Source organism: Macaca fascicularis, chromosome 15 (genome assembly GCF_037993035.2).
Source record: "Macaca fascicularis isolate 582-1 chromosome 15, T2T-MFA8v1.1".
Classification (NCBI taxonomy): domain Eukaryota; kingdom Metazoa; phylum Chordata; class Mammalia; order Primates; family Cercopithecidae; genus Macaca; species Macaca fascicularis.
In genome coordinates, this window is record NC_088389.1 from 83,334,880 (window position 1) to 83,479,058 (window position 144,179).

At 41.9% G+C, this 144,179-nt stretch overlaps 3 protein-coding genes, 1 long non-coding RNA gene and 1 other non-coding gene across 12 annotated transcripts; 2 read left to right on the forward strand and 3 right to left on the reverse strand.

Annotated features, from left to right (window-relative positions):
* Positions 1–2,105: 2,105 nt before the first annotated feature.
* PSIP1 (PC4 and SRSF1 interacting protein 1) lies at positions 2,106–53,602 on the forward strand. 6 transcript variants are annotated; one of them, XM_005581682.4, is made up of 16 exons: positions 2,106–2,293; positions 2,785–2,984; positions 6,364–6,440; positions 25,537–25,675; positions 29,049–29,153; positions 29,899–29,961; positions 36,855–36,951; positions 37,975–38,050; positions 43,204–43,432; positions 44,655–44,773; positions 47,404–47,459; positions 48,055–48,125; positions 48,335–48,436; positions 48,547–48,760; positions 50,895–51,006; positions 52,148–53,602. In XM_005581682.4, exons 2-16 carry the CDS (start codon positions 2,913–2,915, stop codon positions 52,206–52,208), a joined length of 1,593 nt encoding a protein of 530 aa, XP_005581739.1. In that variant the 5' UTR covers positions 2,106–2,293; positions 2,785–2,912; the 3' UTR covers positions 52,209–53,602. The 6 variants fall into 6 exon arrangements, with proteins under 6 accessions (XP_005581739.1, XP_073873538.1, XP_015292620.1 ...); XM_074017437.1 differs by lacking the exon at positions 36,855–36,951; XM_015437134.4 differs by lacking the exons at positions 47,404–47,459; positions 48,055–48,125; positions 48,335–48,436; ... (1 more) ...; positions 50,895–51,006; positions 52,148–53,602 and adding an exon at positions 44,856–46,747.
* LOC141408655 (uncharacterized) lies at positions 48,048–55,056 on the reverse strand. Its single transcript, XR_012424676.1, has 2 exons — positions 54,930–55,056; positions 48,048–49,104 (listed from the first exon to the last, which is right to left on the reverse strand). It is a non-coding gene; the product is annotated as an uncharacterized lncRNA (long non-coding RNA).
* Positions 55,057–55,456: 400 nt separating this feature from the next.
* SNAPC3 (small nuclear RNA activating complex polypeptide 3) lies at positions 55,457–99,455 on the reverse strand. Of its 2 annotated transcripts, XM_065530491.2 has the most exons (10): positions 99,135–99,455; positions 98,367–98,444; positions 84,087–84,171; positions 74,144–74,248; positions 71,281–71,430; positions 67,116–67,198; positions 64,981–65,145; positions 60,136–60,243; positions 57,592–58,175; positions 55,457–56,264 (listed from the first exon to the last, which is right to left on the reverse strand). In XM_065530491.2, exons 1-9 carry the CDS (start codon positions 99,449–99,451, stop codon positions 58,028–58,030), a joined length of 1,239 nt encoding a protein of 412 aa, XP_065386563.1. In that variant the 5' UTR covers positions 99,452–99,455; the 3' UTR covers positions 55,457–56,264; positions 57,592–58,027. The 2 variants fall into 2 exon arrangements, with proteins under 2 accessions (XP_065386563.1, XP_065386564.1); XM_065530492.2 differs by lacking the exon at positions 64,981–65,145.
* LOC123569248 (U6 spliceosomal RNA) lies at positions 85,684–85,792 on the forward strand. Its single transcript, XR_006692892.1, has one exon. It is a non-coding gene; the product is annotated as a U6 spliceosomal RNA (small nuclear RNA).
* Positions 99,456–111,084: 11,629 nt separating the features above from the next.
* LOC135967431 (uncharacterized) lies at positions 111,085–119,298 on the reverse strand. Of its 2 annotated transcripts, none has more exons than XM_065530493.2 (2): positions 117,408–119,298; positions 111,085–114,042 (listed from the first exon to the last, which is right to left on the reverse strand). In XM_065530493.2, the coding sequence occupies exons 1-2, from the start codon at positions 118,354–118,356 to the stop codon at positions 113,219–113,221; spliced, it is 1,773 nt and encodes a 590-aa protein (XP_065386565.1). In that variant the 5' UTR covers positions 118,357–119,298; the 3' UTR covers positions 111,085–113,218. The 2 variants fall into 2 exon arrangements, with proteins under 2 accessions (XP_065386565.1, XP_073873539.1); XM_074017438.1 differs by lacking the exon at positions 111,085–114,042 and adding an exon at positions 115,507–115,798.
* Between the last annotated feature and the right edge of the window lie 24,881 nt (positions 119,299–144,179).

Genomic DNA, 144,179 nt, shown 5'->3' on the forward strand with positions numbered 1-144,179 from the left:
TTTTCCTTAGTTTGAAGTTCTTACAGTCTGAGGTATCCTCTAAAGCAATTTCTCAAACTGAATATGCGTAAGAATCACCTAGGGATCCTGTTAGAACGCAGATTATGATTTAGAAGGCCTCCGGAAGGGCTGAGCTTTACCTGAGCTCCCAGGTAGCCCTTGCTGCTGGGCCCTGGACCACACTTGAAGTAGCAAGGCCTTACAGGGTTTAGAACAAATAAAGTGCACACAAACACACACACAAAAATGGTTGCTGGATGATGCTTTGGTCTCTCTGTATCTTGGGCTTTTCTTCAACATATCTTTTTCCACATTTTCTTATGCATAATTTATAGCCAACACCTGACAACTATTCCGTTGTGTAATTACTTAGTTGTGCTCTTCCTTCCCCTTTCTTAGTCACCAGTCTCACTGAGAAATGGGTCATTTCGTGAGTACTCCACTTACCCCCAGCCTCTTTCTACTATTATTTACCTTGAAACATCAAGAACTGGTTAAATAATCATTTTTACCCCTTTCTTGCCAGCAACCTATAGTAGCTTCCTACTACACACATTAAATTCAAATTTAGAATGAGAAGCTTCAAGACATATCACCAACCCTTCCTTCTCCTTTGGCAGCCAATTTCTCTTTTTGCTCCACTTGGAACTCTCCGTGTATTGCCCAGGTATAGTTTCTCGAAACTCCTTGCAGGACATTTTACTTTGGGACTGTCTTCTTTCATTCCTATTTAAAGACATGCTGTATTGCTTTCAAAAAATTCTCAATTTTTCGCCCGGGCGCGGTGGCTCACGCCTGTAATCCCAGCACTTTGGGAGGCCGAGGCGGGCGGATCACAAGGTCAGGAGATCGAGACCATCCTGGCTAACACTGTGAAACCCCATCTCTACTAAAAATGCAAAAAATTAGCCGGGCGAGGCGGCGGGCGCCTGTAGTCCCAGCTACTCGGGAGACTGAGGCAGGAGAATGGCGTGAACCCGGGAGGCGGAGCTTGCAGTGAGCCGAGATCGCGCCACTGCACTCCAGCCTGGGCGACTAAGCGAGACTCTGTCTCAAAAAAAAAAAAAAAAAAAAAAAAAAAATCTCAATTTTTACCAGCTCAAAACAACTTTTCCTAATTCATTTCCAGTTGAGTCCCGTATTTAAAGCAGTATTATCTAGGTGCTAATACGTCTTATTATTCTTATTTTTTTTTCTTAACATTCTGTTTAAAAATATTTTCAGCCTCTCTAAAGGATCAAAAAATAAAATAATCTTTAAAATCCCTTGAAAAGCATTTTAAGAGAGAAAATATTTGAGGTTTAGTAACACTTATACATTGTACCAGCTCCTATTCTACTAGGGAGAAAAAATTTAGATGCAGCTAAAATTTAGTTAGGGCCCGAACCCACATCCTATCTAAAAGATTTCTGTTTTCCTGTCAATTGTTTTCCACCCTTCGCATTTTGCATTCGGTAGGGTTGCATTTTTCTTAATAGTTCTTGGTGATTCAAATGTAAAAGAAATCAAATAGGGCTCTCTCATATTACAATTTCAAGGAAAAGGAGACTACAAGGCCCATTCAGCGAGGTGCAAGAGGCCTACATGCAGCACACCCTGCAACCGCCGCATGCTCCAATTTCATCTTTGGGTTTTCGTACAGCTCCTCTTTTTTGGATGATGCAAACCGCGCAAAAGCAGCCTTCAGGCCTCCCCACCCTGGAAAACGATACAAGAACATGAAGCTTTACTGCCAGTTTCTCCCTAACACGCAGCCAAGGGATACAGGCCCGGATACCCGCCCCCAAACCGCGTCCACAACAATCATTTCCTCCCTCCCCGCCTTTTACATACAGTACACATACAAATACACACACGCAGAGAGGCCAGCAGGGGCGGGCCGGGCCCGACCACTCTGCAAACCGCAGGGGGAACTTGCGGCAGGCCGAGCTATTTTCGCCCAGTCCTTTCTTCTTCGCTTGCGTCTCCCTCTCCATCTGCATGCACTTGTTACATGAAAGCGAACTTGGGGACCTAGGGTTTTCAGAAAATCGGCTTCGCAGCCACACGCCTTCGCCGGGTGCTGCATCATCCCCCCTCTCTCGGTAAGCAGGTGGTCGCGCCCCAGTGCTAGCGGGCGCCGAGCGGGAGCCGCGCGGGAGCAGCGCAGCTACGGCGGCGGCAGCGGCGGCGCGGTTGCGATTCCGAGCCGTTGAGACGCCTCTGCGGCAGCTGGTGGCGCAGGTGGCTTGCGTGGACGCGGGTAAAGGCGACCGGCCAGCAACCGCAGCGTCGGCGCCCGCGGCCCCGGCAGGTGAGCGGGCGACGGGGACTCGCCCCGCCCCCCCCCTCGGTGGCCTCGCTCCTGGCTGTAGCGGAGAAGTGGACGCGGCCCGCCCGGGAGCCGAGGGGGCCGAGGCTGCAGTCGCTGGGCAGCAGGTTGCGGGGGAGGCCTTGCGTGGGCGGAAGGGGGCCGCTCGCCTCTCGGAATCCCTGCCTTTTTCTCTCCCATGCAACCCCTCCCTTCTAGGGCTTAAGCCCGGTGGAAAAAGCCCGGAGAAAGATGGGGCGAGCGGACGGGAGATTTCGGGCCGGGCAGCATCCCCGCCTCAGGTGGTGGCGTCTCTTGGGTGGCGGGGCGGAGGACCTGCCCCGGCGCGGAGGCAGCGCACTGGCGGGGGAGGAGCGGGAGGCGGCCCTCCCTTCGCTCTGCCACCCCCACCCGCCGGCTCCCCTCCCCCTCCCCTTGCGGCCCCTCCCTTCGGGGTTCTTCGCTTTAACCGCCCTCGGTGCTCTCCCTGGCAGGCGCGTCGGGACGCCCCGAGGCATCATCCCCCGCCCGTGGGCGGCCAGTGTCCGCCGCCCGCATCCCCGCGCCGCCGCATCTCCTAGCCGCCTCCCGGGCTTCGGACCCCCGGTCTCGCCCCCGAAACATGACTCGCGATTTCAAACCTGGAGACCTCATCTTCGCCAAGATGAAAGGTTATCCCCATTGGCCAGCTCGAGTAAGTGATTTGTAGCCCTTGCGCTTAGCAGTGCTACCCTCTTCCCCGGAGGCCTGCTGCCCACCGTGTCTCTTCATTTTTTCCTCTGTCCTTTCTCTCCCTCGCTTTAGTCTCATTTGTAACCTGATTTTTCATTTTAGTTTTTTACCCAATAATCTCCCATGTAATTATAAAAATTCAGACGTTTCTACATACCTGTGTATTTCTCTATGGTTTATTGGCCGACTTGGACAGATTTTTTTCCTAGGAAATACTTAAATGCGTTACTAGTTAATATTCCATTGTAGGTGAAATAATGAAGAATGAATTTGGTTTAAAAATTATTGAAACATTGACATTTCCGTAATTTTGGATCAAGTACAAAATATCTGGAATTTGTGCAGATTACACACAAACTCTTGGATGTCAGAGAAGTGCGTATGTGGTTAAATTGCATTTACAGGGTTTTTAAAAAAATACCTTGTACTTGATGAGGCCTTCTGGATTTGCTTGTTTAATACAGAGATTCAGGACTGGATATTCTTGAAAGTATTACAGTAGTTTAGCACCGAGGAAGGGCCAGAAAATTCATTTCCCCCTTTTTATTTTAGGTGTTTATGACCTTGAAGAAGTTGTTTTACCTTTTTGTTTCCAATAGGCAAAAAGGAGGTGTGGACCAGATTCCTGAGTTCACATCTAGTGGTACAGAGAAATGATTAAAGACCCAGGATGTTTTGTGACATTTAGGAATTGAGACTGTTTAAAGACATACGCTCCATTTTTAGAAAAAGGGGTATTTTTGTTTATGGTGGTACCCAGGCTCTAAAACAGTGATAAATAGGACCTAAAATATGTTGCAATCCATTAGATTGGGTAAACTCGAGATCCTTTAAAAATATACTTATATGGTGTTCTGAAGTTGTATTTTTCCAAGCCGTTTATTTTCGACTAATTTACTCTGCTTTGAAAATGTTTCTTAAAAATAATTAAATTCTATAGTTTTAGTTATGTCAGCAGGGAAGAGGAATGGGGGAACACACCCATTAGATAACAGAGTCCTGTCTAGGAGTTGAGAGTGCCATCCAAGTGTAAAATGATCAGTGTTCCTTGACTTTCTTCCATCTAGCTGCTCTACGTAGACTCCTGTTCACAAGTTTCCTTCCAAAGCTTTTTTCCTTGCCTATAAAGTCTGCCTTTTCGGTGCAGTCTTACTTGAACAATCCTTAGTCATAATCCTTGTCTATATATTTTACTTTCTAATCTATTCCTTTCGTGATAATCTTTTGTTTTAATTCTTACTCTGTGTATGCTTTGACTTCCAAGTATATTGTGAGCCTGAGGGCAACAACCTTAAATGGAATTTCTTTATACCCTCCACAGCCTGTAGTACATATAATGCACACAATTCACGTTCAAATGGAGCCTAGGGAAACTGATCAGGTTTAAGGCCCCTCTAATATACTTTTTCATGATTATCGAGGTATCCTTGTTTATTTTGAGGTGTTTGAAAATCTGAGGTTGTCTAATACATCTGTATTCTGATTTGCATGCCACAGTGCAGTTGAAAGCCAATGAAATGTTTTAAAAATCTCCCAAATCACCCTCCCCACGCTCACGTTAAGTGACTAAGAGTGCTACTGAAAATAAAATAGGGTAGCCTTTGGAAGACCACAGTGTTTTCCTTATTTAACAATTCATTTGGATTGGAAGGGAAGTGTTTGTCTTTTCCCTTTTCCCCGTCATTTTGTTCTGAGAAACAGCTGCATTTAGTTTTGGTGTATTCTGTGTCCAACAATGATTTCCTTTTTCTGTCTTCATTAGAAATTTGAAATCTTTGCTGTAGAGAGTTTAGAGTACATATTTAAAGTCTGAGCTGTAAAGGTGACACCTCTTGTTGCAATTTTTGCTTTAACATTTCTGTCTACATGTCCCAGACTTTAATTTTTAAGTCTTAAACATTCATGTACATAATCCTTTACCAGTAATAATCATTTAAAAAAAGTCGAATTTTGCCTGGCATTTGTTAAAGGCTATAGGTGCTAGGTATTTGCATAAACTCTTAAAGTTGTTTGCTAGCAGAAAGAAGCATATGAACTGGGTTAACAGAAATTATATCTTAAGGGATTAAGCATTTTTGCAATTATCGGGACCTTCCCACAAAGTTCAGATAACAGATGTGATCTTCATCATATTGGTGGGGAAATAGGTCCCTAGAGATACTGGGTGGTAATGATTCTGTTGATGTGTGAGAGCCTTTAGACTTCCCTCACAAATAACCAGTTCAGTCATCCTCATGGTCTTTTCTGCAACACCATAATAATTACAGAGGGGATAGTAGGTCCTCTAATGGTCAGCCCCCTTCTTAACAAAGTCAGCTGATTTTCAAAAGACAGAGTCTCACTCTGTCACCCAGTCTTGAGTGCAGTGGCGTCATCTTGGCTCACTGCAACCTCTGCTGCCCAGGTTCAAGCGTTTCTCCTGCCTCAGCCTCCCGAGTAGCTGAGATTACAGGCACCTGCCATCGCGCTGGGCTAATTTTTGTATTTTTAGTGGAGATGGGGTTTCACCATATTGCTCAGGCCGGTCTTGAATTCCTGACCTCATGATCCACCAGCCTCAGCCTCCCAAAGTGCTGGGATTACAGGCGTGAACCACCATGCCTGGCCGACATGTTGTTAAATTTTAGCTAGGTAGTACTGCTTTAGTCCTGAGGTCTGCTTTTCCTTTATTGATAAGGGAAAGTAACAAGTATTATGGATATATTAGATGTGATAGCACCTGATGATTTCTGCCTTACATAATTTAAAAGGTTGAAAGAGCAGTGAAAAAGGAACAGCTAGCCTCATGTGATTCAGGCATATTAGTGAAGGATCTTTTCATAAGCTTTTCAGACTTCGGGAGGTACTAATTTAAACTTTTGTCAATGTCTGCTTTTACATTATTCTGTTATTTGTATAGATTTCCTGCAGAACTAACATTTAGGGTTGTCAAATAGATTCAGACTCCTTACCTGAAATGATGATATGATTAATAATTCCAAATTTTGGGATTTTAGGAAGGCAGGGAGAGTACATATACCATATATTTTGCTTCTGGTGTGGTCTGGAATAGCACATGATAATCTTAATTATCTGCAAAGAACAGTGGAAACAGTAGGTGGACAAAAGAAATGACTGATACCCACAGTGTCAGTCCAGGTTTTGCCACCAAATGAGTTTTAACAGAAATTTTGGTTTTCAGAGTTTCTTGGGTTTCAGATTTGGGGATAGGAGATTATGGGCCTGCAGAACTGGTCCATTTTATAACAGATCCTTTTTGGATGTTTTGCTCTCGTTTATTCAGATAAATGTTGAGGTGTGTGTGTTTTAAAATATTTTAATTTTTCTCACTTTTCTTTTAGGTAGATGAAGTTCCTGATGGAGCTGTAAAGCCACCCACAAACAAACTACCCATTTTCTTTTTTGGAACTCATGAGACGTAAGTCCTGTTAGCTTTAAAGGCAAATCAGAGCTAATTTAACAGGGTTATTGGGCAGTAGACATTAATTCAAGGGGGAAATAGTAACGTAATAGGAAACTTTAAAATCTTTGAACTTTGGAAAGAGCCTTTAAGTCTCTATTTTTAAGGTAGTGTTTACAGATGCTGTGGGTTTATTTTTTATTGGAATTGATATTTCCTTAACCAAAAAGGAAAGTAGAAATTCTCTCAGCAATAAGAATGATTGATGGATGAAAATATATAGGGAAAGTTTTAATAAGTTATCTAATATTCCTATGCAGTAAGTGCTTTTTATAAGGACTACTTGGTACCTAATTTTTGGTTTTATGATATCAGATATACAAACTGTGTATATTGTGGGGAAGGTGAGAAGAGGAAGTCTAGATAGTTCCCTCCTTGTGTTTATATCGTCCCTGAAGCTCTGCTGCCTCTGATGGATATGTGGGCAGAGAACTAATGTGGTGAAGCAAATTTTTCAAAAATTGCAGCTGAATGTTGAAGCATGTTACTGCCAAGTGCATGGGATCACTCTGGAGGCTACCATTAATTTCCCAAAGAATATTCCTATGTACCTATAATTTAATGGCCTTGCAAATACTATATGATCTGGTTGATTTTGGACTTGAAGTTTGGAGTCTGTCATAATTTTGGTAGTGTTGTTTACCTGGGATGAGGAGAAACAAAACTATTGCTATTCTGATTAGAATTACCTATTCCTAAGAGTGGCTACGATGGCAATATTTGGTTTAATGTTGCTTAGCTACTGTATAAACTTTCACACAATGTCTTTAATAGCTTTATTGAGATGGAATTTACAAAGAAGTTCACCTGCTTAAAGTGTGTAAGTCAATAGATTTTAGTATATTTACTATCATAACCTATTGTTGATCACTTTCCCCTCTCCAACCCTAAACGACCACTAGTCTACTGTCTGTAGACTGACCAGTTCTGGATATTTTATTTTAAGGGTATAGTACAATATTTCATAATTAGTTTTTTAAAAAATACAACTTTGGATCCAGAATTGATTTGGCCTTCATCATAATTAGAGTTAGGTTCAAGTGTATTCTATGTATAATAATAGAATTTTTAAGAAGTGATAAATTTCTGATTCCATGGGATACTCTAAAGAAACTCTTCAGTAAATTTAGTAGAGGACAAAGGTATCTTTTAATGGAAAATTGTGCAGTGTATATTAGAGTAGGGCTTTTCAAAGTGTGTTGTCAGGTCTAGCACCATTAGCATCTCATGGGAACTTCAGTTAAAATGTAAGTTCTTGGCTTCGTGTGGTGGCTCATACCTGTAATCCCAACACTTTGGGAGGCCAAGGCGGGAGGATCGCTTGAGTTAGGAGTTTGGAGACCAGCCTGCAGCATGGTGAAATTGTGTCTCTACAAAAAATACAAAAATTAGCCATTCGTGGTGGCACACACATGTGGTCCCAGCTGCTCCGGAGGCTGAGGTGGAACCGTCACCTGAGCTGGGAAGGCAAAGTTTGCAGTGAGCCAAGATCTCACCATTGCAGACCTTGTCTCAAAAAAAAAAAAAGGTTCTTAGGCCTTACTGTAGATCTACTGAAGCTGTGAGTGTGGAGCCAAAAATCTGTTTTAACAAGCCTTCCAGATGATTCTGATCTGGAAGTTTGGATTCTGATCTGGAAATTGAAGTTTGGAAATACTGTGGTAATGTGAGTGGACATTCCTTAGCATTTTTCAGTTTTATAAGCTTAGAATTCTTTAATTCTGATTTTTGTCTGAAATGGAACAGATTTTTTTTTTTTTTTTGAGGTGGTGTCTTGCTCTGTTGCCCAGGCTGGAGTGCAGTGGCGCGATCTCCGCTCACTGCAAGCTCCGCCTCCCGCGTTTATGCCATTTTCCTGCATCAGCCTCCCCAGTAGCTGGGACTACAGGCACCCGTCACCATGCCCAGCTAATTTTTTGTATTTTTAGTAGAGATGGGGTTTCACCGTGTTAGCCAGGATGCTCTCGATTTCCTGACCTCATGATCAGTCCGCCTCGGCCTCCGAAAGTGCTGGGATTACAGGCGTGAGCCACCATGCCCAGCCTGAAATGGAACAGATTTTATACTTCTATATATCCTTATAGTCTTATAGAACACACAGTCCCTTCTTACATTACTATTTTAAATTCAGAAGAGGAATGATTATCCCTTCCCTAGCATTTGAAAGGATTTTCACATTATAAATATATGTACCTTTTTTTTTTTTTTTTTTTTTTGAGGCAGAGTCTCACTCCGTTGCCCAGGCTGGAATGTAGCGCCATCTCGGCTCACTGCAAGCTCCACCTCCCGGGTTCATGCCATTCTTCTGCCTCAGCCTCTTGAGTAACTGGGACTGCAGGTGCCCACCACCACGCCCGGCTAATTTTTTGTATTTTTAGTAGAGATGGGGTTTCACCGTGGTCTCGATCTCCTGACCTCGTGATCTGCCCACCTGCCTCCCAAAGTGCTGGGATTACAAGCGTGGCCTGGCCAAATATATGTACGTTTTAAACCAAAGCAAACTAAACCAAGTAACTAAACTTAACTGTTGTTTAGTTAATAGGTAATTAGGTAGTTAATGAAGACAATGAATTACTAATAATTCAAGAATTTAGGATATATTCAAGGAATTCAAATGTATTTAACTTTAAAGTTAAGTTAATGATACTGAATTTTCATTTCAAAATGCACTTGGTTTTTGCCTTAGTGTTCTTATATCATTTATCTTTGGAAAAGCAGTGCTGCCCCATATGTATGTTGGTCGGGCGGTGACTTGAGATTAATTTTGGGCTGGGCGTGGTGGCTTAGGACTGTAATACCAGCGTTTTGGGAGGCTGAGGCGGGAGGATCACGAGGTCAGGAGTTCAAGACCAGCCTGGCTAATATTGTGAAACCCCATCTCTACTGAAAATATAAAAATTGGCCGGGCGCGGTGGCTCAAGCCTGTAATCCCAGCACTTTGGGAGGCCGAGACGGGCGGATCACGAGGTCAGGAGATCGAGACCATCCTGGCTAATACGGTGAAACCCCGTCTCTACTAACAATACAAAAAAACTAGCCGGGCGAGGTGGCGGGCGCCTGTGGTCCCAGCTACTCGGGAGGCTGAGGCAGGAGAATGGCGGGAACCCGGGAGGCGGAGCTTGCAGTGAGCTGAGGTCTGGCCACTGCACTCCAACCCGGGCGACAGAGCGAGACTCCGTCTCAAAAAAAAAAAAAAAAAAGAAAATATAAAAATTAGCTGGGCGTGGTGGTGTGTACCTATAGTCCCAGCTTCTCGGGAGACTGAAGCAGGAGAATTGCTTGAACCCAGGAGGCAGAGGGTGTGGTGAGCTGAGATCATGTCATTGCACTCCAGCCTGGGTGACAGAGTGAGACTCTGTCTCTAAAAAACGAAAAAGATTAATTTTTGGAAACTTAAGTTGCTGATGATCTTTTTTCCCCTCAAAATTTGGGAGGGTAGTTATTTGAAGGTTTTATTTTTGAGATAAGTCTCATTCTGTGGCCCAGGATGGAGCACAGTGGTGATCATAGTTGACTGTAGCCTTTTAACTCCTGGGCCCAAGTGATGCTTCCATCTCAACTTCCCAAGTAGCTGATACTACAGTAGTTGACTAATTTTTGTATTTTTTTTTTAATTATTATTATTGTTGTTATTATTTAGAGACGGAGTCTTGCTACATGGCTCAGACTGGTCTCCTGGGCCTGGTTTCAAGTGATCCTCCTGCCTTAGCCTCCCAAAGTGCTGAGATTACAGGCTACTTGATTTTTTTTTTTTTTTTTTTGAGATGGTGTCTCCTCTGTTGCCCAGGCTGGAGTGCAGTGGCACAATCTCCGCTCATTGTAACCTCTACCTCCCAGATACAAGCGTTTCCCCTGCCTCAGCCTCCCAAGTAGCCGGGATGACAGGCACCCGCCACCACACCCAGCTAATTTTTGTATTTTTAGTAGAGATAGGGTTATCACCATGTTGGCCAGGCTGGTCTCAAACTCCTGACCTCAAGTGATCCACCTGCCTTGGCCTCCCAAAGTGCTGGGATTACAGATATGAGCCACTGTGCCTGGCCTGTTTGAACTTTTTAGTTTGGATTTTGCATAAGTAGTTTAGTCTGCTAGCCAGGAGTTAGGGAGATGGGATAGTAAAAACATACAAGAAGAAAGGGGTATTTGGAAAATTGTACTAATTCATAACTGATTTATAGATTAAGATTTTTTAATTGTTAATTTAGAGCAGAATTCTTTTGTAACTGCATTCTTTTCCTGGCCTACAAACATCTGATTTTACTTAGGACATTCATAGTAAATGTTCAGCAATCAAGTTTTGAATATTAGACAATGAGCCCTAACTGTGACCGTGTACTAGATATTTTAAACGTAACATATTCAAGCAGATTTTTAGTAAGTGGGAATGACGTAGACTCAATTCTTGCTGAAGCCAAGTCTTGGTATTATCCTTGATTACATATTACAGTCTTTCCCCTTTCCACATCTAGTCAGTCAGCAAATCTTCTTTTCCTTTCAAATGCATTCGGATCTGTCCACTCTTGATCATCTTTGTATAATTCAAGTCCATGCGTAATGACTTCTGTAAATAATGTCCTAAGCTGGGCACACTGGGACATGCCTGTAGTCCTAGCTACTCAGGAGGCTGAGGCAGGAGGATCCCTTGAGCCCAGGAGTTCAAATCAGGCTTGCAACATAGTAGGACCCTGTCTTGGGGGGTAAAAAAATTAAATTTTTTTTTTTACTTACTTACTCTATGTTGGTTTCAGTTTCCACTCTTCATATACAGTTGGCCTGCTGTATCTGTGGGTTCTGTATCCATGGAGTCAACCTGTCACAGATAGAAAATATTTGGGGGAAAAAGATGGTTATGGCTGTACTGAATATGTATAGTTTTTTTTCCTTGTCGTTACCTTAATGCAGTGTTAACAACTATATAGCATTTACATTGTATTAGGTATTGTAAGTGATCTGGAGATGATTTAAAGCAGTGGTGGAAGACATTTTTTCTGCAGGGGTTTGGGGAGATGGTTTTGGGATGAAAACTGTTCCACCTCAGATCAGCAGGCATTACTTAGATTCTTATAAGGAGCACTCAGCCTAGATCCCTCGCATGTGCAGTTCACAATAGGGTTTGTGCTTCTGTGAGGATCTAATGCTGCCACTGATCTGACAGGACACAGAGCTCAGGTGGTAATGCCTGCCTTCTGCTGTGTAGCCTGGTTCCTAACAGGCCACGGATGGGTACTGGTCCTTGGCCCGGGGACTTGGGATCCCTGATTTAAAGTATATGGGAGGGTGTGCATTATATATATGTGCTGTTTTATGTAAGGGACTTAAACATCCATGAATTTTGGTATCTGTAGGCGTGGGGGAAGGATAATCCACAATCTTACGGATACAGAGGTACAACTGTCTAGTCAAAGAGATCTTTATATCCCATTTAGATCATGTCATTTCACTGAAAACTTTCAGTGACTCCCTATTTTAACATTAGCAATGAATCAAAACCAAAAACTACCTACAAATGCTATTTGTAAAACCCTATACGAACTAGCCCATGCTTACCTTTCCAGCCTTATTACATTTTTCACCGCTTATTTCTGTTGTACAAATAAGCCTCATCTTGTCTCAGGTCTTTTGTTTTCCCTTTGCAGGAAAGGTTATGCCATCGAATATTTGAAGTCATTTAGATCTTAGCTCACATCCTCCTCCTTGTGTTTATTTTCTCCATTGCAACAATGACTGAATTTTTTTTTGTTTTCCTTTTTTCTTTTTCTCACCCACACTGGAAGAGCTGGATCAGCAGGGACCTTGTCTGTCTTGTCATCATTAACTTAAGTGCCTGGCACTTAGTAGCTGTTAAATAAATATTTGGTGATTGAAAGCTTCGTGCACTAGATAAAGTCAGTTGTTGATTATGCATCTGCTGTCCATTAGCCAAAGTTTATGTAGAGTTTAAGACAACTAGATCAGAAGTTTGTTTTTGAATCCTGACTGCCACTTACCTGCTATATAATCTTGGGCAGGTTACTTATATTTGTGTTTTTTTCTTTCTCGTTTGTAAAGTGGGGATAATAATATCTTGCCTCGGAATTATGGGATGGTAGTAAGACATGACATGAAAAATGCTTAGAACAATGCTTGGCATGTATTGAAGACTAAATAGCAGCTATTATTTATTTAAAATGTTCAGCTTTGGCAAACTTATGTTTCATTTTGGGAACAAGACTTGTGGGGATTTACCCATTTTTCTAAGACTTCTACTAGTAGTATTTATTAAGTTGAAATGCAGCTCAGTTTGAGGTTTGCTGACTTACCTTTGCTAATTGAGGGAATATTCCTATCTAGCTCTATATCTTTGAAGTCTAGAAAATTTAAATAAAGATATTTTGCTGTTTTTTCCTCCTTATTGTTCTTAATTGTCTTAATGCAAAGAAGTTGGGTGCTTAGTTTTAGGAACTTTAAATATACATCACAGGCTGTTTTAAAACCCATCTAATTTATAGTTTTAGGAGTGAAGGTCAATGCAGAGGTACTGATAGTGGTCACAAGAAGAAAATAATGAATCATAGGATAGAGTTTTTTTCTTCTACGGTAGTTCTATACAAGTTTCATAGCTGCATGTATTGGTGTGGGACTTGTATGATTTCTCTTAAATTTTACACCAAATAATGAGATGAACTGTTTATTCATCTCTTTTTTATTTTTTATTTTTATTTTTTGAGGCAGAGTCTCACTGTCGCCCAGGCTGGAGTGCGGTGGCAGTGGTGCGATCTCCGCTCGAAGCAAGCTCCGACTCCCAGGTTAATGCCATTCTCCTGCCTCAGCCTCCCTAGTACCTGGGACTACAGGTGCCCGACACCATGCCCAGCTAATTTTTTTGTATTTTTAGTGGAGACAGGGTTTCCCTGTGTCAGCCAGGATGGTCTCGATCCCCTGACGTCATGATCCGCCCACCTCGGCCTCTAAAGTGCTGGGATTACAGGCGTGAGCCACCACGCCTGGCCCTATTGATCTCTTTTTACCAGCAGGTTCATAACTAATAGTGCATGCATATTCAATTGTCTGTTGAATCGTTTTTCTATTATAGAATAATACATGCTATTATAAAATATAAAATATTTATAATAAACTTTCATATTTTGTGATTTAGTAATGTAGAAATGAAGCAGCAAGTTAGAATTAATATGTTGTTAAAAATGGGATTTTTCTGTTTAGCAATATTACTTGGCAACAGTTATTGTTTTGAGCTTCATATATTTGGCTCTGATAGGATTTCTGTTTTGTATATGTGACTCTTTTTTTGGAGACAGTCTCTCGCTCTGTCACCCAGGCTGGAGTGCTGTGGCGTGATCTTCGCTCACTGCAACCTCCGCCTCCCGGGTTCAAGTGATTCTCCTGCCTCAGCCTCCTTGAGTAGCTAGGTTTATAGGCACGCGCTACCAAGCCCAGCTAATTTTTGTGTTTTCAGTAGAGACGGGTTTCACCATGTTGGCCAGGCCGGTCTCGAACTCCTGGGTTTGAGTGATCCTCCCACTTCAGCTTCTCAAAGTGTTGGGATTACAGGCATGAGCCATCATGCCTGGCCTGTGACTTGTTTCTTTTAAGAGTTCTAGCCGGGCGCGGTGGCTCAAGCCTGTAATCCCAGCACTTTGGGAGGCCGAGATGGGTGGATCACGAGGTCAGGAGATCGAGACCATCCTGGCTAACATGGTGAAACCCCGTCTCTACTCAGAAATACAAAAAGCTAGCCGGCCGAGGTGGTGGGCATCTGTAGTCCCAGCTACTCAGGAGGCTGAGGCAGGAGAATGGCGTAAACCCGGGAGGTGGAGCTTGCAGTGAGCTGAGATCCGGCCACTGCACTCCAGCCTGGGTGACAGCGATACTCTGTCTCAAAAAAAAAAAAAAAAAAAAAAAGGGTTCTAGTTGGGTAACAGCTGAATTTTTGTGTGTGTTCTTGTGGGTATACATATTACTCACAAAAAATGAATTAACAGAAATAACTGCTTTTCTCTGTTTATAAATCACAGGAAAATAGGGATGCACATGTGTACACTTAGGGCTTCAAAGTGTGTGCCATGTAAGAAACACATTGTAGGATTTGAGTTGCCTCAATATTACAAAACTAGTATTGAATTCAGTTAATGATTTGCAGTTTTCTTAGGATGTTTTACATTAGTCTTGACTCTTACAAGCTTTGACATTGGTGTTTGAGGTCTGAGTTCGTACATACAGAGAAATAGCATGAATATTTTATTCGGAGATGTTTCAAAGACTGTATTACAGTGGTCAAAGGAAAGCCCAAAACCTCTTTAAGGAACACTGCAAGTTAAGACTCTGCTGTTTTAATAGGTAGATGACCTTGCCTGAGTCTGTCTTTTTGAATTTTAGTTTTCTAATATTTAAAATGAGGTTTTGGTGATCCCTCAGTTTCCTTTCAGCTCTGAAATTTGGTAGATAAGTTACCTTGAATGTGTATCTTGTTAAAATTTTTAAAAATATAAAAGGAAACAAATCATTTTTATGCCTATTTTTAGAAATAACCCCTAAACCTGGTAGTATTTTGGTGTATTTATTTCAAACTTGTCTATGCATTTTTTAAAGGAGTTTCTGTCGTATATAGTTATGCCCTGCTTTTGTGTGCATGTGCGTATTAAGCATTTGGTATGTTATTTTAAAATGAAATGCCTTGAAGAATGAATCAGTCAGACCTACTGTTAACATTTTGATATATTTTATTTCAGACTGACTTTTACAATTTTTTGGTATTTGCTATTATGTATAATTATATCCTGCTTTTACTTAGCATATTAAGGATTTTTTTATATGTAATTTTAAAGTGGAATGCTTTGAAGAATGCATCAAAACCACAGCTGCATAAGGCTGTACCCTTGGGAAGTAGTATAGTGATGTCTCGAAAAACTAATCTGGTTCATTGTTTACCAAACCCGTAGGACTGTGTGCCCAAGGAAGATTTTTTTTTTTTTTATCTTCTGTCATTTTTAAGTCTCATTATGAGCTCATGAGTCTTGAGCATATCTTTGACCTACTTCCTCTTAGTGTTTTTGTTTTGTTTTGTTTTTTGAAATGGAGCATCACTCTGTCACCCAGGCTGGAATGCAGTGGCACAATCTTGACTCACTGCAACCTCTGCCTCCTGAGTTCAGGGGATTCTCCTACCTCAGCCTTCCTAGTGGCTGGGATTACAGGTGCCTGCCATCATGCCTGGCTAACTTTTATATATTTAGTAGAGATGGGGTTTTGCCGTGTTGGCCAGGCTGGTCTCGAACTCCTGACCTCAGGTGATATGCCCGCCTTGGCCTCCCAAAGTGCTGGGGCTGGGATTACAGATGTGAGCCACCATTCCTGGCTTGACCTACTTACTCTTTTTTTTTTTTTTTTTGAGACGGAGTCTCGCTCTGTCGCCCAGGCTGGAGTGCAGTGACCAGATCTCAGCTCACTGCAAGCTCTGCCTCCCGGGTTTACGCCATTCTCCTGCCTCAGCCTCCCGAGTAGCTGGAACTATAGGCGCCCGCCACCTCACCCGGCTAGTTTTTTTGTTTTGTATTTTTTAGTAGAGATGGGGTTTCACCATGTTAGCCAGGATGGTCTCGATCTCCTGACCTCGTGATCCGCCCGTCTCGGCCTCCCAAAGTGCTGGGATTACAGGCTTGAGCCACCGTGCCCGGCCGACCCACTTATTCTTAGAATTTATTGTGAAGATAGATGTAGAGATTGAGCAATATGTTTATTACAGCAGTGTGATTTTATAATATAAAATTTGGTATGGAAAATGGCCCAACAGTAGGTTTAGCTATTCAGTGAAGTGCTGTGTAGGTGTTGAGTAATTGTTGACATAAAAAGATACTCATCTTAGGCCCGGCGCAGTGGCTCACGCCTGTAATCCCAGCACTCTGGGAGGCCGAGACGGGCGGATCACGAGGTCAGGAGATCGAGACCATCCTGGCTAACACGGTGAAACCCCGTCTCTACTAAAAAATAACAAAAAACTAGCCGGGTGAGGTGGCGGGCGCCTGTAGTCCCAGCTACTCGGGAGGCTGAGGCAGGAGAATGGCGTAAACCAGGAGGCGGACCTTGCAGTGAGCTCACATCCGGCCACTGCATTCCAGCCTGGGCGACAGAGTGAGACTCCATCTCAAAAAAAAAAAAAGATACTCATTTTAATTTGAAGAGGTCTGCTTTTGAGTACGTTTGTATCATATACATTAAAATTGCATAGTTGTATATGTATATATACAAATAAGTGGGCTGAAAACAGATTGAGTTAGTGAAATTATGGATTAGTTTTCTTTGATAGGATATGTTATTGTCAAAAACTATTAACAGCTTTATTCAAATATAATTCATTTCTCCAAAAAGAGACCATGTATCCATTTACTTTCCATTTCTACCCAATCTTCTTTCCCACCTTGGTCTAGGTGGCAGCTAACCTCCTTTCTTCTTATTCTGGGCACTTCATTATAAATGGAATCCGCCGGGTGCGGTGGCTCATGCCTGTAATCCCAGCTGTGGCAGGCGGATCTCGAGGTCAGGAGTTCGAGACCAGCCTGGACAACATGGCGAAACCCCATCTCTACTAAAAATACAAAAAGTAGCCAGGCGTGGTTGCGCATGCCTGTAATCCCAGCTACTTAGGAGGCTGAGGCAGGAGAATTGCTTAAACTTGGGAAGCAGAGGTTGCAGTGAGCTGAGATTGCGCCATTGCACTCTAGCGTGGATGACAGAGCGAGACTCTGTCTAAAAAAAAAAGATGAAATCCTAGAACAAGTGGTCTTCAGTGGCTGGCTTTTCTCACTTAGGATGATGATTTTCAAGGTTCATCCATGCTCTCGCCTGGATGTGATAGTGCATTATTACTTTTTATTGTCAAATATTCCATTATATTGAGTTACCGTATTGTATTTATTCATCACTTGATAGACATTTGAGTTATTTTTACTTTTGGCTTTCATGAATAATGCTGTGAACAATTGTGTCGAAGTTTTTTTGTAAACGTAAGTTTTCATTTCTCTAGGAGAAAATTCCTGGGTCAGATGTAACTTCATGTTTAATATTTTGAGAAACTCTCAGACTTTCCAAATCAGCTGCACCGTTTAACATCCAACCAGCAATTGTATGAGGGTTCCAGTTTCTCCACATCCTTGCCAACACTTGTTATTATTTGTTATTTTTTGGCCGCCTGAGTGGCAGTGAGGGTGGTATCTTGTGATTTTTGATTTACATTTCCTGAATAACTTAATGATGTTGAATTATGTGAACTAAAAAAAAATGTGCAAATTTAAAAGTTTTCTGTACTTATCATGAATTTACATTTGTAAAAGTCTTTCAGTTGGAAGGACATAGTTAATTTTTGGTATATTAAGATTCGTGAATTTATGTATGACATCAGTTGAACCGTAATGGTTAATGAAAGGTACAGGGCCGGCCGCAGTGGCTTATGCCTGTAATCCCAGAACTTTGGGAGGCTGAGACGGGCAGATAATGAGGTCAGGAGATCGAGACCATCCTGGCTAACACGGTGAAACCCCATCTCTACTGAAAATAGAAAAATTAGCCAGGCGTGGTGGCGGGCGCCTGCAGTCCCAGCTTCTCGCTCGGGAGGCTGAGGCAGGAGAATGGCGTGAACCCAGGAGGCAGAGCTTGCAGTGAGCCTAGATTGCGTCACTGCACTCCAGCCTGGGCGACCAAGTGAGACTCCCTCTCCAAAAAAAAAAATTTCTGAAAGGTACAACTTGTAAATCTGAATCTGGGAGTAGGAGTAAGGGGTGAATTTTTTAAAAAACTTACTTAGCAAAATTAAAAACCAATTGTAATGAAAAGGTACGTGTAAAATGAGGTGGTGTGAATAAAGCTAAATGTAAACATTACATTTTATGAATAAATATAGTTTCATTAATACTTTGTGTTAATAAACCATTTTGCTATGTCTTTTTTTTTTTTTTTTGAGATGGAGTCTCGCTCTGTCGCCCAGGCTGGAGTGCAGTGGCCGGATCTCGGCTCACTGCAAGCTCCGCCTCCCGGGTTTACGCCATTCTCCTGCCTCAGCCTCCCGAGTAGCTGGGACTACAGACGCCCACCACCTCGCCTGGCTAGTTTTTTTGTATTTTTGAGTAGAGACGGGGTTTCACCGTGTTAGCCAGGATGGTCTCAATCTCCTGACCTCGTGATCCGCCCGTCTCGGCCTCCCAGAGTGCTGGGATTACAGGCTTGAGTTTGCTATGTCTTAATTTTGTGAGACAAAGCTCAAACAAAACAAGACCAAGTAATGATATAATGTCACAAAGAAAGCAGGAATGGCAATACTGCTGTTTGTTAAAAGTGGAATTTAGGCCGGGCGCAGTGGCTCAAACCTGTAATAGGCAGTCCTTAGCTTTACATAGTTCCTGTAGGCACAAATTTCAATTGCCATGACTTAGCTAAATAACAGTCCCCTAACAACATGGTTAAAATTTCACCTGCCCTGCCGTATTAACTGTAATTGCATCAACTACAAAATTTGCTGCTAGTCTTTCAACCCACAAATTGAGATGTAAATTACAGGTGCATATAATGTCACTTTCAAAGTTTCTTGGTGATTGGTCACCGTGCATCAGTTTCTCAAAATCATGCACAGTGGGATGTATAGTTGGCCTCTCTCTCCTAATGATGTCCCCATGTGACAGTTTACCAAAATAAATGAGGAAATTGATCATCAAAGATGATAGTGCAGCAAAAATCATAATGCTAGATGGGAAATTTGAATTTAATATAAATGGAATAATAGAATAAATAGCTTACCTTGTAAATATAGATGGTTTGCAGTTGGACAGACACTAATTGTCCAGCCAGAGAAACTTAGTGGAGGCAAGCTTATCAGCATAAATGAAAAAGGTAGTTGTAATGGAAAAGATGAAGGTATCCTATTAGTAGAGGTGATACCAACAAAAAACATTGAGGATATTTCACAACACTGAAAGCATGAAGGGTAAAATATTGGAATCTGATCCAGACTTAGAAAGGAGTATAACAATTTGCCAAGGCATAGAAGATAGACTCATGCCATATCATAATTAGTATCACTAGAAGGCGGCAAGCACCGTTCAAACTATTCTTTTTTTTTTTGGAGATGGAGTCTCGCTTTGTCACCCAGACTGGAATGTAGTGGTGCGATCTCGGCTCACTGCAACCTCTGCCTCCTGGGTTCAGGCAATTCTCCTGCCTCAGCCTCCCGAGTAGCTGGGATTACAGGCATGTGCTACCACGCCCAGCTAATTTTTTTGTATATTCAGTAGAGATGGGGTTTCACCATATTGGCCAGGCTGGTCTCGAACTCCTGACCTTGTGATCCACCCGCCTCGACCTCCCAAAGTGCTGGGATTAAAGGCGTGAGCCACTGCACCCGGCCCTGTTGAAAACTATTCTTTTTTTTTTTTTTTTTTTTTGAGACGGAGTCTCGCTGTGTCTCCCAGGCTGGAGTGCAGTGGCGTGATCTCGGCTCACTGCAAGCTCCGCCTCCCGGGTTCACGCCATTCTCCCGCCTCAGCCTCCCAAGTAGCTGAGACTACAGGCGCCCGCCACCATGGCCGGCTAGTTTTTTGTATTTTTAGTAGAGACGGGGTTTCACCATGTTAGCCAGGATAGTCTCGATCTCCTGACCTCGTGATCCACCCGCCTCGGCCTCCCAAAGTGCTGGGATTACAGGCTTGAGCCACCACGCCCGGCCTCCTAATGTTTTAAGTTACAGCATACTAAGTAAGTATTGGTTTTACTATTTCGTTTCCGTATGCATTTACGTAACTGTCAGTAACAGACTGCTTAATGTTCTGACAGTTTTTAAAGGTCACAGAAGAGTTGTAACTTTTCCAATTGATTATTAAGATTGCCTTGCTTGGTCATTTTTAAGAACTGCTTTGAGGTTAAGAAAAATGATTCATGTAAAAAAATTTATGTCTATATACAGTAACTTTATGGTAGATCAGTCTTCAGTGGCTTTTAGACTTAGAGCCAGCCATACCGTTAAAAAAAAATCCACATTTGAGGTTTTAAAACATTTTCTTGTAATTATTTTTGAGGTCTTTTTCTACTCTTGAAGTTCCTGGTGACTGCAATTTTGAGCCCTTTGGGGATGTTAATTTAGTAAATGGGGGTGCTTAAGATTCAACTTCTTCAGTCTTGTTTTTAGCTTCCAAATTTTATTTTTGTCTTAAGAGTTTATACTTTTAAAATAATCTCTTTACTGTTGTTTTTCAGGAGGGAGAATTTGTGTTGAATTGGTTTGTTCTGACCAGAAATATGTTTTCATGGAGATTTAACTCAAGTCATTTACTTGGAATTTGAAACCTGTTACATAAGAGGAATGTTGTACGGCTATAGCTAAATGTGTTAATTTTTCTAATTTGAGATTATGGACAGGAATTAATGATGTCTAGTAAAATCTTCAGTTTTTGATGGAATGAGATGATTTCAGTTTAACTCCAAAGTAAATTTGGTAAATAATTGGTTTTGCCTTAATCCTAGCATAATATGACTTTGAAAATGGGATGTGCAGTTAAAATACATGCATACAATGAACATTAGAGAATTTAAATATTAAAGCTGACTTTTATATACCCTTATTTTATATATATATTTATTTATTTTATTTTTTTGAGGTGCATTTTTGCTCTTGTTGCCCAGGCTGGGGTGCAGTGGTGCAATCTTGGCTTCCCACAACCTCCACCTCCCGGGTTCAAGCGATTCTCCTGCCTCAGCCTCCCAAGTAGCTGGGATTACAGGCGTGCGCCGCCACCACGCCCGGCTAATTTTGTATTTTTAGTAAAGATAGCGTTTTGACACGTGGGCCAGGCTGGCTTTTGACCCTGACCTCAGGTGATCCCCCCGGCTAGGCCTCCCAAGTGCTGGGATTATAGGCATGATCCACCACTCCCGGCCATATTTAAATAGAACTCTTAAACTTTCTTTTAATTGAAATTTTATTTTAGAGCCTTTTAAAAATTCTAACTAGAATGTTAACTGTACTCATTAGTTCCCTAATTCTTAAAGAATTTTAGCAGATAAGGAATTTGTGATATACATCTAACGATAGTAATAATTTTAAAAATTAGTACATTTTAGAGGAAAAAAGTATCAATTCCATTTTCCTGTTGCTTTGGGGAGTATATGTATATCAGCTGTCATAGTAAAATTATCAACATACTTACGTCTAGCTTTATAGAACTGACAGACTTCTATATGACTCACTGATGTGGGGAGGAGATGCACAGGGTCCATCCTGGATAGTGCATCTAAATATATATGTACAGATGGTCCCTGACCTATTGATACGATTTGGCTCTGTGTCCCTACCCAGATCGCACCTTGAATTGTAATAATCCCCACAGGTCAAGGACAGGACCAAGTAGAGGTAATTGAATGATGGGGGTGATTTCCCAAATGCTGTTCTCATGATGGTGAGTCTCATGAGATCTGATGGTCTAAGTGTCTGGCATTTCCCCTGCTTGCACTCATTGTCTCTCCTGCGCCCCTGTGAAGAGGTACCTTCTGCCATGATTGTAAGTTTCTTGAGGCCTCTCCAGCCATGCAGAACTTTGAGTCAATTAAACCTCTTTTCTTTATAAACTATCCAGTCTTGGCTATTTCCTCATAGCAGCATGAGAACCGACTAATACGGTAAATTGGTACCAGAAAGTGGAGTGATGCTGTAAAGATACCTGAAAATGTGGAAGTGACTTTGGAACTGGGTAACAACAGGCAGAGGTTGGAACAGTTTGGAGGGCTCACAAGAAGACAGGAAAATATGGGAAAGTTGAGAACTTCTGGAGACTTGTTGAATGGCTTTGACCCAAATGCTGATAATGATATGGACAACGAACTCCAGGTTGAGGTGGTCTCAGATGGAGATGAGGAACTTGTTGGGAACTGGAGTAAAGATCAGTCTTGCTGTGCTTTAGCAGAGAGACTGGTGGCTTTTTTCCTTTGCCCTAGAGATCTGTGGAACTCTGAACTTGAGAGAGATGATTTAGAGTATCTGGCAGAAGAAATTTCTAAGCAGCAAGGCATTTAGGAAGTGATGGAGCATAAAAGGAAAATTTGCAGCCCGATGATGCAGTAGAAAAGAAAAACCCATTTTCTGGGGAGAAATTCAAGCTGGCCACCAAATGCTAATCACCAAGACAAGGGGGAAAACGCCTCCAAGGCATATCAGAGACCTTCATGGCAGCCCCTCTCATCATAGGATCGGAGGTCTGGGAGGGAAAAATGGTTTCCTGGGCTGGGTCCAGGGCCTCCCTTGCTGCGTGCAGCCTTGGGACTTGGTGCCCTGTGTCCCAGCTGCTCCAGTCTTGGCTAAAAGGGACCAAGGTATAGCTGAGGCTGTTGTTTCATTGGGTGCAAGCCCCAAGCCTTGGCAGCTTCCACGTGGTGTTGGGTCTGCGGGTGTGCAGAAGACAAGAATTGAGGTTTGGGAAACTGCCTAGATTTCCGAAGACATGTGGAAATGCCTGGATGTCCAGGTGGAAGTTTGCTGTAGGGACAAAGACTTCATGGTTCAATAACTTCTGCTAGGACTGTGTGGAAGGGAAATGTGGGGTTGGATCCCCCACACCGAGTCCCCACTGGGGCACTATCTAGTAGAGCTATGAGAAGAAGGTCACCATCCTCCAGACCCCATGATGGTAGATCCACCGACAGCTTGCACCATGCACTTGGAAAAGCTGCAGACATTCAACGCCAGCCCAAGGTGGGGTGTGTAGCATACAAAACCATAGGGGCAGAGCATTTTAAGGCTGTGCGAGCACACCTCTTACATTTGCATGATCTGGATGTGAGACATGGAGTCAAAGGAGATCATTTTGGAACTTGACTGCCCCTATTAGATTTCGGACTTGCATGGGGCCTGTAGCCCCTTTGTTTTAGCCAATTTCTCCCATTTGGGATGGGTGTGTATAGCCAATACCTGTCCCCCCATTGTATCTAGGAAGTAACTAACTTGCTTTTGATTTTACAGGCTCCTAGGTGGAAGAGACTTGGCTTGTCTCAGATGAGACTTTGGACTTGGACTTTTGGGTTAATGCTGGAATGAGTTAAGACTTTGGGGGACTGTTAAAAGGGCATGATTGTGAAAGGTGCCGGGGCAGAATGATATGGTGTGGCTCTGTGTCCCCTCCCAAATCTCACCTTGAATTCTAATAATCCCCATGTGTTAAGGGTGGACCCAGGTGGAGGTTATTGAATGATGGAGGTGGTTTCCCCCATGCTGTTCTTGTGATAGTGAGTTTCATGAGATCTGATGGTTTCATAAGTATCTGACATTTTCCCTGCTTGCATGCATTCTCTTCTGAGGCCCTGTGAAGAGGTGCCTTCTGCCATGATTGTAAGTTCCTGGGGCCTCCCCAGCCATGTGGAACCTGTGAGTCAATTAAACCTCTTTTCTGTAGAAATTACCCAGTCTCGGGTATTTCTTCATAGCAGTGTGAGAATGGGCTAACACGCCTACAGTGGTTCAACTTAGATTTCTGACTTGAGTGGGTTTTTCATGGTATTTAAATGGATTTCTGACTTAAGATATTTTAGATTTACAGTGGGCTTATTGGGACATAACCTCTTAGTAAATTAAGAACTGTCTGTGTATATATGTACACACACATGCAAACAGTTGAGGCTCATTATTTGTGGATTCCATATTTGCGAATGTACCTACTCACTGAAATTTATTTGTAAGCCCAGATCAGTAGTACTTGTTGTACAGGTCAGTCACAAACATGCACTGAGTAGCAGAAACATTTGAGTGTCCTGATACAACACATTCTTAGCTGAGATTGAACAAGGGAATGCTTGCCTTCTTTTTTTCAACACTCATACTGTAAGCAAGTATCTTTTTTGCAATCTTTTTTGCAAACCATGGGTTTTTGCATTTTTGTGCTTTTGTTGGTCATTTTGCCAATTAAACCAGCCCCCAAGCCTAATGCTAAAGTGTTCTTCAGTGTTGGTAAGTACGAGAAGGTTATAATGTGCTTTACAGAGAAAGCACATGTTACATACACTGTTGGCTATGAGTTCAGTGTTAATGAGTTAGCAATCTGTATTAAATAAGGTGTCTTTAAAATGGAAACACACGTAAAATGAGTTTATGTATTTATTGGTTTATGAAAACCTTGTGATTACAGGAACTTAACCCTGTATTTCCCCTAGGAGCAATGGTTGAGTTATTTGCTAATTCAGTTTTCACAGTGACTTTATAGAACATTACTACCGCAGATAGCAAGAATTGATTGTACATATATGAATGAGTGGGTTATAACATGTCTGATTCTCTCATTGAGTAAAATAAAATTCTTAACATACTCATTGATCATTTTAAAAACGTGGTAAGTTTTGTGAGTTGTATAATATACGAAGTTATTTTGAAGTGAAACTATATTTGGGGTGCAGTTAAATGTATTGATTAATGCTAATGTGTCAAAATTTGTAGTTTATCATTGTAGGTTAAAAAAAAACAAATTTATTAACTTTGTTTTTTTTGAGATGGAGTCTGACTGTCACCCAGGCTGGAGTGCAGTGGCGTGTCAGCTCACTGCAACCTCCGCCTCCTGGGTTCAAGTGATTCTCCTGCCTCAGCCTCCCAAGTAGCTGGAACTATAGGCGTGCGCCACCATGCCCGCCTAATTTTTGTATTTTTAGTAGAGACAGGGTTTCATCATGTTGGCCAGGCTGGTCTCAAACTCCTGAGCTCAGGTAATCCACCCGCCTCAGCTTCCCAAAATGGTGGGATTATAGGTGTAAGCCACCGCGCCTGGTGATTTAACCATTTTTAAGTGTATCATTCAGCAGTGTTAAGTACATTCACATTGTGCAACCTCTGTGGTTTTACTTAATAGAATTACAGATTTAAGTAGTAGCTTGTTACTGAATTTAATGAAAGAATTTGGAATTATTAATTGTCCTTTAACTTATATAAGATTTGTAATGCAGTTTAGATTATGCATTTTTGATAATTGCATAATAGGGTGTATTATTTAATAAATTATATATTTGAGCTTGCTTTGTACTCATGTCCTCCCTCCTCCTTTTTTAGTGCTTTTTTAGGACCAAAGGATATATTTCCTTACTCAGAAAATAAGGAAAAATATGGCAAACCAAATAAAAGAAAAGGTTTTAATGAAGGTTTATGGGAGATAGATAACAATCCAAAAGTGAAATTTTCAAGTCAACAGGTAAGTCATTACATAAAATCTGGTATTATTTAATCCTGGGGAATAATCACTATCCTGGCTGTAGGAAAATAAATACTAAAAGCCTTGTGAATTTCATATTAGCTTGTTGTGTTCTTATTTGTGAGGTTGAACCTTGGACATTTTATATCAAAACGAATTGACGAAATCATTATTTTGTGTAAACAGATCTCAAGAAACTGGGAACTATTCAGTTATTTAACTCTTCCTGATTGAGGGTTTAATACATCATTGAATTTAAAGCTGTATGTACTATTCTCCTAAATTTAGGTTTTGCAACTTACATGATGTGTGCTTTAATTTTCTTATTCTCTTTAATTAATTTTTTTTTTTTTTTGAGATGGAGTTTCGCTCTTGTCACCGAGGCTGGAGTGCAGTGGTGCAGTCTTGGCTCACTGCAACTTATGGCTTCCGGGTTCAAGTGATTCTGCTGCCTCAGCCTCCCGAGTAGCTGGGTTACAGGTGCCCGCCACCACACCTGGCTAACTTTTTGTATTTTTAGTAGAGCCAGGATTTTGTCATGTTGGCCAGACTGGCCTCAAACTCCTGACTTCAGGTGATCCACCCGCCTCAGCCTCCCAAAGTGCTGGGATTACAGACGTGAACCACTGCACCCAGCCTTTAATTTCTAAATCCATAGAATTGTATTCAAATATGAACCTCATGAGTTAAATTAATATGTGACAAATATAACACTGTGCAAATTATATTTATTGGTGTCAGCAGCCACCTTATACTTTCTTTTCTGTGTTTTTTTCCATGGGTCCAGAGCTTTTTATTAATTTACATGTGATACTAAATTTTCATGGAGTGGTTTGCCTTTATCCAATTTGTTTCATTTTTATCATACTACAGAAAACACTTGTTCTCTTAACTTTTCCTTTGTGCTGGTATTGATGTGATTTAGAGGAAAAAAAATTTTTTTTTTTTTTTTTGAGACGGAGTCTTGCTCTGTCACCAAGGCTGGAGTGTAGTGGCGCCATCTCAGCTCACTGCAAGCTCCGCCTCCTGGGTTCACACCATTCTCCTGCCTCAGCCTCCCGAGTAGCTGGGACCACAGGCGCCGCCACCACGTCCGGCTAATTTTTTGTATTTTTAGTAGAGACGGGGTTTCATCGTGTTAGCCAGGATGGTCTCGATCTCCTGACCTTGTGATCCGCCCGCCTCAGCCTCCCAAAGTGCTGGGATTACAGACCTGAGCCACCACGCCCAGCCTAACTTTTTGTATTTTTAGTAGAGACGGGGTTTCACTGTGTTAGCCAGGATGGTCTCGATCTCCTGACCTTGTGATCTGCCTGCCTCGGCTTCCCAAAATGCTGGGATTATAGGCTTAGAAAAATTTTTTGTATTGTCGATTGCACTCTTCAATTGTTGTACATATTCCCAAATGAATGTCTCAGAGCTCTTACGATTTAAAGTAAACAGATGGCTTTATAATAGGATCAGAGCGCTATGAGAGGAGGTCTTTATGAAGATAATTGGGACAGTTTCTCATTCATCTATAAATGTCCTCTTTTTAAGACCTGAGGTCCAAAAATTGGGAAGAGCATGAGTAAACCTAAAGAAGGGAGGTAGCAACAAAGTGGACATTCTGCAGCTTTTTAGCCTTTTTTATTTTATTTTTATTTTTATTTTTATTTTTTGAGACAGAGTCTCACTCTGTCGCCCGGGCTGGAGTGCAGTGGCGCAGTCTCGGCTCACTGAAGCCTCTGCACCCGCCCCCCCCCCCCCCGGGTTCAAGCTATTCTCTTGCCTCAGCCTCCCGAGTAACTGGGATTACATGCGCCTGCCACCATGCCTGGCTAATTTTTGTATTTTTAGTAGAGACGGGGTTTCACCATCTTGGCCAGGCAAGTCTTGAACTCCTGACCTTGTGATCCACCCGCCTTGACCTCCCAAAGTGCTGGGATTACAGGCATGAGCCACCATGCCCGGCCTAGCTTTTTACTTTTTTTTTTTTGAGATGGAGTCTCGCTCTGTCGCCCAGGCTGGAGTGCAGTGGCCAGATGTCAGCTCACTGCAAGCTCCGCCTCCCGGTTTACGCCATTCTCCTGCCTCAGCCTCCCAAGTAGCTGGGACTACAGGTGCTCACCACCTCGCCTGGCTAGTTTTTTGTTATTTTTTAGTAGATACGGGGTTTCACTGTGTTAGCCAGGATGGTCTCGACCTCCTGACCTCGTGATCCGCCCGTCTCGGCCTCCCAAAGTGCTGGGATTACAGGCTTGAGCCACTGCGCCTGGCCCGCTTTTTACTGTTAAACCTGTACATTTTATTTCTTCACATGTGCCATGCTTTTTCTTAGAGAACTTTTTAGATACTGTTCTATCTGGAACATACAAATCTTTCATTGATGCTCCAAGGCCACATTAAATGATCATAAGTGACTTCATTACCTCCGAGTACTTACTTGTTAATGGATTCATCAAACCATATCATAACTGTTTCTGTACTTGTCTGTACCTGCTACAGTTATGTTGCCTCTGTGAACAAAGGTTAATGTCCTGTGTACCCAGCATGTGCACGTGTGAGAAGAATAGCTAATCACTAAGTATTTGTTGAATGGCTACGTGATTTCTCATCATTATTGCCTTGACTGTGTTGTGGGAAGACATCTTTCTAACAGACGGAAGTGATTGTTTTCTGAAAAATAATGTCTTGTAATTTTCTTTTCTTTTTTATTTTTTTTCCGGAGACAGAGTCTTGCTCTGTCACCCAGGTTGGAGTGCAGTGGTGCAATCTTGATCTTGGCTCGCTGCAACTTCTGCCTCCTGGGTTTAAGCTATACTCGTGCCTCAACTTCCTGAGTAGCTGGGATTACAGGCGCATCACACCGTGCCTGGCTAATTTTTGTATTTTTGGTAGAGATGGGGTTTCACCATATTGGCCAGGCTAGTCTTGAACTCCTGACCTCAAGCAATCCACCTGCCTCAGCCTCCCAAAGTACTGGGATTACAGATGTGAGCCACAGTGCCTGACTACGTTTTGTAATTTCTCTTGGATCATTTGTGCTGTGATTGCACCTTTATGGTCTTTTTCATCCTCCAAATTGCCAAGCCTTGTCAGCATATAGTCTTGAAATTTTTTTATTTTTTGAGACTGCGTTGCAGAGGCTGGGGTACAGTGGTGCAATCATGATTCACAACAGTCTTGACCTCCTGGGCTCAGGCTGAGGAGGGAGGATGCCTTGAGCCCAGAAATTGAGGCTTCAGTGAACCACGATTGCATCACTGCCTCCAGCCTGGGTGATAGAGTGAGACCCTGTCTCTAAAAAAAATTAAAAATAAAAATAAAGAATTGCGTATATTATTGCGGTAAAAACTTACTTTGCAAAATTAATAGAGTTGATTGCTCACAGGCAGCAACTAAACAATCAAATGCATCATCTGATGTTGAAGTTGAAGAAAAGGAAACTAGTGTTTCAAAGGAAGATACTGACCATGAAGAAAAAACCAGCAATGAGGTATGTTCTATTTCTCCTAACATTTTAAACCTGTTTTGTTTCAAGGAACAAATAATGAAATAAGTTGGCCATGATTATTAGTAAGTAATTTTTAAAGTACTTAAAAAGTGAATTAGAAAATATTTAAGGCTTATTTCCTTGTGTAAGTATTAAATACAGTATTGCTAAACAAGTTGTGCATCTTTAAGATGCATACATGTTATTATTTGAAGTTATTTTTATGCGTAAAACATGAAGTACAACTATAGGGTGTGGTAGTGTTAAGAATATTTTTTAAAGGGAAGTATTGTGGGATGGATGTACTGGAAAGAGCATTAGACTAAATTTTTAAAAACCTAGATTGATGTCCAACTGCATATGATCTGTGTATAAAGACTACTCATTTAGCCCTTCTAGGCCTCATGAAGTGGTTGTTAGACGATCTTCAAAGTCCCAGCCACCCTTTAAAATTCACAATCCTAAAATTCAGAATTCTAGTGTAGAAAAAGTAGTTTTATAAATGTAAATAGACAAACTTCCTGGTGTACTAGCAAGCATGACTTTTATATTTGATCTGACAGTGGAAATGCATTTTTCTCACTTTATTAATGTTGAGACATAATGTTTATAATTTCAGAACTCTACAGAGCAAAACAAATTTCCCCAGTGCTTTTAGTTAAACATGCTTGTGACTGTTAGTTTAAGAAGGTTTCTTTCATTCCTGGAATGATTTATTCAGTATTCAGTTTTCTTTTTTCTTTTTTAGGATGTGACTAAAGCAGTTGACATAACTACTCCAAAAGCTGCCAGAAGAGGGAGAAAGAGAAAGGTAATTTCACGGACTTACCAACCACAGGGATCTGAAAAGAATTTTTATTTCAGTTGGGTTGAGGGAGAGTAGATATAATGAAACTTTAAACTTCAGCTTTTATTCTAAACCCTTTAATTTTTTATGGGTTATGTTTTACTTGGCAAAGCTATCTGTGTTTCTTTCTTAGTGATGTAGCACCTTTAAAATAACTTGAGTGGTAAAGGAAATGAAATGCACCAGTTTTCATTCATTTTAATGACTGCTTCAGTTTCTCTAAAATGGCTAGAAATACATACTCGAAGGTTGTGGAGGATGAAATGATTTAACATATGTAAAATGTTTATGCTAAATCCTGGTACCTAAACACTAGTAAGTGCTATGTAAGTGTTGTCCATTATGTTTTTGTTATTGTTACTTCACAACATTGTTGTGAGAAATGAGTGTGAGTGACAGTGCAAGGTTAGGTACATAGTAGGCTTTTAATTAATATGAAACTTACGAAGTTTTGTTCACACCCTTTTTTGACCTATTCATGTCTCAAATTATTATTATATACCAAAGATACAAAGAAAACCAAGAGTTCAGTATCTCATGAGGAGGTAAACTGTGAAAATAAATAATTATAGTGGCTTATTAGCTATGTAGTATGGGTTGGAGGTGGTGTGATAACAGGATTTTAAAATACAGGCAGAATTTTGTCAGGCAGATGAAGGAGCAGGGAAGGACACATGAAGCAATTTGAATAGCATATACAGACACATAGCAGAAATTCCATTTCAAGCATCTTGAGTATTGTATTTCAGTATTAACACACCATAAAGTTTGAGGGAATAGGTACCCAAAAAACCTGATGTTGTCCTAAAGACCTTGGAACTTACAGAAGTGATGGGAAATGATTGAATTACTTCAAATTTTAGATACCTCCTTTAAAAAAATTTTTTTAAGAGATGGGGTCTCGCTCTGTCACATAGGCTAGAGTAGTGCACTGGTGTAATCACACCTCACTGCAGCCTCAAACTTTAGGGCTCAAGGGATTTTCCCATCTTACCCTCTCTAATAGTGGGGACTACAGAAGTGTGCCACCACACCCGGCCTTTTTTTTTTTTTTTTCTGAGACGGATCTCACTCTGTTGTCCAGGCTTGAGTGAAGTGGAGCAATCTTGGCCCACCGCAATCTCCACCTACCGAGTTCAAACAGTTTTCCTGCCTGGGCCTCCCAAACTGGGATTACAGGCACACACCACCATGCCTGGCTAATTTTTGTATTTTTTGGTGGTTTGTTTTGTTTTGAGATGGATTCTCACACTGTTGCACCAGCTGGAGTGCGGTGGCACCATCTCGGCTCACGGCAACCTTCGCCTCCCAGGTTCACGTGATTCTCCTTCCTCAGCCTCCCGATTAGCTGGGATTACGGGTGCACACCACCATGCCCGCCTAATTTTTTTTGTATTTTTAGTAGAAATGGGGTTTTACTATGTTGGCCAGGCTGGTCTTGAACTCCTGGCCTCAAGTGATCCACCCGCCTTGGCCTCCCAAAGTGCTGGCATGAGCCACCGCGTCTGGCTAATTTTTGTGTTTTTAGTAGAGACAGGGTTTCACCATTTGGCCAGGCTTGTCTTGAACTCCTGACCTCAGGTGATCCGGCCACCTCAGCCTTCTGAAGCGCTGGTATTATGGCACCGGGCCTGGCCAATTTTTTTTTTTTATAGTAGAGATGGGGTTTTGCTATGTTGCCTAGGCTTATCTCAAACTCCCAGCCTCCGGTAATCCTCCCAAAGCACTGGGATTACAGACGTGAGCCTCTGTGCCCAACTTGATGCCTCATTTTTTTCTTTTTTTTGATATAAATTTGTTTTTTTTTTTTTTGGATACAGAGTCTCATTCTGTCACCCAGACTGGAGTGCGGTGGCGTGATCTCAGCTCACTGCAACCTCCACCCCCTGGGTTCAAGCGATTCTCCTACCTCAGCCTCCTGAATATCTGGGATTACAGACGTGCACCACCACGCCTGGCTAATTTTTGTATTTTTAGTAGAGATGGGGTTTCACCATAGTGGCCAGGCTGGTCTCAAACTCCTGGCCTCAAGTGATCCGCTCACCTCTGTCTCCCAAAGTGCTGGGATTACAGGCGTCTGCCAACATAACCAGCTAATTTTTTGTATATTTAGTAGGGACGGGGTTTCACTATGTTGGCCAGGCTGGTCTTGAACTCCTGACCTCGTGATCCGCCTGCCTTGGCCTCCCAAAGAATGCATCATTTTTTAAAGCAGTGTGAATGATGGGGACTGGATTGGGGCATTGAAACCAGTTCACTGTAAAATTCTTTCAGAATTTTAGTACTAACTTTACTGGCCTTGGCATGGATTTGAGTAGTCAATAAAGAAGACAAGGTCTTTGTTTCCATTGAACTTAATGTTTTTGTGTGTTTTTTTTTTTGAGACAAAAAATAAATATTTAAAATAAGAGGGTCTAAATGGGGAGTTAGTGAGTTGGCAGCCGACTAGGCTACAAAAGGCCTTTCTAAGGAGTTGGCATGAGACTGGAAGGACAAGGATCTTACAGCAGATTTTTTAAGTGGTATAGAGGAGAGATGGGATTTAAGAGCACTTAAAGAGGTTAAGTTGATGGTTGATGAGAAGTGGCTGGTGAAGGCGGGGGGGCAGAATCTAAGGTGGCTCCAAGGTCTTTACTTGAATAACTAGTTATTGGGATTACAGAGGATGTTGGTTTGGAATCACAGGCATGAGTAAGGGGAAGGTGAAGCACCTGTGGGAATTGGAGTGAAGAGATATATATATTTTGTATATATATTGTTCTGGCACCAAAAAGAGAGAAGATGTTAAGTTACAGATGCAGTCTCTGGCATGAAGACAGGGTAATAGATGAGGTCAAAGGAGAATTGTTTATTGAGAGGATGCAGAAACCAGAATCCTGAAGGAATATAATGGAGAGCGGGGAAGGTTGCTCTGTGAAATTATGGCTGAGAATGAACTGTCAAGAGAAAATCTAAGAGGATATAAAGCTAAACAAGGGAAGGGAGAACGTTCCAGAATGAAGAAGTGGTCAGTAATGTCCTGATTTACAGAGGGTCCCAGTAAGATACTTGCCAAATAGACTCCTCTAGTATACTTTCAGGTGAACTCCATTTAGTTGAATGGTAAGGACAGAAACTAGATTAAGGGGTTAGAGAATAAATGTTTAATGGTAAAGTTACACTGTGCTTTTGAAATCTTTGAAGGAAAGGAGAATGTGGCAACTTAATAGGGGTTTTCATGGCTAAGGGAAAGTGTTAAAATGACAAAAGACAGTAGATGCCCTAACACTTTTTCTTTGCAAAATTAGGAAAGCCTGTAATGCCGGCACTTTGGGAGGCCGAAACGGGCGGATCACGAGGTCAGGAGATCAAGACCATCCTGGCTAACACGGTGAAACCCCGTCTCTACTAAAAAAAAAATACAAAAAACTAGCCGGGCGAGGTGGCGGGCGCCTGTAGTCCCAGCTACTTGGGAGGCTGAGGCAGGAGAATGGCATAAACCCGGGAGGCGGAGCTTGCAGTGAGCTGAGAACCGGCCACTGCACTCCAGCCTGGGCGACAGAACAAGACTCTGTCTCAAAAAAAAAAAAAAAAAAAAAAAATTAGGAAAGATCAAAGATGTAGAGTCAGTATAAATTATTTTACATAAATATGTGTTGGATGAGAGAATGGAGGGGACATTGAAGGAATTGACTTAACAAGGAAGAGATGGATGTTACAGTCTCTAACACTGAAGGGGAGGGATGAAAGAGGCTCTGAAAATTTCTTGGGACACTAGGAAATTAAGGGGATTCCTTTCTATGGCTGTTACTCCCTTCTGCCCTACCCACATCAAAGCAAGACTTTGGGTGTGGTACAAGTCAGGAAGAATGGATTGAGTGTTGATGCAGCTGTTGATGGGAGAAGGAGGCCTGATCAGAGAGGGTAAAGTGAGTTTGAGATCTCAACTGAGATTGCATAAAATGAATGCATGTACATTTTTTTTTTTCCCAGCAGGCCTCAGCAGCTGGGAATAATAGAACAGAGAAGGTAGAATTGTATAGTAACCTCTTTCTTGAGGATTTGTGGGACAGATATAGCAAAACAAGGATGTGGAGGACTTATGAATGCATTTGAATGGTAATCCCATGAGGTTTTTGTGTGCGTGTGAGGTGGCATGTTTTTAGTTAAGATCAAGGAAGCTGTTAGAGCTAGAAAGTGGGGTAAAAAATGAAGAGAAAATGAATTAAAGGGTTAGAGGTCTCAGAGCAAGTAAAATACAGAAGAAATAAATCTGTAGTCAATAGTGTAAAATATTTGCATTTAAGATGTTTAAATATTTAAGCATATCCTAAGAGTGGAAAAAACTTTAAATATGTGTATTTCATAACTTCATTGGTCCTTTCTTTAGATTAAATGTTTCTGATTTTATTTTCATGAGGAATGGTTCTGACTTGCATGATTTTGCTATAATAGTCGTGAACACACATGCATGGTAGGGCTGATCTCTTTTTTTTTTTTTTTTTTTTTGAGACGGAGTCTCGCTCTGTCGCCCAGGCTGGAGTGCAGTGGCGCGATCTCGGCTCACTGCAAGCTCCGCCTCCCTGGTTCACGCCATTCTCCTGCCTCAGCCTCCCGAGTAGCTGGGACTACAGGCGCCCACAACCGCGCCCGGCTAATTTTCTGTATTTTTAGTAGAGATGGGGTTTCACCGTGGTCTCGATCTCCTGACCTTGTGATCCGCCCGCCTCGGCCTCCCAAAGTGCTGGGATTACGGGCGTGAGCCACTGCGCCCGGCCAGGGCTGATCTCTTAGTGTTAATATATTTTTAATTATTATCGATGAACTTGTTACACTTATTGGTACCTCCTTAGAAACCATCTCTTCTACCTATAATTTTTTTTTTTTTAACTTTTTAATTTTTTTCTGAGATGGAGTCTTGCTCTGTTGCCCAGGCTGGAGTGTGGTAGCAGGATCTCAGCTCACTGTAATCTCCACCTCCTGGGTTCAAGTGATTCTCCTGCCTTAGCCTCTTGAGTAGCTGGGATTACAGGCGCCTGACTTATTTTTGCATTTTTAATAGAGATGGGGTTTCACCTTGTTGGTCAGGCTGGTCTTGAACTCCTGACCTCAAGTAATCTGCTCGCCCCAGCCTCCCAAAGTGCTGAGTGGGATTACAGGCATGAGCCACTGCGCCCAACCCTACCTATAATTCTTACTCAGTGTCTTATTTCCAAAAGCAGAAAGTTAAGTGAAGAGAGTAGTCTTTGCACCAAAGAATTGATCAGTTATAATTTTAGCCAAATTATGCCCTCTTCTCAGTAGGAAAAGAGCTCTCAGTCTTGAGTTATTAAGGTTTGTTACCTGGGGAGCTTTTTAAAAACACAGAATCCTGGTTCCCTGACTCAGAGCTATCAAATCAGGATTGGGGCAGGTCACCTTTGTAAGTTCTTAAAACTCTAGAAATAAAACCTGAGCTAATAATGTTCAGGGAGGAATTTTCAGTGTTCTCTGAGAACTCAAGGGTTACCTTAGATGAGTTTTAATAATACTTTTAATATGCTTCATTGTGTTTCAGTTATTAAAAGAAATGTTTAAAAACGTAATAAAGAAATGGATACATTCGTAGAAGTGGAATTGCCGTATAAAGATTTTGTTTTTGTTTTTGTTTTTTGAGACAGTCTTGCTCTGTCGCCCAGGCTAGAATGCAGTGGTACGAATCTCGGTTCACTGCAACCTCTGCCACCTGAGTTCCAGCAATTCTCCTGCCTCAGTCTCCCATGTAGCTGGGATTACAGGTGTGCACCACAAGCCTGGCTAATTAATTTTTTGTATTTTTAGTAGAGAAGGGGTTTCATCATGTTGGTCAGGCTGGTCTCGAACTCCTAACCACAAGTGATCCACTTACCTTGGCCTCCCAAAATGCTGGGATTACAGGCGTGAGCCACTGTGTCCAGCCCTATATAGAGATTAGCACATTCTATATTGCCAATACTCATTCATAATTATGCTCTTTATCATAAAGTATTAGTTTATTGGTACCAGCTTATTGATCATTGATAGTCAATGTATGAATGCTTCTCCGCCTGCTTACCAACACTGGGCATTATGTTTACAAATCAAATCATTGATGAAAAGGCAATTTTTAATTTTTTTAATCAATGAGATTGGATTATGCATGTTTTTGAGTGCCTTGCTTATATCTTTAGTGATACAGTTAATGCTGAATTCTAAAGAGTTGGGGGAGATGGGAAAGGAGCCCATCTCCTTTGGTCTCTCTCTTTCCTCCTCTTGCAGTTATGATAGTACCAACTGCTGCCTCATGTTTACATTTCGTTTCTAATTTGTGGTTATTAACCTTTGTTCCATGCTAATGCTTAAATCAATAATACTGATTCTCTTTTGAGGCCATTCTCTCCAGGAGAGTCATACCAGCAATTATCAGAGGGCATTAGAGTTTGCAAATGGTCAGAGGATTCCTTACTCTATGCTGTAGTAAATCCCTTCTTATGGGAAATAAGAATAACTCCTAGAGAACTGTTAGGTCAGAGTCTCAGTTTAGAAATAAAACGTGTCTATATGAACGAAGAATTAGAAAAAGCAGTGTGTTAGTTGCAGTGTAATGACATACTTTGTTCTCCATGTTGCATCAAGAATATTAGCTTTATTTTTACAAATGACTTCATTTCTAAGAAGTTAATTTTTAAGAATTGTTCACTAGAGTTATAAACTAAGTTTGAAGATGTTACTCTGATTGTTGAAAAATAACAAAGATCATATAGAGGTTATATCTGTACTTGAATTCACGTTACCATAGACTGGCATATTTTTGCCATGGAATTAAATTTTCTGAGTGCCTACTATTTGCTAAATAAGTTAATTAAATTTTTGTAATTCAGGCAGAAAAACAAGTAGAAACTGAGGAGGCAGGAGTAGTGACAACAGCAACAGCATCTGTTAATCTAAAAGTGAGTCCTAAAAGAGGACGACCTGCAGGTAGGATTACTGATGTTTAAATATCTGTTTGGCTTGTGATTAATATTCCAGTCCATTTAAAGTGTTGCTGCCTCAGATATTTTGGAATGAAGCGAATAGGCAATTGATTGTGTGTAACATACAGATTTCAAAGGAGGTAAACATGATTTGTGCTCTGTTTCAAAGTATTTAAATTTGAAATAAACTTTACTTTATCTCTGTTATGTTTTCCCTAAATAGTGGTAAGAGAGGCTGTGGTGAGGTTAAAATTATCATGAATAATGGGTTTATTTTACCTTTCACTTAAGAGTCACAAGATTTCAAAATGGAGTTATAATCAGAGAGTGAGAAATAGCATTTGATTAAAGCCATTAATATTTTAAATTTTTGCGTTCTCTGTTGATAGGGATTTTGATTTTTACAGTATGCAGCTCTGTAAAAGTATTTTCTTAATTTGGCAAATTGGAAATATTTTGGAAAGATCTTCCTAATACAAAGTAAAACAAAACCAAAATTGAATTTTTTTCTACTTTTTACTAGGATTCTTACTGAAAATGGGGGGTAAGATGAGTAATACCAAGAAAAGAAAAAAATTTTTATTTACATAATATTTTGGAGTTTAATAATTGTAGTGGATAAAATAGTGCTAGGAAACTCAGTGAATTCTAGTATGAACTTCCAAAGATACGTTAATGCATAAGTAATATTATATATAATATGTATATGAATATTAAATATAAGTGCTGCTTCCTATTCTAAAGTTGAATTTTGTGACATTACTGTCAAAATGATAGAGAAAAATGTTTTAAGCCCTCTCAGTCATAATAAGGACAAATTGAGGATTACTCAGTTTACCTCTTTATAAATTTTTTGTTGTTGCTCATTTGAATCATGGTGGGGAGGTGTTTTTTAAATTTAGCAATAATTGTATCTAATAAGCTACTCATATTCTTATATAGTATGTATCATTTCTAATATTTATATCAGATTTGTATCTTAACTAGAAACTAGTAGTTACTGATTTTTTTTCCATGTGTATATTAGCTACAGAAGTCAAGATTCCAAAACCAAGAGGCCGACCCAAAATGGTAAAACAACCCTGTCCTTCAGAGAGTGACATGTGAGTTTATTTTTAATGTATAATTAGTTATGCAATAAATGAGACATTTGACTTTAAACAAGCACATATCTCTGCGTTTTTATCAGTTTTCTCTTACAGGATGTTTGTTATTTTGATATTTCTTAAAATTACAGAAAAAACTGGAAAAACTTTGTAAAGTAAAAATTGGTAAGGAATGGCTGTTTATCATTTCATTAATTAAGACTTTTGGGTATATCAATTTATATAGATACTTAGATAATACAAAGTCAAATACATAATAGAGAAATTGGGCAAGATGTTATGTTTCGGGAATTTTACACAGAATATATTTGAAGCAATGTCAAAAAAAATTTTTTTTTTTTTTAAGATGGGGTTTCACTCTGTCGCCCAGGCTGCAGTGCAGTGGTGCAGTCACACACTGTAACCTCAAACTCCTGGGCTCAAGGGATCTTCCCACTTTAGCCTCCCAAGTAGCTGGGACCACAGGCATGTGCCACCACACCTGGCTAATTTTTTTTCATGAGACTGGTCTCATCTTTCCCAGGCTGGTCTCAAACGATTCTCCCACCTCATCCTCCCAAAGTGCTGGGATTATAGGTGTGAGCCACTGTGGCTAGCCTACAGATCTTTTTTTTTTTGAGACGAGTCTCGCTTTGTCGCCCAGGCTGGAGTGCAGTGGCCGGATCTTGTCTCACTGCAAGCTCTGCCTCCCGGGTTTACGCCTTTCTCCTGCCTCAGCCTCCCGCGTAGCTGGGACTACAGGCGCCCGCCACCTCGCCCGGCTAGTTTTTGTGGGGTTTTTTTTGTTTGTTTGTTTGTTTTGTATTTTTTAGTAGAGACGGGGTTTCAGGATGTTAGCCAGGATGGTCTCGATCTCCTGACCTCGTGATCCGCCCGTCTCGGCCTCCCAAAGTGCTGGGATTACAGGCTTGAGCCACCACGCCCGGCCCAGATCTTTTTTTAAAATCTCCTCCAGAATAGGTGCTTTATTTAAAAATGGGCTAAAATAATTTTTGTATGTAAATTTAATTTTTAAAGCATTTCAGAATAATTATTCAGTTATCCAGGAAATACGAGTGTTTTTTGGTTTTTTTACATTTTTCCCTTGCTGCCTTTTCTACTTGGATCCTTTTTACTTTGGCTTTTTTGGGGCATCTTTGCCAGAAGGAATACAGTATATTTAGACAAAGGAGGAGAAAAACTTTTTGTGGCTATTGTATTTAAAGATTTGAAAGGCTTAAGTGGGGTATGTCTATTAAGCATAGATTTACATTGTTTTGAATGAACTGATTATAGAAAATTCTAATTGTAGAACACTATTAGAGAATTGGTATGTTTCAACCAAAATATATTTAAAGAATTTTACTGCCGGTCTGTATTTACTTTGAAAAATAGTGACAGGCCGGGCGCGGTGGCTCACGCCTGTAATCCCAGCACTTTGGGAGGCCGAGGCGGGCGGATCACAAGGTCAGGAGATCGAGACCACGGTGAAACCCCGTCTCTACTAAAAATACAAAAAATTAGCCGGGCGCGGTTGTGGGCGCCTGTAGTCCCAGCTACTCGGGAGGCTGAGGCAGGAGAATGGCGTGAACCCAGGAGGCAGAGCTTGCAGTGAGCCGAGATCGCGCCACTGCACTCCAGCCTGGGCGACAGAGTGAGACTCCGTCTCAAAAAAAAAAAAAAAAAAAGAAAAATAGTGACACATAACAATATATTGTATACTTGAAAATTACTGAGAGAGTGGACTTTAAGGGTTCTCATCACGAAATAAAAATACGTATGTGAGGTAGGTAGTACATTAAATAGCTTGATTTAGCCATTCCACAATGTATACATACATCAGAACATTGTGTTGCACACCGTAAACACAGAATTTTTACCTGTCAATTTTTAAAAATAGTGGCAGAAAAAATACAGTATACTTTATTGTAGTGGAATTAAGAAATTGGGTACTTAACAGGTGAGTTTGCAGTCATTATTCCCTTGGAAATCTGAAATTCTGCTGGGAAAATATTGTGAGATCCCTCAATTTTGGATATAATTAGTGTTCCCTGATTAGGTCCCAGTTTTCCCTGGGAGTATGCTTCCCACTCCGTTTGTATTCATGGCTTTTGGCTGATTCCTCTGGAACTTCTCTACTTTTTCAGTATCATCCTTTGTTGCATCTGAAAAGGTCATTGGAAAATACCGCCCTGCTTATCAGCTGAGCAGCTTTCTCAGCCTGCTTTCAGACCATAGTAATCTGAGGGCCCGGTGTTCCTTTTTAGGAACTTAACCTTCTCTCACTTTCTCTTGATGCAGTCTGGTGTCACTTTTGGTAATATAATACTTTTGTATGTGTGTTTAATTCTGGTCAGCTTCCTATGCAATTATTCGTAAGGCTTTTCTCAGACATGCTCATCTTTATATATTTAATAACAGATACTTGAGTTTATAGGTTTTTCTGAGAAACCATCCCTCAGGAATCATTTGTCCATCTGAAGGATTAAGGAAGTCCAGTTTTAATTCTTTTTTTTTTTTTTTTTTTTTTTTGAGACGGAGTCTCGCTCTGTCACCCAGGCTGGAGTGCTGTGGCCAGATCTCAGCTCACTGCAAGCTCCGCCTCCCGGGTTCACGCCCTTCTCCTGCCTCAGCCTCCCTAGAAGCTGGGACTACAGGCGCCCGCCACCTCACCCGGCTAGTTTTTTGTATTTTTTAGTAGAGACGGGGTTTCACCGTGTTAGCCAGGATGGTCTCGATCTCCTGACCTCGTGATCCGCCCGTCTCGGCCTCCCAAAGTGCTGGGATTACAGGCTTGAGCCACTGCGCCCGGCCCAGTTTAATTCTTAAGGATTGCAGCTATACCCTTTATTGGGTCTTTGACTCAGGCTATCACCCTGTTCCTTCCTTGAAAATAGGCTAATCTTTTTTGAACACATCTCTTTCTTGAACACTATCAGATTTATCTTGATGGTCATTTCATGCTGCCAGTATTCCATTTTGAAGCTTCTTCATCCAAAGCCACAAGTTCATTGAATGTATTTTCTTATTTGTGCTACTGTCCAATGGTTTTACCCATTGTATAATAACGTATTAGGGTTTCCAGTCTCCCAGCCCCAAAGCAAGTCACTACATGTTTTAGGTTTTTGGTCCTGGTGTCAATTTCTCTATTAGTGAGCTTTTTCCTGAGGCAGTGGACAACCCTAAAACAGCAGTAGCCTTTACAACATTTATTTCTTATTCATGCTGTACGTAGGCTGAGTGTGAGCTGTAACTACTCTTGGTTGTGTATCTGGGCACATACTCAGTGGAGTGCAGAACTAAACTGTGTAAGCTCTTTTTAAACTTCTGCTCTTCACCATTAGAACACCATGTATCTCTTAGCGTCTGTTTCTTTGCCATGGGTACTGATGTGACACGACAGTAAAATAGAGCCCAGAAGAGCTAAAAACCAACTCACAATCCTCAGAAATGTTTGTTAAAGCCTACTGAAGTATTTGGGGTTGTGTTTACATTAGTCTTTGCTTATATTAACATATATTAAAATATTAAGAAATTTACAAATACAACTTTGCTAATATCTCTTGAACTACTAAAAAGGGAAATTGTCACAAGTCTGTATTTTATGGAAGAACCACTGGGAAAAGACTCATTGGTAGCAAGCAGTGATAGTCATCTTTATGCAAATTATTTGTTTTGGCACAAAGATTATTTCACACCTTGAAATAGTCTTTTTTATGACCTTAGGATAAATTTTTAAAATAAATCCTTAAAGTCACTTTTTAAAGACGTGCTGTATGATATCCCACTGTATATGTTTTATAATTCTTAAGATCTATCCTATGTATTGATACACGATTTTAAAAACATTGTCATCTATTCTTTTGTACATAATGCAAATATATTGGTTAGGATACATTGTTAGAAGCAGATTTGCTGGGTCAAATGGTATTTGTATTTTTCATAGCTATTTCCTTCCATACAGGTGTAACATTTTGGGAAAAGTAGTTGGCCAGTATTGTTTAAGAGACAAAGAAATGCCTTTTTAAATGGGACTCTAGTCCCATTTTTAGGAAACTGATTATCAAAAGATATACATCAGTAGATATCCTGAAGAAAGCAAATAGTTTCACTTGCATGCTTTTACTTTCATTTATTAAAAGGATGGTTTTAATCCCAGAGAGGCTAAAGTTAAAAGGATGAAACCCATAGGACCATTAGAAAATAAGCATACCCAATGATAATTATGTAATAAAAAGTTTGTAAAGGGGCAAAAGTAAATTTCTTCTCTTCCAACTTAATAGTTCTTAAGTGGTCAAGGAATCACTTGTCTGGAAAGAGGTTAATGGATTTAGAATTCAGATACTGGGCTTGTTATTTGACCTTTTGCATCATCATTTTCTCATCTGTCAAATGGAAGAGGTTGAACTGAATAAGTCTCTTTGAGCTCTCAAATTCATTGATTTAACTGAATAATTTGAGAAAATCTCAATGAAATTCTTTGGACAGTCAAAAGGTTATAGTTTTTAAACAGCTTATTCGAGCTTTAAGTGTTTAAAGGAATTGTTTTGGAAGAATATGTATCAACCATAAAAGTAATTACGTGGTTAGTATTTGCATAATTTGATTCTCTTAGAGCCTATTTCTGTAGTACCAACTTGCATAAATATGCAGCAGTAATTAGGATTATTGAGCAGTTTAGGTAGTTTCTCTTGTTTTAGTGGTCTCTGTGAAATTCAGTGGTGATGGGAATACTTAGGTGCTAGTCAGCACAGCACTGTCTGAAAACATGCTTAATTGGCTATGTATTTATCATTACATTCTTAAGTTGCGACCTTTTTACCCTGCAAAGAATATTTGTATGAGTTCTAAAATGACCGTATTTGATTTCACTTCCGCAATTCCATTTCTCCCAGTATGTCTACTTTTTAAACATAGTTTATTCTTAACAAATATGTAGAATTTAAGTTCGATAAGAGCCAGGGATCTGCCCACCTTATAGCTTCTAATTTATACCAAAAGGATGTTCTGCGACAGAATTCCTTTTATGATTGGATAGTGAAGACACTCTGTTTTACTTTAGGTTGCCTTTAAATTAAAAATTATAGCTTACTGATACCTAAAATACTGTTCACTTGACTGGGAGAATATAGTTGAATGACAAATATACATTGTTATGTTCTCTGAAATAGCATTACTGAAGAGGACAAAAGTAAGAAAAAGGGGCAAGAGGAAAAACAACCTAAAAAGCAGCTTAAGAAGGATGAAGAGGGCCAGAAGGAGGAAGATAAGCCAAGAAAAGAGCCAGACAAAAAAGAGGGGAAGAAAGAAGTTGAATCAAAAAGGAAAAATCTAGCTAAAACAGGGGTTACATCAACTTCCGATTCTGAAGAAGAAGGAGATGATCAAGAAGGTGAAAAGGTATAAAGTCTACATATATAAAATGGCTGTTCTATTCTTAGTTTTTATGTATATTTTTTTCTTTTCTTTTTTTGAGATGGAGTCTCACTGTGTTGCTTAGGCTGGAGTGCAATGGCGCGATCTTGGCTCACTGTAACCTCTGCCTCCTGGATTCAAGTAATTCTCCAGCCTCAGCCTCCTGAGTAGCTAGAAGTACAGGCGTGTGCCACCACTACCAGCTAATTATTGTATTTTTGGTGGAGACGAGGTTTTGCAATCTTGGCCAGGCTGGTCTTGAACTCCTGACCTCAGATGATCCTCCCACCTTGGCCTCCCAAAGTGCCTGGATTACAGGCTCCACACCTGGCCGTTTATGTATTTCTTAATCTTTACCTAGTTAAGGAGCTTTTAATATTTTGGAGGAAGTCTATAAATATCAGTGGCAGTTAAACTGAATTTGTTCACGTTTTTGAATAGACTTGAATTAGCTATGTTACAAAGCATATTTAAAATGTCCCTTTATTGTCTGTTCTCTAAATTTATCTTACTGTTTTACAATTATGATCTGGAAATTAAACAGTACCTTTCCAATAACTCCATCTGTCTAGAAAAGGTAGATGAAATAGGCCGTGCCCAGTGAAGACACATGTTAAAAGAGGTGGATTTATATAGAGATTTTTGTTATTTACCCCCAAGAAATTCTTAACACTCTTCAGGCCTATTGTACATTTTATCAGTGGTATGTAACTTTATTTGGACGCCATAGTGGTTGGGAATCTTACTAAAGCTGTGTATCCTTTTGTGTAGAAAATAAAATTTTGTGTATAGCCTTAGAGATTTACAGATCCAGGTCATGCAAATCTTTTGTTTGCTTTTATCTGATTTTTGGCTCATTTCTTAATCTTTTAGAAACCAAAAATTTTAAACTGGATAGGTCATGTAGTGTGCTTGTCACTACTCAAGTTAACTCACTCTGTAGAGAGGCAAACAGAGAGACATACTACATTTTATCCAAAGGACATCACTCCTACAGCCAGGCATAAAACAAGCTGATTATTTCATGGTCATTAATCAAAGTTAAACTTGCAGAGATAGGTGTAATTCAAAGACTATTTTTAGGTTGCTAATTTGAGTATTCATCCCTTTTTTAAAAACTAGCTGCTGCTTTTCACAAGGTTGTAATTCCATAAGCACTAGTCACTGACTTTATAGTTAACTGAAACCATCCTAATTCTCAAAACAGAAGAGAAAAGGTGGGAGGAACTTTCAGACTGCTCACCGAAGGAATATGCTGAAAGGCCAACATGAGAAAGAAGCAGCAGATCGAAAACGCAAGCAAGAAGAACAAATGGAAACTGAGCAGTAAGTATTTTTTTTTTCTAAATTTTGGGTTCTTTTTAAAGGCTAGCATGGAATTTTTAAATAATAGACTTTCATTTTCCAGACTTTATGAAGCCTTTTGAAGAAGTGACTTTTCCCATGTGTTAGAAAAATCTTCAGTATATGATGATGATCTTATTTCAGGCTTCATTCTTTTCTGAGAGGATGAAATTGACTCAGGCAGTCACTCTGTAAATTATTTTTGAATTTAAACAAAGTGCAGATAGGATTTGATAGTGGCTTTGCAATAAGTGTACTCATCCTCTACTATTTGTTTGTATGATATAATACATATAGAAGGAGGGTTGATAATATACTGGTGGAGAAAGAATGCAGGAAATACCCTTATTCACCACACCACCAAGCAGGCCTCACCCTAAAGACCAGCAAAAGTAACAAAAGCACATTTGGAAACCCAGGAAGCCAGTAAAAGTAAAACTGAAGGCTGACAGGGTGTACATTATTATATATGTGCAATATAAATCAAATTCAAAGCTGTTTTCTCTTAAATTTTGATAGAGACCGTACTTGCCATGGGGAATTTCTTTCCCCTTATTATTTTATTACTAGAAGGAAAAGTAATAGCAATGATAATAAACAGACTTCGTGTCTTTATTACATTTGCTTTCCTAGTTACCTTTAGACTGTCACTTCTGAGTTCTTTCTCTGACATGCTTTTCTTTCCTTGTGAAGCGTCTTACATTCTGACTAAACTTTGTTTTTTTTTGTTGTTTTAGTGAGGTGATTTTTAAAACATGCTCTAGGTCAATAAGACAAAGTTAATCATGAGCAGTGAAACGATTCTTGGAATAATTTTGTACTCTTTTTCTTTATATAATATATCCGTAAGCCAAAGTCTTTCTTGACAAGTACAGTGTTTTACTCTGCTTTCTTAGTTTGGAGGATATACAAGTAGTTTTAGCTCCTTGAGGGAGTAATTTAAATAACTTATCTAAAGCTCAAAAATATTATTCCCTCTAATCTGTTAGACTTTAAGCACTTCTGTAAATATTTAAGTTATTCTTTGTCACCTATCATTTTCTATTCTATCTTTTCACTGAAAAGCTGTTGGACTGTTTGTTGCTTTTGACTTTATTGTGCTCCCAAAATTAAGATATAAAATTAGTTGTTATTAGTATATGTAGCCCAACCCTTCTTTAGTATCTTAAAGTTAACTTTATGTATTTCAGTTTCTTTTGAATGTCCTCCAATGTAACTTTCTCAAATTCTAATATTTGTGTTTTCTTTCCTTCTCCTGTTATTACAAAACTTTGTACTTGGACAGTTTTGCTCTGTAAAGCATTTCAGATGCAGCTTGTGTGAAATGCATTATGCAAAATAAAGTTTATTGTATTGTATTCCCAGCCAAACAACATGTAATCTACAGTAATAAAAAATATATCTCATTTTGGGCTCAAAGCATTAATCCAGTTACTGAAAAGAGAATACAAGTGGAGCAAACAAGAGATGAAGATCTTGAGACAGACTCATTGGACTGAATTTCCCCCTTCCCCCCATTGATGGAAGAATGTTCCAGATTCTAAATTGAGGACTTCATTATTAATGGCATTACTGTGTTATGATTGTTAACAAATTTCATGTAAGGTACACACTACATACTAAGGTCGGCCATCATTCCTGTTTTTTTTTTTTTTAACCAAGCTTAAAATGAAGCTTTGTGTTTGAAAGTAATAAGCTCAGACGAAGATGGTGGTTGTACATTATTCATTTAGAAAATATAAAAATTCATTTTGTTTTGAAGCTAGTTATTAAACTGGAATAGCAGTTATACCCCCTGAGAATGGGGCCCTTCCCTTGACATTCCTTTGTTGTTTAATTCTTTAGAATCTTAATAAATGTTTTTTTAATCCTGAGAGATTAAACAGTAGTAGACTTGTTAAGAAAAAAATGAAACTGTAACCAAAATTTTAAAATAAAGTTTTTTTTTAAAAAAAACCTGATTTTTAGATATTTTTTGTTCTTGTCTATTTGAATTGGTTCATAATATGGCCTGAAATCTAAGCTAAGATACTAGAAATTAAGATTTTAATTTTAAGTGGTGATTTTTGTGATTGACAATAAAATGGTACCTTTTAATTTGTGAAATGTTAGTGAATGTTACTGGACGTCATTCAAGTTTGATATATTGGCCAAAATTTAAAAAAAAAAAATGGTATCTTATGTCTATTTAACGTTAAGGCTAACTTCAAAACTCATTTATCTACGTGTTACGTGCACAACAATTAAATTGGTCTATTTTAACATGCGGCTTTTAAAAAGAATTGATGTAGAAGCCATTAAATATTTATAGGTATTATCTTCCCATTGTGGCCTATTTGTCCAGTGACCCTGAAATCGTTCTTCTAGCAACACACTATTTATGATGTCACTGAAAAGTTAGATATGATTTAATTTAGCATGTTAATTTGAGTTTTGCTTATATTTATGCTATGGAACTGCACCATTCAATTCCTACAGTCAATTCCTTTGCAGTCTAGGTTATTGACTTGTTTTAAGGAAAACATTTTTAGTTTTTGCATAGGGATTGTGGGCATTTAGTAATCAGTCACAAAGTTCCAATGTTTTGAAATATTTGTGTTAACATTTGATAGGCAGAATAAAGATGAAGTAAAGAAGCCAGAAGTTAAGAAAGTGGAGAAGAAGCGAGGTTAGTTATTTCACTTTCTAAGATACATAAAATTATACATGGAAGGGAAGTTACATAGACATAACTTTTCGTGTATTGGTTTTGGAATCATTTCATACTCATATCCTACAAATATACTTTTTCAAATCCCTAATGGGCTTTATATAAATTGCATTGTATTTTAAGCATAATCAAGTGAACTTAAGTTGTCTTTGTTTAATGCTCATTAATTATTTGACAGTGTCAAATTTTAGTACACTTGCTGAAAGCTGGATGCTTTCCCATTTCAGACAAATCCCTTGGTTAAACATAAGGAAAAGCCGGTGTTTAGGGACTAGAGAGCAGAGGAGTTATCATATGCAGACTATTCATTGTAGAAAAAACACAGCCAGGCGGTGGTTTTGTGCTTTTACACTGCATGTTGCTTTCCGCATCCAGACGCTAAAAATGGCAATAAGTACTTATGTTAAGCTATTGTGTGTATCTGTGAGCTTCTTAGTAAAGATCACAGAACTTTTTTTTTTTTTAGTCCACTAATTCATTATACTTAGCCTGTATACAGAAATACTGGTTTTGGAAAAACTGTTCACTGTTTTTCACATATTTTAATTTATAGAAACATCAATGGATTCTCGACTTCAAAGGATACATGCTGAGATTAAAAATTCCCTCAAAATTGATAATCTTGTAAGTGTTTAACTTCATTTAAAACTACAGTACTGCATTTATAGCTTCATCTTTGATTTTCTCACATGATCTTATGAGTATGTAAATTTAAGATAAGGGATAAATTACTGGTCATTTTGCACTACCTTATTTTTTTTAAGTGATCTTTAGAAACAGATTATAAGTATTATGATAATTAACAGCTATGAAATTACTGTTTTGTCATGAAGGATGTGAACCGATGCATTGAGGCCTTGGATGAACTTGCTTCACTTCAGGTCACAATGCAACAAGCTCAGAAACACACAGAGATGATCACTACACTGAAAAAAGTAAGTGATTTCAAGTCATGTAGATTCTTTGAATTTTGTCATTACTTCATTTAAAAATTATTTAAATCAATTAGGCAAACAATTATGATGAATGTATATTGTTTTCTCAGATACGACGATTCAAAGTTAGTCAGGTTATCATGGAAAAGTCTACAATGTTGTATAACAAGTTTAAGAACATGTTTTTGGTTGGTGAAGGAGATTCCGTGATCACACAAGTGCTGAATAAATCTCTTGCTGAACAAAGACAGCATGAGGAAGCGAATAAAACCAAAGATCAAGGGAAGAAAGGGCCAAACAAAAAGCTAGAAAAGGAACAAACAGGTATGTGATAAAAAGCCAACAATTTCATGCCAGTTTTTTGAACCATTTGCCAGGACTGCTCTTAAAAATGGCTTTGATGCATAGTTTCAGTGTTAACACCACAGAAAAAGTATACATAGGCAAAATGGTGAAAACGTGATGGGCTTATTGAAGGACTAGAGCAGTGTGCATTCAGAACAAAAAAGTCATGTCAGTTTCTATTAGACTTCTAAGGCAGAAACCATTGTTCATGAGGCAGATGACTCTGGATAAACATTTTTAAAAAGCCATCCATCACAATGCCTCCTCATCCCTAGAGGACCTACTTCCTGGTTGCTCAACTGCTTCTGATGTTTTCTTCTCACCTAAAAAGTAAAATAGCAGACAGTAGCCTTTTAAAACACAGCATCATAGGTGGAGACTACACCTGCCATTACTTGTTGCTGTTGACAGGCTAATACAAGTATTCTGATGATGCTGCTGAGTTACCTTGAACAGACTGTATTTTCACTGTATTAATGCCACGTCATATTTTTTACTATAAAGTACTTATGTGTGAATAAAGACAATGATTTCTCATTGGTAGCATATAAATTTAGTGAACAATGATGGTGATGCCAAGCAACCACAGATTGTCCATATGGGTCGCTAAGATACACCTTTGCTTTCTAATGGTTTTAAATGTACACAAACTTTCATATATAAAATTAAGATTGTGTGAAATTACCTTTAGGCTATGTTTATAGGTGTGTACAAAACATAAACTAATTTCACGTTTAGAGTTGGGTCCCATCTGCAAGTTAAACTTACGTATATTCAAATATTTCCAAAACAATTCTGTACCTTACCTACATTAAATGAGGAAGTATTTTTGGTTTTTTTTTTAAAGATGGAGTTTCACTCTTGTTGCCCAGGCTGGAGTGCAGTGGTGTGATCTCGGCTCACCAAAACCTCCGCCTCCTGGGTTCAAGTGATTCTCCTGCCTCAACCTCCAGAGTAGCTGGGACTACAGAAATGTGCCACCACACCTAGCTAATTTTGTATTTTTACAAATTTACATGGAAAAATTACAGAGTTCTCCATGTTGGTCAGGCTGGTCTTGAACTCCCGACCTTGGGTAATCCACCCGCCCCGGCCTCCCAAAGTGCTGGGATTATAGGCATGAACCACCGCACCCAGCGAGAAAGTCTTATAAAGCACTTAGATGTGTAGCATATATGTAAAGCACTCAACCCTAGCTGCTTTTTTACTTTTAGTAGTAGTTAAATCCTGCTAGTATTTTTTACTAACAGTAGTTATTTTCATTTGTAGTAAAAATTTATAACATTAGAAATAACTTCCCATATCCCTGTCATCCAGCTTTGGTAGTTCAGTTTATGATCATTGTGCTTTTGTAGCCCAAAAGCTTTCTCTGTGCCCCTCTTAAAAGTTGTTTTATGACAAATCCCAGACATATCATTTCACTCATCAACATTTCAGAATGTATGAAATACTCTTAAAACAGAATCATAGTACCGTTATCAGCTCTTCCAGTCTTGTTATTAAACATCTTAGTGGCATCTGCTTAAGGTAGAAGCTGGCATTTCAAAAGCGGTTGTTTCTTTTTTTTGTTGTTGTTGTTGCTTTTTTGGGGAATGATATGGGTCCTCTTAGAGAATTATTAATATGACTTACAGGAAAACCCCCCCTTATTTATTAGGCACAAAAATATCAATTAGGAAATACTCCTTTAGCACTTTGTTCTAAAATAATAAATTTTAAAATTTGATTCACATTGCTTTTTCTTAGTAGTAGAATAAATCAATATGCTAACAATTGTAACACCCTGTAGTCTTCCTGGTAATAGTAACCACCAGAATAACCAGATTAATAATCCACTTCCTGTACCATAGATACAGTTAAACTGCTTTTTATGGTACCTTAGCTAACCAAAGCCTCCGGTGGTGATCCGCTCCCCTCTTTTTGATAAAGCATCAAAACCCAATTCTAACATTCAAGAGAGGGCTGTATTACAATGTAATTTCAAATAAAAGAAACTAAATAGTAGAAACACGAGGGCCATGTTGTATTTTGATTTTGGAACTTTTTAGTAGACACCTTCAGTTATTATTTTGTAAGCTTTTAACAAAGTTTTTCCATTGGATTCCTTCTCAAGGGTCAAAGACTCTAAATGGAGGATCTGATGCTCAAGACGGTAATCAACCACAACATAACGGGGAGAGCAATGAAGAGAGCAAAGACAACCATGAAGCCAGCACAAAGAAAAAGTGAGGAATAGGTTTTAATGGGTCTTGTGTGTTTTATTATTCAAGTTTTTAATCACAGTTCTGTTCCAAGGTTATTTTAGTATAAGCAATTATCTTTTGATCACCCAATTCCTGAATTCAGTAAGCAAGATACAATTCAAAAAGGCAGAAGAGTAAAAACCTTTTATTGACAATGACTTTGCCACTGAATTCAAGGGAATGGAGCTCGCTGGGAATGCAGTTAAAAAGAAAATATCTGCTCCTGGACTTCTTTTACTGAGATACTGTTAGTAATGACTTGCATTCACACTTTTGTGAATTGTGAGAGGATAATTGTAAACAGTTAGATGGAGAATCACAGGCTATTTTTTTTTTCTTTTTTTGAGACAGAGTTTCTCTCTTGTTGCCCAGGCTGGAGTGCAATGGCATGATCTTGCTCACTGCAACCTTCACTTCCTGGGTTCAAGTGATTCTCCTGCCTCAGCCTCCCCAGTAGCTGGGATTACAGGCACTTGCCACCACGCCCATCTAATTTTTGTATTTTTAGTAGACAGGAGGTTTCACCATGTTGGCCAGCCTGACCTCAAACTCCTGACCTCAGGTGATCCACCCACCTCGGCCTCCCACGGTGCTGGGATTACAGGTATGAGCCAACACACCCGGCCATCACAGGCTGTTTTTTAATATCCACCCTAAAATAGGCTATGGAGCCATAGTTGAAGTCTTGGTTTGTTCCATTGTGTATTTGAAGGACTTTGAAGCATCCCTTCTCATTCTGAAATTGAGGGAAATCTTGTTGTCTATGTGTATATCAACCTCACTTTTTGTTAAGATTTTGAAATGTGTTGGTATCACAGATACAAAACACGCTCATGTTCTTTAATAATCACTTTTAAGCTAGAAATGATGGAAAAGGCTTGGTCTGTGACACTTTCCTGAGTTATTTTATTTTGCTTCATCTGCATATTACTTTGGGAAGAAGATGTAACAGTTTTGAAGAAGAAAAAAATAATGACTGTTCTAATAAGTCAAGTTTATTTTTGGTTTGATTTCAGTCTTTTCATGAGTTTAAAAATATAATGCAGACTTAATGTCTTTTTTTCTTCATTAGGAGAAAATCCTAATTCCAGTTATTGTATCTTTCTTTCCCCCTTTTCTTCAGGCCATCCAGTGAAGAGAGAGAGACTGAAATCTCTCTGAAGGATTCTACACTAGATAACTAGGTTGACATACCGGGAATATAGAGAACACTTGAGAAGTTTGTAATGGCTTTCATTTGAAATAGACTGCTGAAAGTTTTAAATTTTTATAAGCATAGGTTTGATGTTGAAAATTTGTTACGGGGGAGAAGATCCCTTTATCTTTGTTTTAAAGTAAACATTATCGCTAAGTATACTTGTGCAGTATTAACAGCTACATTATACAGTAAATGTGGGATAAAATCCATTTAGAAAATGTTAAACTGCTTTTCCAGACATGGTTGTAGCATATTTTCAATTAGTGTGTGTATGTTAATGTGTAATTGATAGTAGAACAAAGTTACATTTTTAAAACTGCTACTTGTATAAACCTTGCCTCTTTCCCCAAATACCGTGGGTTTTGTGCATAGTTTTTACAAACCTTGGATTTACCAGACTGTCTTTTCACTGTTTGTGGGTTTTGTAGAAGTTGAGCATTTTTATGGTAGATAAAATGTTACTTCTATACAAGTACTCACTCCCTTTTTATCAAAAGTCTGTATGGTTTGTTTTGGTATGACAACTAGTTAAGTAACTGACATTGAACTGACAGAAATCTACAAACTATAAAACATGATGTTAATTTTTGAAGGTAATTTAGTTTTGTGGCTGGACATTCAGTGAAGTCTTAGGACTTCTCTGCAGATAACTGACTGGCTATATATAAGGAATGAATCTGGCTTTAGGGTTAAATCATTTAAGGTCCTTTTATAGGCAGGCACTAGTAATTAAAACTGAAAACTAAGTAAGTTTATTTTTGAGAAATGTTAAAGATGTCTTCAGGAAATCACTAAGTAGTACTTAATTGGAAGAAAAAATCATGATGCTTAGACAATAAATATAAATAAATGCTATATAAGGAAACTCACCTATTTGAAATTATGGCTATATTATTTTTATTTTCTAGATTCCAAAAATACAAACACTAGTTCTTCCAACATAGTACTTTGATAGTCTGTACATTGACGTGTATGGACTAAATCCAGGGTGAAATCAATGTTACAGAATTTAAGGGTATGTTAACTAAATGATAGCATTTCTAAGATATTTTGAATATTAGGTCATTTGGCATTTTTCAGTAAGTAGGATACTTCTCATGTTTTGAAACTATATGAATATGGAAAAAAATGGCTTAAGACCAGTGTCTGTGTATGACATTGTATGGTTGACTCTCTGGGATAACTGTTTTCATCTACAGAATTGAAGTTTTGCTTTTATGAGGTCTTATAGTGGAACTAGGAATCACTGTTTTGAGAGAACCTGCATATATACCAGTCATTATCTGTTTGATCCTTATACAGTTTTAACTTAGATTTATTCTAGTTAAGCCATAAGTTCAACGTGTAAACTTGTTTTGATTAAAGAATTTTTCTACCAAACTCTACTAGTAAATTACTTTCTTCCTATTTACAAGAGTAAGTGATGAAATTCTGGGTTTGCTGCCAAGGAAATAATTTCTTAGTTAACTGGTCACAGAGGTTGTGTTGTTTTGGGAAACAGGGTTAACTAAACAGCTCAAGATGATAAAAATAAAGGAAATATTTATCTTTTGTTCACCCTCCCTTTCTTCCCATAACCCACTAGATCTGTAGTTTTACAAAGAAGCCACAGAATATTCAACTTCTAGAGATACAGCATCATTCTCATAATTTATGTCAGCTTGTACAAGCTGACTTTGCTCTAACTAGTTGATGTTCGCCTCAAGCATAACTGCCTTTTAATTGTAACTCAAGAAATTTGCTTTGTCATAGGCTGATTTACAGATAACTATCATCTCAGAACTCTTGATAATTATTCGTAAGACTTAAGAACTTTTGCCGGGCGCGGTGGCTCAAGCCTGTAATCCCAGCACTTTGGGAGGCCGAGACAGGCGGATCACGAGGTCAGGAGATGGAGACCATCCTGGCTAACACAGTGAAACCCCGTCTCTACTAAAAATACAAAAAAATTAGCCGGGCGTTGTGGCGGGCGCCTGTAGTCCCAGCTACTCGGGAGACTGAGGGTAGAGAATGGCGTGAACCCGGGAGGCGGAGCTTGCAGTGAGCAGAGATCCGGCCACTGTACTCCAGCCCGGGCGACAGAGCGAGACTCCGTCTCAAAAAAAAAAAAAAAAAAAAAAAAAAAAAAAAGACTTAAGAACTTTCAGGATCATTGAAATTGTTCATTGGCTCAATTGGTGTGTGTGGTCAAAACTCCACAGCTTGACAAGGCACCAAGAGGTAATTTTGAGATAGCCCCCACCCTGCCCCGCAAAAAGTATGTGTAATATGTATGTTTTAACACCTCTTTTGGGCTGGCGTGTGTGTACGTATGTGTTTTGATTACTGGGTAAAAGAGTCATACATCAGGCGGGTGCAGTGGCACGTGCCTGTAATCCCAGCTACTAGGGAGGCTGAGGCAGGAGAATTGCTTGAACCTGGGAGGCAGAAGTTGCAGTGAGCTGAGATTGCCCCACTGCACTCCAGCCTGGGAGACAGAGCGAGACTCCGTCTCAAAAAAAAAAAAAAAAAGTCATATATGACTGAGCAGAACTATTGAAGGTTTTCTTGGCTGCTTGGAGAAATCGCAGATACATCCATCTGGATTTGGTATGTGAACAACTGGAGAGAACCATGCACTTTAATATTATATCCGGTGATTTCAAATAATATGATAGATTTTGCTGATACAGTACTGCTGTCTATGTTCCTACTCACATACACTTACCTGGTTACAGATGTCAGGTCAAGATGAGGTCTGCATCTAATCCTGTATAAGAGCAAAGATTTTTCATAGGGTGCTGTGAGGGCTTCGCTAACTTTATTTTGTCCGATTGGCCAGAGAAAGGATGCTCTAATGGAAATAGCAAACCCGTATCATTAAACTCTTTAGAAACAAAGAAGCTGGTTTAATAGGCAGAAATGTGTGTGTTTGGGCTGTGTAATTCTGCAACACAATGTTAGAGATGACCTTTCTCCTAGTAAAACTAAAATGTCTAATTATCCTTAAACGGTACTGAGGCCTGAAGAACGTTTAAAGAAATAGCTATTGCTTCTCTGGTGACTTTTGTGCATGTGCATCCACTATTATATAAAAGTCAAATTCAACTACCAAGCATGTTGATTGACATGTTCATGACAACATTTTCACATTTGCCTATCTTCATTAGATAATGTGTTACATGTAATTTGACAGGTGTGTTGTTTTGATTGAAATAAGCATAAAGAAAAGCTGTCTCGAAAAAAGAGAAAAGCTGTCTTAAATCAGGGGTTTTATAGCTCCAGAAATATACAAAGTTAGAAATTTATTTTGACTTGAACTTGGTTGGATACCTGTATAACTGATACATAACACATGGGCAAACTGGGAGTAACCTGGTTAACTTTTCTCCTCAGTTTCACCAGGAAACAATAATAGGTACCTGAGTCTTTGATGAAAAGGTTAACCTTAAGAACTAGCAGAAAAACATTCTCAAATAATAGAATGCCAGTAGCAGAAATGTTTTAACTGGCATGTTTCTTCTTTGTCCACTAAAATGAATTGACACCACACACGGAATAATGCATTATGACAATACTTAACTTTTTGAAGTTTGAGAGTATGAAATGAAAATGAATAAAATATCCTTGCATATGCATGTAAGACCTATAAGGAATGCAGTATTACAAATAAAGGAATCAAAATTTTTACCCATGGAATTTTAGGGTTGGGTAAATCATTTATCTTAAATCTATGGTTTGCTGGCTGTTATCAATCTGCTCAATTTTAGCATTGTTGTATACAAGAAAGTAAAAATTTAGGTATAACATAAGCCAGCCTCTGAGTTCTCTATACTGATTATCTGCATACTGACTGAATCAGTGAATGAGAACACTAGACATACCAGAAGCACGTGCTTGTCCTCTCCAAGCCAACGGACTTAACTGTTTGTGGCATTTAAGTCCATAAAACATACTTCACTGTCAATCTTTTAAACACATAGGCTTATAGGTTTCGTCAGTTTTCCATTTATATAAATGTCTGTTCTTAGCCATCCATTTTTCAGTCAAATTTTAATACAACCTAGGAGAGAAAAAATGGAATTTATTTATTTTAAATGATGCATTTGAAATCTATAGTATTCCTAAACGTTTTTAAACAGTATTAAATTTTCTACCCATAAAGGTTTCCAGAAAATATTTGAATGTAGATAGCTATAAATCTATCTGATGGTCTAAACCTGAAAATAAATAGTTTCTTTTGCTGGGTGCTGTGGCTGATGCCTGTAATCCCAGCACTCTGGGAGGCCAAGGCGGGTGGATCACTTGAGGTCAGGAGTTCGAGACTATCCTGGGCAACATAGTGAAACCCTGCCTCTACAAGAAATAAAAAAATTAGCCTGCCATGGTGGCCTGTGGCCTGTGCCTGTGGTCTCAGCTACTTGGGAGGCTGAGGTAGGAGGATCACCTGAGCCTGGGAAGGTCAGGGCTCCAGTGAGCCAAGATCACACCACTGTACTACAGTCTGGGTGACAGAGTAAGACCCTGTATCAAAAAATAAGTTTAAAAAGTTTTTTTTTTTTTCTCAGAATAAGATGAGAGTAACTAGGATTACTATAGTAAGGGGACCAGAAATACGGAAGACCTGGGCCAGAAAAACTTATTTTTTTCTTTTTGCTTATAGAATACTGGTATATATCCAATAGTATCATTACCCAAGAATAAGTGAGCCAGAGCTAGCATATCAATAGGATCTTGATTTTTCCATGTCTCCACAGTCATATGAAATCTATTGTTTTTTAAATCATAGTATTAAACTGACATATTTTAAACTCATAGCATTCATAAAGCTTTTGTCAAGAAATAAAGCTTCAAGCTAATGTTATTTCTGGAGTTGTGAGTATACACTCAGTATCTTTTTAAATCCATTATTCACAAAGTCTTATTAACATGTCTTGTATGCCTAGTTTCTTTCAAAACAAAACTTAACATTACTCAACAGCACACGAACATTAAATTACCCCAAAGCAGCTGGGCGCGGTGGCTCATGCCTGTAATCCCAGCACTTTGGGAGGCTGAGGCGGGCGGATCGCCTGAGGTTAGGAGTTTGAGACCAGCCTGGCCAACATGGTGAAACCCCGTCTCTACTAAAAATACAAAAATTAGCCAGGCATGGTGCCAGGTGCCTGTAATCCCAGCTACTTGGGAGGCTGTGGCAGGAGAATCGCCTGAACCTGGGAGGTGGAGGTTGCAGTGAGCCGCGATTGCGCCGTTGTACTCCAGCCTGGGCAACAAAAGCGAGACTTTGTCTCAAAAACAAAAATAAATTATCCCAAAGCTATTAATTTTGTCTTATTTGTAAATAATTCATTCTCCCTAATTTCCGTTACAGATATTTGAAGGATCTTTACCTTGGAAGCCTCATGGTAGAAGGTGTAGCTCTCACATTCTTCAAAGCATTTTCAAAACACTTCCACTACTTGATGTATCATTAATTCTATCTTTAGCAAAAAAACACTATGGACAGAGAATGAATAGGGAAGGCATGGATTGGGAGAAAGAATATGTGTGTCTGACAAAGGATTTAAAGTCAGAATATATAAAGTACTACAACTCAATGGGTAAAAAGCACTAAATTAAATACTCTTTGGAATAAATGTGAAATTTAACTATGTTATAAACATGTACAATCATTATAAGAAAATCTGTGATTTGGAATTTTTTTTGGTAGCTTTAGCAGACTGTTCAAAGTGGATCCTGCTCCTCAGTGGCGTTTCTTAGAAAAAAGGTAACCATCCAAGAGAACAGTTATTTCATGAGGGGGTACTTTTGTGAGTGTAGCTATTCTTAATTAAAGGTTCCAGGATCAACATAAGGATAAGCAAGGAATTCCCCCAGTTTGTTGCCTTCTGAATCATAGTGGAGCATTCGGAAGCAAACATCACAAAAGAAACATGGGTCCTCTGGTGCAAAACTGTCATTGTTCGTCACCCATCTGTAGTTTTTAAAAAAAGAAGTACATCATTACAATCAAATTTTCCATACCTTAACATGCTTTAAGTTATGACCTGTAGCAATATGTAAATATAACATTCTATTTCCTTATCAGTCTGTTATTAATGCATAATCTTTAATTTTGTATACATAGATGCAAATACCACCAACACTCTCTACAAAGCCAAAGGTCATCTAATATTAAGAAACACTGCAGAATGCTGTTTCTCTGTAATAGTTACCCTTAAAGGAAGAATATAAATCTACTTGAAAGTATCACACATTTGCCATGACATACCTATCCTCCAAGTATGAATATAGTCATTTTCTTCTAACAGACCATCTTGAAAAACTGTAACAAAATTAGATGCTACAGATCTGATCTGATACACTTTTGCTTAATATACCTTCTTAACTGATAAATGAGTACTGGTTAATTTGAAAACTTATGTAACTCTATTTACCTATAACTCAAGATTATGTTATAAAGTATATACAAATGGCAATATGGGCAACATTATTCAACCAAAATGTTGAATGGCATGAAGATGCTATTGTATGGTATGTTTGAATTATGCATCTCATGGAATGTTTCCTTTTAACATTATTTTCCCTTTTATCTGATTTATCATGTTTTCCTGTTGATCTTTTAGAAAAGAATATTGTGGGGTGGCGAAAACAAACTGAAGATACAAGCTGAGTATCCTTTATCTGGGCTGGGTGCGGCGGCTCACGCCTGTGATCCCAGCACTTTGGGAGGCCAAGGCGGGTGGATCACAAGGTCAGGAGTTTGAGACCAACCTAGCCAACATGGAGAAACCCCATCTCTACTAAAAATACAAAAAAAAATTAGTTGGGTGTGGTCGTGTGCGCCTGTAATCGCAGCTACTCAGGAGGCTGAGGCAGGAGAATCGCTTGAACCCGGGAGGCAGAAGTTGCAGTAAGCCGAGATTGTGCCACTGCACTCTAGCCCAAGGGACAGAACAATACTCCATCTCAAAAAAAAAAGAGTATCTTTTATCTGAAATGCTTGGAACCAGAAAGAAGTATTTCAAATTGCAGATTTTTTTCAGATTTTTAAATATATTATGCATATATTTGCCGGCTGAGCATTCCACTGAGAATGTGAAATCCAAAATGCTCCACTGATCATTTCAGCATCAGATGTTGCCACTCAAAAACTTTCAAGTTTTGGATTTCTGATTCTTGAAATCTGAAATGCTCAACCTATACTAAATTTCCTGTCCTCTGAGTGGCTTTCAGGTTTTTTTTTTATAGTTATTGCTGTGTTGTCCAGGCTGGTCTCCAGGCCTCAAGTGATCCTCCCACCTCAACCTCCAAAAGCAACAAACTTTTTTTTTCACTGACCCACAGTAAGAAATGCTTTATAATCTAAACATGTAGAATCACATGAAATAAAAATTTAATAAAACTATATTTTAACTTCATGTGATGTGCTGTGGTATTTTTTTAATTGATGAAGTTTTATTGATGAAGCTGATTATGTAAACTGTGTGGACAAGAGGCAGAAAGAACATGGTTCCCCAAGCATTTTGGATTAAACAAGGTTTTCTTTCCTTAGACTTCCCAAATCCCTTTATGGTAATGTACACTGTGACCCTCTAACAGGGAGTTACTGTACAGAGCTTTTCTTGAATGTATTCTATCAAAGAATCCTTGCTTTCTTAACACTATTAACTTTTATTTTTATTCACCTAGCTGTATACATTTTATAAGCCTGAAATTTGACCTACCCCTGGACTTGTGTACATATAATATTTCCTTACTATTTAAGAATGTCAGTTTTAACTCACTAAACTGGTTTTGTGGCACTTCCCTACTACATGATACTTCATATTTATAACCTAAAGTACAAATATTCTTAGATCCAAAGTGGAAAACAAATACCAAAAGTCAAAACTACCATTTCTCAGAGAAAAAAAAAATACATTATCACTCACCTAGCTGTATACATTTTACAAACAAAACATTTTCTGGTCCATAGCCAATGCTTCTTGATAAGGAGGGGATACAGTGTCCTATCCAAGCAGTCATCATGATGCACAAGCCTTTTGTTCATGGGAAAATAAAGATATTAAGGTGATAAATATTAAGTGACAAATTTTTATGAGCTATTAAATAAATTTGTACCTGAGTATTAGGAAAATACTTTCAATTTTTGCTTACAAGATGTTGCTAAATTACTTGTTATACCATGTTTGACCAAACTGTGTTCCACAAAATACTTTCTCCAAGAGCATTTTGGATTAAACAAGGTTTTCTTTCCTTAGACTTCTCAAATCCGTTTACGGTAATGTACACTGTGACCCCCGCTAAGAGGGGGTCATCATATAGAGCATTTCTTGAATGTATTCTACCAGAGAATCCTTGCTTTGCTTAACACTAGTACCTTTTATTTTTATTTATTTGAAATGGGGTCTTACTCTGTTACCCAGGCTGGAGTACGGTGGCATGATCTTGGCTCACTGTAGCCTCCTCAAACTCCTGTGCTCAAGCAGTCCTCCCACCTCAGCCTCTCCAGTAGTTGGGACTACAGGCATGCACCACCACACCTAGATAATTTTTAAAATTTTTGTACAGACACGGTCTCACTATGTTGTCCAGGCTGGTCTCAAACTCCTGGCCTCAAGCAATCCTCCCACCTCAGCCTCCCAAGGTGCTGGGATTACAGGTGTGAGCCACCACACCTGGCTAACATTTAGTACCATATAATGAAACAATTTGGGCAAAGCTACTCAGTAATATTTTACCTAGATTAACTGGTTGTTAGAATGTGGCTCTTGTTTTTTTAATGTCTCCTTTATTAAAATCTAATTCTGACTCATGGTATAATATGAATTAGTAGAATCTTAGTTTTAAGTGTCAAAATTATGAAACCTTTAAGAAGTTTCATAACTTTTATTAAAAAAAAAATTGAAGTCAGTCTCTACTCTGCCACTAATCAGCTCCACGGCTTTGGGTAAATCCTGTAAATCATGACAGACTTCAGATTATTCTGAAAGATGAAAGGACTACACAAAATTGTTCTAAAGGTCTCTAACAATTCTAAAATACCACTTTTTTTAAATTAAAACTTTCACCATCAGAAAATAATTAACCTTTTGATAGCTGGTATTATGGAATGGCACTGAATGATTAAATCTACCTGTAAGATAAAAATGACTTCTCTAAATTGCCTTTTAAAAAGCCCTACATTGCATACTCTTAATAAATGTAAACTTTTTAAAAAAAAACAAAAGGGCAGATGTGGTGGCTCACATCTGCAATCCCAGCACTTTGGGAGGCCAAGGCAGGAGGATCGCTTGAGCTCAGGAGTTAAAGACCAGCCTGGGAAACAGAGTGAGACCCTGTCTCTACAAAACATAAAAAAATTGGCCACGCATGGTGGCATATGCCTATAATCTCAGCTATGGGAAAGACTGAGGGAAGAGGACTGCTTGAGCCCAGGAGGCCGAGGCTGCATTGAGACATGATTTTGCCACTGCACTCCAGCCTGAGCAATAGAGTGACACCCCCTTCTCAAGAAAAAAAAAAGTGTAAATTGCTTTTTCTTTGACATTCAAACAGATCACGTTTCTTTTGTTGATCATTGTATCAAGAAATTACCATGAGTTTAAGGGTCATGTTTTTATCCTTCAGCCTTGGAATCACATTGTTTATAGAAACAGGCCTACACTGTAAGAAATGTACGGAAAAGGCCAGGCGCGGTGGCTCATGCCTGTAATCCCAGCACTTTGGGAGGCCGACGTGGGCAGATCACCTGAGGTCAGGAGTTCGACACCAGCCTGGCCAACATGGTGAAACCCCTTCTCTACTAAAAATACAAAAATTAGGCCAGGCGCAGTGGCTCACACCTGTAATCCCAGCACTTTGGGAGGCTGAGGCGGGCAGATCACCTGAGGTCGGGAGTTCAAGACCAGCCTGACCAACAGATAGAGTAGAAACCCCATCTCTACTAAAAATACAAAATTAGCTGGGCATGGTGGCACATGCCTGTAATCCCAGCTACTCAGGAGGCTGAGGCAGAAGAATCGCCTGAACCCTGTAGGCAAAGGTTGCGGTAAGCCGAGATCGTGCCACTGCACTCCAGCCTGGGCAACAAGAGCAAAACTCGGTCTCAAAAAAAATAAATAAATAATACAAAAATTTGTCGGACAAGGTGGCACGCACCTGTAATCCCAGCTACTTGGGAGGCTGATGCACGAGAATTGCTTGAACCCAGGAGATGGAGGTTGCAGTGAACTGAGATCATGCCACTGCATTCCAGCCTGGGCAACAGAGCGAAACTCTGTCTCAAAAAAAAGAAAAGAAAAGAAAAGAAATGTATGGAAAATAAAGCCATCAGAGAGAACTGGGGGTTGCCTTCCATCTTATGTTTATTACAAGGCTAGCATATTTTCCCACATTTGAAAGGAAGAGCAGGCAGAACAGCTTATATAATTTTTTTTTCTTTTGATACAGTCTTGCTCTGTCGCCCAGGCTGGAGTGCAATCGTGGCTCACTGCAACCTTTGCTTCCCGGATTCAAGTGATTCTCGTGCCTCACTCTCCCAAGTAGCTGGGACTACAAACGTCCATCACCACACCCAGCTAATTTTTGTAGTTTTAGAGACAGGATTTCACCATGTTGGCCAGGCTGGTCTCGAACTCCTGACCGCAAGTAATCTGGCCACCTAGGCCTCCTAAAGTGCTGGGATTACAGGCATGAGCCACAGTGCCTAGGCTGCTGATATAAAATTTTAATAACATCCAAGACATAAATGTACTGTCTATAATTTTAAAAGCCATATAAATCCAAGGTTTATATATGCTTCTGGCTCTTGCCTCCCCATTCTTCTTCCCTAGGGACAACTGTTTTCCATTCTTAATTGTTTGTTTAGAATTTAGCTCCTCAACTTCTCCCCACAGAACTACCATAATTTTGGTTAAACAGATATTTAATTCATGACGAATTAGTACTATTTCTGCCTAAGCCACACAGTTGACATTTATGGGACGACATTTTGTTTTCTAGCTATTAATCTATTAATTCCCTCCCATTTACATTTGCTTAATTTTCTTTTTTTTTTTTTTTTTTTGAGACGGAGTCTTGCTGTTGCCCAGGCTGGAGTGCAGTGGCGCAATCTCAGCTCACTGCAAGCTCCGCCTCCCGGGTTCACGCCATTCTCCTGCCTCATCCTCCAGAGTAGCTGGGACTACAGGTGCCCGCCACCATGCCTGGCTAATTTTTTTTTTCTATTTTTTAGTAGAGACAGGGTTTAACCGTTGTTAGCCAGGATAGCCTCAATCTCCTGACCTCGTGATCCACCTGCCTTGGCCTCCCGAAGTGCTGGGATTACAGGAATGAGCCACCACACCTGGCCCATCTGCTTAATTTTCAATGTACCTATCACGAATTCAGTCACCTATTTTCTGACAGAACAGTGAACAACCGGGAGTCAACCAGTTTATTTTCCCCCGCAGACATCCTTCCTGAGTTCTGTATGCTCCTGGCTCCAGACCCTGGATCAAATCTCCAGATCTGGTACAAAGCTCTCACACTGGGGTTTCACTTTTCCATCATTCTGAGAATCCCTTTTATGTCTATTTAACCTATTCTGCCTATTCTGTGTTGCATTCCATGTCTTTCTCGTTCATGGTGTACACTTTCTGTGAAGCACTTTTACATCTTCTGGTAGTTTCCGGAGACGGAGTGCATGAGATACAAAATTTTGGAGATGAGTCAGTAAGACCAAAAATAGAAGCAGGGACTTTCTGAAAGCATCAGTTTCTTTCTTTCCTATTTTTTATTTTTGAGACAAGGTCGCACTCTGTCACCCAGACTGGAATGCAGTGGCATGATCATAGCTCACTGCAGCCTTGACCTCCTGGTCTCAAGCAATCCTCATGTTTTAGCCTGAGTAGCTGGGATTCCAGGCACGCACCACCATGCTCAGCTAATTTTTGTATTTTTTGTAGAGAGGGTTTCACTGTGTTGTTCAGGCTGGTCTCGAACTCCTGGGCTCAATCTGCCCACTTCAGTCTCCCAAAGTGTTGGGATTATAGGCGTGAGCCAGTGCACCTGGCAGGCATCTGTTTCTATTACTGGTATAATAAATTACTAATTAATACTAGTAATTACTGGTTTCTAATTACTGGTCAAACATAGGTACGTTATTGTTCCACAAAAAAGTTTTAAATGGTCTCTCCTAAGGAATCAAACCAGCACTGGAGCAGGGTTTATTCGTACATAGTATTCCTTCTTAAACAGATTTCCTAAATAAAGAGGAAATGAATAGCCTTATTCAGCTATTAGCTGTTTAAATTTATAACTCATCCCCAAATCTCATTTTAGACTATCTTAGCTCCTTCCCAATTTAAATATTTGTCAAAGCATTAAGACTTCACATTTGTCAAATATTAGAATTACTCTTCCTCCAATTCCCTTTTATCTCCTTCAAATTTTGGCAAAAAGAGAAACCTAAAAACAAAGTTGCAATGTTATCTGTAAATGGATAACTACTACCTGAATAACAGCTGTTTAATACAAAATGGAGATACTTTTTAAAGTATTAACAGATTTTTAACCTTCTAATAGTAAAGTATTTCTTATAGATTTTCCAAAATAATGAACAACAGAGGATGCAAATGGATGGAAAGAGTTGGTCTTTGCATGGAAAGAAAACAGCATTTTTGCTGCTTCCAAGTCAAGTTGCAATGATCATTACTTTTACTCCTCTGATTTTTAAAAAAACTATCTCTGCTTTTGTACTCTGAAATAAAGGAAAAAAAAAAAAAGTAACCTACCTTATGTCAGTAATGACAATGACATGTTCACAGTCTCCCTGATGACAGTATAAGTAAGGAAAACCCAGTTTAATACACAAGTCATTGAAGGTGAAATCTTCCATTCTAGCAGTCTGAAACTTTCCATATCCTCTATCATGGGACTCTGACCACTCAATGATAGTTCTAAGGGGGGAAAAGGCAAGGATATATCATTTTTCCACAAAAACTTAAAAACTACAGAAAACAGTTTGTGACTGCAGTAATTCACATTAACCTAGCTCACCCAACTAACTGGACAGTTGCCATCTTGAGATGAAGACCAAGATGTTTGATACATGTTGAGATTAGGAATGCTGAATTTTCATAAGGGATCAGTTTTCTGCAGGTTACATGATGTGTATCACTTTAGCTTAAATGCAGAATGTGTAACAACGTCACTCATTGAGTTTTGAAAAATATTTTGCACAAAATGTTAGTATGTAATGAGATTTAATATTTCAAATATTTCTTAGTTTCAATGTTTAATATCATAAATATTGATAGTTATAACCCACATAAGCAGAAGCTCATCGAAGTCTTCAATTATTTACAGTATAAAGAAATGCAAGGCTGGGCACGGTGGCTCACACCTGTAATCCCAGCACTTGGGGAGGCCGAGGTGGGCGCATCACTTGAGGTCGGGAGTTCGATTCCAGCCTGACCAACATGGGGAAAAACCCCATCTCTGCTAAAAATACAAAATTAGTTGGGTGTGGTGGTACATGCCTGTAATCCCAGCTACTTGGGAGGCTGAGGCAGGAGAATCGCTTTAACCCGGGAGGCGGAGGTTGCATTGAGCCGAAATCACACCATTGCACTTCAGCCTGGGCAACAAGAGCAAAACTGTCTCAAAAAAAAAAAAAAAAAAAAAAAAAAAAACCAAAAACACTGAAACCAATAGGTTTGAACTGTTGGGTTAGAATACAGATTAAAAATGGCTATAATAAGGCCGGGCGCGGTGGCTCAAGCCTGTAATCCCAGCACTTTGGGAGGCCGAGGCGGGCGGATCACAAGGTCAGGAGATCGAGACCACAGTGAAACCCCGTCTCTACTAAAAATACAAAAAATTAGCCAGGCACGGTGGCGGGCGCCTGTAGTCCTAGCTACTCAGGAGGCTGAGGCAGGAGAATGGTGTGAACCCAGGAGGCGGAGCTTGCAGTGAGCCAAGATCGCGCCACTGCACTCCAGCCTGGGCAACAGCGTGAGACTCCGTCTCAAAAAAAAAAAAAAAAAAAAAAAAAAAAAAAAAAAAATGGCTATAATAGGCTGGGCATTGTGGCTCACACCTGTAATGTAGCACTTTGGGAGGCTGATGCAGGCGGCTTGAGGCCAGGAGTTCAAGACCAGTCTGGCCAACATGTCGAAATCCTGTCTCTACTAAAAATACAAAAATTAGCCAGGCATGATGACACACACCTGTAGTCCCTGCTACTTGGTAGGCTAAGGCACGAGAATGGCTTGACCCAGGAGGCACAGGTTGCAGGGAGAGCTGAGATCGTGCCACTGTACGATGACAGAACGACACTTTTTTTTTTTCTTAAAAGGCAACAATAATATGTATAATTATATACTCTAATTGCTAAGACATTGATAATGAAAGTATGGTCTCATTAAAATGAGCTTAGATATAGATTTTTTCTATATTATGTACTTAAGCAACATATATATCACCATCATCTAGCACAAACAATAGTATATACTAGATAGGCAGAAAAAACAGTGACAGGTTAATTTACCACTATTACTTATATGTAAAGGCCAGAGACTAATAATGCATGTTAATGGGATTTAATTTATTATTATATTTTTTAGAGACAGAGTCTTGCTATATTACCCAGGCTGGAGAGCAGTGGGTATTCACAGGTGAGATTATAGCATGCTATACAGCCTTGAACTCTTGGTCTCAAAAGATTCTCCTGCCGCAGCCTCTGGAGTGGCTGGGACTACTGTACCTGGCTAATTTTTTTTTTGGATGTATGTAATGCTCAAGACAAGATTTATCAATAATTCCTTGGCAAAGGTCCTTAATAGGCCAATAATAGGATTTGTGGAGATAACACTATTTTGATAACTAGAAATAGGAAGGACTTTGAGAAGATTTTTGGAAACTATACCTGCTCAAATCTCTGCATTCCGGGTATCTTTTATCATTATAAAATGTTCCTTCAAAATAAAAGAAGGCTGATTTGTATAGGTCCTACAAGAAAACAGATGGTATTGAGAGAAAGTCAACTATTAACAATTATGAAATTGCTCTAAGTATTAATTCAAAATTTATGTATCATAAAATCACACTAATACAGGTTACAAAAACTGCTGCTACTTTCAATTTTACCCTACTGCTGTTTTAATCACTACGTTTGATTCAAATGTGTATATTCTCCCGAGATTCATGAAAGAAACCCAATTAGAAATCAAATAAACATCATTATTTTATCATATGAATATACAGCAGTAAGTAGTGTTGGATACTAGAACTAAAAATTAAACAAAGTCCTATCTTTAATGTTTCCCCAGTGATAACAATGATCATCAAGTTATGTTTTTCTGGCATTTTTTGTATTTGCAATGTTTTTACAAAAATTCTCTCTTTATATTTTCAGTAACTCTTAGGCAGACAGAATCTGAATTTCTATTTTTACTCAAGCAATCTTGCCCCAGGTACCATAGTTGTACCACAACTGGTGGGAACCTTCAAGGTTTCTTAACTCATTCTACCACAGCTTCCGTCAAAGGAGTGGCTCTCACTCCTGACTGCAAAATCAAATCACAAAAAAACCAAACACCAAATGTCAACTCGGACTCATTAATTAAGAATCTTTGGGGATCAGTATTTTTCCAAAGCTCTCTAGAAAAAAACATGCAACCAGAGCTGAGAAGCACTCTGTTAAACTGGTCCTTCACCATCTATTTAGACCCCTGGATGAGGGTCAGAAGACCTGAGTTCTTTTCCTTAACCTACCACTTACTAGCTTTGTGATTCTGGTATGTAGCAATCACTTCTCAGACCTGTTTTCTCATCTGTGAAATGAGAATAATAGTATATGCCACGATGTCTTACAGGATTGTGGTGAAGACCAAAAGCAATTTATGTATAGGAGATATATGCTTCAGGTACTAAAATAATTTTACCCTAATATTTTATTTTTTTCTCTTACTTCTTTGAAGCTTCCATTTTTCTTTCTTGTCTTCATTCCCCCACTTACAGATCATCTTGTGTTCGCATCAGACACTCTTGTAAGACTGGCTATCTTGTTTCTTCTTGGACCAGTCACTAAATCTCACTCACCCTCTGTTCTCCCATGTAAAATGTGAGTAAAGCCTTTACCTTTCTCATTGGTTGTTACGGAGATTAAAATGTATAATGTACTTAATGTCATATGACCAGCTGCTACAATACAAAATCTGCCACTTAATATACTTCTACACCCTCAAAGAGGTAAGCAGGGTCTGAAATAAAGGTTCTAAATAAATAACTATTGACTTATTTTGGAAACAAAATGAAGTTTAATATATATAATTGTGTTTTACAAAACACTTCCATAAAACCTCATCTTAGGTGATTTAAGCAACTTAATATCTTTTGGCATAATTATTAATTACAAGGTGAACTCTAAAAGAACAAGAATGTTTTCCATTTAAATCAAAAGTCATCCACTAATAAATTTCCCTGGCCGGCATAGTGGCTCACGCCTGTAATCCCAGCACTTTGGGAGGCCGAGGTGGGCAGATCACCTGAGGTCGGGAGTTCGAGACCAGCCTGGCCAACATGGAGAAACTCCGTCTCTACTAAAAATACAAAAATAGCTGGGCATGGTTGTGCACGCCTGTAATCCCAGTTACTCAGGGGGCTGAAGCAGGAGAATCGCTTGAACCCAAGAGGCAGAGGTTGCTGTGAGCCAAGACCGCGCGCCATTGCACTCCAGCCTGGGCAACAAGAGCAAAACTCTGTCTCGAAAAAAAAATAGAAGAGACAGAAACAATATAATAGTAGATATGTAAATATTTTAAAATACAATTATGGGTTATTTAATCCCTGCTTAGAAAACTTCGGAAGGTATCAGCACCAATGTACAGACCAAGTAAATTGACAAAGCCTGATTAAAACCTTCTCCTGGGCAATACAGTGAGTTGTTGCCCAGACTGGACTTGATCAAAAACAGACAAACATTCTCCAGGGCTTCCTGAAGGTAAGAATGATTCCCAGATCTGACTCAAATTGCTCTGAGCAATGTTCAGATGGTCAGAATGAAGAGGATAAATTCAGATTTTTCTTCTTAGATTGATCTTATTATTTAACAGTTACATCTTATGTTTTTTTTGACAAGATTAACTTTGCAGAAGATTGCCACTGCTGCTTTAAAGAAAAGATAAATCTTGGCCAGGTGCAGTGGCTCACGCCTTGTAATCCCAGCACTTTAGGAGGCTGAGGTGGGTGGATCACCTGAGGTCGGTAGTTCGGACCATCCTGGCCAACATGCTAAAACACCGTCTCTACTAGCCGGGCATGGTGGCTCATGCCTGTAATCCCAGCACTTTAGGAGGCTGAGGCAGGTGGATCACCTGAGGTCAGGAGTTCGAGACCAGCCTGGCGAACATGGCGAAACCCTGTTTCTACTAAAAATACAAAAATTAGCTGGGTGCAGTGGGGCTACCTGTAATCCCAGCTACTTGGAAGGCTGAAGCACGAGAATCACTTGAAACTGGGAGGTGAAGGTTGCAGTGAGCCGAGATTGCATCATTGCACCCCAGCCTGGGCAACAGAGCCCCATCTACAAAATAAATAAAATAAATAAAATAAAATAAAATAAATAAAACTCGTATTTCCTGGTTCGCATAAAATTTTGAAATTCTACTTTTCTTTTTATCCTAATGTTTCTCTCCAAAAGCACTAAGATGGCAACCCTGAAGAACCTAAATATCTAAAAACCATTTTTAGCATAACTCAACAGGTACTTAAGTGAAATCTACATGAGAGCCATGATGCTAGTCTCCACACTGGTCACCAAAAACTGGAATACAGTCAGCCTGTGGAGCAGACACACACGCATTACACTGAATCAGCATACTGAAATATACACTACAATGGACAAATGAAAAGGTGCCAGGGTAAAAAAGAAAGGAGTCAAGAAAACTTGTATATAATTGGTGAGTTTTGAGCTGGGTTTGGAAATCTGAGAATGAACTCACAAAATGGATGGAAGGAAGGAAAGGGCTTCCTACCATGTTCAAATACTCAGAAACATGAAAAAGTATGGTACACTGATGAAAATACACAAATTCACTATGGATGAATAAGGTGTAAAGGCAGTAAGTGAATAGTACAGAAAGTTAATTTGGGAATCATCATTATAAAAGGTCTTATATGTCAGCCTAGGGAGAAAAAAAAAAAAAGCTAACATTAAACCTAAGTTATACCAACATTTATGTGGCTGGTGGAACAGGAATCAGGAAAAAAGGAGATTGTATTGGTTCCTGTCCAAACACTATCTCCATCCTTGTTGTTCCAAATATCTTTTTACTTATCTCTAGGAGATGCTATCCCTCCCCTGAAATGGCCCTGTAAACCTGAGGCCCTCTGCCAGAGTTGTAGCAGGTATAGTTCAATCCTGCCCTATGATGAAATGTGGAAGGGAGCAAGGCCCTCCTGCTTTATTAGGTAAACGATCCTTTCTGAAAACATTGTGGGTAGCCAGTCTACCACACTGCTCCTTTCCATCCTTATGGTATGCAGGACTTCTCTTTCCTTTTGAGAGCAACACATTGGGGAAACACCAGCAAGGACCAACTTTATATGGTCTCTCCTTGTTTGGTACTGGTCCTTGGGCAGCGAAAGGCAAAGAATGGGTGCTAACTATTAAGGCTCTCAGGTCGACTCCAGCCTTTTGCTGGGGGCAATTATGACAGATCGCAACGCTGACAGAGCTTAAAACAAGAGTGAATGAACAGCAAAGTCATATGCTACAGTGAGGTCAAGTTATATAAAAATGGAAAAGTGACCAACTGCTTAGAAAATTAGGTGGTCACTATTAGCCCAGAAGGAAAAGTCTCCATATGATAGTTTAAAAACAAATGAGAGATGAAGAAATCAAAACAGAGTCTAGCCTCTTCTTTGGAAAAGTTCCAGTGATAAAGGGAAAAAATGAGATAGTGTAGTAGCTTGACGGAATCCCACAGGAGAAGAAAAGGATTTACTGGGACATTTATGAACCTGCTAGAGTAATCACTATTTTCTTAGCTTGCTATTTCCTTTTGTTTTATGGGAGGAAATCACCTTACTTTGCTGATGTGCTCAGGGGCTTGGTCAGGAGTGTTGCTGAATTCACCACCAATCTGGAGGTCACTGACACAGCGAATTGAATCCCTCAGTTCTGTGAGCTTTTGACTGCCCAGCACCAGCATTGTTTGGTATGGTTTGTGTTCTTTGTGCTAAAAGTCAAAGAATAAATAAGTGTTCATTTAGAGACAAAGCAATAAAACTACAAATCCTGTCATGACTAGAACAAAACTAAATTGCTGATTTTCTTTTTTTTTTTTTTTTTTTTTTTTTGAGATGGGGTCTTGCTCTGTCGCCCAGGCTGGAGTGCAGTGGCACAATCTTGGCTCACTGCAAGCTCCACCTCCCGGGTTCACGCCATTCTCCTGCCTTAGCCTCCTGAGTAGCTGAGACTACAGGCGCCTGCCACCACGCCCGGCTAAATTTTTGTGTTTTTAGTAGATACGGGGTTTCACCACGTTAACTAGGATGGTCTCGATCTCCTGATCTCAAGATCTGCCTGCCTCGGCCTCCCAAAGTGCTGGGATTACAGGCGTGAGCCACTGTGCCCAGCCAATTTTCTTAAGTTTAAATGGTCCCCATAACTTGATGTTCTATATTTTCACATCCAATAATTATAAGGCCAAACTAATGGTCAAAATTCAGAGTGGCTCCCCTGTGATCCAGAGCCACTCTGAAACCACCTCCTTTATCACACAACAAGCCACTATTTCCCTCAACCTGGTATTCCCTCAACCTCAATCCACCCAGGGCCCAGCACCAGGCTACAAGGGACAGCCCCTCTGCCCCCAAACCTACTGGAATTATTCAAATTAGCCAATCCTAAACTGTTTACTCTTCCCTACCTTGTCTTTCCCACAGAAATCCCAATAAAAACTGTGGTCTATGCCTTCCCCTCTCCCCTTTCAGCCTCCTGACTGAGAATGGTGCTTCTTCCTGTGGCCCTACATGGTATGCGCCCTCCTCTAAGGAAATGTAATAAAAATCTTCTTTCAAAGGCATTATAGCCTCTCCATGTCATCACTCAGTCACCTCCATAAATCAGAATAGTATGGAATGGCCAAGCACAGTGGCTCATGCCTGTAATCCCAACACTTTGGGAGGCTGAAGCAGGAGGATTGCTTGAGCTTAGAAGTTCAAGATCAACCTGGGCAACACAGAAAAACCCCATCTCTACAAAAAATTTAAAAGTTAGCTGGGCTTTGTGATACATGCTTGTAGTCCTAGCTACTTGGGAGGCTGAGGCAGGAGGATTGCTCGAGCAAAGATGCAGTGAGCTGCGATTGTACCGCTGCACTCCAACCTAGGCAATGGAGCAAGGCCCTGTCTCAAAAACAAACAAACAAGCAAACAAAAATCCCATAGGTACAACCGACATACTTAGCCATGGAAATTTTCTGGTTTAAACTAAAGCTTATAATCAAGATGATACCAAACTGACATGAGCATTAACAGTCACTGGAAAATAACTTCATTTAGCAAGACTGTCTTAAAATTTCCTAAAAGTTACTTCATTGAGGTCAGGCAATCTATACTGCAACCTAAGGTTATAAACCCAGATGCATTACTTTGGTTTGGTTTGTTTTTATGATTGGTCATTTGGGATCTTTTTTTGGGGGGAAGGGGGTGGTGGTGGGAGCAGAGTCTCATTTTGTCACCTAGGCTGGAGTGCCATGGCATGATCTTGGCTCACTGCAGCCTTGACCTCCTGGGCTCAAGCAATCCTCCCTAGTAGCTGGGACTACAGGCACAAACCACCACACCTAGCTAGTTTTTGTATTTTTTGTAGAGATGAGGTTTTGCCACATTGCCCAGGCTGGTCTTGAACTCCTGAGCTCAAGTGATCAGCCCACCTCAGCCTTCCAAAGGTGCTGAGGATATAGGTGTGGCCCATTACACCTGGCCAGCAATTTGAGATCTTAATTAAATAAGAGAATTAGTACTAACTACATCCCAGATGCTTCGTAAAAGCCTATTTATTCGTAAGTGTAATTTATATATATTAATATTTCAATGACAACTCATCAGAATTTATGACACATCTATTTAAGGAATCAAGAATATATACACTCTGGGCTAGGAAAGAGTTCTTTCTCCTAAGAGAGTCTTGGATACCCTTGACTTAATAACGTTCTGTATTTTCATCAAAGAGTCATCTCTGGTCAGTTCAATAACTTCCCAAGTAGTCTAAATTAGTGAACATAGGTCACTCCATTCCTCCGTTAGCCACCTATTCTGCAAAAATCTCTCAAGAATTTGTAGAATTAGAATCATTATGGATTTACATATACTTTCAGTTGCTTCTAGTGTAGAAATCAGGCATATATTTCAATATTATAGCTGTAATCCTATTGGATCGAGAGATTGTTTGAAATTTGACCTTATTTCCAATATTCCTTATTAGAACAGATGACACAAGATTACAGATTGTCAACTCTAAAAAGAAAATGTCAGATAGGCAGCATATACTTGCATTTATTAGACAAAATCTCACTCTGTCTCCTAGGCTGAAGTTCAGTGGTGCAATCAGCTTGCTTGCAACCTTGAATTCCTAGGCTCAAGTGATCCTCCCACCTCAGCCTCCCAAGTAGTTGGGACTACAGATATGCACCACCATGCCTAGCTAATTTTTCTGATTTTTAGTAGAGACAAGGTCTCACTATGTTAGCCAGATGGGTCTCAAACTCCTGGCCTCAAGTGATCCTCCCACCGTGGCCTCCCAAAGCGCTGAGATTACAGGCTTGAGTCACCATGCCCAGAGCATTTATTTTTTAACGTAAGCATAGGGACATGACTCTTCAAATAATTAAAAACTTGTACAAAAGTTATTATTATCCATGAAATCCAAAAGGTTTTACTACTTACCTTATGAAATATAACAGGGTACAGGATATTCACAGATAGGATAAGCTCCCCTTCTTCAATCATGTCTGCTGAATTTTCAGGCTTTTTTCCTATGGCATGTGACTCCTGAAGAAAGAAAAAGAGACAGTGAAATCAGATACTATAACTCAGGTAAGATGCAGTGTGGTACAATGGCTCTCAGCAAGGGACTGAGTCAAGCAGCCTTGGGTTTGAAGCCTAATTATACTCCAGGAAAATTGTTAAGACATCTCTAAGCTTTAGTTTCATCTTCTTTCAATAAACAAACAAAACCAGAAAATACTTACTTTACAAAACTGTTGCTGGGAATGTGTACATAATGCATCTAATAAGATGTGTGGTACTGAATACTTAGCAGTTGATGAGCAAACAGGAGTATCAACTAACGTTGGTATAACACTGGCATTTCCAATTATATTTTTACATTCCTTATCAAATATTCCTATGAAAGCTATTTTACAGATAAAGCTCACAGGTTCAGTGATTTACTCAAGGCCATACCAGAGAGTTAGGATGCAAATACAGATTTGTTTGGCTCTAAACCCCATGCTTTTTATAACACCATGACATCTTTAATATATTTTGGTCTTTTATGTGTGCTGAATTAATATAAAACAGGGGCCAGGCTGAATTGGTTTAGATGCAGGATGTTTTAAAAATAAGTGGGAATGATGTCACAAAATAGAGTAGGCAGCTCCAGGGCTCAGTCCCTCTAACAGAAGCAACCAGTAAGCTGGAATGAAAGACTGGAATAAACTACTTTGGAACTCTGGAACCTAATGGGACACTTATAACAATCAGGGGAGTGTTTGATGAAGGGAGAAGTTGCTGCTTTTTATTAGTAAGCACTGTGTGCAAATCAACTACCACCCTCACTCCTTCACCCCTCTGTTGATGAGACAGCAGCCTGAATTCCTGGAGAAGCTGGCTGGTGCCAGGGCAGACAGTGAGGACCTGTTCTCTAAGAACTGGGGATTGTATGTTCTGGTTGGTGTGGTGATACCGAGTGCCTGGCCCAGATACGTGCATTGGTTTTGACCCTCTTGGTGGCAGCAGCTTCCCCCAGCAGGATCTATATTGGAAGACTTAGAGACAAGATGTCTTTTTTCTTTTTGGAGCCAGGTATTTAAGGAAATCTTTGTCAGATCACTGACTGACCACAGAGATAATGAAACAGAAACATCAGTGACCACGTACAGTAAGTAATACACATGCTGCAATAATTGTTTGGAAAAGTCACAGGCAACTCCAGCAATGCACAAGAAAAAATATACCTAGAATGTCTAGTTCTCAACAAAAACATATAAAACACACGAAAGAGGAAAGTATGGACAATTCTTAGGAAAATAAGAATTTGACAAAACCAACCTTGAGGAGGCCCAGACACTGGAATTACTAGTCAAAGTGTCAATTAATTATTCCTACAGGCAATAACTACATTCACATATAAATAAAAGTCCACTAAACAAAGATGTTAAAGCAACTGACTTAAATGTGCTCAAAGAGTACCCCAGAAATTTGTACAATTCATTATGTATCAACTTTAAAAATGTGTTCAATCAGCTAAAGGAAACCACAAATACTTAAAGAAAATCAGATTCCTCAATAAGATTAACAGCAGTTTTCTCATCAGAAGCCATGGAGGTAAGAAACCAGAGAATGGGGCCGGGCGCGGTGGCTCAAGCCTGTAATCCCAGCACTTTGGGAGGCCAAGACGGGAGGATCACGAGGTCAGCAGATCGAGACCATCCTGGCTAACACAATGAAACCCCGTCTCCACCAAAAATACAAAAAATTAGCCGGGCGTGGTGGCGGCGCCTGTAGTCCCAGCTACTCGGGAGGCTGAGGCAGGAGAATGGCGGGAACCCGGGAGGCGGAGCTTGCAGTGAGCCGAGATCGCGCCACTGCACTCCAGCCTGGGCGACAGAGCGAGACTCCGCCTCAAAAAAAAAAAAAAAAAAAAAAAAAAGAAACCAGAGAATGGGCAGATAGACAGATGAACTGACTGATTTTTAAAATCTATCTACCTGTGTAGCCTAGTTTGACCTCAAACTCGGGATCAAGTGCTACTTCTGCCTCAGCCTTGTGATAACTGAGACTATGAGAACCCACTACTGTGTTCAGCTTTTAACTTTTTTTACCTCTGGATGACATATTTAACCCCATGAAAGAAAAAAAAATCCTGTTAACCAAGAATTCTGTATTTGGCAAAACTATCCTTCAGGAATGAAGAAGAAATTAAGCCATTTGCAGATAAACAAAAGCTAGGGGAATTAATTACTACCAGTAGACGTGACCTGTAAGAAGTGTTAAAGAGGATTCTTCAGGCTGAAATGAAAAGACATTAGGCAGTAAACTGAAGCCATAAGAAGAAATAAAGAATGCTGCTAAAGGGAACTACATAGGTAAATATAGAAGCCAGTATCACTGTACTTTTGGTTTGTAACTCACTCCTCTATGATTTTTCTGTTTTTGCAATATAATTGCAAAATAAATGGATTAAACAATACTTACAAGGTTATGTTAATGGACACCCAATATATAAAGACATGATCTGTGACAACCCAAAGAGGGACAGACAAAGATGTGGAAGCAGAGTATTTGAATACTATGGAAACAAAACTGACATAAATGCTCAACAATCATGGGATGATGCCCCAATAAACCCCATAAATAAAAAACATCACAAGTGGAAAATGCATTTAAGACCCCAATAAACCCATCATAAAAACACCCTAAGTCAAACCACTGTAGGGTGAGGACTGTCTGTATAAAAGGAAGTTGTTTCAATTCTAAGACTTAATTGTAATCCTAGCTGGGCACAGTGTTTCACACCTGTAATCCCAGCACTTTGGGAGACTGAGGCGGGCGGATCACTTGAGGTTAGGAGTTCCAGACTAGCCTGGCCAACATGGTGAAACCCTGACTCTACAAAAATACAAAGATTAGCTAGGTGGGTGCTTGTAGTCCCAGCTACTTGGGAGGCTGAGGCACAAGATTCACTTGAACCCGGGAAACAGAAACTGCAGTGAGCCAAGATCAGGCCACTGCACTCCAGCCTGGGCGACAGACTGAGACTCTGTCTCAAAGAAAAAAAAGTAATCCTTAAGTTACAGAAAAATAAGATGTTTTCACATGTGTTTGTAGTCCCAGCTATCAGAAAACTGATGTGGGAGAGTCACTTGAGCCTAAATGTTTGAGGCCAGCCTGGGGAACATAGCAAGACCCCATCTCTAAAAACAAAATTTTTTTAAGGTTTCAATAGACAAAGAAAGATATTATACATTGGGAAAAGAAGCCATCCAGCAAGAAGATATATACATATACAATTACAAACTTATATACAGCTAACAGAACTCTAAAATTTAAGAAGCATGGGAGACCAAGGTGGGCAGATTGCTTGAGTCCAGGAGTTCAAGATCAGCCTGGGCAACATGGCAAAACGCCATCTCTACAAAAAATACAAACACTTAGCTCAGCATGGTGGCACACGTTTATAGTCCTGTCTACTCGGGAGGTGGAGGTGGGAGGATAACTTGAGCACAGGAAGTTGAGGTAGCAATGTGCAGTGATGGCGCCACTACACTCCAGCCTGGGCAACAGAGCAAGACCCTGTCTCAAAAAACTTAAGTAAAATAAAATATATGAAGCAAAAAGCCAAGAGAATTGAAGAAATAGACAGTTCTATGGTAATAGTTGGAGACTTTAATATCCAACTTTCAATAACGGGTAGAACAACTAGACAGAAGATCAATAAAGAAACAGGAGACTTGAACAACTGGAACAATTAGACCTAACAGATATACAAAGAACTCTCCATCCAACAACAGCTGAATACAGGTTCTTCTCAAGTGCATATGAACCATTCTCCAGGATAAATCAACAAATCTTAAATTAAAAAAAATTAAAGTAATAAAGGTATCTTTTCTGATCATAAGTATTAGAAATCAGTAACAGGAGGAAAATTGGAAAATTCACAAGTATGTGGAAATTTAACAACACACTCTTGACAAAAATCACAGCACAGGAAACTTAGGGAGATGCAGTAAAAAGAGTGATTTTAAAAAGTTATAGCTGTATAACTTTATATAAAAAGAACAATCTCAATAACTAGATAAGGAATTAAAAAGAATAAACTAAACCCAAAGCTAGCAAAAAAAATGGAAATTATAAAGATGAGTGGAGACAAATGAAACAGAAGAGAAAATATAGAAAAATCAATAAAAACAAAAACTGGTTCTTTGAAAACATCAAATTTGACAAACTTTTACTGCACTGATTAAGAAAAAAGACTCAAATTACTAAAATGAGAAGTAAAAGTGGAGACATTACTACTGATTTTACAGGAAAAAAAGGATTAGAAGACAAAACTATGAACTACTGTTTGCCAACAAACTGGATAATCTCGATGAAAAGGACAAAACCCTGGAAACATACAAACTATCAAAAGTGATTCAAAAAGAAACAAAAAATCTAAATAGACATGTAACAAGTAAGGAGGTTGAATCAGCAATGAAACATCTCTCAAAAAAGAAAAGTTATCAGAACCAGATGACTTCACTGGTAAATTCTACCAAATATTAAAAGAAGAATTAATATCAGAGTTTCTCAAACTCTTTCAGAAAATTTGAAAAGCAGTAAACACTTCCTAACTCATTCTATGAGACCAGCATTATCTTGATACCACAGTGAGAAAAAGACACTACGGGAAAACTACAGGCCAATATCCCTTTATAAATAGGAATGCAATAATCTCTCTTTTTTTTTTTTTTTTGAGACGGAGTCTGGCTCTGTTGCCCAGGCTGGAGTGCAGTGGCCGGATCTCAGCTCACTGCAAGCTCTGCCTCCCGGGTTTACGCCCTTCTCCTGCCTCAGTCTCCCGAGTAGCTGGGACTACAGGCGCCCGCCACCTCGCCCGGCTAGTTTTTTTTTTTTGTATTTTTTTTTTTAGTAGAGACGGGGTTTCATCGTGTTAGCCAGGATGGTCTCGATCTCCTGACCTCGTGATCCGCCCGTCTCGGCCTCCCAAAGTGCTGGGATTACAGGCTTGAGCCACCGCGCCCGGCCAGGAATGCAATAATCTCAACAAAATACTAGCAAAGCAAATTCAGAGCCATATTAAAAGGATTTTGTCAAATGCGTTAATTTTTGTGAATTTTCCAACTTTTCTTCTGTTTATAAGATACTTTTCATGATTACAATTTTTACTGAATTCCACAACCAAGTGGAATTTATTTATCCTCAAAATGCAAGGGTAATTTAACATTAGCAAGTCAATCAATATAATACACCACACTAATGGAATGATGAGGAAAAAAAAAACAGATCATGACCTCAATTGACACAGAAAAGCATTTGACAAAAATCTAATACCCTTTCATGATAAAAACACTAAATAAAATAGGAACAGGGCTGGGTGCAGTGGCTCATGTCTGTAATCCCAGCAATTTGAGAGGCCAAGGTGGGTGGATCACCTGAGGTCAGCAGTTCAAGACCAGCCTGGCCAACGTGGTGAAACTCTGTCTCTACTAAAAATACAAAAAGTAGCCAGGCATGGTGATGGGTGCCTGTAGTCCCAGCTACTTGGGAGGCTGAGGCAGAGGTTGAAGTGAGCCGAGATTGCGCCACTGCGCTCAGCCTGGGCGACAAAGCGAGACTCTGTCTCAAAAAAAAAAAAAAGGAATTAAGAAAACAATTTCACTTACTATTAATAGCATTCAAAAGAATAAAATATTTAGGATAAATTTAACCAAGGAAGTAAAAGGGTTGTATACATAAAAAGTATAAAACACTGCTGATAGGCCGGGCACGGTGGCTCACACCTGTATCCCAGCACTTTGGGAGGCCGAGGCGGGTGGATCACCTGAGGTTGGGAGTTTGAGACCAGCCTCGCCAACACAGAGAAACCCTGTTTCTACTGAAAATACAAAAAATTAGCCAGGCGTGGTGGCACGCACCTGTAATCCCAGCTACTCAGGAGGCTGAGGCAGGAGAATCGCTTGAACCTGGGAGGCGGAGGTTGCGGTGAGCCACAGTCGTGCCATTGCACTCCAGCCTTGGCAACAAGAGCAAAACTTAGTCTCAAAACAAACAAACAAACAAAAACTGCTGAAAGAAATTAAGTATCTAAATAAATGGAAAGAAATTTCATTCATGGATTGGAAAACTTGATATCATTAAGATCTCAATACTCCCCAAAGTAATCTACAGGTTCAATGCAATCTTTATCAAAATCCCAATGGCATTTTTTCCAAAAATAGAAACGCCCATACTAAAATTCATAGGGAATTTCAAGGGACTCTGAATAGTCAAAACAATCTTGAATAACATGAACAAAGCCGGATTTTGAAATCATACTCCCTGATTTCAAAATTTACTACAAAGCCAAAGTAATCAAAACAGAGTAGTTCTAGGTTAGAATAGACATCTAGACCAACAGGATGTAACAATGAAACTTATATGGTCAACTGACTTTGGACAAAAGTGCCAAGATCATTCACTAGGGAAAGGACAGTCTGGAAAAATTAGATATCTATATGCAAAAGAACGAAGTCAAACCCTTACCTTACATCATATAGAAAAATCAACTCAGAAGTGGATCAAAGACAAACTTAGGAGCTAAAGCTATAAAACTCCTAGAAGAGGCCGGGCGCGGTGGCTCAAGCCTGTAATCCCAGCACTTTGGGAGGCCGAGACGGGCGGATCACGAGGTCGGGAGATCGAGACCATCCTGGCTAACATGGTGAAACCCCGTCTCTACTAAAAAAAATACAAAAAACTAGCCGGGCGAGGTGGCGGGCGCCTGTAGTCCCAGCTACTCGGGAGGCTGAGGCAGGAGAATGGCGTAAACCCGGGAGGCGGAGCTTGCAGTGAGCTGAGATCCGGCCACTGCACTCCAGCCTGGGCGACAGAGCCAGACTCCGTCTCAAAAAAAAGAAAAAAAAAAAACTCCTAGAAGAAAACATATGGGAAAATCTTCGTGATGCTGCATTAGGCAATGTTTTAAGTATGACATCAAAAACAAGGACAACAAAAGAAAAAGAAAAACTGGACTTCATCAAATTTAAAAACTTTTGTACATCCAATAACATTATCAAGAAAGTAAAAAGGTTGGGTGTGGCTGCTCACACCTGTAATTCCAGCACTTTGAGAGTCCGAGGCGCATCGATCACCTGAGGTCAGGAGTTCAAGACCAGCCTGGCTACCAAAAATACAAGAATTAGCTGGGAGTGGTGGCGAGCGCCTGCAATCCCAACTACTTGGGAGGCAGATGCAGGAGAATCACCTGAACCCAGGAGGTAGAGGCTGCAGTGAGCTGAGATTGCTCCATTGTTGCTCCATTGTACTCTAGCCTGGGCAACAAGAGCGAAACTCTCAAAAAAAAAAAAAAAAAAAAAAGAAAAGAAAAGAAAGTAAAAAGACAACATATAGAATGGGATAAAATATTTTTAAATTACATATACGGTAAGGGTCTAGTATGCAGAATATACAAAGAACTCTTTTTTTTTTTTTTTAGACAGAGTTTCGCTCTTGTTGCCCAGGCTGGAGTGCAATGGCACAAATCCCAGCTTGCTGCAACCTCTGCCTCCTGGGTTCTAGCGATTTTTCTGCCAGCCTCCAGAGTAGCTGGGATTACAGGCACCTGCCACCACGCCCGGCTAATTTTTTTTTTTTTTTTTTTTTTTTGAGACAGAGTTTCATTCTGTTGCCCAGGCTGGAGTGCAGTGGCATGATATTGGCTCACGGCAACCTCCACCTCCCAGGTTCAAGCAATTCTCCTGTCTCAGCCTCCTGAGTAGCTGGGATTACAGGGGCATGCCACCACGACCGGCTAATTTTTGTACTTTTAGTAGAGATGGGGTTTCACCATGTTGGTCAGGCTGGTCTGGAACTCCTGACCTCAGATGATCCACCCACCTCAGCCTCCCAAAGTACTGGGATTTCAAGTGTGAGCCACGGCACCCGGCCAAGAACTCTTTATGACTCAACAGGATAAACAACCCAATTTCAAAATGGACAAAATATTTCAATAGATCTTTTTCAAAGAAAATATACAGATGGCCAAAAACCAAATAAGAAGATGTTCAGTATCACTAGTTATTAGGGAAATACAAATCAAAACCACATTGAAATACCACTTCACACCCACTAGGATGGCTATTATTTTAAAAAGCTAGAAAATACACATTCACAAGTACATGGAGAAATTGGCACCTTCATGCATTACTGATGGGAATGTAATATAGTATCATCGCTATGAAAAACAAGTTTCTCAGAATTAACCATACAATCCATCAATTCCACTCCTAGGTGCAGATACAAAAGAACTGAAAAAGGACTTAAAAAGATACCTGTATACCAATTTTTATAGCAGCATTATTCACAATAGCCAAAAGATAGAAACAACCCAAATGTCCATCAACAGATAAATAGAACAAAATGCGGTATATCCATACAATAGATATTATTCAGCCATAAAAAGGAATGAAGTTCTAATACATGCTACAATATGAATGAATCTATAAAATATTATGCTATGTAAAATATGCCATAGGCTGGGTACCGTGGCTCACGCCTATAATCCCAGCACTTTGGGAGGCCGAAGTGGGCAGACTGCTTGAAGTCAAGGGTTCGAGACCAGTCTGGCCAACATGATGAAACCCTGTCTCTACTAAAAATACAAAAATTAGCCAGGCATGGTGGCAGGTGCCTATAATCCCAGCTGCTTAGAAGTCTGAGGCAGGAGAATCGCCAGGAGGTGGAGACTGCAGTGAGCCGAGATGGCGCCACTGCACTCCAGACTGGACGACACAGTGAGCCTCTGTTTCAAAAAAAAAAAACCCATACAGAAAAGGACAAAAAAAGCATTCCACTTACATGAGATATCTAGAATAGGCAAATTCATCAAGAAAGAAGGTAGAATAGAGGTTAGGAGGGGCTGCAGGAGGAAAAACTGGTGAGTTATTGATTAATAGGTATAGAACTTCTGTTTGCGATGATGAAAAAGCTCTGGAAATAGTGGTGATGATTATACAGCACTGTGAATGTACTTACTGCCACTTAATTGAACACTTTAAAATGATCAAAATGGTAAAGTTTATGTTATGTAAATTTTACCACAATAAAAGTAAAATAAGTGGGAGAGACAATAGGTGCTCATATGCATGATCAAGTGCCAGCACACTGATTCTGAACCCATCGTTCAGAATCATAGCTCCCAATTCCTCAAGAGTCATCACCTTAAATTTTCCCAGAGTTTTACACAAGAGATAATAGATAAGGATTAAGAATGTGGTTAAACCGCCGGGCGCGGTGGCTCACGCCTGTAATCCCAGCACTTTGGGAGGCCGAGGCGGGCGGATCATAAGGTCAGGAGATCGAGACCACGGTGAAACCCCGTCTCTACTAAAAATACAAAAAACTAGCCGGGCGTGGTGGCGGGCGCCTGTAGTCCCAGCTACTCGGGAGGCTGAGGCAGGAGAATGGCGGGAACCCGGGAGGTGGAGCTTGCAGTGAGCCGAAATCGCGCCACTGCACTCCAACCTGGGCGACAGAGTGAGACTCCGTCTCAAAAAAAAAAAAAAAAAAAAAAAAAAAAAAAAAGAATGTGGTTAAACCAAAATCAGGAGCAGAACAAAAAGACCAGAAATAGGGTAGTGAAAAGGCATAAATTTAGCCTAATACCAACAGCAAGATAAAACCAAACAAGAATAAAGGCAGAGATCTGAAAAAGTCAAATATGTAGTCACTTGAGTTCTAAGGGTCCTCTTCTCTCACTAGTTCCCAGACTCAAAGGAGTTTCTCTAGTTTGTTTTCAACTAAGTATATCCAGTATAAAGCTACCATACTGTCATTACTAACCCTCAGCCAATGTCAGTTTACTGTTTTAAGAGAAAAGGGTGAAAAAGATGAGACTCTTAATTACCATCTCATAAACGAATGTTTCTTGTCTGCAGGCTCGATCTATTGTAATGGTTTCTTCCCGATGTTCCAAGAACCTTTTTCTAACCCTGTTGTAGATGTAAAAGGAAAAAAAAAAAATCAAAGTTCAACATTTGTTATTCAGACTTCAAAACATTCAGTATATTTTATTTTGAACTAATTTTAAGTAGCAAAAGCAGGAAAAAGTTCCCTTCTCTTGTTCAGCTTCCCTTATGTCAACATCTTATATGATCATGAGACAATTATCAAGAACAGGAAATAAATTATTATATAATATTATTAGCTATAGGCCTTTTTAAAATTTCACACAATTTTTAATTTACTCGGTTTTTTTTTTTTTTCTGTTCCAGATTCCTATTCAGGATCCCACATGGCATGTTATTTGTCCTTAGTCTCCTTGAGTTTGTTAAAGTTCTTCAGTCTCTACTTATGTTTCATGATCTTGACAATTTCAAACAGCTCTAATCAGTTATTTTATACAATGTCCTTCAATTTGTGTTTGACTGCTAGTTCCTCATGATAGGAATAAATTTAGCATTTTGGTAAGAACACTACAATGATGTCCTTCTCAGTATATCATATCAAGAGGTTCATGATATTAATATGACATTTTACTAGTGATGTTTAGCTTATTTCTGTCTGCCAGTTTCCTGCACCAGAATGATACCTTATTTTCTATGAACTTGGTAAATATTTTGGGGAAGATACTTTGACAGTATGCAAATCTTGTTTCTCCTCAAACTTCACCCAGGAATTTTAGCATTCATTGATAGATTTTCTCTGCAATATTTGTTACTGTGGCGTATGCCTAACAGCAATTCTGTCTTTCCTTTCTTCTACATTTATTCATTGGAATTATATTTTGAGGAAGACCTGCCTCTTTCCTCCCATCTGTTTACTTCATCATTTCTATTAGTATGAACCTACAGATAATTGTTTTATTCTGGGGTTAAAATCTAATATTACCATTATTTTGTTGTTCAAATTGGTAGTTTTAGTCATTAGGAGCTCCTGTTCTTTCAGCAAGTCCTCTCCTTTTTAAAATTATTTTTTATTTTTTGAACATTCCCTTACTTTCTGGCACCACAAGATGCTCAAGGCCCATCCTGTACTTTTCTTGTCTCATCCCAGGAATCGACCACTTGTAAGAGCCGTAGTTCCTTTACTGGAAAAAGGTGTTTAGAGACCAGTATCTGGGTTCTAGGCATTCTCATTGTCACTGGAGTCACTGCTTCTAGGCTTCTCAGCTGAGATAGGCAGGAAATATATGTATGTATACTAACCTATACATGTATAAATATCTGTATTTCTGTATTTTACTGTTACACATTTAAAACTATGAGTTTATACTGATACTTCTGATCCCAAACTAAAACCACAGGATTCATTTTAGCCTTTAACATTTCCTTGTTTATAACTTCTTTCTCCACAAGTGAGAAATCCAGCTTTCACTGTCGGCAACCTGTTATTTGTTCAATTCTAGTAAATACATAAAATGGTTACAGAATTGCTAACCTATACCCCTGTGAGAAACACTAACTTATAAAAAGTTCTGTCTTCACCCTTACATTATATCAAGATATGCCTTTGGTAGCATTTTATTATTTAAAAATCGGAACAATATAGTTAAGATTAGCACAGCCCCTATGCATGGATGATATGCAAATTCATGAAGTGCTCAAAAAAAAAAAAAAAAAAAAAAAAAGATAGGCTTTAATAAAGACTTTAGTTCTTTCTTCCCCACCCTCTTCAGTGGTGTTATATTACACATTTGTAATGCAACTAGGCTTATTTTTTAGTTTTTGAATTCAGTTTTGGGTTCCCCCTACATCCTAGTTGGTTTTAATTGTCTGATTACATCTAGGGTATGTGAAAAATATGTGACACATCACTATGATCCTAAGAGTCAAAAGTGTCATTCCCTCTTTGTCCCTACTAACCTGATCCCATTCCCTCCCTTCTTTCCACCCCTTCCGCACCCACCCCTGCAGGCAATCAGTCTCTACAGTTTTGCTTTATCCTTTCCATTTCTTTTGTTCAAATAAACAGATATTTGTGTATACTCTTTTATCTCCTTCTGTATCAATCTGAGTTCAATTAGGAAGAAAGAAAAAAATGAATAGCAATTTGAACAAAGGTTAAGGATTCAACAACTTTAACAGAGGATTGGAATAATGAGGGACTGGCAAGGAAGCAGTAAAAGGGAACACTAAAGAACAGAATAATCGCAAATACAAGAAGCACCCTACCCCTAGGGCTGAGAAAAAACTCAAGGAAGTCCTTTTTTCTTCCCAGGACTGAGATCCAGAGGAGCAAGAGAAAGAAGTTGCTATAGTGCTGCATCAGTGGAACTTGCTGGAAATCTACCCTTAAGGGCACCAAGAAAACCTGTTCAGGGGAGCTGTGGAGGGAAATGGGGTTGGCAGGGAAAGCTGCTGGGCGCGGAGTGCTTCAGACTGCAGTGTATTGCAGGAGCTGGGCACTGGGGAAGCTGTGTGCACTGCAGAATCCTGCTGGGCCAGCACATCAGATCAGGAAGCAAAACCCTTGAGAGTCCTGAAAGGTCTCTCCATCGCCCTTCACTGACAAAGCTTAACGATGTGCTAGTTGGCAAAAGAAAAGTATTTAAAAGGCCAAGGTCCATTTTTACAGAGCAGGAAAAAGAAGTAAATTTGAAGATGAGAGCCAATAAACTACACCTGGCACACCTTTCTTACATGAAAGGTGGCATATACTTTGGGACTTTGCTTTTTTCACTTAATAGAATGTACTAGAAATTACTCTGAGTTAATCCTTTCTCATCCTTTATTACGGCTGCAAAATATTACAGTGTGGATTTCCCATAGCATATTCAACAATCTCCTCTCCTATGTCTGTATATTCAAGGTATTTCAAATATTTTGCAATTATGAACAATACTTCAAGGAATAACCTTGAACACACATGTTTTCATATTGTTGGAGGGGTATCTTTGGTATAAATTACTAGAAGTGGGATTGCTGGGACAAAAAGTACACATATATGTAATATTGTGTTAAGTATTACAAAATTTACCCTACAGAAAAGTTCTAACAATCTGCATTCTCTTCAGAAATGTAAAAACAAACAAAAAACCACCTGTTTCCCAGAGCCTTGTCAAAAAATGTATTACATATTAAAATTTATGCCAGTCTGATAGGAAGAAAAGGTATCTCAGTGTAGGTTTAATTTTCACTTCTCTGAGTGTGTTTGAGCATTTTTTCATGTTTGTGAGTAACTTTCATGTTTTTTGTGTGAATTACTGGTTCATGTCTTTTTCCCATTGGGTTTTTGGTCATTGTTCCTCAACTTTTAAGAGTTCTTACATATTAGGGATATTAGCCCCTTTGTGGTATATGTCATAAATATTCTTCTCCAAGTTTGGCAGCTGTCTTTTGACTTTATGTTGTGAAAACATTTTAATTTTTAGTTAGTTTTATCCATCTTTTTATTTCCTCTGGATTTTAGTAACAGAAATCCTTTCACTACGCACCATGGTATGCATGTTTCATTCTCTACACTTTGTTTTTTGTTGTTGTTGTTGTTTTTGAGATGGAGTCTCGCTCTGTCACCCAGGCTGGAGTACAGTGGTGCCATCTGGGCTCACTGCATCTCCGCCTGCCAGGTTCACACCATTCTCCTGCCTCAGCATCCCAAGTAGCTGGGACTACAGGTGTGTGCTACCACACCCAGCTAATTTTTTGTATTTTCAGTAGAGACGAGGTTTCACTGTATTAGCAAGGATGGTCTCGATCTCTGCCTACCTCGGCCTCCCAAAGTGCTGGGATTACAGGCCTGAGTCACCATGCCCGGCCATTCTCTACACTTTGATCCCTATCTATTATTCTTGTGTATAGTGTCATACTACATTTGTATATGCATTTGACTCTAATTCTGGACTTTTTATTCTGTTCCACTGGTCTATTTATGAGCTACTACCCACCATTTTAATTATAAAGGCTTTGTGGCATATCTTAATATCTGGTAAAATTACTACTTCCTCATATTTTTTTTTTTTTGGAGACAGAGTCGTGCTGTGTCCCCCAGCCTGGAGGGCAATGGTGTGACCTTGGCTCACCGCAACCTCCGCCTCCCAGGTTCAAACGATTTTCTTGCCTCAGCCTCCTCCTCCTGAGTAGCTGGGATTACAAGTGCCCACCACCATGCCCAGCTAATTTTTGTATTTTTAGTAGACACGGAGTTTCACCATGTTGGCCAGGCTGGTCTCAAACTCCTGACCTCAGGTGATCCACTCATTTTGGCCTCCCAAAGTACTGGGATGACAGGCGTAAGCCATCGCCCCACCAGCGAGTGGTGGGTTTTCTTTTTCCCTCCAGAGTCTTCCTATTCTTGCATGTGTTTTCTGCACGAACACTATTATCAACTTGTTTAACTTCATAACAGATACTTATGGTATTTTTATTGGGATTACACCATATTTATAATTTAATTTAGGAAGAACTGACATCATTGTATTATTTAGTCTTCCTATCCAAAACAGAGAATATCTTTCAAATTGTTCAGGTTTTCTTCAGTCTTTCAGAACTGTTTTGGAATTTTCCTCACATAAGTCTTATACATTTATTGTTAAATTTATTTCTCAGTATTTAACCTTCTTTTGGGGTATCATAAAAGGAATTTTCTCCACCATCTCTAATTGTTTATTGTCATATATATGAAGGCTATTAAGTTCTATATATCAATTTTGGATCCTATTTCACTAAATTATTTTTCTATTTGAGTTAGTTTTCACATTGACTAATTTTCCATGCATACTAATCACATAACTGGCAAATAGAGAAGTTTTTATTCTTTACCTACCCCATACCTCTAATTTATTTATCTTGCCAAATTGCATGGCTATACCTATAGACTATGTTGCAAAGTAGTAGAGATAGTAAGCATGCTTGCTTTTTTCTGGATCTTAGAAAATGCATGTATTGCTCCCTTACTAAATAAGGTGCTAGCTTTACAACTAAGATAGATAGATATGGCCGGGCGCGGTGGCTCAAGCCTGTATGTAATCCCAGCACTTTGGGAGGCCGAGACGGGCAGATCACGAGGTCAGGAGATCGAGACCATCCTGGCTAACCCAGTGAAACCCCGTCTCTACTAAAAAATACAAAAACAAAAAAACTAGCCAGGCAAGGTGGCGGGCGCCTGTAGTCCCAGCTACTCGGGAGGCTGAGGCAGGAGAATGGCGTAAACCCGGGAGGCGGAGCTTGCAGTGAGCTGAGATCCGGCCACTGCATTCCAGCCTGGGTGACAGAGCGAGACTCCGTCTCAAAAAAAAAAAAAAAAAAAAAAAAAAGATAGATAGATATATAGATATATATAGATATATATATATTTTATCATGTTGGAACAGTATTCCTCCAACTTCTATTTCCTTAGTATTTTTATCATGAATGTGTGCTGAATTTGTTAAGGCCTTTGCAGCATCTCTGGAAATAATACTTTGTCATTTATTAACATGGTATATGACATTAATACATGTTCTCATACTGAACCAATGTTCCATTCCTGAACTAAATCCCACTTGGCAATGGTATAGAGTATCATCTTAATATGATGTTGGATTGTCTGGTAATATTGTGTTGAATGATCCCCATGTCAAGTTTTCTTTCTCTGTATTGTCAGTATCTAGTTTAAGTATCTGTCATGTTTGCTTCAGAAAAATAATTAAGAAGTTTTTCTTCCTTCAAGGCCCTGAGGCACTGGGAGTATTTAGTCTTCGAATGTCTGGTAGAATTCTGTGAAACTATCTGGACTTGCAGTCTTTTTGAAATAGTTCCTTACATAACTTTCTCTGTTTTTCTATAGAAACTGTCTAAGTTTTATAAGTCTTAAGGACTTAATTTCAGTAATCTGTTTTTCCCTAGGAAATTATCCATTTCATTTAGGTTTTCAAATTTATTTGCTTAGAGCAGGGATCAGCTAACTTCTCCTTAAGGGGCCAAATAGTAAATATTCTAGGTTGTAGGCCATATGACCTCTCTCACACAACTACTGAACTTGCCATATAGTACAAAAGCAGCCACAGACAATATGTGAATAAATGGGCGTGATTATACACAAAAACAACCAGCCAGCCCATAGGCTGCAGTTTGCCAACCCTTGAAAAAAGTACTGCTAACCAGTCTCAGCCATTAAAAAAAAAAGTTTCCATTTCTTCTTAATCAAGTTAACTATTACATCATCTGCCAATAGGGGGACTTTTTCTTCTTTACCTACTCTTATGCCTCTAATTAATTTCCCTTGTCAGACTGCATGGCTAACACCGGTAGACTATGTTGCAAAGTAATAGAGATAGTGGGCATGCTTGCCTTGTTCCAGATCTTAGTAGAAAATGCATGTATTGTTCCTCTATTAAATAAGGTTGGGTGTGGTAGCTCACGCCTGTAATCCCAGCACTTTGGGAGGCCAAGGCGGGCAGATCACCTGAGGTCAGGAGTTCAAGACTAGCCTCGTCAACACAGTGAAACCCCATCTCTACTAAAAATACAAAAAATTAGCTGGTGTGGTGGTACGTGCCTACAGTCCCACCTACTCAGGAGGCTGAGGCAGGAGAATCTCTTGAACCCAGGAGGTGGAGGTTGCAGTGAGCCAAGATCAGGCCACTGCACTCCAGCCTGGGTAACAGAGTGAGACTATCTCAAAAAGTAATAATAATAAAATAAAATAAACAAGATGTTAGCTTTATAACTATTCAGTTGGATATAAAATCCTTAATTCACACCTTGAGTTTTCTTTTAAAATACAGCTCTATTGTTGCCTTGTTTTATATGTTAGTTAACTAACTTTTAAATTGTTTCAGAAAGTCACCATTTTAAATTTAATTAGGGCCGGGGCAGTGGCTCACGTCTGTAATCCCAGCACTTTGGGAGTCTGAGGCAGGCAGATCACCTGAGGTTGGGAGTTCGAGGCCAGTCAGACCAACATGGAGAAACCCTGTCTCTACTAAAAATACAAAATTAGCTGGGCGTGGTGGTGGCATGCCTATAATCCCAGCTACTCTGGAGGCTGAGGCAGGAGAACTGCTTGAACCTGGGAGGCGGAGGTTGCAGTGAGCCGAGGTTGTGCCAATGCACAATCTACTCCAGCCTGGGCAACAAGAGTGAAACTCCGTTTCAAAAAAAAAAAAAAAAATTAACTAGACCCATGGTTTTCCTATCATTTTCCTCATTAATTTCTGTTATCTTTATTATTTCCTTTCCAGTATTTTCTTTTCGCTTACTTTGTTGTTCTTTTCTCGTTTTCTGAGCTGGAAATTTATTTTCTTTTTGTTTTTTGACAGGGTCTTTTTCTGTTGCCCAGGCTGGAGTAGAGCAGTAAAATCATGGCTCACTTCAGCCTCAATCTCCCAGGCTCAAGTGATCCTTCTACCTCGGCTTCCTGAGTAGCTGGGAGCACAGGCATGTGCCACCACAGCTGGCTAACTGTTTTTATTTTTTTGTAGAGGCAGATTCTCCCTATCTTGCCCAGGTTGTTCTTAAACTCCAGGGCTCAAGCAATCCTTCCACCTTGGCTTCCCAAAGTGTTGGGAGTACAGGCATGAGCCATTGCACCCAATCTGTTTGTAATATTCTATTTTTGGAATGTCATTGATGTTACCTTTGTGACCTAATACATACTCAATTTTTGTGAAGATGTCATATAGTTTTCATTAGCAGGGAACAAATTTTATGTATACGTACCTCCATAAGATATAAATTTAAAAGTGTCCTTTATCCCATGTAATACTTTGGGGCTTGAATACTATTTGTCTGATATCAGCATCACTACTCCTGCTCAATTTTTGTTTCCATTTACTTGGTATACTTTTGTCTAACCCTTTATTTTTAGCTTTTCTGAATCACTTTATTTTAGATGTGTCTCTTGTCTCCCCAAGATTTTTGTTTTACAAGCCAAACTGAAAATCCTTTAATAGGTTGCTTAAGACTGATAGATGTATTTGGTATCAACTCTATCACAATATTTTCTAATTATCTGTATTTTGTTGTATTAGCTGTTTTTCATTATGAAATGTGTATTCTTTTCCATTTATTTTTTAGAAATTGAGGGGGAGTTGGTATTTCTATTATTGTTCTACTGGTTACCTTTGTACTCATATTTTTTAAATCCTACAGTTACCCATTTTCTTATTTAACACTTTACTATCCGATGTGTCAGATTTTGTTTTCCCTCTGCGGTAGTCTTTAAAAAACCCATCTATTGCCCACACGTTATCCATTTTTCTCCTTCCATCATTTTAGTTGCAATACCGCACTTTGTCACAATACCCAACAGTTACACAAATCTTCCACCTCATCCTTTCTGTATTAGTCCTTTTGCTGAAAATTTCCCAGTCATCAATTGGTTGGATAAAGCTCATTCTCTTGTATGCTCCTCAGAAACGGCCAGCAGGTACAGAAATTACCCAGGTTCTTGTATATTGAAAACTCTCTTTCTATAACCTTGATATTTGAGGACATTCAGTTAAATACAAAATCCTTAATTCACACCTTCATTGAGCTTTAAAAAAACACTGCTCTATGTTGCCTTGCTTTGTATGTCAGTTTTGCAACATCTGATGCTTTCTGTAAGTTTGCCTTTGCAAGTTAATGTGTTCTTTTTGGGCATGGAAGACGTGATGATTTCATCTTTATCTCTGAAATCTAATAGTTTTACTAATATATATCCCAAAAGCCACTAAGTCTGGGTTAATTTTTCCAGGTACCTAGCGAACCCTTTCCAGATTTAGTTTTTTTTTCAATTTTGGAAACTTTTGTTAGATTATGTTTTTAAATACGAATTCTGCTCCATTTCTTTTTCTTCTTCAGGGACTCTGATAATATGACTATTATATCTTTGCCTATCTACCGTTCCCTACTCTCTCGGATTCATCTTACTTTTTTTCTTTGTCATTTTCAATTCTCTTGCTTGTTTTTATGTCTTTCTTCATTGCCTCTTGCTTTCATTTCAGTCTATTTTCCCTTAGGTATCTTAAAATTTATTCGCTTATGAAGTAATTGTCTTTTCTTCCATTTCTTTCCTGTGTTTCATCAACTCTTTTCATTTCTCCTTTAGTCATCATTTCCATTAATAGTTTTAAAAATTCTAAGCCAGCCGGGCGTGGTGGCTCATGCCTGTAATCTCAGCACTTTGAGAGGCCGAGGTGGGTGGATCACGAGGTCAGGAGATCAAGACCATCCTGGCTAACACGGTGAAACCCCGTCTCTACCGAAAATACAAAAAATTAGCAGGGCGTGGTGGTGGGCGCCTGTAGTCCCAGCTACTCGGGAGGCTGAGGCAGGAGAATGGTGTGAACCCGGGAGGCGGAGCTTGCAGTGAGCTGAGATCGCGCCACTGCACTCCAGCCTGGGTGACAGAGCAAGACTCCGTCTCCAAAAAAAAAAAAAATTTCTAGGCCAAGGTAAACATTTTTATACCCTCAAATGCTTATCTGAGTATATTCAATTCTGTGTGGAGTGTAGACTTACAGGTTTTCTTCTGTTTCCTCATTGTTTTCTGGGTGGAAGCAGGTAGTCTCCAAAGTTGATTTGTATAAACAGTTACAGTTATTTCCTCATTATCTACAATAAGCTCTCTTTAAATTTTATTTCCTCCTGCTCATTTTTGTAATATCTGGGGTATAGTGATAGTTTACAAGATTCCCAGTTTGACGGTGCTCATTTCTGTCATTCTGGTCAACCTCAGATATATGAGAGTTGTTTGAGTGTTTTTTTTTTTTGGAGACAGAGTCTCGCTGTCACCCAGGCTAGAGTGCAATGGCGTGATCTCAGCTCACTGCAACCTCCACCTCCCGGGTTCAAGTGATTCTCCTGCCTCAGCCTCCTAGGTAGCTGGGACTACAGGCAGGTGCTACCATGCCCAGCTAATGTTCGTATTTTTAGTAGAGGTGGAGGTTTCACCATATTGGCCAGGCTGGTCTTGAACTCCTGATCTCAAGTGATCCGCCCTGTTTGAGTTTTTTTAAAAAGTCATTTGTGGTTGGTTTGGTGGGATAAGAGTTTTGAGTTCTCCAATTTCATGGTTCTTTTGGTTTTTTTTTTTTTTTTTTTTTTTGCAGGACTCTAAAGTTCCCTTTTTTAGCCTTTAAACAGTACATTCTGGACCTGTAAACAGTACTTTCTTGGTCACAAAAGTGAGGGGGATGGGCAGAATAATCTAAAATTTCTATTGTATTAAAAGTAATGTTGCTGAAGGGCTGGGCACGGTGGCTCATGCCTGTAATACCAGCCCTTTGGGGCAAGACGGGCAGATCACTTAAGGTGAGGAGTTCGAGACTAGCCCGGTCAAAACGGTGAAACCCCATCTCTACTAAAAATATAAAAAATTAGCCAGGCATGGTGGCACATGCCGGTAATCCCAGCTTCTTGGGAGGCTGAGGCAGAAGAATCGCTTGAGCCCAGGAGGCAGAAGTTGCAGTGAGCAGAGATTGAGCCACTGCACTCTAGCCTGGGCGATAGAGTGAGTGAGACTCTGTCTAAAAAAAAAAAAAAAGGAATGCTGCTGAAGCTTTTGGAATGACAAGTAAGTTTTAGCAGCACCCATGTATTAACAATTCTCTCTCCTATTCTTAGGAATTAAAACCTTCCAACTAAGTAGTCAAAAAAATTTTCAAAACTGCTGAACCTATACTATAGATTAAGGGAACAACAAGTATCAAGGAAGAATCAATATCTACCAACTACCCTTTGTCTCTCACATGCATAAAATGAGCTCTATCATTCGATGTAGGAAAGAAAAAGTACCAGAAATTTATTTTATGTCATAATAAAGAGATGATGTACTTGTAGGCCGGGCGCGGTGGCTCAAGCCTGTAATCCCAGCACTTTGGGAGGCCGAGACAGGCGGATCACGAGGTCAGGAGATCGAGACCATCCTGGCTAATATGCTGAAACCCCGTCTCTACTAAAAATACAAAAAACTAGCCGGGTGAGGTGGTGGGCGCCTGTAGTCCCAGCTACTCAGGAGGCTGGGGCAGGAGAATGGCGTAAACCCGGGAGGCGGAGCTTGCAGTGAGCTGAGATCCGGCCACTGCACTCCAGCCTGGGCGACAAAGCGAGACTCCGTCTCAAAAAAAAAAAAAAAAAAAAGAGATGATGTACTTATGTTTTATTTTTATAATAGAATAATGTTAAATTACTGGTGAGGAGAAGGAAGGTTCAGAGAACAATAAAGCATAAAAACACAAATTTAGGCTTTTGCCACAAGTCTTAATTTTTTTTGGCAGGACCATTAAGGTTAACAATGGTCATGTATTAAATATACTAGCTTCACAGTATATCAAAATAACCCCAGTTGAAGAATACTGTACTGATTTACATTAGATTATATATAATTTTACCCACAAATCCTGTTTGGAGGGACTAGAAGATAACCAGAGAGATCTAGTTGACCTAGTAGTGCAAAGTAGTCATGAGAAGCAATGTTTAAGTAGTCTTAAAATTACTATTTAACATGGCTTAACAAAATTTACTATAAATCAATTAATGTGTTAACTATAGCAAAAAGAGTCTGCTTTAATATGATTATCATCAACGTTCTTTTTTCAGTCTATCTCAGAAATCACTTCCTGAGTCTTCTGAAAGTTTCATTTATTCCACTCATTCTACAAATATTTGTTAGTGTTAGCTAAAGGATTATGGACTCCACTTAGGTCCTCTTGTATGCTCATGTTATATCTGCCACACTCACTGCTATATTACCAATTCCTAGAACAGTGAGTGCGGCAGATATAACTTAAGGAACTTTCAAGTGTAGCTAAGAAGACAGAAAATTAAACACGTATATTACAGATGTGATGAGCATTTCATTAGGGAAGCATGGGGTGCTACATAAGCATACAAGAGGACCTAAATGGAGTCCGTAATCCTTTAGCTAACACTTGCAGGATGAGTAGAAGTCAGCAGGGTCAGGAGATAAGCAAGAATGACTATTCTGGGCAAAAGCCTGGAGTGAGAGAACACATTCCAGGAACTGAAACACAGTGCAGTGTGGCTGTTAACACTGCAGAGAGAAAGTTGAAAAAAATCAGCAAGGTCAGCCAGGCACGGTGGCTCACGTCTGTAATCCCAACACTTTGGGAGGCCAAGGTGGGCAGATACGTGAGGTTGCGAGTTTGAGACCAGCCTGACCAACATGGAGAAACCCCATCCCTACTAAAAATACAAAATTAGCCAGGCATGGTGGCACATGCCTGTAATCCCAGCTACTTGGGAGGCTGAGGCAGGAGAATCACTTGAACCCAGGAGGCGGAGGCTGCCATGAGTGGAGATCGGGCCATTGCACTCAGGCCTGGGCAACAAGAGCAAAACTCTATCTCAAAAACAAACAAAATGAAAACAGCAATGTCCATTCCTTAGAGGCCTTTGTGAGCCACTACAGACTCAGGACTTCAGCCTAAGGGACATCAAAAGGTTTTAGGCAAGGGAGTAACAATCAGATGTGCATTTTAGACAAATACAACTAATCAATCAACAATAGTTACAGAGCACCAATTGGAGTAAGGCAGTATAGTGGCTCTGAGAACAATACATAGATGGGAGTTTGGACTCTCATTGAGCCTTCAAGGACTTTAGAAATGGCAGAGTTTAAGGCAGTACAAATGTACCTGTTTCCTAAGGGAAAGATGGGTTGTGGTAATCTGGAAAGGAATCTTTAGGTTTTTAAAGAAATTGGTATGGGCCAGGTGTGGTGGGGCTCAGGCATGTAATCCTAGCACTTTGGGAGGCCGAGGTGGGCGGATCACTTGAGGTCAGGAGTTGAAACCAGCCTGGCCATCACGGTGAAACCAGTCTCTACTAAAAATGCAAAAAAGTTAGCCAGCCCAGGTGGCGGGCGCCTGTAATTCCAGCTACTCCGGAGGCTCAGGCAGGAGAATCACTTGAACCCGGAGGCAGAGGTTGCAATGAGCAGAGATCACGCCACTGCACTCCACCCTGGGCAACAGAGTGAGACTCCATCTCAAAAAATAACGTAACATAACATAACATAACAAAACATAGCATAACATAAGTGGTATGTTTCAGATGGGAGAGAAGCCACATGCATCCTGAGCCATCTGAAAGTGGTTGAAAATAAATCTGGAAAGGCAGATTTGGGATACATGTGGAAGGCTTCAAATGTCTAGCTAAGGAGTTTGAAATTTTTCCATATAGGAGGTGTAGGGCCATAGACCATTTTTAAGCAAAATACATGCTCAGGCGATAGCATGATGGATAAATCAGTGGGAGAAACGACTGTACTTAGCAAAGACAGTTAAGAACCTTGCATAGCGCTCCAGGTGTTGCTGCTGTAAAAGTTAGCAGTAGGGACCAGGGGAACAGATTTGGCAGTTATTATGAAAGAAAACCCAAGTAGAGTTGAAATGACTGCCTGAATATTTGAGGGGGATAATATCAGAGGATCAAGAACGAAAGAACATAGCTGAGGTGGTATGAAATAAGTGGACTATAAACTGGAAATTATAAATTTCACTATTACATGCACAATTTCTCTATATTATCATACAACAGTGCCTCTCAAAGAGTGGTAGGCAGACCAGAATTCATCTACGACCTATTTGTTAACCAATCTGTACAGAAAATGCGATTAAGCATTTAGAAACTTCCATTATCAGTTGACAGTATTTTTATGTCTGTTGAATTTAATTAAAAATTTGAACTTACATTGTGTTTGTCTTTTTTAATTCCATTTTTCTAGCAATTTTGTAGTATTTTATCAAAGTATAAATCTGTCAAAAATTTAAAATTTTTAAAAACAAAAACTGTCCTTTACCACAAATAGTTTGAGAAACACTATCAGAGTATTTAGCTTGCCCCCCAGATCTAAGTAGATTAACTCTACCTCTATAAACACACATTCAAGAATATTAAAAAATAAACACAAGTTTGAATATGGACTGAATATTACAGATTATGCATTTATGGTTAATTTTCTCAGGTATAATAATACCACGATAATTATGTAGAAGAATGATACTTTTAGAAGCTATATGCTTATGTATTTAAGGGTAAATCATCATGTCTAACTTACTGAATGGGGGATAGCAAAATGAAAAAACACACAGCAGGCATCCCATACACACGGCTAAAGTAAATACGGTCAAATGTTAAGAACAGCTGAATTTAGGGGGTGCGTATACAGATAACAATCAACACTGTACTTTCAACTTTTCAAAACATAATGTTGAAAAAATGTTTAAATAAATACGTCATAAAAACCAAGTCCTCCATACCCCAAAGTCACCAGGTCAGTATTCTCCGGAATGACTTCAGGATCCTCACCGTCCTCAAGGCATTTCAGTTTATCAAGGCTAAAACAAAAAGGAAAAGCAATACTTTAAGGTCGACTCTGCATCTGGTTCACAGCGAGTTAGGGTTGTTTTCCTAAATACATTACTGAATTACGAAGTCAGATAAAATCCAGCAGGCGGCTCAGAGAGACCAGAACTTAAGACAAAGATTTCTGTGGTTATATTTTATAATGAAAAGGCCGATGAAGGCAGCCAGTACTGTTAAATGGAGAAAGAGATTAAACTTATTTTTATATTTTCATCCCCAAATAAGGCACTTTTAGGAAAAATTTCAGTACCAGAATACCCGGAAGGTCCCCAAAAGAAACCAGTTAGTCGGGGTTTTAACACTCCTTTGATGAAGTCTCCCGCAGCTTCACCATTACTCAGATTCCTCCACTGTCAAAGTGTCTGTCAATGGCAGGTACACCTCGCTGTTGCCCTGACTGCTATTCTTTATTAACAAGCACTTTTAGAACAAGCAAATAGAAAAACTAGTCTTTGATGCAGCTGTCTTGGCCCTTTGCTCCAACTCGCGGAAACTGGGCATTCGGGTCCCAGGACTTCTCCTGGTGTTCCAGGGAGGCTCCAGCGGGTTGAAAGCAGGTCCAAACCACAGGCCTTCTCAGGGATGAGTCCCAGAGGAGCGCAAAAGCAAGGACGCACCCTGTTTGACCCCAAGCTGCAAGAGCCCCTTTGCTCCGCACTCACCCGCACACCGCCCTCAGTTCAGCCGCCGCCTCCAGGCTGCAGTCGAGATCCCTGGCCACCGCGGCATCCTCCCGGTCGGAGTCCGCAATCCCCCGGCTCCCAGGCAGAGCGGACGCCGGCGGCTCCCTCAGCGACAAGTCCCCGGCCCCGCGCAGACGGCCCCGCCACAGCTCCCCAAAGGCGCCCACATGGAAAGCGCGCGTATTTAGCTCGGGAAGCTCATACTCTGGAAAGTTGCAGCCGCCACTGCCGGAGACTGGGTCCTGCCTGCCAGCCACCCCACTACACGTTGGTACACCTCGGCTTCCTTCAGCCATGTTCGCCCCACTCCCTTCCCTGCAAAAGCCTGGAGATCAAGGCCTCGCAGAGCGTGATGGAACTTGTAGTTGCTTGGAGCTCCCGGCCGGCGAGCCACGGGGCGGCAAGGGCTGGGCTTCGGAAACTACATTTCCCGGCAGGCCCGCCCAAGGGCGCGGCACCGCGAGGCTCTACGGGCAGGGTGCAGCATTGTTCTCCGACCTGGGCGGGGCGGGAACCGTTGCGGCTGTCGGTTAACCGCAGCGAGTGAGGCTGGGTGTCTGGTCCCCGAGTTACAAAGCAACTGCCTCTGCTGGGTAGGGCGGCCTCGCCAGGCGCTTAGGCCCCGCTCCTTGCGGCTCTCGGACCAAGGGGTGCAGGGCTTTTTCTTGACTCTGGATTTCAAGGACTGCTCTGCTGCCTGCTTGCTTTAGAGTCTAAGAAACAAGGAGGGCGAGGGCCGAGACCAGGGACACGATCAGTCCTCCAGATCTGGTTCTTTCAGAACCTCCCCAGAGGCGCCATGTGCGTGTGTGTGTGTGTGCAGTAGTGTTTCAGAGCGTCTGTGTATCACACACTGCACATGATTAACCCTGGTGTATGTTTTTAATGTTTTTAAAAATTACAATGACCTTTCCGGATAGAGAGTATCACCCCGTGATGCTGTTAAGGAAGGAGTTACCTGCGGGGAAAATGGAAGCAGGATCGGAACTCAATCAGTCTGGCTTCAGATGGAGCCCTCTCCATTTCTCAGAGGCCCTAAAGGATATAGCAGGACATACTATTTATTTATTAGGCTGTAATCACATGCCGTATAATACACCCATTTGAAGTGTTCAATGCTTTTTAGTATATTAACAGACTTGGGCAACCATCACCACTATTTGAAAACATCTTTTACCACTCCAAAGAAGAAACTTGTATCTTTTAGCTATCACCCCTGATCCTCCCACCTCCTCCAGCCCTAGCCAACCAAGAACCTACTTTCTGTCTCTCTAGATTTAACTTATCTGGACATTTAATATAAATGGAATTATATGGTCTTTTGGTGGCTGGCTTAATATTTGCAAGGTTTGTTACAGGTAGTTAGGCATGAGCAGGGCAGGAGAGGGCTCTTCCCTCACCCACTAGGAATGCATATTGCCTCTAATAGTGATAAATTGGCAGCCGGTGCCGGGGAGAGGCCATTTCCTGATGGCCCACACCTGTTGCACTAAAGTGTTAGTTGAATGCAGATGACAGGGAGAAGCAACTTCTTGGGCATATGCATTAAGAGACAAAATCGGAGAGTATGACCTTCCAAGAGGACTCTATCGGAAAAGGCAAGAAAGCCTCAGATGGGCATTCGTGCAACTGCCTACATACTGCGCTGTGCTCACTTCCCAATGATAAGGAGGGCACTGCGCATGCAGGCAGCCCACCCTAAGGGAAGAATCATGGGAAAGGAGCCAGCCTATAAAGTCCTAGGATCAAGGTCAATATCACAGTTGAACTCAGTGATGGCTTGGGACTCTTCCGAGCGTGCTTTCCTTTCTTTCCTATTCTAAAGGCCTTTTAAATAAACTTCCACTCCTGCTCTGAAACTTGCCTCAGTCTCTTTTTCTGCCTTATTGCTCCTCAGTTAAATTCTTTCTTCTGAACTCCCGACCTTGTGATCTGCCTGCCTCAGCCTCCCAAAGTGCTGGGATTACCGGCGTGAGCCACCGCGCCCGGCCTTCTGGTTGTTTTGTTGTTGTTGTTTGTTTGAGATAGCGTCTTGCTCTGTCACCGAGACTGGAGTGCACTGGCACAATCATGGCTCACCGAAGCGTGTCAAGCTAAGTCATTATATCCCCTGTGACCTGCATGTATACATCCAGATAGCCTGAAGCAACTGAAGAACCACAAAAGATGACATTCCACCATTGTGATCTGTTCCTGCCCCACCCTAGCTGATCAATTGACCTTATGACAATACACCTTCCCCGCCCTTGTGATAACATACTTTGTAATATTCTCCCCACCCTTGAGAATGTACTTTGTGAGACCCACCCCCTCCCCACAAAAAATTGCTCCTAACTCCACCGCTTATCCCAAACATATAAGAACTAATGATAGGCTGGGCGCTGTGGCTCACGCCTGTAATCCCAGCGCTTTGGGAGGCTGAAGCAGGCGGATCACAAGGTCGGGACTTCGAGACCAGCCTGGCCAATATGGTGAAACCCCATCTCTACTGAAAATACAAAAATTAGCTGGGTGTGGTGGCAGATGCCTGTAGTCCCAGCTACTTGGGAGGCTGAGGCAGTAGAATCGCTTGAACCCGGGAGGCAGAGGTTGCAGTGAGCTGAGATTGTGCCATTGCACTCTAGCCTGGGCAACAGAGTGAGACTCTGTCTCAAAAAACAAAAAAAGAAAACAGCTAATGATAATCCCACCACCCTTTGCTGACTCTCTTTTCAGATTCAGCCCACCTGCACCCAGGTGATTAAAAAGTTTTATTGCTCACACAAAACCTGTTTGGTGGTCTCTTCACACAGACGAACGTGACACAGCATAGACCTCCCAAGCTCAGGTGATCCTCCCATCTCAATCTCCTGAGTAGTTGGGACTACAGGTACACTGCCACCACATCCAGCTAATTTTTTAATTTTTTGTAGAGAAGAGGTTTCGCCATATTGCCCAGGCTGGTCTTGAACTCCTGGGTTCAAGTTATCCTCCTGCCTTGGCCTCCCAAATTGTTGGGATTACAGGCATGAGCCACCACGCCCAGCTGGAGCTCTGGTTTTTATCAGTATATCATTGTAGGGAATATCTGTTGTTTTTGTCAGCCTAGTATTGTTTAATAGAACTGACCTTCCCTACTACTTTTGATCCTCCTGTGGCTGCCAGTCACAGAACCATTCCCAGTCTGGCCATAGTGGTTAGTCCAAGGATGAGCCAGTGTCTCAAATAGAGCCAATCAGAATTCTGTGGGGTTTTATCTATAAACCAAGAAGCTCTTTATCTGTTCTAAGGACCTAATAATGTGTCCTAGACACAGACTGTTCCTGCCAGTGGAAGAGTCAGAAGGAACAGAGGCAAGAGTTTGAAAAAGCAAAGGCAGAAAATGGAGAAGAGAGAAGTCCAGTGACTTGGAGGTATTGGGGCTGAGGCCATGTGCTTCCTTATATTTGCCATTAGGTAAAAGAGGCAAAATTTTACCTCTACTCTGTTAGGATTTTTCAGCTGGGCCTGAGAATTAAATTGACATAAGACAGAGCAACAGGAGAAAAACGTACAAATTAATTTCATACAAGTGTTATGTGGCATACGATCCTTCATAAGGAAATGAAGACCCAAAGAAGCAGTTACAATTGAACACTTATAAACTGAATTGGATAAAGAGTAGTGAATTATGAAAATGTGACAAGGCAAAGTGTCATGCACATCCGTGTGAAGAGACCACCAAACAGGCTTTGTGTTAGCAACATGGCTGTTTATTTCACCTGGGTGCAGGCGGGCTGAGTCCGAAAAGAGAGTCAGCGAAGGGAGATAAGGGTGGGGCCGTTTTATAGGATTTGGATAGGTAATGGAAAATTACAGTCAAAGGGAGGTTGTTCTCTGGCGGGCAGGAGTGGGCACAAGGTGCTCAGTGGGGGAGCTTTTTGAGACAGGATGAGCCAGGCACAAGATAATGTCATCGCTTATGGCAAGGACTGGCCATTTTCACTTCTTTTGTGGTGGAATGTCATCAGTTAAGGTGGGGCAGGGCATTTGCACTTGTTTTGTGATTCTTCAGTTACTTCAGGTCATCTGGGTGTATATGTGCAAGTCACAGGGGACGCGATGACTTGGCTTGGACTCGGAGGCCTGACACAAAGCACACGAGGATAGGGTAGTTAATTGAGTGGAGGAGTGACTAGGAAGATAAGAGTTAGTTTAACAAGGTTGGTTTGTACAGATTTCCCTCAGCCTCAACTTCCTGTCCTTGATGAGAAGAATGATGTTTTCCTTCTGGGTATAGGGAGGACACCTTTTACATGGGAATTTCATCTCCTGCTTTTAAGAAACAGAAGAAAAGTCAGAGTGAACTCTTTGCACCTGCCGTTTTCCAAGTGATATGGCTCAGATGAGTGGAGGAACACCGGGGTTGTTGGTCCTCATGCCGGTTTAGATAAAACAACATGGACACAAGTGGAGTGGTTTTAAGGAGCGGAGAGTTTATTAAGCAAGAAGGAAGGGAGGAGATAGAGGGAAGAAGCTCCCCAGTAGAGAGACAGAGGGAGGCTGGCTCCAAAGCCGAAAGACGAGGTCCCCACCTGCCGCGGATACCAGCCAGGTATATATGCAGAGGCTGGAGAAGGCGATATCTGATTTGCATAGGGCTCAGGGGATTGGTTTGACCAGGCATGTCATTCATGTAGCCCTCGGAAAAAGCTGGCCCTCTCATCCTAGCCTTTTAATATGCAAATGCAGGGCACTCTGGATGTTCTACACATGTGGAAATATGTGGGGAGGCCATGTTGCCAGGAACATGTGGGGCAAGGGCAAGAAGTCCGCAGGAATTGCTATATTAGGTGGACCCAGTTTCTAACGGCCTGCATTTGCATATCAAAGGTTGCCAGCCTGGCTCTAAGAGCCCGAGCTTTACAAGAAACTTTTCCAGAGAGGCTTTAAAAACCACAAACTCCCCAGGGACCCCTTCCCCCCCCCACCCCCGCCTAAAATAATTTCTTAATAACTCTTGGCCGGGCGTGGTGGCTCACGCCTGTAATCCCAGCACTTTGGGAGGCCAAGGTGGGTGGATCACAAGGTCAGGGGTTCAAGACCAGCCTGACCAACTTAGTGAAACCCCGTCTCTACTAAAAATACAAAAATTAGCTGGGCGTGGTGGCGGGCGCCTGTAATCCCAGCTACTCAGGAGGCTGAGGCAGGAGAATTGCTTGAACCAGGGAGGTGGAGGTTGCAGTGTGCCACTGCACTCCAGCCTGGGCGACAAAGCGAGACTCTGTCTCAAAAAAGAAAACAAACAAACAAAAAACTCCTACCACACAAGTGCCTTTAACTCAAAATAGTATGCCACTACTTTGGGGTGGTATATTCTTAACTCCTTCACTAGTAACTTTTTATGTTTTTATTTATTTATTTTTGAGATGGAGTCTTGCTCTGTCGCCCAGGCTGGAGTGCTGTGGCGCAATCTCGGCTCACTGCAAGCTCCGCCTCCCGGGTTCACTCCATTCTCCTGCCTCAGCCTCCCAAGAAGCTGGGACTACAGGCGCCCACCACCACGCCCGGCTAATTTTTTGTATTTTTTAGTAGAGACGGGGTTTCACTGTGTTAGCCAGGATGGTCTTGATCTCCTGACCTCGTGATTCACCCGCCTCGGCCTCCCAAAGTGCTGGGATTACGTTCCCGGCCTTTTTGTGTTAATCTTAAACTAGTTTGAGTTGGATTCTCTTGCAACCTAAAGTCTTCTGAGGTCCTGAAATACTTCACCCAAATTCCTCAACAGGGGGTGCCCTCACTTGAGAGAATGAGGTCATGTTTCAGGTAGAACTGGTCTAACATATTATCTAGAGATTTAGTAGCATTGGCTTCAGGACTGGTGACCACACAGGTTCCCGGGCAGCAGTGGGCAAAGGCAGGATCAGAATGGCTGTAACCAAGGGAGGTGGTTCATTGTCACAGTGACGAGTACCACTTGGGAGCAGCAGCTTCAGAGGTGGGAATTACAGGGATCACTGGGGAAAGAATAATTCATGGTGAGCATCAGCAGCAGTCACAACAACATGGCAGTCATTTGGGTCTTAGCCTCCATGTAACGCCCCTTCCTGGAAGCAACCATAATCATATTAGCAGCTGCCCTTCTTGGGATAAGGTCATGGCAAAGGCAGCTTCTAGGTCTGTGGCAAATTTGGCAAAAGATGGGAGTGTCGTAGTCCTGGCACTAGGAATAGCAGCAAGGAAGTGGAAAGACTCCAAGGTCCTGGGATAAGAATAGTCCCTGAAATTCTGTATGAGCTTTCTATAATTCCTGGGGGAAAAACCCCTAAGGTTTCCTGATTATGGTTATTGGACCTGACCACTAGGTTGGGGTAGTGGTGTGGAATTTAGAATCAGGAATACTGAGTAGTGGGTCAAACCAAGATCATTATGGAGTGTTATCTGGCTCTTGAGTTCCCAACTCTGCTTATTGAAGAAAATATTAAAAACTGGGGAGTAGGAAAAGGGGCCACTAGCTCTTACAGTTGGCCTCTGAACCGGCTTCCTCACCTGAGATACTTATATGGGCTCTGCAGGTGATGAAAATGAGAAACACTGGCTGGTGGGAACTGTGGCAAACTGGCGAGTACTCTATCCTCTCTAATGGGGGCAGCTGTGATGGTGCCATGTGAGAATGTGGGCCTCATCTACCAGAGTTTTCATAATTTCAAAAGATTCCAGAGTTAAACCATAGAGGTCTAAAAAAATAACAAAATAAAAATAAAAAATAGGAATTTCAAAAGAAGCCAGATAGCCAATTTGTTTAAGTGTGAAATCTCTTGATCTTAAAATGTTGGCAATTAACTTATACAACATTTAAACACGGTATTTCCTTCCAGGCTAGTCTGAGAAACATAGTGAGGCTGTGTCTCTAAAAAAAATTAAAACAATAGGCGGGGCACAGTGGCTCACACCCATAATCCCAGCACCTTTGGAGGGAGGCTGAGGTGGGTGGATCACCTCAGGTCAGGAGTTTGAGACCAGCCTGGCCAACGTGGCAAGACCCGTCTCTACTAAAAATACAAAAATTAGCCAGGTGTGGCGGTGTATACCTGTAACCACAGCTATTCTGGAGGCTGAGGTAAAAGAATCACTTGAACCTGGGAGGTGGAGGTTGCAGTGAGCCGAGATCATGCCACTGCACCCCAGCCTGGGCGACAGAGCGAGACTGCATCTCTAAATAAATAAATAAATAAATAACAACAGTATGCAGTATTCAAGTCAAACACAACTCACAGGCATCTGGCGTTCGTGATCTCTGATCTGTACTGTGATTTCTGATCTTTCATATCTCTAAAATCCATCCAGCTCCCAGTTTATGCAATTCCACATGTAAAATTCTTTCAGTTTGTTTAATTCTGCCACTGCCCAAAGGCCTTCTTTCTTGTAATAAGGCTATAGGTACCTGGGAGTCTCCCTGGGACTGAGGTCATGTGTGTATCCCACCATTTCAGTGTTGGCTATCCAAGTTGTATTTCCAGTTAGTTTCCCCTACTGTCTAAATCTTTCCTATAGATAAATCATTTATTTTATTCTACTTCTCTGGCTTCAGTTTCTTTTTCTCTGAGGGTAGAATTGGTCTAGATTTTTAACAATTATTTTTACCAGCTTGGGCAGCATGGCATTTAGTATTTTTCTACTAAAAATACAGAAAATTTGCCTGGTAAAAAAAAAAAAAGAAAAAGAAAAAGAAAATTTGTCTGGTGTGGTGGTGCATGCCTGTAGTCCCAACTACTCAGGAGGCTGAAGTGGAAGGATGGCTTGAGTTTGAGTGACAGAGCCTAGACTGCACCACTGCACTCCAGCCTGGGTGACAGAGAGAGACCCTATCTCAAAAAGAATTTAAAAAAAAAAATAATAAGGCCGGGCATGGTGGCTCACGCCTGTAATCCCAGCACTTTGGGAGGCCATGGTGGGTGGATCACAAGGTCAGTAGATCGAGACCATCCTGACCAACATGGCGAAACCCCGTCTGTACTAAAAATACAAAAATTAGCTGGGCATGGTGGCGTGTGCCTGTAATTCCAGCTACTCGGGAGGCTGAGGCAGGAGAATCACTTGAACCAGGGAGTTAGAGGTTGCAATGAGCCGAGATCACGCCACTGCACTCCAGCCTGGTGACAGGGCAAGGCTCTGTCTCAAAAAAATAAAATAAAATAATAATAATATTTCTGAATAGGTAATAACTTTATAAGGCACATAATTTAAAAGATATAATAAATTATACATTTGTTATTTATATTATTGTTGTTTCTATTTATGAAAATAGTATTAAATATTTATAATGTACAGATTTTATACACTAAAAGAGAATTTTCCCTTCCCTCTTCCCCAGCCATGTAGAGCTCTTTCCTGGAGACAACCGTAATTATGTTAGCAGATTTTTTTGGTATTCCAGATACACACACACACAGAAACAAAGGCACACACAATTTTTGGCACACAGTGATAGCATACATACTACACACACTGTTCTATAGTCTATACTTCAGGTTTCCTACTTCACCACATATCTTAGACTTCCTCATATATTAACATATAAAGAGTATCCTAATTCTTCTATTCTTGAAATACATTTTGGTTATTTGTAGTCTTTTGCTACTACAAATAAGGCAACAATGAATAATCTTACAGTCATTTTGCTCATGTATATCTGTGCTCTGACCTTAATTAATAAATCTATTTAAGGCTGGGCGCGGTGGCTCATGCCTGTAATCCCAGCATGTTGGGAGGCCGAGACTGGCGGATCACGAGGTCAGGAGATCGAGACCATCCTGGCTAACGCAGTGAGACCCCGTTTCTACTAAAAATACAAAAAAATTAGCCGGGCGTGGTGGTGGGTGCCTGTAGTCCCAGCTACTGGGGAGGCTGAGGCAGGAGAATGGTGTGAACCTGGAAGGCGGAGCTTGCAGTGAGCCGAGATGGCGCCACTGTACTCCAGCCTGGGTGACATTGCAAGACTTCATCTCAAAAAACAAAAAAAAAATCTTTAGTTTTTCTTTTTGAGACGGAGTCTCACTCTGTCGCTAGTCTGGAGTGCAGTGGCGCCACCTCGGCTCACTGCAAGCTCCGCCTCTGGGGTTGAAGCGATTCTCCTACCTCAGACTCCCAAGTAGCCAGGACTAGCAGGCGTGCACCACCACACCCAGCTAATTTTCATAGTTTTAGCAGGGACAGGGTTTCACCATGTTGGCCAGGATGGTCTCGATGTCTTAACTTCGTGATCCACCCCCCTTGTCCTCCCAAAGTTTTGAGATTATAGGCGTGAGCCACTGTGCCCGGCCAAAAGATTATTCTTAAACTGGGCATGGTGGCACATGCCTGTAAACCCAGCTACGTGGGAGGTTGAGGTGGGAAGATTGCTTGAACCTAGGATTCAAGTCCAGCCTGGACAACTTAGAGAAACCCTATCTCTTTAAAAAATTTTTTTTAAACATTTCTTCTGTTGCACTCTGTTAGATCATTCACCCTGAAGGAAGCTAGCTCTATGTTATGAGACACTCAGACAGGGCTATGGGGAGGTAAATGTGAAAAGGCCTCTTGTGAATAACCAGCACTAACCTGCCAGGTATGTGAGTGAGTTACTTGGGAAGCAGGCCCGTTAGCTCCAGTTGAACCTTTAGGTAACTATAGTCCTGCCAATGTCATGACTACCATCTCATAGAGACCCTGAGCTACAACGACGTAGCTTAGCTGCTCCCAAATTCCCAACCCACAGAAAATGTGTGAGATAATAAATATTTATGTTTGTAAGCTGCCAAGTTTTGGAATAATTTGTTACATTGCGATAGATAACTAATATAGACAACGATATGAACAGAACCATGTGTTTGTGGGGTAAATCTAAGTGGGCCTAGGGAGACAGACTAGAAATGGAAATACTTCAGAAAACAAGTACGATAGTCCAGTCAGAGGCAATAACGGTTTAAGAATAGAGAAGGGGATTCATGAGAGAAGTAGAGAAGAAAAGGAAACATGAGACTCAAGGAAGAAGGCTAGGTCTAAGGCAGGGTTCCCCAACCCCCCGGACCATGGATTGTTACTGGTCTATGGCCTGTTAGGAACTGGGCCACACAGCAGGAGGTGAGTGGTGGGTGAGTGAGCACTACTGCCTGAGCTCTGCCTCCTGTCAGATCAGTGTCAGCATTAGATTTGTAGGAGTGTAAACCCTATTGTAAACTGTGCATGGGCGGGATCCGGGTTTCACTCTTCTTATGAGAATCTAATTCCTAATGATCTGTTACTATCTTACATCACCCCCAGATGGGACTGACTAGTTGCAGGAAAACAAGCTCAGGGCTCCAACTGATTCTGCATTATGGTGAGTTGTATAATTATTTCATTATATATTACAATGTATAATAATAGAAATAAAGTCCACAATAAATGGAATGTGTTTGACTCATCCTAAAACTATCCCCACTGGCCCTGTCCATGGAAAAAGTGTCTTCCAGGAAACCGGTTCCTGGTGCCAAAAAGGTTGCAGACCACTGGTGTAAGGTTTCCATCTTATATAGCTAGAAAGATGGTGGCAATGTTATAGAAATAGGGAACAATGGAAGGAGAAGCAAATGTATGGAAGAGAAATAGTAACTTTCAGAGTAATCTTCTAAGATATTTTTATTTTTATAGAAATTTGTATTTTGCCCAGTTAAGAATTTGAGGCTGAGAATGATTCAGTGATGGGCTTGGTTTCATAGAGTTATGACGCTGACCTCAGAAAACAATGCCTCAAAAGATGTTGCTGTGGCGTGCTGGTTGCTTTGAATTAAAGAAAATTGAAAGGCTTCAGCAATAAGCCTCAGAACCAAGGTCTCTCTGTCCTTCCTCCATTACCCTGTCTCTCTAACCCTCAAATTCTTAATTGGGGAAAATACAAATTTCTATAAAAATAAAAATATCTTAGAAGATTACTCTGAAAGTTACTATTTCTTTTTTTCTTTTTGAGACAGAGTTGCTCCGTCACCCAGGCTCGAGTACAGTGGCAAGATCTTGGCTCACTGCAACCTTCACCTCCCAGGTTCAAGCAATTCTTCTGCCTCAGCCTCCCAAGTAGCTGGAATTACAGGTGCCTGACACCACACCCAGCTTTTTTTTTTTTTTTTTTTTTTTTTTTTTTTTTGTATTTTTAGTAGAGATGGGATTTCACCATGTTGGCCAGGCTGGACTCGAACTCCTGACCTCAAGTGATCTGCCCACCTCGGCCTCCCAAAGTGTTAGGATTACCGGCTTGAGCCAACATGCCTGGCCTGAAAGTTACTATTTCTCTCTCATACATTTGCTTTTCCCTCCATTGTTCCCTATTTCTTTCTTTTTTTGTTTTTGAGACGGAGTTTCGCTCTTGTCGCCCAGGCTGGAATGCAATGGCACGATCTCAGCTCACTACAACCTCCGCCTCCTGGGTTCAAGTGATTCTCCTGTCTCAGCCTCCTGAGTAGCTGGGATTACAGGTGCATGCCACCATGTCCAGCTAATTTTTGTATTTTTAGTAGAGACAGTGTTTCATCATATTGATCAGGCTGGTCTCAAACTCCGGAATTCAAGTGATCTGCTTGCCTTGACTTCCCAAAATGCTGGGATTACAACCATGAGCCACTGTGCCAGGACATTGTTTCTTATTTCTATAATAATCTTTCTAGCTATGTAAGCTTGACACCTTAGACCAGTGGTCCCCAACATTTCTTTCCCAAAGAACTGGGAAGAACGCTTTCTGGAATTTCCTTATCTGACTAGGGAAGCTTCTTTCCAAAAAAGGAAAAAAATTAAAACTAGAAAAGTAAATAAATAGGCCGGGCACAGTGGCTCATGCCTGTAATCCCAGCAGTTTGGGAGGCCAAGGCGGATGGATTACCTGAGATCAGGAGTCCAAGACCAGCCTGTGTTATGCCCAGACCGTTTATTCCCCGAAGAAGACCACCAGAGTCCAGAGTCAAAGCTAAGCAGCAAGGATCTTTATTACAGGTTCGAACCTGGAACTCTCCCTCGCTCGTGAAACGAGACGGGCAGGAGAGCTCCCCCACTCAGCTCCGAACAATGTTATATAGTCTAAGAAAAGTGGGCATAGAGTTATTATACAAATCAGATATATGAATGGCTAGTGTTTGAACAAGGCGATTTGGCTAACTATGATTGGTTCCTGCCATTTCTGATATTTTGGTTCAAACTTTGAGGCGGGAGAGCAGGTTTATGGCAGCAAGAGTTTATCTTACTTAAACACGTCTTGTGACCTTGCCTCAGAACTTACAAAATCTCTGGTATGTGCAAAACAAAATCTCTGGTACGTGCAGAAAACCAGGTACTCACAGAACTTACGAAATCTCTGGTATGTGCAAAGATTAGAGAGCAGAACAAGGGTGTAGTGGGTGGGGGGCGGGTACACATCTATCTTTGTGTCCTTTCATTTCCCCCTTCTCATAAGTAACTGGATGTCCAATCTTGGATTTCCAGAGTCTTATAATATAGCCTCACTTTCTGGGTGCAGGAGAGGCTGGTGATGGCTACGGAGGACCATTAGTTGGATGGTATCAAACCTTTCTCTGACAAATTGTAAAATTTTATTTACCACACAGGGGCCTATAGTGAATAGAAGTAGTAAAGACATTAGGGGGCCTAAAAGGGGTGCCAGAAGGGAAAACATTGAAGAGCTCCACCAATTGTTAGCGGCTGTAGTGAATTGTTGCTTTTTCTTTTCTAAGCTTAGTTCGTGTAGGCGTTGGACTCTTTCCTCAACTAACCCTGACTCATTTATATAGAAACAGCATTCTTCTTTGAGGAACATACAGGTACCTCCTTTCTCAGCCGTGAGTAAGTCTAAGGCTCTGCGGTTTTGAAGGGTGACCTGTGCTAGGGAGGTGAGCTGCCGCTGAAGGGAGGCTAGGGAATAGGCGGAGTCTTCCATAGCAACAGAGAATTGTTGTAACAGCTTGTCGTTTTCTATCATGGAGTGTTGTAGGGCCCCTCCTGCTAACCCCGCTGCGACGACAGAGGTGGTTAAGGATATTCCGGCAATTAGTGGTAGAAAAACTGCTCGTCTATGTCGCGCAGTTTTAGTTGGGGCGGTCCCTGCCCAGCCTATGAACTCTGCCGGGGTTAGCAGTGTCAGTGGGGGAACTAGGGTAACAGGGATACACAACTGTCCGTCAGAGATGCTTTTGGACAGAGTTTTTAACAGAGTCATATTACACCAGAAGAACACACCAGGGGGAGCATATATGGGACTATTAGGGTATGTAGCCGATTGGTTGCAGAGGCTGTTGCTAAATGCCGAATAACAATAGGGGTATTTCTCTTGGTATGGGTCACGGTACAGGGCCACATCGGGTATCGTGACTATCGATGAGTTAAAACCTGTATAGTTTGTGGGAGGGGAGGATAGAGGAACAGCCGTTAATGGTGGTCTTCCTAGGGTTGCACACATAAAGCAAGAGGACAGGTCGCCTAAACCAGTGAGGTTGGCGAATGCTAGCCCTTCCCGTAATAGAGTTAGCCAGGAGAAGGGCTGCAAGTCTTGTGATAGCTTGGTTTCTTGCCTGTGGATTTGTGTGTGGATTAAGGGTTGAATCTGGACTAGACTTCTCCACAGATATAAATGGCTACTGGGCCAGGTACTAGTTGATGAGTAATATACTCCCCCATGTTGTGGGGTTGTCCACCGAGAGTCCCATGGGTCTCTAATTATCCAAGTGTAAGTGACGGGAGACTCAGTTTTGTAAAAATACCACCCTTGTCGTTCTCTCCAGTATCGGACAGAGTGCGTCTTACAGTAGCTATATGGGCAACCTGCACTCTGGTGCCACCAATAATTTTTACAATTATATTCAGTTTGATCATATTCAAAACAGATCATGGGTATTGCTGGTTGGGCAATCTGGAACCTAGTGAAATTGAGGTAAACTATAGTATTACACCCTGAGGGGGGGCAGTCTGTGCTAGCTAGCAGTTTACCCGCTTGGGGGGTTTCCCCGGGGTGAGTTTTGTTCTCATAGACCCAGAACCTCCAGACATAGGGATTAGACGGCGCAGCAGTGAGGAGAGTCAGATGCATAAGGCATAAAAGCATAGGTAAGCTAGACATGGTTACGGCTATGGGGATGACGGCGCAGGGTTAGCTTTAAGGGATTGTTCTTAGCTTTGTCTACAGTCCATGTAACCGGTGCTCCAGACGGCTCGAGAAGGTCGGATGTTGGGTTCACTGGTTTGACGTGTGTGTAGTGGATCCACGAAGTGATGCCTTCTACTTTGAGAGCAGTGGGAGTAGTCAGGAGTACTTGCAGTGGTCCTTTCCACCTGGGTTGAAGAGTTTCTTGCCGGTGGCGCTTGACTAGGACCCAGTCTCCCGGCTGGAACGGATGAGGCATCGGTGGAGGTCCTGCCTCGTACAGTTCTCGTAGTCTGGGCCAAATTTCCTGGTGAATTTTCTGTAAGGCTTGTAAGGAGAACAGGAGCTCAGAGACATTTTCAGTTTCAGGTTTGAGTAAGTCATCTTTTAAACTGGGGACCAGGGGTGGGGGTCTGCCATACATGATTTCATATGGTGTGAGGCCTAGTCTGTAAGGGGTATTTCGGGCCCGGAACAGAGCGTAGGGGAGAAGTAATACCCAATTAGCTCCAGTCTCCATGGTCAATTTAGTTAAGGTCTCCTTCAGAGTCCGATTCATCCTTTCTACCTGTCCTGAGCTTTGGGGCCTATAAGCACAATGTAATTTCCAATTTGCCCCCAGAATGGAAGCCAAATCCTGACTTACCTTAGCAATGAAGGCTGGTCCATTGTCTGACCCTATTTGGATGGGAAAGCCATACCTGGGGAGGATTTCTTCCAAAATTTTCTTTGCTACAACCTGAGCATTTTCTCTCTTAGTTGGGAATGCTTCTGTCCATCCTGAAAAAGTATCTATAAAGACAAGTAAGTACTGATACCTATATTTTCCAGGCTTTATCTCAGTAAAGTCTATTTCCCAATAGATACCAGGCCTAGTTCCTCTACACCTAATTCCTGCGGTGGTCTGGGTTTGGGGGCAAGCGTTGTTTAGTTGGCAGGCTTTGCAATGTTGTGACATCGCTGGCCAGTTCAGCTATGCGCCTGATTCTAAACTTGGCGTGCCTGATTAAGTCCATCATTCGCCGGGCACCCAGGTGGGTTGTCCGGTGGATGTGTTCCAACACCTGCCATCCTAATTTTTCTGGTAGGATGGTTTGGTCATTTATATCAGTCCACCACCCATTTTTAACCTGTTTTAGGGGAAGCGTGTTCATCCATTCGCGATCCTGTTCGGTATAGTCGGGAAAACGTGGCAAATTTTGCGGGCCAGGATCGGGGAGCTGGAGCGCGAGATGCTGACTGGGAGCTTTTGCTATGCTCCTTGCGGTTTGGTCGGCTAAGAAGTTGCCTCGAGCAATTGGCGTAGTTGGTTTCTGATGCCCAGGGCAATGTACGATAGCCAATTTCTTTGGTTTCCACAAAGCAGTTAATAGAGCTAGGATCTCTTGCTTGTTTTTTATTTCTTTGCCTTCGGCTGTTAATAGTCCCCTTTCTCTGTAGATGGCCCCATGTATGTGCGCAGTAGCGAAAGCATAGCGGCTATCCGTGTATACTGTTAGTTTTTTCTCTGCCCCTAGGGTGAGGGCCTGTGTAAGGGCTATCAGTTCGGCTCTTTGGGTCGATGTCCCTGGAGGCAAGGGTTCCGCCCAGATTACCTCAGTCTGTGACGTTACAGCCGCTCCTGCATACCGCTGGCCTTGGTGGACATAGCTGCTGCCATCAGTGAACCAGGTGAGTTCTGTGTCGGGGAGCGGACGATCTTGCAGGTCCTCCCGCACCCCATGCACCTGAGCCAGTATCTCAGTGCACTCATGGGACGGGGCATCCAAGTCTGGATTTGGCAGCAGTGAAGCAGGGTTTAAAGAGGTTGGGGGCAGAAAAGTTATTCTGAGGGGGTTTAACAGCAGTCCTTGATAGTGGGTGAGCCGGGCGTTACTCATCCATCGGTCTGGCGGCTGCCGGAGGACGCCTTCAATGGCATGCAGGGTTATAACGCGCAACTCTTGCCCCATGATAAGTTTATCAGCGTCTCGGACCATTAGGGCGGTCGCCGCGATTATCCGCAGGCAGGGTGGCCAGCCAGCAGCCACTGAATCTAATTTTTTTGACAAATAGGCAACTGGCCTCTGCCAGGGGCCTAGGTACTGTGTTAACACGGCTTTTGCAACACCCTTACTTTCATCCACGTATAAGTGGAAGGGCTTGGAGACATCAGGGAGCCCCAGCGCGGGGGCTGATAACAAGGCAGTTTTAATTTGCTGAAAGGCCAGCTCAGCCTCTTCCGTCCAATTGAAAGGCTGCCGTTCCTTTGTTGCCTGGTATAGGGGCTTGGCTAACTCAGCAAATCCGGGTATCCATAACCTACAGAACCCTGCCGACCCCAGGAATTCTCTCACTTGCCGTGTTGACTGGGGTCTAGGGATGCGTAGGACTGTTTCCTTTCGGGCTTTGGTTAGTCAGCGTTGCCCCCCTTTTAATAGGTACCCCAGATAAGTTACCTCCGACTTGCAGATCTGAGCCTTTGTTGCTGAGGCTCGGTAGCCTAGCTCCCCCAGAGTCTTCAGGAGGTCCTCAGTCCCTTGAACACAAGTTTCCGGGGACCTGGCCGCTATTAAGAGATCATCAACATATTGCAAAAGAGTTATTTCAGGGTGTTGCCGCCGGTACTCACCCAGATCTTCATGAAGGGCTTCATCGAACAGGGTTGGCGAGTTCTTGAACCCTTGTGGCAGTCTGGTCCGTGTTAGCTGACCGTTGATGCCCCTGTCAGGATCCGTCCATTGAAATGCAAAGAGTTCTTGACTTTTGGGAGCCAGAGGAAGGCTGAAGAAAGCGTCTTTTAGATCAAGAACGGTATACCACTGTTTTTTGGGATGTAAGGCACTCAGAAGGGTGTATGGATTGGGCACAGTGGGATGCATGTCCATGACCCTTTTATTAACTTCTCTTAAATCCTGTACTGGCCTGTAGTCCGTACTGTTGGGTTTACGAACAGGTAACAGTGGAGTATTCCAGGATGAGGTGGCAAGCCCGTAGGACTCCCTGGTCTAGGAGTCGGCGGATATGGGGCGTAATTCCTTCTCTTGCCTCCAGGGGCATAGGATATTGCCGAACCCGAACCGGGTCCGTCCCTGGCTTAACTTCCACAAATATGGCAGGTCGATGTTTAGCTAGCCCCAAGCCCCCAGTTTCTGCCCACGCTTCAGGGAAACGCTGGAGCCAAGAGTCAATTCCCTGATCGGGGGGCTTTTGCTCTTGATGGAGTCGGTACTCATCTTCTAAGGTGATAGTCAGGATAGATATTGGCCTGTTTTGGGAATCAGTTATCTTGGGCCCTTCTGGCTCAAAGTGGATTTGGGCCCCCATCTTTGTCAGCAAGTCCCTCCCTAGTAGAGGGCAGGGGCTCTCTGGGATGACTAGGAAGGAATGGGAGACTTTTCCCGTTCCTAAGTCTACAGTCCTCTGGGTTGTCCAGGGGTATTTTTTGATGCCTGTGGCCCCGTGCACCCAGGATGTTTTCTTAGACATTTTTCCAATTGGTTTGGTTAGGACTGAGCGTTCCGCCCCAGTATCGACCAAGAAGCGAACTGGGGACCCCTCCACTTGCAAAGTTACCCTGGGTTCGGGGAGGGGGTCCGAACCCCGTCCTCCCTAGTCAGAGTCCTGGGTAACGAATACGGGGGTAGGGTTAGCTGGTCTCCGTTTCTTTGGGCAGTCTTTAATCCAGTGGCCACGTTCCTTGCAATAAGCACACTGATCTTTTTCTAATCCTTGCCTAGGGCCTTGCTTTTTCTGCTTTCTGTTTTGGCCATTTCCTGCCTGGGGGAAAGCTGCTACTAAGACTTTGGTCATTTCTTTGGTTGCCTTGAACTGTTTTTCTTCTGGAGTATCCCTATTATTATAAACTCGCTGGGCCATCTGAAGGAGGTCCTGAATCTGTTTTCCCTCTAAACCTTCTAATTTCTGGAGTTTTCTTTTAATATCTGGTGTTGCCTGGTTTACAAAGGACATTACTACCGCTGCCTGATTTTCCGGTGCTTCCAGGTCCATAGGGGTAAACTGTCTGAAGGCTTCCATTAATCTCTCTAAATACACAGCGGGGCTTTCTGTCTTACCTTGTAACACAGAATATACTTTAGCCAAATTGGTGGGCTTGTGAGCTGCAGCCCGGAGACCCGCCATTAGAGTCTGGCGATAAATGAGCAGTCGTCCCCTACCTTCTGCCGTGTTGTAGTCCCATCTGGGCCGGGTCAAAGGGAAAGCCGCATTAATGAGGTCAGGATTTGCAGTTGGCTGGCCGTCATCTCCTGGAACCAGTTTTCTGGCCTCAACTTGGATTCTTTCCCGCTCCTCCGTTGTGAACAGGATTCGGAGGAGCTGTTGACAGTCATCCCAGGTCGGCTGGTGAGTACACATGACACTGTCTAACAACGAGGTTAGATCTTTGGGATTATCTGAGAACCGAGCATTTTGGGACTTCCAATTGTATAAATCACTGGTGGAAAAAGGCCAATACATGAGACGGGAGAGCCCGGTATCATCGAGCGATCCTATTTCTCTGAGAGGCAGGGCTACAGTGGAGTCAGGGAGTCGGGAAGCTTGGTCCCGCTGTACGCGGCCTCGTGTTCGGCCGGCCGGCCCCCCCAGGTTACTTTTGCTCTCGGCTGCTTCCACTTCTCGGTTTCCCTCTACGGAAGCACCACCCTGGGGGACTGGGTCCTGCGGGATAAGGTGTGGATATGGTGGGGGAAATGTGGGTTCTAACGTTAGGGGGTCCTGGCTGTCCGGCAGCACAGGGGCCGAGGGAGCAGAGGGAGTCTTTTGTCTTGTAGGTCGCGTTACTAGGACTTTGCAGGGCTCAGGGATGAATGGAGTTATCCAGGGTGGTGGGTTTTCCACAAGATCCTGCCACACTAGAATATAAGGAATTTGATCAGGATGTCCTGATTGCCCTGGCAGGAAAATCTTAGTTTTTACCTTAGTAATAATAGAGAGACAGAAAGTTCCTTCGGAGGGCCACCCTACGCCGAAAGAGGGCCACTCCGAACGGCAGAAAGTAACTAGCTTTCCCTTCTTTAGTTCTACGCTTAAGTTACACCCCCGAGCCTTCACATCTTTAAAATTGGTAACAAGGAGTGAGAGCGGCGTGCTCTGGTTGTTGCCCATCTTTGGACTGCTCCTACAAAGAGAAGGGGGGACGAAAAATGAGTGTGAAGCAGAGGGGAGTATCCGACAGGTCCGGTCCTGGAAGGGGAAGAAAAGGTTTTATGTTTCGTTTTGGGCTTACACTTAACACTTAACAATAACGGACAGACAGTAATAACGATGAGCATTCGCGAGCGCGTGTTGGACTTCCGACCTGAGTCAGACGGGGCAACCAAGGATGGAGGCCCCCAGATGGGCACTGGGGAACGTCTCCCACCAGTCCCGAGTGGCTGTCTTCTAGCGCGTCCGCCAAGACCGTGCCACTTACAGAACAGACCAATACAGATTACAGATTACGGATTTCGCGAAATTTCAGGGAGACAGACAGAGACAAAGACAGAGGCAGTGACAAAGCCGGCTTACCTACAGATTAAGATCCGTTGACTTGGGGGTCTGGTGGGCTTGGGGGAAATCCCGGACGAGCCCCCATTTGTTATGCCCAGACCGTTTATTCCCCGAAGAAGACCACCAGAGTCCAGAGTCAAAGCTAAGCAGCAAGGATCTTTATTACAGGTTCGAACCTGGAACTCTCCCTCGCTCGTGAAACGAGACGGGCAGGAGAGCTCCCCCACTCAGCTCCGAACAATGTTATATAGTCTAAGAAAAGTGGGCATAGAGTTATTATACAAATCAGATATATGATTGGCTAGTGTTTGAACAAGGCGATTTGGCTAGCTATGATTGGTTCCTGCCATTTCTGATATTTTGGTTCAAACTTTGAGGCGGGAGAGCAGGTTTATGGCAGCAAGAGTTTATCTTACTTAAACACGTCTTGTGACCTTGCCTCAGAACTTACAAAATCTCTGGTATGTGCAAAACAAAATCTCTGGTACGTGCAGAAAACCAGGTACTCACAGAACTTACGAAATCTCTGGTATGTGCAAAGATTAGAGAGCAGAACAAGGGTGTAGCAGATGGGGGGCGGGTACACATCTATCTTTGTGTCCTTTCACCTGGCCAACATGGCAAAATGCCGTCTCTACTAAAAATACAAAAAAATTAGCCAGGCGTGGTGGGGCACACCTGTAATCCCACCTGCTCTGGAGGCTGAGACAAAAGAATCACTTGAACTCTAGAGGCAGAGGGTGTAGTGAGTCGAGGTCGTGCCACTGTATTCCAGCCTGGGTAACAGAGTGAGACTGTATAAAAAAAAATTTAATAATAATAATAATAAATAAATAAATAAAAGAGATCCTAGAGAGCTGTCTAGCCCCTTCTACCATGTGAGGACACAGGTAGAAGTGTTGTAGGACTTTCTCCTTAGAGTTCTTGTCACCTAACCAGGAAAGATTAGGCTCATAGACACATAGAAGGGTAAGCAAAATGGAATTTATTGGGCAAAAAGAGAAAAAAAGGGAAACGGGCTTTCAGTACAGTGAGAGTCCTGCTAGCAGTGTTATGCCCAGACCGTTTGTTCCCCAAAGAAGACCACCAGAGTGCAGAGTCAAAGCCAAGCGGCAAGGATCTTTACTACAAGTTCGAACTTGGTCCCTCCATTCCACAGCATACAAGAGGGCCTAGAACAATGCGAGTGCTTGCTTTTTATAGCCCGATGTAAACAAGATATATAAAGTTACAGGGAACAAGGTAATTCTCTCGGTTACAGCATTACAGTTGATTAACATTATACATTTAGCATTCCTTATCGGAGATCTCCCAGGTGATATTTTTCTGAAGTTTGAAAGAAATATGGAGGAATGTGTTTGTGCTGGGCTCAGGAAGTTGGGAGATATATGGGGGATGTGCCTCATTCCTTTCAGCAGGTTTCCTGCCTCACAGACTGAAGCCCAGTAAGTTACCAACCCGGAACAGAAGAGGCCAGGCTCCTCCCTGCTGCAAAAGGTGTGAACTTTCTGAGGCTCCACCCCAATGTGGATTCCTCCCAGTGCACAGGCTGGTTGGAGGTTCTCTGGGGAGCCCTTTCTCCTTGGCTGTCTCAGAAGGTACCATCTATGAACCAAATAGCCGGCCCTCACTAGACACTGAATATGCCAGTGTCAGGTCTCTGAGCCCAAGCCAAGCTATCGCATCCCCTGTAACTTGCACGTCCGCCCAGATGGCCTGAAGTAACTGAAGAATCACAAAAGAAGTGAAAATGCCTTACCCCACCTTAACCAATGACATTCCATCACAAAAGAAGTGAAAATGGCCAGTCCTTGCCTTAAGTGATGACATTACTATGTGAAAGTGTTATGCCCAGACCATTTTTTCCCCAAAGAAGACCACCAGAGTCCAGAGTCAAAGCCAAGCGGCAAGGATCTTTTACTGCAAGTTCGAACTTGGTCCCTCCATTCCACAGCATACAAGAGGGCCCCGAACAATGCGAGTGCTTGCTTTTTATAGCCCGATGTAAATAGGATATGTGAAGTTACAGAGGAATAAGGGAATTCTTTTGGTTACAGCATTACAATTGGTTTACATTTTAAGTTATACATTTAGTAGTTTTTCTATTGGTTCCCGCGCTTTCAGTAAAACCTCAAACGCTGTGTCCTTATCGGGGATTTTCCAGGTGGTGTTTGTCAGGAAATTGAGAGATATATGGTGGGATGTGTTTGTACTGGGCTCAGGAAGTTGAGAGATATATGGTGTTTGTACTGGGCTCAGGAAGTTGAGAGATATATGGTGTTTGTACTGGGCTCAGGAAGTTGAGAGATATATGGTGTTTGTACTGGGCTCAGGAAGTTGAGAGATATATAGTGTTTGTACTGGGCTCAGGAAGTTGAGAGATATATGGTGTTTGTACTGGGCCTGTTTGTGTTGAGCCCAGGGCTGAGGAATGTGCCTGATTTCTTTCAAAAGTCCTTTTCCTGGCTCATCGTGGCTCAAAAAGCTCCCCCACTGAGCACCTTGTGACTCCCACTCTGGCCCTCCAGAGAACAACCCTCCATTTGACTGTAATTTTTCTTTACCTACCCAAATCTATAAAACGGCCCCACCCTTATCTCCCTTCGCTGACTCTCTTTTCAGACTCAGCCTGCCTGCGCCCAGGTAAATAAACAGCCATGTTGCTCACACAAAGCCTGTTTGGTGGTCTCTTCACAGGGACACGGACACACATGACAACCATACCTTAACCTTGGACTTCTCAGCCTCCAGAACTAAATTTCTTTTGTCTATAAATCACTTATTCTGTGGTATTTTGTTACAGCAGCATAAACAGACTAAGACAGAAGCATACCTCAATTCTAACTTTTTTTTTTTTGAGGTGGAGTCTCGCTCAGTCCTCCAGGCTGGAATGCAGTGGAAGGATCTCGGCTCACTGCAAGCTCCGCCATTCTCCTGCCTCAGCCTCCCACGTAACTGGGACTACAGGCGCCCACCGCCACCCCTGGCTAATTTTTTTTTTTGCATTTTTTGTAGAGACGGGGTTTCACCATGTTAGCCAGGATGGTCTCGATCTCCTGAGTTCCTGATCCACCCTCCTCAGCCTCCCAAAGTGCTGGGATTACAAGCGTGAGCTACCGCACCCAGCCCAATTCTTTTTAGTGACAATTACAAAGTGCGTGATCTTTCCTTCCTGCTCTGAAGGGCAGGCATTCGCATCAGGTTCAGAAAAAAAGCTCCTGCATTACTCTGAAATAGCTGTAAGTATGACTACATCACTTTGGCATTTCTAGTGAGCAGTGGGGAGGGGCAAATGCCCAGTCCACATCCATGCCTTAGGCATTGTGGGACTTTAGGAAAATAACTAGCAAACTCTTCCCTGCAAAATGGTTGGGGACTTGTTGAAGATATGAAAAGGAGAAAATCTTTGCTTGGTGTTTTTCCTGGATCCTCTGCTTCAACAGGTTGATTGTTCAGGTTGCTTTCCTGAATCCAAGTTACCACATAGGGGCTTCTCTGTCAATGAAAGGAGGAATAGAGGCCGGGCACGGTGGCTCAAGCCTGTAATCCCAGCACTTTGGGAGGCCGAGACAGGCGGATCACGAGGTCAGGAGTTCGAGACCATCCTGGCTAACACGGTGAAACCCCGTCTCTACTAAAAAATACAAAAAACTAGCCGGGCGAGGTGGTGGGCACCTGTAGTCCCGGCTACTCAGGAGGCTGAGGCAGGAGAATGGCGTAAAAACCCGGGAGGCAGAGCTTGCAGTGAGCTGAGATCCGGCCACTGCACTCCACTCTGGGCGACATAGCGAGACTCCGTCTCAAAAAAAAAAAAAAAAAAGAAAGGAGGAATAGAGTCAATGAAAGGAGAATCATGCGAATGAGAAAGACAGCTGAAGAGCTCTTAGTCGGAAAGGCAGTTGGTAAAATAATAATAAACATTTAGTAAGGAATAGATTTATAATCACTCTTTTTTTTGAGATGGAGTTTCGCTCTTGTCACCCAGGCTGGAGTGCAGTGGCACTATCTCGGCTCACTGCAACCTCCACCTCCCAGGTTCAAGCGATTCTCCTGCCTCAGCCTCCTGAGCAGCTGGGATTACAGGCACGTGCCACCAAGCCCAGCTAATTTTTGTATTTTTAGTAGAGATGGGGTTTTGCCATGTTGGGCAGGCTGTGAAAGGACACAAAGATAGATGTGTACCCGCCCCCCACCCGCTACACCCTTGTTCTGCTCTCTAATCTTTGCACGTACCAGAGGTTTTGTAAGTTCTGTAAGTACATGTTTCTCTTTCTGAGGCCAGGTCACAAGGAATGTTTAAGTAAGATAGCCAGGTCACAAGGTGTGTTTAAGCAAGATAGCCATAAACTGGTCGTGCAACCTGATGCAATATAATTAACTGCCTTTGTGTAAAACTGCTCTTCTGCCTCAAGGGTTGTACTGAAATATCAGAAATGGCGGGAACCAATCATAGTTTGCCAAATCGCTTTGTTCAAACTCCAGCCAATCATACCTCTAATTTGTATAATGATTCTATGCCTACTTTCCTTAGACTATATAACATTGTTCGGAGCTCAGTAGGGGAGCTCTCCTGCCCGTCTCGTTTCACGAGCAAGTGAGAGCTCCAGGTTCGAACCTGTAATAAAGATCCTTGCTGCTTAGCTTTGACTCTGGACTCTGGTGGTCTTCTTCGGGGAATAAACGGTCTGGGCATAACAAATGGGGGCTCGTCCGGGATTTCCCCCAAGCCCACCAGACCCCCAAGTCAACGGATCTTAATCTGTAGGTAAGCCGGCTTTGTCACTGTCTCTGTCTTTGTCTCTGTCTGTCTCCCTGAAATTTCGCGAAATCCGTAATCTGTAATCTGTATTGGTCTGTTCTGTAAGTGGCACGGTCTTGGCGGACGCGCTAGAAGACAGCCACTCGGGACTGGTGGGAGACGTTCCCCAGTGCCCATCTGGGGGCCTCCATCCTTGGTTGCCCCGTCTGACTCAGGTCGGAAGTCCGACACGCGCTCGCGAATGCTCATCGTTATTACTGTCTGTCCGTTATTGTTAAGTGTTAAGTGTAAGCCCAAAACGAAACATAAAACCTTTTCTTCCCCCTCCAGGACCGGACCTGTCGGATACTCCCCTCTGCTTCACACTCATTTTCGTCCCCCCTTCTCTTTGTAGAAGCAGTCCAAAGATGGGCAACAACCAGAGCACGCCGCTCTCACTCCTTGTTACCAATTTTAAGGATGTGAAGGCTCGGGGGCGTAACTTAAGCGTAGAACTCAAGAAGGGAAAGCTAGTTACTTTCTGCCGTTCGGAGTGGCCCTCTTTCGGCGTAGGGTGGCCCTCTGAAGGAACTTTCTGTCTCTCTATTATTACTAAGGTAAAAACTAAGATTTTCCTGCCAGGGCAGTCAGGACATCCTGATCAAATTCCTTATATTCTAGTGTGGCAGGATCTTGTGGAAAACCCACCACCCTGGATAACTCCATTCATCCTTGAGCCCTGCAAAGTCCTAGTAACGCGACCTACAAGACAAAAGACTCCCTCTGCTCCCTCGGCCCCTGTGCTGCCGGACAGCCAGGACCCCCTAACGTTAGAACCCACATTTCCCCCACCATATCAGCACCTTATCCCGCAGGACCCAGTCCCCCAGGGTGGTGCTTCCGTAGAGGGAAACCGAGAAGCGGAAGCAGCCGAGAGTGAAAGTAACCTGGGGGGGCCGGCCGGCCGAACACGAGGCCGCGTACAGCGGGACCAAGCTTCCCGACTCCCTGACTCCACTGTAGCCCTGCCTCTCAGAGAAATAGGATCGCTCGATGATACCGGGCTCTCCCGTCTCATGTATTGGCCTTTTTCCACCAGTGATTTATACAATTGGAAGTCCCAAAATGCTCGGTTCTCAGATAATCCCAAAGATCTAACCTCGTTGTTAGACAGTGTCATGTTTACTCACCAGCCGACCTGGGATGACTGTCAACAGCTCCTCCGAATCCTGTTCACAACGGAGGAGCGGGAAAGAATCCAAGTTGAGGCCAGAAAACTGGTTCCAGGAGATGACGGTCAGCCAACTGCAAATCCTGACCTCATTAATGCGGCTTTCCCTTTGACCCGGCCCAGATGGGACTACAACACGGCAGAAGGTAGGGGACGACTGCTCATTTATCGCCAGACTCTAATGGCGGGTCTCCGGGCTGCAGCTCGCAAGCCCACCAATTTGGCTAAAGTATATTCTGTGTTACAAGGTAAGACAGAAAGCCCCGCTGTGTATTTAGAGAGATTAATGGAAGCCTTCAGACAGTTTACCCCTATGGACCCGGAAGCACCGGAAAATCAGGCAGCGGTAGTAATGTCCTTTGTAAACCAGGCAACACCAGATATTAAAAGAAAACTCCAGAAATTAGAAGGTTTAGAGGGAAAGCAGATTCAGGACCTCCTTCAGATGGCCCAGCGAGTTTATAATAATAGGGATACTCCAGAAGAAAAACAGTTCAAGGCAACCAAAGAAATGACCAAAGTCTTAGTAGCAGCTTTCCCCCAGGCAGGAAATGGCCAAAACAGAAAGCAGAAAAAGCAAGGCCCTAGGCAAGGATTAGAAAAAGATCAGTGTGCTTATTGCAAGGAACGTGGCCACTGGATTAAAGACTGCCCAAAGAAACGGAGACCAGCTAACCCTACCTCCGTACTCGTTACCCAGGACTCTGACTAGGGAGGACGGGGTTCGGACCCCCTCCCCGAACCCAGGGTAACTTTGCAAGTGGAGGGGTCCCCAGTTCGCTTCTTGGTCGATACTGGGGCGGAACGCTCAGTCCTAACCAAACCAATTGGAAAAATGTCTAAGAAAACATCCTGGGTGCACGGGGCCACAGGCATCAAAAAATACCCCTGGACAACCCAGAGGACTGTAGACTTAGGAACGGGAAAAGTCTCCCATTCCTTCCTAGTCATCCCAGAGAGCCCCTGCCCTCTACTAGGGAGGGACTTGCTGACAAAGATGGGGGCCCAAATCCACTTTGAGCCAGAAGGGCCCAAGATAACTGATTCCCAAAACAGGCCAATATCTATCCTGACTGTCACCTTAGAAGATGAGTACCGACTCCATCAAGAGCAAAAGCCCCCCGATCAGGGAATTGACTCTTGGCTCCAGCGTTTCCCTGAAGCGTGGGCAGAAACTGGGGGCTTGGGGCTAGCTAAACATCGACCTGCCATATTTGTGGAAGTTAAGCCAGGGACGGACCCCGTTCGGGTTCGGCAATATCCTATGCCCCTGGAGGCAAGAGAAGGAATTACACCCCATATCCGCCGACTCCTAGACCAGGGAGTCCTACGGGCTTGCCACTCATCCTGGAATACTCCGCTGTTACCTGTTCGTAAACCCAACAGTACGGACTACAGGCCAGTACAGGATTTAAGAGAAGTTAATAAAAGGGTCATGGACATACATCCCACTGTGCCCAATCCATACACCCTTCTGAGTGCCTTACATCCCAAAAAACAGTGGTATACCGTTCTTGATCTAAAAGACGCTTTCTTCAGCCTTCCTCTGGCTCCCAAAAGTCAAGAACTCTTTGCATTTCAATGGACGGATCCTGAGAGGGGCATCAACGGTCAGCTAACATGGACCAGACTGCCACAAGGGTTCAAGAACTCGCCAACTCTGTTCGATGAAGCCCTTCATGAAGATCTGGGTGAGTACCGGCGGCAACACCCTGAAATAACTCTTTTGCAATATGTTGATGATCTCTTAATAGCGGCCAGGTCCCCGGAAACTTGTGTTCGAGGGACTGAGGACCTCCTGAAGACTCTGGGGGAGCTAGGCTACCGAGCCTCAGCAACAAAGGCTCAGATCTGCAAGTCGGAGGTAACTTATCTGGGGTACCTATTAAAAGGGGGGCAACGCTGGCTAACCAAAGCCCGAAAGGAAACAGTCCTACGCATCCCTAGACCCCAGTCAACACGGCAAGTGAGAGAATTCCTGGGGTCGGCAGGGTTCTGTAGGTTATGGATACCCGGATTTGCTGAGTTAGCCAAGCCCCTATACCAGGCAACAAAGGAACGGCAGCCCTTCAATTGGACGGAAGAGGCTGAGCTGGCCTTTCAGCAAATCAAAACTGCCTTGTTATCAGCCCCCGCGCTGGGGCTCCCTGATGTCTCCAAACCCTTCCACTTATACGTGGATGAAAGTAAGGGTGTTGCAAAAGCCGTGTTAACACAGTACCTAGGCCCCTGGCAGAGGCCAGTTGCCTATTTGTCAAAAAAATTAGATTCAGTGGCTGCTGGCTGGCCACCCTGCCTCCGGATAATCGCGGCGACCGCCCTAATGGTCCGAGACGCTGATAAACTTATCATGGGGCAGGAGTTGCGCGTTATAACCCCGCATGCCATTGAAGGCGTCCTCCGGCAGCCGCCGGACCGATGGATGAGTAACGCCCGGCTCACCCACTATCAAGGACTGCTGTTAAACCCCCTCAGAATAACTTTTCTGCCCCCAACCTCTTTAAACCCTGCTTCACTGCTGCCAAATCCAGACTTGGATGCCCCGTCCCATGAGTGCACTGAGATACTGGCTCAGGTGCATGGGGTGCGGGAGGACCTGCAAGATCGTCCGCTCCCCGACACAGAACTCACCTGGTTCACTGATGGCAGCAGCTATGTCCACCAAGGCCAGCGGTATGCAGGAGCGGCTGTAACGTCAGAGACTGAGGTAATCTGGGCGGAACCCTTGCCTCCAGGGACATCGGCCCAAAGAGCCGAACTGATAGCCCTTACACAGGCCCTCACCCTAGGGGCAGAGAAAAAACTAACAGTATACACGGATAGCCGCTATGCTTTCGCTACTGCGCACATACATGGGGCCATCTACAGAGAAAGGGGACTATTAACAGCCGAAGGCAAAGAAATAAAAAACAAGCAAGAGATCCTAGCTCTATTAACTGCTTTGTGGAAACCAAAGAAATTGGCTATTGTACATTGCCCTGGGCATCAGAAACCAACTACGCCAATTGCTCGAGGCAACTTCTTAGCCAACCAAACCGCAAGGAGCATAGCAAAAGCTCCCAGTCAGCTCCTCGCGCTCCAGCTCCCCGATCCTGGCCCGCGAAATTTGCCATGTTTTCCCGACTATACCGAACAGGATCGCGAATGGATGAACACGCTTCCCCTAAAACAGGTTAAAAATGGGTGGTGGACTGATATAAATGACCAAACCATCCTACCAGAAAAATTAGGACGGCAGGTGTTGGAACACATCCACCGGACAACCCACCTGGGTGCCCGGCGAATGATGGACTTAATCAGGCACGCCAAGTTTAGAATCAGGCGCATAGCTGAACTGGCCAGCGATGTCACAACAAATTGCAAAGCCTGCCAACTAAACAACGCTTGCCCCCAAACCCAGACCGCCACAGGAATTAGGTGTAGAGGAACTAGGCCTGGTATCTATTGGGAAATAGACTTTACTGAGATAAAGCCTGGAAAATATGGGTATCAGTACTTACTTGTCTTTGTAGATACTTTTTCAGGATGGACAGAAGCGTTCCCAACTAAGAGAGAAACTGCTCAGGTTGTAGCAAAGAAAATTTTGGAAGAAATCCTCCCCAGGTATGGCTTTCCCGTCCAAATAGGGTCAGACAATGGACCAGCCTTCGTTGCTAAGGTAAGTCAGGATTTGGCTTCCATTCTGGGGGCAAATTGGAAATTACATTGTGCTTATAGGCCCCAAAGCTCAGGACAGGTAGAAAGGATGAATCGGACTCTGAAGGAGACCTTAACTAAATTGACCATGGAGACTGGCGCTAATTGGGTAGTACTTCTCCCCTACGCTCTGTTCCGGGCCCGAAATACCCCTTACAGACTAGGCCTCACACCATATGAAATCATGTATGGCAGACCCCCACCCCTGGTCCCCAGTCTAAAAGATGACTTACTCAAACCTGAAACTGAAAATGTCTCTGAGCTCCTGTTCTCCTTACAAGCCTTACAGAAAATTCACCAGGAAATTTGGCCCAGACTACGAGAACTGTACGAGGCAGGACCTCCGCCGACGCCTCATCCGTTCCAGCCGGGAGACTGGGTCCTAGTCAAGCGCCACCGGCAAGAAACTCTTCAACCCAGGTGGAAAGGACCACTGCAAGTACTCCTGACTACTCCCACCGCTCTCAAAGTAGAAGGCATCGCTTCGTGGATCCACTACACACACGTCAAACCAGTGGACCCAACATCCGACCTTCTCGAGCCGTCTGGAGCACCGGTTACATGGACTGTAGACAAAGCTAAGAACAATCCCTTAAAGCTAACCCTGCGCCGTCATCCCCATAGCCGTAACCATGTCTAGCTTACCTATGCTTTTATGCCTTATGCATCTGACTCTCCTCACTGCTGCGCCGTCTAATCCCTATGTCTGGAGGTTCTGGCTCTATGAAAACAAAACTCACCCCGGGGAAACCCCCCAAGTGGGTAAACTGCTAGCTAGCGCAGACTGCCCCCCCTCAGGGTGTAATACTATAGTTTACCTCAATTTCACTAGGTTCCAGATTGCCCAACCAGCAACACCCATGATCTGTTTTGAATATGATCAAACTGAATATAATTGTAAAAATTATTGGTGGCACCAGAGTGCAGGTTGCCCATATAGCTACTGTAAGACGCACTCTGTCCGATACTGGAGAGAACGACAAGGGTGGTATTTTTACAAAACTGAGTCTCCCGTCACTTACACTTGGATAATTAGAGACCCATGGGACTCTCGGTGGACAACCCCACAACATGGGGGAGTATATTACTCATCAACTAGTACCTGGCCCAGTAGCCATTTATATCTGTGGAGAAGTCTAGTCCAGATTCAACCCTTAATCCACACACAAATCCACAGGCAAGAAACCAAGTTATCACAAGACTTGCAGCCCTTCTCCTGGCTAACTCTATTACGGGAAGGGCTAGCATTCGCCAACCTCACTGGTTTAGGCGACCTGTCCTCTTGCTTTATGTGTGCAACCCTAGGAAGACCACCATTAACGGCTGTTCCTCTATCCTCCCCTCCCACAAACTATACAGGTTTTAACTCATCGATAGTCACGATACCCGATGTGGCCCTGTACCGTGACCCATACCAAGAGAAATACCCCTATTGTTATTCGGCATTTAGCAACAGCCTCTGCAACCAATCGGCTACATACCCTAATAGTCCCATATATGCTCCCCCTGGTGTGTTCTTCTGGTGTAATATGACTCTGTTAAAAACTCTGTCCAAAAGCATCTCTGACGGACAGTTGTGTATCCCTGTTACCCTAGTTCCCCGACTGACACTGCTAACCCCGGCAGAGTTCATAGGCTGGGCAGGGACCGCCCCAACTAAAACTGCGCGACATAGACGAGCAGTTTTTCTACCACTAATTGCCGGAATATCCTTAACCACCTCTGTCGTCGCAGCGGGGTTAGCAGGAGGGGCCCTACAACACTCCATGATAGAAAACGACAAGCTGTTACAACAATTCTCTGTTGCTATGGAAGACTCCGCCTATTCCCTGGCCTCCCTTCAGCGGCAGCTCACCTCCCTAGCACAGGTCACCCTTCAAAACCGCAGAGCCTTAGACTTACTCACGGCTGAGAAAGGAGGTACCTGTATGTTCCTCAAAGAAGAATGCTGTTTCTATATAAATGAGTCAGGGTTAGTTGAGGAAAGAGTCCAACGCCTACACGAACTAAGCTTAGAAATGAAAAAGCAACAATTCACTACAGCCGCTAACAATTGGTGGAGCTCTTCAATGTTTTCCCTTCTGGCACCCCTTTTAGGCCCCCTAATGTCTTTACTACTTCTATTCACTATAGGCCCCTGTGTGGTAAATAAAATTTTACAATTTGTCAGAGAAAGGTTTGATACCATCCAACTAATGGTCCTCCGTAGCCATCACCAGCCTCTCCTGCACCCAGAAAGTGAGGCTATATTATAAGACTCTGGAAATCCAAGATTGGACATCCAGTTACTTATGAGAAGGGAGAAATGAAAGGACACAAAGATAGATGTGTACCCGCCCCCCACCCGCTACACCCTTGTTCTGCTCTCTAATCTTTGCACGTACCAGAGGTTTTGTAAGTTCTGTAAGTACATGTTTCTCTTTCTGAGGCCAGGTCACAAGGAATGTTTAAGTAAGATAGCCAGGTCACAAGGTGTGTTTAAGCAAGATAGCCATAAACTGGTCGTGCAACCTGATGCAATATAATTAACTGCCTTTGTGTAAAACTGCTCTTCTGCCTCAAGGGTTGTACTGAAATATCAGAAATGGCGGGAACCAATCATAGTTTGCCAAATCGCTTTGTTCAAACTCCAGCCAATCATACCTCTAATTTGTATAATGATTCTATGCCTACTTTCCTTAGACTATATAACATTGTTCGGAGCTCAGTAGGGGAGCTCTCCTGCCCGTCTCGTTTCACGAGCAAGTGAGAGCTCCAGGTTCGAACCTGTAATAAAGATCCTTGCTGCTTAGCTTTGACTCTGGACTCTGGTGGTCTTCTTCGGGGAATAAACGGTCTGGGCATAACAGCTGGTCTCGAACTCCTGACCTCAGATGATCTGCCTGCCTCCACTTCCCAAAGTGCTGGGATTACAGGCATGAGCCACCTTGCCTGGCAGATTTATAATCATTCTAAGGTCTGGCATTAATTACAGGAAATTTCTTTTTTTTTTTTTTTGAGATGGAGTCTTGCTCTATTCCCCAGGCTGGAATGGAGTGGTACCATCTCAGCTCACTTCAACCTCTGCCTCCCAGGTTCAAGGGATTGTCTTGCCTCAGCCTCCTGAGTAGTTAGGACTTAGGTGCGTACCACTATGCCTGGCTAATTTTTGTATTTTCAGTACAGATGGAGTTTTGCCATGTTGTCTGACCTCAAGTGATCCAACCTCAAGTGATCTGCCCACCTTGGCCTCCCAAAGTGCTGGGATTACGGTCGTGAGCCACCATGCCAGGGTGGATTCATTTATTTATTTATTTTTAGAGTTGGGGGTCTGGTTACCCCCACACCAGGCTAGAATTTTTTTTTTTTCAGTTTTTTTTTCAGAGATGCGGGTCTCATTTGTGTTGTTCAGGCTGTTATTGAGCATCTGGGCTCAAGCGATTCTCCTTCCTCAGCCTCCCAAAGTACTGGGATTACAAGCGTGAGCCACCCACCCTGGCCTAGTTATATGGAATTCTAAAAGCTGAGGTGAAAAACCTGAATCTCCTGTCCTCTTTAATTCTAAGCCATGCTTCTTTTCAAGGCTGATTAACTGCTAATAGATACATATTTGCATAATAACTTTATTTTTATTCTTTAAATTGCCTCCAACTAATTGCCTTAGGATATCTCTACTGTTCCTTGTTCTTCCACCCCCACCATCCCAGCTCTATTGATATGTAAAAATTAGGTAATTAGCTTTTTCCAATAGTAGTGACTAATTTATTATAACTTGTTTTAAATCTTGGGATTAGCAAAGAGAGCAAGAAAGTCTACTGATAGAAAATAGAGAATCAGAGAAAAATATATGAGAAAATATTCTGGCCCCTTTGGGTTATAAAGATTGTCAACATGGAGGCGACATTTGGGAGAAGCTGTAATTTTTTGAAGAGTGACTTGGACCAGGATGTTGTCTGACTCCCATGACATGAGGCTGACATCATCCTTAGATTCTGCCAATCAACCATTTTTTAAAATGTGCTTAAGTTACCCTGTACCTCTGGTGAGACACACACCCTGAAACAAAGGTAATGGATCCTGGAAATGAAATGAAATGATTGAAGGTGAAAAGTTATGGGACTGGGTAATCTGATGCTAACATAAGATTCTGATCCCATCATAGAAGAAAAGCATTTTTCAACTGTAAAATTCTGCCTGACTTGGAATCTCCAATCCCATTTTCCTTTGTTTAGTCTAATAGGATATATAAGCCTCAATCATCTGGCTGCCTCCTTGAACCACAGTTTTTTCTTTGTGAAGTCCTCTGCACAGGTTTGTAATTAAAACTGTTTTGCTCTGGTTTGTCTTTTCTCAGTTTGATTTCCAGGACCCATCTAATGAATCTAGGAGGTTGTAGAGAAAAGATCTTCCTTCCTTCCTTCCTTCCTTCCTTCCTTCCTTCCTTCCTTCCTTCCTTCCTTCCTTCCTTCCTTCCTTGACCCATCTAGTGAACCTAGGAGGTTGTAGAAAAAAGACCTGCCTGCCTGCCTGCTTTCCTTCCTTCCTTCCTTCCTCCCTCCCTCCCTCCCTCCCTCCCTCCCTCCCTCCCTCCCTCCTTCCTTCCTTCCTTCCTTCCTTCCTTCCTTCCTTCCTTCCTTCCTTCCTTCCTTCCCTCCTTCCCTCCTTCCCTCCTTCCCTTCCTCCCTCCCTCCCTTCCTTCCTCTATTGCCCAGGTGGGAGTGCAGTGGCATGATCTCGGCTCACTGCAAGCTCCGCCTCCAGAGTTCATGCCATTCTCCTGCCTCAGCCTCCTGAGTAGCTGGGACTACAGGAGACCACTACCACACCCGGCTAATTTTTTGTGTTTTTAGTGGAGACAGGGTTTCACCATGTTAGCCAGGATAGTCTCGATCTCCCGACCTCATGATCCGCCCGCCTTGGCGTCCCAAAGTTCTGGGATTACAGGCATGAGGCACCATGCCCAGCCCTAGATTTTTCTTTCTCACAGCTATTGAGAGCTCTTTTAGTTTGACTCCTGTGTCCCTTTGACATGCTCCCAGTCCTCTTGTGTTTTGAGTACTTCTTTACTTTCTGGCACTATAAGATGCCCTGGCTCATCTTATATTTTCCCTGCCCCATGCCTAGAATCAGCCATTTCTTCAAGGAGCCCAGGTTTCTATCACTGGAGAATACATTGCCACCGTTTTTTTTGTTAAAGTTTTATTGGAACACAGGCAAGGTCATTTATTTTCATGTTGTCTATGGCTGTTTTTGCATTACAATGCTAGAGTTGAGAAGTTGTAGGAAACTGTGTGGCCTGCAAAATTTGAAATATTTACCTTCACACCATTACAGAAATAGTTTATTATGCCTGTAATCCTGTAGCAGGACGAGTGGCAGACAAAACTCAGACACCGAGTTACAGAAGGAAGGGGTTTATTCGGCCGGGGGCATCGGCAAGACTTCAGTCTCAAGAGCCCAGCTCCCCTAGTGAGCAATTCCTGTCCCTTTTAAGGGCTCACAACTCTAAGGGGGTGCATGTGAGAGGGTCGTGACTGATTGAGCAAGCAGGGGGTACAGCAAGCAGGGGGTACGTGACTAGGGGCTGCATGCACTGGTAATTACATTGGAACAAAACAAGATAGGGATTTTCACAGTGCATTTCTATATAATGTCTGTAATCTATAGATAACAAAACCAATTAGGTCAGGGGTCGATCCTTAACTACTAGGCCCAGGGTGTGGCGCTGGGCTGTCTGCCTGTGGATTTCATTTCTGCCTTTTAGTTTCTACTTCTTCTTTCTCTGGAGGCAGAAATTGGGCGTAAGACAATATGAGGGATGGTCTCATCCCTTATTCCTCCCTTTTGAGACTCTCACTCATTTTATTAGTGGGAGTTCTTACTTTCATTTTCACTACCCATGTCTTCTTGCAAGACAGATCGATGGTGATTTATATAGTATATGTGTGCTGAGGCATTTTGGTGAACTAAGGTAGCGATGAAGCTTTTTATCATTCGAAGAAGTGTAGGTATCAAACAAGGGAGCAGTAGGCAGGTTCCTATTATTATTATAACTCCTATTACAAGAGTTTTAAATCCTCCTAGCGCTGGGAACCATTTTCCAAACAAGGCCCGAGGATCAAATCCATGCCACACTTGCACGGGCACATGTGCCAGTTTTGTCATATCTCTAACTATGTCTTCAACTACGTGCCCTTGATTATCTATGCGTAGGCAGCAATTAGTAAGGTTAAATTTCCTGCAGATCTCTCCTTCAGCTTCTAGTAAGTAGTCGAGAGCTAATCTATTTTGATAGATAGCATTTCTCATCAGAGTTTCTTGCTGGGCCAGAATAGTCAAGGCTCTGCCGGTTTTATTAGTGATTATTTCTAAGATAGCTTGTAACCGTATGATTCGGTTGATCATGTAAATGGGAGTCCGGTATCCCCATGAGCTGTTTTGTGCCCAAATAGCAGGCCCATAATATTGTATGATTCTCTCAGGGGGCCATTCATCATCTTTCCAATTTCCTATAGCTGTGCTTCTCTTTTCACGGGAAGCATAGACAGGGAAACTCAGGAGTTCGCCTGTTTTTATGCGCAGTAGGAAGAAAGATGGTTTAATAGTGCCAGTAACACAACTACCTCCCCACTGGTCAGGTAATTTGGCATAAACTCTATGCCCACATATCCAATACAATCCAGTGGGGGCTGTCCAGTCCCAGTGGGACTCCAGGTGGGTCCACACGGTTTGCAACTTTGGGAATTTGCTAAATGGATTCCTCTCTGTGTGATTTGAACTCCATCAAGTGACTGTTTTTGTGGTACCATTATACAGTTTCTGCCCCAGACAACTAAGTCGTCCTACGGGGTGGGTGAATTCTTTTCCTTCCCTAGCTATGCAATATTGTCCAATAATTGAGGCTTTTAGGACCCAGAAATTATCAGGGTGATTCTTTTGAGCTGGGAATTCATCAGGAACTGGGTCTGTAGGCACTAATTCTCAGGGTTCCCATGGCCATTGATCTCCCATTAGAGTTCCTCTACATACATAACATGAAGTGACATTGACAGGCTGGGCTACATACTCGGTTAATTGCAAAAACAAATTTCTTGTTTTTCCTGGAATTTCTGGTACTGGTACAGTTAGTTCATCATAGAAAGTTTGAAACACTGGCTCAGGAGAGCGTTTGTCAACTTCTCGTCAAACCAAGATACTTACTCGAGGATCCAGTCTGGCCCCATCAATTCCTAAGGTCACACACTCCTCTTTTTTCCAGCAAGGATCAAGGGGATCGGTTAGTACTAGCTCTAAGGGGTTACCTTGTCCCTTAGTACAGGAAGGACCATTTTTTCCTCTCTGAAGGTTGACTGGATCCTTTTGATCATTTTTTTTTTCTTTTATCCAAGTGGCCTAAATGACACAAGACCAGTATTTACATTTATTTCCACGCAGTCCTAATTTATGACAGATGTACTTATTTTCTGCCATATAGCCTCTTTTCTAATTAAGAGAACAACATCTTATTCCTAACTTATTACTATTAATGACAGCACAGGCATCAAATTTTAAGGTGACTTGTTTGGGCACTCTTTTTTTTTTTTTCCTGTTTTGGCTAACACTTTACTAATATCATTTATGAGCTCCCACCAGTTCCTAGCCCTTAATCTTATTTTAAGAACTGTGGTCATGGGAGGCTCAGATGGGTCATAACACACATCAGGTTGGTCAATTCCTGGGCTACATACCTTGTATAGAATAATATTAAACAAACTAGTTCTTTTTTTTTTTTTTTTTTTTTTTGAGACTGAGTCTGGCTCTGTCGCCCAGGCTGGAGTGCAGTGGCCAGATCTCAGCTCACTGCAAGCTCCGCCTTCCGGGTTCCCGCCATTCTCCTGCCTCAGCCTCCGGAGTAGCTGGGACCACAGGCGTCCGCCGCCTCGCCCGGCTAGTTTTTTGTATTTTTTTAGTAGAGACGGAGTTTCACCGTGTTAGCCAGGATGGTCTCGATCTCCTGACCTTGTGATCCGCCCGTCTCAGCCTCCCAAAGTGCTGGGATTACAGGCTTGAGCCACCGTGCCCGGCTAACAAACTAGTTCTTTTTAGAGTTCCAGTACACTTATAATTACCGTAAAATAATAGGACCGTAGCAACCTTTTGTCCCACCTCAGTGACTTGATGTATACACTGGGAACAGCCGTCAGTCTGAGGAAGGTCAGTTGAAGTCCTTACTGTACAAGTCCAAATTTTAAGGAAAATGAGTCCCACGATGACTTTCCTCATGCTTCAGCCGTGTATGGACCAGTCAGCTTCCGGGTGTGACTGGAGCAGGGCTTGTCGTCTTCTTCAGAGTCACTTTGCAGGGATTGGCGAAGCTGCTCCCGTCCATGTACCGCTTACCGTCTACTAATGTTTAAGGATGGTCTCGGAGGTTGGGCCTGCTAGAATAAACTGAGTCCAACACCTCTACACAGTTATGTTCAACTGGGCTCTCTGATACTGGGAACAAGGTGGTGGGGTTTAGGGTGTTGCAAACTTCAACAGCTATGTGGGGAGTTTCACATGGCAAGCTTTGGTACTTGGTTAATCTAGCATTTGTTAACCAATGATGTCCTTTGGTGTTTATTAAAGTTACTACAGCATGGGGGGGCTTTTTTTTTTTTTTTTTTTTGAGATGGAGTCTCGCTCTGTCGCCCAGGCTGGAGTGCAGTGGCGCGATCTCGGCTCACTGCAAGCTCCGCCTCCCGGGTTCACGCCATTCTCCTGCCTCAGCCTCCCGAGTAGCTGGGACTACAGGCGCCCGCCGCCTCGCCCGGCTAATTTTTTGCATTTTTAGTAGAGACGGGGTTTCACAGTGTTAGCCAGGATGGTCTCGATCTCCTGACCTTGTGATCCGCCCGCCTCGGCCTCCCAAAGTGCTGGGATTACAGGCGTGAGCCACCGCGCCCGGCCATGGGGGGGCTTTATATTCAGGTTTTGCCTAAGGGTTAGTTTATCTGCTTCTTGTGCTAACAGGGCCTTTGCTGCTAGGGCCCTTAGACCTGGAGGCCAGCCTTTGGAAACCCTGTCTAGTTGTTTTGAGAGATAGGCCACAGGCCTTGGCCAGGCCCCACAGTCTGGGTTAAAACTCCAACTGCCATTTTTTCTCTTTCTGACACATTGAGTGTAAAGAGTTTTGTCAGGTCAGGTAGCCTCAGGACTGGGGCCCACATGAGTTTTTCTTTTAACTCATGAAAAGTTCGTTGCTATTGGTTGTAATAGATAATCTACAATTTTGTTAACTGCCACCTACTAAAATATTGACTCAAATCCTGCAGCTATTTGATTTCAAGCTTTAAATTGATCTGGTATTCCTCGTGGGACTCCAATTGTGTCTAAATAGACAGGAGAGTCAAAAGACCCATAAGGGGCTTCTCTCGCTTTATGATGTCTTCTTCTTCTTATTATTTTTTTCCTTCTGGTTGATGAAATGCCATGGGGAAAGGGATAGCCAATTGGACTTAAAGTACAAGTGCCACTCCAGTTATTCAGCAGAGTGCCTAGTAAAGGTCCCCTGCGATGTGGATCGTAAGAGCCAGGGGGAAGAGGGGGTGGCTGTTACTCCCCATATCGTGGGGAGTGCCTCACCCTCCTGCGTTCTGTGTCCATTATCACCATTCTCTTTTTTTCTGGTATCAGTGACAATTTCACAGGGTGTGTGTACACAGCCTGCAATATGAAAACTAATAGCATCCTCTGCACCTCCGAAGATTAGGAACTGCATCACACCACGGGTGTACACTTTTTGCGAGATTTGGGGTAATGTCATCCTTGGTTTCCCTGAATATTCGGGGAAATATCACAGGGCGGGTGTCCATCCGCTAGTCTGTTGGGAGGCACATCCTACCTTAGCTACTGGAAATTAGGAGCTATATCACAGATGGGGTGTAGAGCCACTGACGTATCTCAAGTACTATCATGCTCTCCTCCACGAGTTGTGAGGAGCAATATCACGGGGGGGGGGTGTATACCTTCTGCTGTATTGGGAATAATATCATCATCTCTTCCTTTAGATGATAGGAACAAGATCACAGAGCGGGTGTACACCCCGTGTATTTTGGAAGCAATGTCATTCACTCTTCTTCTCAATTTTACGATTCATATAACACATGGGGTGTACACCTCTTGCTATACTGGAAGTAATATCACCTGTCCCCATGTGCTTATTAAGGACAAAATCACAGGGTGATGTACACGTACTCCGTTTTTGGGAGTAATATCATCCACTCACCCCCTGGATATCAGGAGCCACATCGCAGAAGAGTTGTACACCTCCTTCGATATCATTAGCAATATCATCATCCTCTTCACACCTGGATATTAGGAACAATACCACGGGGGGTCGGGGGTGTACATCCACTGTGAGATCCAGAATAATATCAGCCTCTTTCCCGCTGGATATTAGGAACTATATCACAGGTGTGTGTGCACCTTCTGCAATATTGGGAGTAATATCAGCCTCTACCCTGCTGCCTATTGGGAACAATATATGGGGGGCGGGGGGATTACACCCCTGCGATATTGAAAGTAATATTATTCTCTTTTCTCTGTACCTTAGGAACTATATCACAGGGGTCTGTAGACATTCTGCGGATATTGGGATCAATGTTATCCTCTCCCCCCACGAATATCAAAAGGAATATCACAGCAAGGTGTACACCCCCTGCGAAATGGCCAGTAATGGCATCGTCTCTACCTTTGGATACTAGGAACAACATCACAAAGAATGTGTACACCCCCTGCGATATTGGGCATAATGTTATCCTCTCTTCCCCTGGATATGAGAAACAATATCGCTGGTTTGGGGAGGTGGAGTACCTTAAGAACAGTATCACTGGGTGGGTGTACAACCGCTGCGATATTGGGTGTAGTATCATCCTCCCTTCCCTAGGATACTCAGAACAATATCACAGGAGGGCTGTACAGCCCCTGCGATATTGGGAGTAACATCATCCTCTACCCCTCTCGATATAAGGAACAATAACCCAGGGTGGGTGTACATCCCCTGCGATATTGGGCGTAATGTCATTGTCTCCCAACGTGGATATTGGGAATAATGTCACAGGGGAGTGTACACCTTCTTCAATATTGGGAGTAGTATCATCCTCTCCCCTTGGGATTGTAGGCAAAATATCGAAGGGGTCTTACAACTTGTGCGATATGGGCAGTAATATCCTCTCCCCACCTAGGTATTAGGAACTATATCACAGGCAGCTGTACACTTCTCGTAATATTGGGAGTCATATCATCCTCTCCCATCATGGATATTAAGAACAATATTACCAGGGAGGTCCCGCCACCCCGCAACATTGAGAGTAATATTATGCTCTCCCCTTCGTGATATTAGGAACAACATCGCAGGAGGTGTGTACAACCCCTGTGATATTGGGGGTAATATCATCCTCTCCCCCTGAATGTAAGAAACAATATCACAGGAGGATGTACACCGCCTGCGATATTGGAAGTAATATCGTTTTCTCCCCCTCTGGATATTCAGAACAATATCACAGTGGGTGTGTACACACCCTGTGATATTGCCACTGGTATCATCCTGTCCCTCCCAGGATATAAGGAACAATGTCACAAGGGGGTGTACACCCCCTGCGATATTGGGGGTAATATATTCCTCTCCCCCGCTGGCTATTAGGAACAATGTCACAGAAGGGGTGTACACCCCCTGCTATATTGAGGCTAATATCATCCTCTCGCCCCCTGGATATTAGGAACAATATCACAGGGGTGGTGTACACCCACTGCGACATTGGAAGAAATATCATCCTCTCCACATTTGGATGTTAGGGACAATACCACGATGGAGGTCTGCACCCCCTGTGATATTGGGAGTCTTACCATCCTCTCCCACCCAGGATATGAGGAACAAGATGACCAAAGGGACATACACCCACTGCGATATTTTCAATAATGTCATCTTCTACCCGCTGGCTATTAGGAATAACATCATAGAGGGGTGTACCCTTTCTGCGATATTGTAAGTAATGTCCTCTCCCCCCCAGATATCAGGAACAATTATATTAATTATTGGTATTAATAAATATAAGCACATTTAATAGTAATCATCGATATTAATAATTACAATAAAAAGAGTAAAAGTTAATACTGATAAAAATGTTGACAGTTACTACTAATAGTTAATAGTAATATCACTATTAATAATAGAATAATCATGTCAGTAATCCATGTTAATTAAATCAATAAGTGACATTGGTAATAAAATAATAATTAATATTAAGATTAATAACAAATATTGATAAACAACATGAATAGTAATAGTTAATTGAACCATGCATAATCATATATTTATAATATTTATTAAAAATTAATGACATTATACTATTAATACTAACATTGATAATTATTAATAAAACTGATGTTTGGTCATTAGTAATATTATTACTCTTAATACCACAGGGGGTGTACACCTACCTGTGATATTGTTCCTAATATCCAGAGATGGAGAGCATGATACTAGTTTTAACATAGCAGTAGGTATACACTCACTCTGTGACATTAATCCTAATATCCAGGGGCTAGAGTATGACATGACTCCCAACAGAGCAATGAATGGACAGCCACCCAGTGATATTGCTCCTAATATTCACAGAAGAAGCCTATGCTATTATGCTCAATATTGCAGTGAGTGTACCCCTCTTCTGTGATATTGTTCCTAGTATCCAGAGGGGGAGAGGATGATAATTCCAGTATTGCAGGCTGTGTTCACCTGCCCTGTGATATTGTTATTAATATCCTGGAAGGGAGAGGATGATATTAGTCCCCATAGAGCAGGAGGTGCACACCCACCCTGGGATATTGTTCCTAATATCCATGGAGGGCAGAGGCTGATATTACTCCCAATACGCCATGGGGTGTACATCCACCCCATAATATTGATTTTACTATTCAAAGGCCAAGAGGTTGATATTACTCGAAATATCGCAGAAAGTGTACACCCTTGTGTAATACTGTTGCTGATATCCAGAAGGGGAGAAGATGATATTACTCCCCATATCACAGGAGGTGAACACCCACTCTGTGATAACTTTCCGAATATGAAGGGGGAGAGAGGATAATATTATTCGCAATATTGCAGAAGGTGTACACCCCCCCGCCCCTGTGATATTGTCCTTAATATTCCAAGCCAGAGAAGATGATATTACTCCAATATCGCAGAAAGTATACACCCCCCAGTGAGAGAGTTCCCATGATCCAGGAGGGAAGAGGATGATATTGCTTTCAAGATCGCAGGGGGTGTACAGGCCCCCAGTGATACTGTTCCTAATTTCCACGTGGGAGAAGATGATATTACTCCCAATATTGCAGGGGTCAAAAACACTCCTTTGCTATTGTTCCTAACATCCAGGGCAGTGGAGAGGATGATATTCCTCTCTATATTGCAGAGGGTGTATGCAATCTTTGATATTGTTCACAATCTCTAGAAGAGGGGATGATAGTAAGGGAGGAGACCACTACTACTCCTGCTGCCCTCCTCCCCCCACCTTGCCTAGTGCAAAGACAGGAGAAAAGAGAGAGAGAAACAAAAGTAAGATAAATAGCCAGACAACCTTGGCACCACCACCCAGTCCTAGGAGTTAAACAAAGTAATAATAATAACATCAACCCCTGGCCTAAACAACTTGTGTTATCTGTAAATTCCAGACACTATGAAAAAAGCATTGTAAAACTTTTTGTTCTGTTAGCTCATGCATGTAGCCCCCAGTCACATTTCCCACGCTTGCTCGATTTATCACGACCCTTTCACGTGGACCCCTTAAAGTTGTAAGCCTTTAAAAAGGCCAAATATTTCTTTCTCGGGGAGCTCAGCTCTTAGGACGTGAGTCTGCAGACGCTCCCGGCCAAATAAAAAACCTCTTCCTTCTTTAATCCGGTGTCTGAGGAGTTTTGTCTGCGGCTCGTCCTGCTACAATAGTATTCACAAAATCGTAAACACGCTGTGTGTCCACCGTGGATCCCAATATCCAGGGAGGGATATTACTTCCCTTATCGAGGGGGGTGCCCACCCCGCATGTCATATAGTTTCTTATATCCGGGGAGGAGAGGATGATATTGCTACCAATATTGAAGAAGTGTACACGCCCTCGGTGATATGGTTCCTAACACCCACGCTGGGAGAGGATGAACTTACTCTCAATATCACAGGGGCTGTACACACCGCCTGTGATATTTTTCCTACAATCCAGAATAAGAGAGAACGATATTACTCCCAACAGTGCAGGGGGTGTACCCGCCCACCATGTGATATTGTTCTCAATAGCTAAAGGCAGAGAAGAAAATATTATTCTTTGTACTGCAGGGGGTGTACACCCACCTGTGATATTGTTCCTAATATCCAGGGAGGGAGAGAATGATATTACCCCCAGTCTCGCCGTGGGTGTACACCCACTTTGTGATATTGCTCCTAATATCCAGGGGGTAGAGTATGACATTACTCCCAATTTAACAGTGGATGTACAGCCACCCGGGGATATTGCTCCTAATATTCAGGGAAGGCGAAAGAGATATTACTCCCAATACCGCAGAGAGTGTACAACCCTTCTGTGATATTGTTCCTGATATCTGGTGGGGAAGAGGATGATTTTTTTTTTTTTTTTTTTTTTTTTGAGACGGAGTCTCGCTCTGTCGCCCAGGCTGGAGTGCAGTGGCCAGATCTCAGCTCACTGCAAGCTCCGCCTCCCGGGTACACGCCATTCTCCTGCCTCAGCCTCCCGAGTAGCTGGGACTACAGGCGCCCGCCACCTCGCCCGGCTAGTTTTTTGTATTTCTTTTTTTTTTTTTTTTTTTTTTTTTGAGACAGTCTTGCTCTGTCGCCCAGGCTGGAGCGCAGTGGCCGGATCTAGGCTCACTGCAAGCTCCGCCTCCTGGGTTTACACCATTCTCCTGCCTCAGCCACCCGAGTAGCTGGGACTACAGGCGCCCGCCACCTCGCCTGGCTAGTTTTTTGTATTTTTTAGTAGAGACAGGGTTTCACCGGCTTAGCCAGGATGGTCTCGATCTCCTGACCTCGTGATCTGCCCATCTCGGCCTCTCAAAGTGCTGGGATTACAGGCTTGAGCCACCGCGCCCGGCCGAGGATGATATTACATTCCACATTGAAGGCTGTGTACACCCACCCTGTGATATTGTTCCTAAAATCCAGGAAGGGAGAGGACAGTGTGACCTTCTATATAGTAGGAGGTATACACCCACGCTGGGATTTTGTTCCTAATATCAAGGAGGTGAGAGCGGAATATTACTCCCAAAATGGCAGGGGGTCTACATCCCTCCTGAGATATTGTTCTTGCCATTCAAAACAGGAGAGGATGGCATGACTCCAGATATCGAAGAAAGTGTAAACCCCGGTGTGATATTATTTCTAATATCCAGAAAGGAAGAAGAGGATATTAATCCCCATATTGCAGGAGGGATACACTCACTTTGATATTTTTCCAAATATGCAGGGGGGAAAGAGGATAGTAACATTCCCAGTATTGCAAGGGTCGTACACCCCATGTGAGATGGTCCTTAATAATATTACAAGGCAGAGGGGAGGATATTACTACATATATCACAGAAAGTGTACACTCCCCTGGGGATATTGTTGCCATGATCCTGGAGGGAAGAGGATGATATTACTTTAAATATCACAGAAGGTGTACACGCCCCAATGATACTGTTTGTAATTTCAACGTGGGAGAGGAGGACAAGATACCCAATATCACAGGGAGTAGAAACACTCCTGTGATACGGTTCTTAATATTCAGG

Bases quoted from the DNA above. Each gene is read 5' to 3' on its own strand.
- PSIP1 (XM_005581682.4), top strand. From the start codon at position 2,913: ATGACTCGCGATTTCAAACCTGGAGACCTCATCTTCGCCAAGATGAAA. The intron at 25,676-29,048 runs GTAAGTCATTAC...GATTGCTCACAG, and splicing joins TGAAATTTTCAAGTCAACAG to GCAGCAACTAAACAATCAAA. The intron at 48,437-48,546 runs GTAAGTGATTTC...TTGTTTTCTCAG, and splicing joins TGATCACTACACTGAAAAAA to ATACGACGATTCAAAGTTAG.
- SNAPC3 (XM_065530491.2), bottom strand. From the start codon at position 99,451: ATGGCTGAAGGAAGCCGAGGTGTACCAACGTGTAGTGGGGTGGCTGGC. The intron at 98,445-99,134 runs GTGAGTGCGGAG...TTTTTGTTTTAG, and splicing joins GAACTGAGGGCGGTGTGCGG to CCTTGATAAACTGAAATGCC. The intron at 84,172-98,366 runs GTATGGAGGACT...CATCTACAACAG, and splicing joins ACTGACCTGGTGACTTTGGG to GGTTAGAAAAAGGTTCTTGG.
- LOC135967431 (XM_065530493.2), bottom strand. From the start codon at position 118,356: ATGGGCAACAACCAGAGCACGCCGCTCTCACTCCTTGTTACCAATTTT. The intron at 114,043-117,407 runs GTAGGGGACGAC...TTGTCTTTATAG, and splicing joins GGACTACAACACGGCAGAAG to ATACTTTTTCAGGATGGACA.